We start from the raw sequence: 144,179 nt of genomic DNA, 5'->3' as shown, positions 1-144,179 counted from the left end.
ACTGACAGAGTGAAAGATTGATTTTAGGGGAAATGGAGAAATCTGTTTTTTGTTTATTTTAAGGACAGGGAACGAATTCTGATGAGAAATGTATAGCCAGCTAGGTTAGTAGAGGATGTTAGATTTGTCTGAAATTTTCCTAAAATTCATGGCTATCTGCAAATCACGCAGAGTGACTGTGGGGCTGTGGTCTGTTTGAATTAATGGCAATAGCTCATTGAGACCCTCAGAGTGTGTTGCCCCATGACAAACAGTTTGTCAGGTAACAAACATTGCTTCTTTGCAGTTAATATCTTTCCTTGCTTCTTTCCTGCTTAATATCAGGAATAACTGATTTACAAGGGGACAAACTTCTGCTGGAATAATCTAAACAAACTGCTAAGAGCTGATTAAGGGATCCTTCAAATTTTGTTTTCATAAGTCAGGATCTAGAGAGAGACAACCAGCTTTGATAAGTTGTTTGGCATTTTGCTTCCTTCCTCCTTTCCCTACACTGAAGAAAAAGCGAAAGACATTGCCAGGAGGAGGAGTAATAAGAAATATTAGTTAAAAACAGGGTGCATCAAAACTGAAGCTCTTTAGAGATATGGAGGGGGCATCAATCACTTCTGTGGGCACATTAAGCTGTTACATATTATAGCCATCTCAGTTTAAGTGGTGTAAGGCTCATCTCATTTGCATTTGTTGTGTTACAATCTTGCTTCAGGCCTGTCTCCACAGTGAATAAGGTGGCTGTGCAAGGCAGCTTGTGGCTGGCATAAAGGATATGTCAGAGTCAAGCTGCTTCACTAATCAGCTTTGCTGGGGCAGATACATGATAGTCTATGTGAAGAAATTTAGATAATAGTATACAGCATCCTCTGGAACTGTATATAGTGTATATAGGGCTTTAGACTAACTTCTAATCCTTCATGGAAAATTTGTAAATACTGCAGTGATGTTCTAGTGACCTCTAAAGGCAGCTGGTTCTCGCTGTGTAGCACTTTTTGTTAAACCTCCCGCTTTGTAAGACACATAATGCTAATGTTCCTAAAGGGTCTACGTGGAGAATTTCCCCAAAAAATACGATTTCGCCATTAAACATTCCACGTTTCATTGCCACCTTCCCACTCCTCCCCACTGTCCGCAGGAGCTGCAGGTGAACCCCGCACCCCAGCCCTCCTGCCTGCGGCACCCCGTCCTCCCTCACCCCTCGCCCTCCCGCCCGTCTCTCCCCGTTTCGGTCCCGCCGCCGCCCGCGCGGGCCAGCCGGGGCTGCGCGCCCCCGCCACAGCAGCCACGGCCAGCGTGACCCTCCCCTGGGGCTCGGCAGTGGCAGCCGGCATCTCTGCTGTGCTCTCGCCTTCCGCTCCTCCTCTAAACAACTTGGCATCATCATCAACTTTCCCGCATCCAGCAGGCCAGGCCAGGGGCTTTATTAACATAGAATAGCAGTACCTCGCCACAGGCCAGCCAGCATGGGTGCTGCTCCGAGTCGAGTGTGACTGCAGTGTTAAGCTGGCTAAAAAAATGTAAGTTTCTATAGACATTACTCTTCTGTTTCACATTTTGTTTTCCTTTCTTTTTCCCTTTGGTGATTTTAAAACTACACTTCTGGGAGAAAATTTAAAAAAAAAATAAATAAATAAAAGGAACAAGAAGAGAAGGCTGGAGTTGAGATTCAACTGCCCTCCCTCAACCCTTTCCGGCGCAGCGTTTCCAACTCTCTGTAGCACAGCATTCTTCCCACTGCCATTCCCCTTCAAGCTCAGCTAGCAGGTCTAATGTGCCATTTTCTTGAGCACCAGTTTTCAAAGATGGCCAGATCACTCAAATCAACCTTCCCCTGTCTGGGCAGGTTGCTCCTGCCATGCACTTCTCCTGCATGTTCAACTTCTCCAGTCAGCAGCTCTGATGGTGAGCATAAGACGCCGTGCTTTGTTTGCTTTAGGCATGATTAAACAATTAAGCTGGACATTTGGGTCCATTTGTGCAATGGTGTGCACAGACACACACACACATTTAACAGCAGATTATAAATAAAAGCTATAAAGTTTTTTAAATGCAGGTGAATTCTACAGAATAATAGGTCAGTAATGTCTTTTCCTGCTCCCCTATTGAAGATAAGGGGAGTGTTTTTTAAAATAACCTTCTCCTCTTCCTCACAGCCACCAAGAACTGCCCCCCCCCATACACACACACACACACACACACACACACACACTCACACATGATGAAAGACCTATAAAGTTGAATAGTTGGGAGATAATAACTCTAATGGTAAAGGTCCCAGCATACGTATACCACCCTGCCTCTGGCAGTAATCCTGGCTTTGGGGATCTGAAATTTCCTAAAGATGTATTAGTGTCTTATACACATGTGCTCTTGTGCACTCATAATCCTTTTCACTAGCTTCTTAGCTGCATGCTTTGTATTTAAATTTTCCTTCTGACCAAGTAAATCCCTTTGGATGAAGTGACAGGAGCTTTTCAGCACCCATAGCTGGGTGACAGCTGGTGTAGAGGCTCTGAAAGACTGCAAAGTGTTCCTTACTAGCTTTCTTCAGGACCAGTGTCAGCCACCAGCTGAGCGATTTGTTAGCTCCCCTTTGGGCATCAGTCAGCTGAAGAGGCTCACATTAAAGGCTAAAGTAATACAATAGATATTAATATAAAAAAAAAAAAAACAACCACCAATATCTGTGCTCCTGGTTTTACTGTGCTTTTAATTAGGTGCTTATTCATTATATGTGAATACGGTACATTTTCATTAATTCAGGAAACCCTTTATTAATACTGTATGAAGTATGTATGCCTGCCTCAGAAACACACTGTTAAAACTTTGGCTTAAAAGACATAATTGTCAGAAGCTTTTCTAGGAGTAGCACAGCAGTTAAAGTAGTTTACTTACAGATCACAGAACATGATGTTTGTATTTATTTTCCCTCAAGTAAAGTTTCCCTGAAAATGTCCAATATGTAATATATTCTGTTATTTAATTCTAGATTTGAAGGTTTGCTTCTCAGGGGTTCTGGCAAGTTTTTGCTATTGGAATTAGTAATGAGGAGCGCTGGAAGTGCGGAAGTAAATCGTGCAGTGTAATCAGGTTGTTAAAGGAGAAGCAATCCAAAACTGGGACTGTTTCAGAACCAAACTAGGGCTGGATATAGCATTGCAGGATGCTGCCTGCACAGACTTTTCTAAGGGGGTGCAGGGCACCAAGGCAGGCGAGAAATTCTCTGCCATTTCTCCAACAAGGAAAGCTAAGATTAATTTAAAAGAAGTCAATTTTAAAACACAGTGGCTTGTAAGATAAAATTTTTAATTATTTATTGATCTCTAAGGAGAGTGAAGTACTGAGCTAGGTAAAACTCCCACAGCATTCAAGTTGTTTTGCTTGAGTAAGGACTGTTGGTTTAGACCAAAGACTTATGAGAATTGCTTTACAAAAATAGTAATTAATATTCAAAACTTTGTTACTGTGCCACCCACACACATATTTGTGAAAGTATCTCAACTTTTAAATAATAATCCAGACCTGTGATAATCAAAGATGTAGAAGTATTTTAATTGTATTATTTTATATAATTTATATCGTAGTAATAAAATTCTCATTTACAAATTGAGATATAGGAAATTATGAAGTTTCTTTCTCGGGGCTGATATATTTTAATAAAGTTGGGATGTGTGTAAAGAGGGCTTCTCTTTTTTTATTTCCTTGTCTAGAAATGAATAGGGGTCCTACAGGAATAAATCAAAAATCCAAAAAAGACATGAATTCACTCAAAGCTTTGAAACATTATTATTCCTAAAACAAATAGATAAATTAAAACTACAGATATCCGAGGCAGTTCCCAATTCAAATTTTGCTCCCAATGACTAAAATTGAACCAACTTTGGGCCTTTGATTCATGTTCAGTAAAAAACTTTGAAAGTAATTTCTGTAAGAATTCTCATTTTCAAAGAAATGTAACAGCTTTCAATACCATGGATTTCACTCAAAGTTTCTTTCCATTTTAATCAGGTCTGGAGGTTTATTGTCTATTATTTTTCAGTGACAGTTGCTAATTGAATAAGATCTATTTTGTAGAAATAATAAAATTCGCAAGGTGCTTCTTATCTATGAGTGATAGATCACAGAAATGAGGAAGATTATTCAAATGAATTAAAATAAAACATTGTTTTCTGGCTCTTCTTTTTACTTTGGAAACTTAACGAAACTAATTTACAAAGAAAAAGTGAGGTTTTTTATTTTTAAAGCCTTTTAGATTTCTCTGCAGAGGCAGTTACATACCTACCACAAGAACGTACAATGCAGTTTCAGTAAAGAGATAGCATTACCTTTTACAGGCCAAATCACAGATCTATTTACAGTTCTCACTCCTCCTGTACCCCTTGAATGTATTCTTGTTATTCATTCTTACATCTGGATTTTGACCCTTCTTTGCATACATTTTTCCCACTTCAAAAATATACTGCTGTTGAGCCAGAAAATAAACACTCACTAAAATCTCAAATTAAGCTTCCCCCTGAATGAATTGTTGAGGGACCTGATCCTGCACTAGCCGAAGCCGGTGGAAGTTTTAATCACAAATCACACAAGCAAATGAGACAAGGGGCCTTATAGTCATAATACCTGGTCAACCTTCTGAGCTGCAGAACTGAAAGCTTTCTTGTAAGTGTTGTAATTCTAGAAATCTGCTAATAATAAAAACGGAATTTGGGAAAGTTTTTAGTTTGAACTCAGGCATTTCACTTAGGTCATGATCCCAAGCACTTCTTCAGCATGTTTTTCCCTTATGAATTATTAATACAAGGCTTGTAATGGGCTCACAAGTGACTCCGGAGTCCTTATTAGTAAATCATGGTCACAATATCAAACTGAAAAATTCACAGGATGTATTGTAAAGAAAATATTTAATGATATTTGAGAGAGAAAAAATATACAATAGCAAAATGTAAGAGAGTCTATTTCCTCTAAATATTAATTGTTGTTTTCCCAAATTGGGTTGATCAAAGTTCCTAAATATTCCAAGCTTTTTTGGGTTGTTTTTTTATTCTTGTTTTAAGAAATTTTTTTCTGATTATTTTATACCAGCTTATTTTACAGATTACTTATTCTATATAAAGCACTGATGGTGCTGTTTTATTTTTATTTTTAAATATACAGCAACTTTTAAAAAAATATAGGGCATACCTGTATGTTTGGTGTCTGTTTACATTTTCTGTAATGTAGTCATTAAGCATACAACATAGACTTAAAGGATGTCAAAACTGACAACCACACTATGATTGATGATGCTGTGCTAGACTAATTCTTACCAGGTGTGGTGTGATGTGAATTCAAATGCAGCTCAGGGTTCTTATTTGTATTAGTAAAGTTGTGATTTGTCAAAGTTCTGTGACTTCTTAACCCACTAAATCCATCTTCTAATCCAAGTTTTTCTTCGCCTTTTTGCTGTGTACAATATTTTTCTTTCTCAGCAAAGCAACCCTTACGACTTCGTCTGCAGCCAGGGTTCCTTACGACATCCAGTCCATGTAAATTCCAGAAAATACCAAGTCTGATGAGGTTATGTTAATTAAGTGTAAAATCTACATAAAGGCTTCCTAAGTGACTTGAGCTAGGGTAGGCAAAATTATGAAGGATGAAATTCACTCCATCAGCATAAAGCATAAACAGGAAGTGTTATGTGGATAAGGAATAAAATACATGATCTTCAACCAGAAAAAGGGCTACAGCACAGACTTCTTTGGTCCCTACATAAATTGTTTTCATTGTCATCCCTTGTCACTTGCAGAATATGATGAGGGCATCATTGAGTTATTACCTCTTGTTAAATGTCAGTGGTAAATATTGGGTGCTTGCACCTTTGAACAACAAAGGTAGCAGAGAGTGTTGGATGTAAACTTTTAGGCTTTTTTTTTTTTTTTTTATCCCTCTCTCCTTTCTACCCCTCACCCTCCTACATTTTTGATTCAGTCCTTACTGGTACATTCTCAACAGCTGGATCATTCATTGTCAAGCCAAATGTCCAGCACCTTTGAAAACAGAGAACTGTGTTGGCCCGGAGTGGGCAATTGAATCGTATCTGTTTGTTTTCTGGCTGAATGATCTATCCTGCTTGATTGTGTTTATCTTGATTTTATTTCTATTTTATTAACAAAAGATATTGGTCTTGCAAGCAGAGTCTCAAGAAAGTACAAAACATATAACAAAATTCTTAAGAGTCCAATTTGCCTCAACAGGCAAATAATCTAAAAATTTAAATAATCTGATTGAACAAATCATAATAAACCCCATCAAATGTTGTGCTGCATGAAATGAAAGTACCTATTACCCCCCACCACTACCTCCCCCTTTCCTTCACCAGGCCCTATTTCACTCAGGTCTAATTTTAAATGATTGCTTTCTCATGCAAATATCCATTGATTTGAATGAGATTTTACAAGGGTAAAGGCTGAGCAAAGACTTTGGGATGCGATCTTCAGAAAAAAACCCAACCCCTTCTTTTTATGGATACAGAGAGTCACTGTACAGGAAAGTTATTGTACTATTACTGCACAAAAGTAGTGGAAGGAGGGCCGGCGTACGGGAAGGTAACATATGCAATCAGTCTGCAGAGGACTGACAGGCACTGCTTGCACAAGTGCCAGAGTGGGGGGGAAGGCAGAGGCTTTGGGCATCCCCTAGATTATTCAGATATTTCTCTTCAGGATTACTTTGAAACACACTGAAGACCTCTTTGTTGAAAACCACAGGCAAAGCATGGGGTAAGTGGAGAGGGCCAAATTTTAGGACTGCTGGTAAATCATGTAGTTGCCTCATACACCAAAACATCAGAGAAAAAGTATTACTTTAATTTGTCAAAGTCCTGAAAACAAGCTCTGAGGGTGGGATAGTAATTTTATAATAATTAAAAAAAAAAACAAAACAAAAAAAAACAAGAAAGAAAGCTGTTTTCTTATATTTAGATAATTTTATGTTGTTTTTTGGGGTTTTTTTTAAATTTCAGTCGTAGTAGAGGCCCAAGGAAGTCACAGTGACCCCTGCAGGCAATAGAGTACCCTCAAGAAAGAACTCAGGAAATCAGCATTATAATTACAGACATAAAACAATTTTTATATATAAGATTACCTTTTTTGTTGTTGTTGTTGTTGTTGTTGTTAAATCCCTTTTTTAGTTTCCTCTGCATTTCCAGTGTTTGGAAACATGCAGGTGAACTTCAGCAAGCAGGAGCAAGGATTTTCATGTAAAGGCGGACAGGATAAAGAGGGATAAAAATTCACTGGAGTTAAGCTTAGCATCTTTATTTGCTAATACAGCCTGTGCTTGCAAAATAAATCCAAGTTTTTGACAGCAGAGCAATAGATGTGAGGAGTGATCCCTAAATTTGGAGCCCTGACAACTGGTCTTCCTTCCCCATGAACAAGAGAAGTCTTGCTTTTCTGAACACTTCTTTTAAAGTCAACACAGGTAAATGTATTTCTTTCTGAATCATTACACTCATGAATTAAAATTCTGTGTCCACTTTGAAATCTCTGCGATAAACACTAGAAATATTTCTATGCCGCCCACTTTATTGCAAAGGAATTAAAAGTATGCCAAGTGCTACTTAATTGACGTTTGTGGCTAGCTTTATTTGCTATTTTTAAAGTACTCCTGTATAAAACTAACTGTCCAAAGAAGTCCTAATGTCTCTATAAAGACTGTTGTCACTTACTTGAGAGGAGTAGGCATCCTGTGCCAAACAGCATGCGGGCTGGATGACCTGGCACATGGCAGCCACAGGAAGGAATGGAGAAATACTTCTTCTTTAATGTGAGCAGCATCACATCTGGGTGGAGCTCAAGCAATTCTTGGAGGTCTTACTGGTTTTCACAGATCAGTCAGTGCTGTTTGCTTTGCTTTGCTCATACTTCATCTCAGTTTACTTACTGGCATCGAGTTTGTTTCTTCCTCCAGGAGTCCTCTATTTGCATTGCATTCTGGCTAGCTCATTTTTAGTAGGCTGGAAAAGACTTCCTCCACATTATCAATTGGTGTTAGTGGTGTCAGTGGAGGAAATCTGATAAAAGCAGATTTTCCAGAGGCCTAGCTAGGTAGGATTATGTACTAATATTGATAATTGTTTGTTGCATCTGTATTTCAGACTTAACAATATTAAACAACTCTCTGCATTACTGCCATTGTTTTGGCAGCTGTAGAGAGTGTGTCCTGACAGATTTGTGAAGGGATGAACTACTTAGTTATTGCTTCCCCTAGTTCTGTTGTTATAGCTGTTAAAAATGCAGCCTTTGCTTTAACAGATCGTCTATCTTACTCACTGCTCTTTTTTTTCTGAACCAGTAAGATATCTCAGTGATGGCTTAGCAGAACAGAAAATTAAAGCAGAAGAAAAACATTTGGGAGATCTGAACTAATATATTCTCACTTACAAGCCATACAAGGTGCTCTCAACAGTGTTCTTCACACTGTTCCCATTTATGTGTATCAGCCTTGTGGTCAGGTACTGATTTTTTACCAACTTTCAGCTGAACAATGGCAATATCATGTTTGAAATATAAGGAGAATGTGAAATAATGAAACTTAAGGTAAGGCTTTTTCACTTGGGGCTGATCTAGAACACATTTTCTCACCTATATTGAAGGCTGAGAGAGCTCATGAAGCTACTGTTCTTGAACTGCCACATTAACTCTTTTTGCCATGCAGTACCTTTGATCAAATGTCCAAGTCCTTAATTGTATTTTTTAATATATATTTCTCTTTAATTTGTAGCATGACTTAACCTTTCTTTGTAAATAAGTATTACATATTTTTGCCTATTATCATTTCCATAGGAAGAAAAAAAGGAAGAGGCAGGCAGTTCCAGACCCTTTCATCCCCACAGGAGTTACAGAGGTAGAAGAGAGGCTGCCTGCAACAGAAGGGAAGTGAGTGGGTTTAAGCAGAGAGCTCTGAAGAGGAATTATATCTGAATGTAATGTGCCGGCCAACAAAGCACAACTGATAACTTCCAAGGCCATTGTGGACCTAAAATGCTAGCAGTGGTCAAAGCAAATTAAGACTTTTATTAGGGGACCCCTATGTATCATTTTCCTGCAGCAGGATTACACTGCCAGCCCTGCAGAGGGAGATTTAGCTGGGTAATTCTCATTAAGGGGCAAACCTCTCTGACTTCTGCAGGTGCTTTGCCTGATTAAGTGCTGAAGAACTAGACCCTATGGTTGGCCCAGCTGAGCTCTAACCTGTCCGCCTTTATGCAAGCAAAATCGTCATATATCAGCTCCAGCTCATGCTGAGGAGTCTTACTAGGCACTCTAATCCTAAGGGGAAACATTTCATTGCAATGCACAGCAATTTGCATTTTTTCTCAAAACTCTGCTATTACATTATCCATTTTTCTCTTGATTAAAGAGATCACGAAGTGCATGCTCACACACTACACATGCAGTCTTGCCATATAGGAGGCCTGGAACCCACATTCAAATTCTGGCTGGAGGAGATCTGACAGCTTCCAACTCTTGATGGATTTATGCTGTTTTAATAACAGTCACAATTTACTGATCATTATCCAGGAGGGAAGTTACTGGGTTCTTTGTTGTTGGTTTTTTTAAGATATTTAAGTGGTTTTAGAAGTATCCAATGCCAAAGAGTTCTTAAACACTGCAAGAGCTCTGAGTCTGTGAAGATGATTTTAATTATATTACAGAAGGTCAAGCTATGGTATTAGTTACTGCCGTATGCAAACAGGGAACTGAAGATACATGGGCACAAGAGAAATTCCAGAAGGTAGGCATGAAGTTGTCCAAGTGTCCAGGCCTCTAGTTTATAGTTTGTGTTATACAATTCATCTCCACCACCTTCCCTCTGGGAATGCCATGGAAAAACAACTCCAAAAAGCAGGGCAGGGCAGGTATATAATCATAAAAGGCTCCTTCTCTTCTATGCAAAAGCATGGACAGTTTTGAGAACCTCCACCCTTTACCCTTTCATAGACACTAAGAAGATTAGGGCACATGGAGCAACAAGCAATCCCTGCTACACCACTGACGTTTTTCAGGAATTGGCATGTCCCTCTGTTTAGTGTCCCACAAATAAAATGTGAAAAATGACACTTTGGCTCAAAGGAAACAGGAAGTACATTGTAGAGTAAATGGTAGTGAAGTATTGCAAGGGGACTATGAAAGGTGCCCAGAACAGGGTGATGGTGTTGTATAAGATTGATCTGAGTATGTAAGATAGAAACCATTTATGCAAGAAGCTGAATGTCTCAGCTAATAGCAAGGTAAACAAATGACCTGGCATTGTCAACATTGCCTGTTTTGTAGAATAGATTACTCAAAAATTTGATTTTGGCTAAAAGTCACGTTGCCATTCTAGCTCTTGCCTGGATGTTCTGGGTGGTAATTTTTGTACATAGGCACATGGAGCAAGACATGCAAGTAAAAAAGGGTGAGGTAGAAACCTCAAATTAATTTCTCTTTTTCTGCATTTCTCAACCAGTGAGAAGAAGTAACAGTTTCGAGGCACGCACTCTAATGAGATACTCAAATCAACAATACTTATCCACATAGGAATTAGTAAACGAATATTTTTGGAGAGAATCTGGTTTCACAACAGCAGCTTGACCTGCTCAGATGAACTATTAAAGAAGGGGTTTTTGTGCTTTCATGATCTGAATTTTCTGCTTGCTATTGCCACTTCAAAAAAACTAACAAACCCTTTTGGTCCAAAACTAGCTGTGTGTCCAAATATACAGCTAGTAGTTTTAGGAGGTATTATAATAAAATATTATATATAGATAGATATGCATATATATATATATAAATTTATATTATATTTATTCTGTATTTATATTTATAAAATATAAATATATATTATATTTTATAACATCCAAGTAGGAATAAAATAAATTTTCCCATGTAGAGGAATGGGAATCCATCCCTGCCTGATCGGATATTTCAGTAAAATGGTTCCAAAGATCATTCCTACAGTCAGCCCTTTAATTTATGACTAGAAAATAAGTAATAGTGCAAGGTATATAGCACAACTAGAAAAAGGCAAAAGGATTTAGAACAGCACAAGAACAAAATTTTTCAAGGACTGAGAGACATCAAAAGAAGCCTCAGGCTTTCTAGCTCTTTGCAGCTGAGGAAAATTTGCTGTGTGTTGAATCTTGCTTCCCTTATACATATATAAAGAAAAATGTGCCACAAGTTCGGCCACCGTATTCAGTGGACTTAGAGCTATCATTTGCAGAGTCCTCACTCTACTCCCTCCTGGAGCATGTGGAATTTTCTTTGTAACATTATGCTTTCTAAAATTACAGGAGTAGACAACTAATACAGCTATAAAGCCTAGGCAATCGCTTCCCATGCCCACCATGCTGTAGAGCATTATGTGCTGTACAGCTGATGGTCACAATGGAATCAATTGATTCCAGCTTTGTATTTTAGCTGCAGGTCAACTGGCTTGAATCATGGCAAATTTGCCAGCTTAAAGTAATTTACAAAGTTTAATATAAACCACATAAACCCATAGCATAAACAAGCTTGAAATGATAAGCAGTTTGTGATATTTCAATGAACAAAAAATATTAAGAAATAAATATTTTCTTGGAATGTTAGTAGAATGCATGATCTATGTTTTCAATCCTAATTTCAGCTTCTGATGAGATGAATCAAATATTCACATCCCAGCTGCTTATGAATGTTCTAAGTGGAATTTCTTGGAGCAGTGTGAGCAGGTGGTGTTCCCACACAGCTCCAAATAAAGTTTATATGTGCTGGGGAGGCTGGCTGCCTTACATACAAACATGGATTCAGAAAACTAGTTTTCTTTTAATGCACATGCTTGGTCATTTTGGCGTAAGGCTGAGAGATCTTCCCAAGGGCAAAGCCACAGGTATAGAAATGTTGCCTGGAGCCCTTCCTTCTCTCAAGCCTTAGGCCATACTTTTCTGTACCTTAGCTATAGCCTTCTCTAAGCTGCATGCATTTTAGGAAGTGGATTGTTTCGAGCCTTTTCACAATGTTTTTTGTACTCTTGTGCCAAGAGTGTGTTATACAGAGTAGGACATGGCGTTATGGAGGATATCTGTGGCTACCAGGCCTGTTGGGGTACACCAGAAAAGTAGGTCTTGTAGGGTTGGGGTAGGGGGAGCTGGGGGCTGGGGTGATGCGGTGGGGTAAGCCAATTTAGTCACAGCTCAAACCTGGTTTCTGTATAAAGGCAAAATAATGATGTGCTACAGCCCATGTCCCAGTCCCACATGTCCCCAATGGGAAATCATTTTGTCTGCTCTGTATTGGAGCCCAAATTAAAACTGTGTCATGCAGCACACAAGGTAGGGATTCCACACCCAGGAAACACATTGAATGAAAGCGTTCACAAACACTTCACCTTTAGCAAGTAAACCCAATCTTTCACTTTCCTAAGCTCCTCCTTGAGAACCCACTCTCCTCTAAAGAGAGATTCATAGCTACTCAAATACCTGCTCTGAACTGCACCTTAGGGGACTCTTCTGGCTACAGAGAGAATTTAGGAAACTCAGCTTCACAACACTGGAGTAATTTTTGTGACTTTTCATTCCCCTGTGGTCCGTTTTGACTTGGATTTTCATCTTTTTTTAACTAGCTCAGCAGCAGAGCCTGTATTTTTCATGCTGTGTTGCAGGCACTTTTGGTTTTCTCTAGCCTGTTATTTCAAGACTGTTTAAGACTCTGCCAGCTGGCTACCATCCTATGTTCATGGAATCATGCAGGAAGTACAAAAGGGCAGTAGAAAGCTAAGACTGGTCCTTTATCTTACCAAAATCACAGTATTCCTCCAAGCAGAGGACACAGAGTGAAGCAATGGGACAAAAACTTCACTTTGGGCTAGATAGGAAGTCTCAGGCTGGAGGAATTTTACTGTGGTGAGTTGTACCACTGTCCATTCTCTCTGCTTTATGAAAGTGATGTGAAAAACTTTTTTACTGATTCAAATATGTGGCTTTTAATCCCCAGTGTGAAAATTCCATCTAACATAATTTTTAACCTTGCAAATTTCTTCAACGACCATGTGGATGCAGTGCCATTTTCAGTGTCAGCACTTGCTGCTTTGGCAACAATGATGTTGGACTTCCAGAGCCGAAAGCAGGAGTTTCTTTTTCAGAAGTCTCACTCTGTCTTTTCAGTTTAAAAGTAGCTATGCTACTGTTTGGCAGTGAGGTTAGGAGATTCATCACCTAAAGAAATAGAGCCAAATATATGCTTTGAATGATTACAGCTAAGATGTCCTTCCACAGCTGTGGTGCCTAGATTATTGTGTACCCCTTACTCATGAACATATTTCAGTGAACAGAAAATATGCTGTCCTGGTATTCTAAAAAAATAATGTACATTCACAAATTAGCTTTTACTCTGTATTTCTCTGACATAAATATTAAAACACTCTTTTCTACTTTTTTTTTACTGCCATAGCCCCTAGAATAAGGGGGCCATAGCCCCCTTTAAGATATCTCTCACTGTGCTAAACTTTCTTAGACAGCATCTGTTAAGAGATCTCTTACATTGTAAATAAGCAAGTTATGACTATCTTTCTTACCTTTTTACATTTAACTGTATTTTCTAGCACTAAGTAATTAGGATGGTATGAGAACTTTAACATTCAAAGTCCAAAAGAGAGAACCAAGTCGTCAGAGGAGACATCTGGACAACTTAATAGAAAGAAGAGAGACCACTCTACATATCTCATCCACAGGACTCTAACAAACACAAACATATCTAAATATATTACTTACTTCAAATAATTATTTTCTTAAAAGTAAAAGTTAGAGGGACATGAGCATAAACCTGTGCCATTTTTCTTCAGTGAAAAGTAGCAGTTTCAGTAAAGGATTACAACAGATGCTAGCTTGTCCTGATTTTGAACCATTTGAAGTTAGTTCTATATCTTCTGATCCACAAGCTACAGCTATGGTTTCAGTTATTTCACACCACTTGATTACTGCCATTTGGGGATGCCACCAGTGTGATAAAATGAGCTTCATGCACAGAAAATTCTAACCCCTACATTTTAATGTGAGATCTGTTCTAATACCTGATCAAATCCAATCAGAGTAACTTCTCAGAAGTCAGCAATTACTATAAAAAGAGTATCTGTTGCAGGCTTTTAGAATTTTTTTTTTATTTCCCAAGACTGGAGGCACCCGAAATTTTTTGTTTTATTCAGTGGAAATTAATAATAAAATGGGATGTTAAAATACATGTTTTCAACCACTCTGACAAAAGGAATTAAAAGATTTTGGGACTTGTCCTCATTGACTATCCACTGAATTGCAAGACCAGCTGGAGCAGATACATCAGGGCAAACACACCAACCCACATAAAAAAACCATGTGAGTATGATTGGGATATAGGACAAAACACCTATTCAAGACATCCAAGACACACAGAAGTGCTACAACTGTAATAAAATTCTTATCTGACTATCATAGAAGAGACATTAATTTTAAAAATACTGATTTTTACCAAGGATACAAGAAGACGCTAAATTCAGTATCCAACATGTTTTCCTGGTAACAGAGCAATTAAACATGACCAAAAAGGTCTACTCTCTTCTCTTTTTTTCTTTTGAAACTAGAAATATTTTCTTTCACTGGTGTCTAGAAGATCCAAAACACCTCTCTGCAGTCAGTATTCAGGAGACACACAACATATGGTTACTGAAAACTGGCAAGAGAACAGTTTCTCATTCTCCAGTCAGGCATTCATTGAAGATGCTCAGAGGACTATCAACACAGCAAATACTCCTTCTTGCTGATGCACTTTTTACTGTAGTGACCCAGATAATCTTCTGATAAAAAAGACATTTTAATCACAAAGCTCATTTTTTTCAAAGTTAAGTGTTCAATATGTTTTGTTTAAATTACTGCATATAACAGAAAAATTGAAAAAGAGTGTTGTAGGCATGAACCCTGCTTTTCTGTTTGTTTGGGATTTTTTTCAGTCATTTCTGTATATTTTTACACTTGATGTATTGTTTCATCTTTACACTCACTTCTGTCTAGTAGTTGAGGTCTTTCTAGAAGTTCGTATGATATTATGATCTGCAGAGAAAAAAACAAATATAGTGTTTCTAACTCCACAAATTGAATATATATATTATTTTTAGGAAAAGATTGCAAAACAAAAATCAGAGCATTAACCACATGTCTTACTCTCTGAATCCAGCAGTCCTTGCCTGCCTTTTTCTGAATATAAGCAAATTAAGGCTTTTTACTCCTACCTGAATTACTTTTGAGTATTTACACAATTTCAAGTTATGCTCCTGTCTTATTGTACTAGATTCTGTACAGTATATTTTTGTAGCTGAATTCCAATAAAAGGGCACTAGTACATCCTAAAAACTTTTGGGAATATCAGAAATTCGTACAGTGGTCTTATTGCCATTGTTGTAGGCTTAAGGGTGAATAGTGACCTAGACACGAGCATGCCCAGAGGAAAATTAGGTTACCCTTTCACTGAAATACAGAGTGGGAAAATTACTGAGATTCTATCATCCTGGAAGTATTTACAGCTTTTTAAGAAATGGCTTGTAACAAAGATCTTTCCTTGTACAGGACCAAGTAAAACTTAGGGGGAAAAATACTTAGTTTCCGTGGACTTCATACCTTCAAAGACAAGGCTGTCCTCAGCCCTCTAGCAGGCACACAAAGGAGTGAACCAGGACAAAGGCCATTCTATGTATATCCTCAGGGAAGAGGCATTGGTGACCCATTAACTGACGTTCAGCTGGCAGATTCATGAAGAACTCACTGGGAAAGCGTCTGCAAACATACCCAAGGAGCTTGTGGATTCTCCCAGTTTGGACATACCCAAAAGCCATCTGGACAGGGTCCTGGGCAACCAGCTCTAGATAGCCCTGCTTCGGCAGGGGGCTGCACCAGATGGTCTCCAGAAATTCCTGCCAATCTCTGCCATCCTGTTATTGTGTGATTCGGTAATTGTTAAAGCCCTGAAATATTTTACACCCACAACCAAGAGGCTGTACCGTAGAAGTGTGTGATACAGGAGGTTCGATAAGCTCCTGTCAATAGCCCGAGCTTTATGCCTAAAAAGAGAGGGTGGAGAGCTAGAATGAATGGAGCTAATTATCAGGTCTTTATTGTGAGATAGTAATTACAGTTGAGATCTTAAGGAATAGCTTTCCTAGCTCCCTCAAATTTTATAAATGGCAGTGGAAGAGCTTCCTATCTGCTCAAAGACAAAGGGAATCTGGTGGAGTTCACTTGCAGATGGGAAAGACAGGTAAGTGGCAAATTCTTCATCTCAAACAGAACTCAACACCTGACTGCAACAGTGCAGACAGATTTAGTGTTTGTAACATACCAAACCTGAACACTAATCTGATGTGTTAGCAAACAGGGCATCTACAAGCCTGGGATCATCACTTATTTTACCTAGGAATGCCAAGTGGTATAGATGTACTTTCTAGCAATCTTGCCCCCTTTAAACCAGAGGAATATTGTTCCCATTGAATATTTGGCAGATGTTTTTTTTTTTCTTTCAGTTCCTAAAATGAACCACCTTACAACATTTCAGAAATAGAAGGCTGAGTTTCTTTGCTAACTCTACAGAAAGATCAGACTTCAGAAAGACACCTTTATGTAAGACACTGTGTAATGATTTTCCTTCCCACTTCCCTGCTCTGGAAAATAACATCTTTTCTGTCAAGGATTTTGTGTAGTTCTGTGAGTAAACTTATGCCTACACTGTATAAAGGTTGCAATACCTGTGTACAATCATAAGTCCCTTGTGAACTCACAGAGCAGAAAAAAATGTCAATGAAAGAAAAATGGAGGAATAAAAAAGATAAGAAGATAAGTCTACTGCATGTTTCCAGATCTCTCACAGGTGTACATTAAGTTGCTTTGGTAACCAAGGTAAAAAGTAAATATTTCATACAAGGCCAACTATCAGAATATTCAAGTAAGAGGAAATGGGAAATTTTCAGTTCAGAGGTTTCAGGCACTCCAATATTTTCTATAAATTTCTGGAATTATTTCTTGTAAACTGAATAGAAGATACAAAAATGACATGTTACATGATAAGTGGATGCTAATGTTAGCAGTCACTTACATTAGCATGCTGGGCAGCAGGTCCATTTGAATGACATAAATGGTAACTTAACAAAGTCTGGCACAAGCCCAGTTTTTCAGAAAAAGGGTGCCTGCTCTGCACTTGGAGCGAGGACTTCCAGATGAATCATCAGTGGGAAGTGGAGATTCTGAGAACGGTTTGTGCCCAGACCTTTCACCTTCATTACAAAAAAAGGTTGTTGTTAAACTGACAAAGATTGAAAAAAGAAATTATCTGAGGCCTGGAAAACCTACCTTATAGTAAATGGGTAAATCTGTTTCCTTTACATAAAAAGGTTAAGAAATGACATGACAACAGTCTAAAATTACCTGCATTATTTCTTGTAATGGAGTCTTTAATCTAGTAGATAAAGGCATAATAAGAAGGAACTGAAGCTACATAAATACAAACTGAAAATAATCTCTGATTTTTAAGAGTAAATGAAAATTACCTATTGAAAAAGATGTGGTGGTTTCTCTGGAACCTTTTAAAATCAAAATAGATACTGTGATTTTTATCTTGAATCCAGACACATACATAAATTCATAGGGTACCTAAATAGTAGAATAATTAAATAATATATATATTTAAGTAAACATATTGTATATTATGAACAGCTGTTGAAAATGGACTATATGCAAAAATCCCTGGGAATTGCCACCTTTTTATTTGGGTGATACAAAATTCTACGTTAATATCAGTGCTAGTACTATCTGTTCAAACCAGGGTTGATTTTTATTGCAATACAGAGTTGAACAAAGAGACTGTCTTCTATGATAAAGACAGAGCTGTTTCAATCACTAGGGGCTATGTGTTAATCAAGACTCCTGTGTTTTGGCATGATGCAGCTTTATCGGTCATTTGCACGGATGTGTATGGTAGTACTTCATCAGTCCAGATTTTCCTTCTCTCTCAGCAGTTACACTAGATCAATAACCAAGTATCTGGGAGGAAATTGAAGTGCTCCATACATTTGTATCCATATGTGAAGACGTGGAGTCTGACCCTTGCAGGTGCCTGAGGTGCCACAAGACTGTTCAGTCTACAGAGTAGTTATGTTCCCTTGGTGCCCTAAAATGTTCCTTCCTTAGCTTGGACTGCAAGCACATGTGAGGCCACCCAGTCAGAGCCTGGCAGCTGAGCTTCCAGACTGCAGTCCTTGTTGATTTAACCTGTCAGTTTGTCTCCTCACAGCCACCTTCAACATAGACATTACTCAATTTTCAGTAGACCAAGCTGCAATCTGAGCTCAACCAAACACTCTGGAAATCAAAGTGATTTGATCAAACCTGGATGTTTGGCAAGTCTGAAATAAACGGACATTGGTGGTAGAGAAGAAAATATAGACTAAAAACGATGGGACAGAACAATTCTCAGGACTTGTAGTACTGGCTTTTAAGTATTTGTTACATATAAAAGAATGTGAAATGTCAGACAGCCCAAATCCCATTAAAAATACTGCTTCATCTGACCCGCTTGGAGTGCTGAGACAGTGAATAGATCTGACTGCTTATTTAGAAGTATTACAGGCGTTGTATTGGAACAACTGATATAAAAACACGCTATCCCACGCTCCCACTTTTCCTGCTATTTGCCAATTCGTAATTACAGTATGTAAATACACAGCAGAATGGGTCTTTGGTTAATCAAATTGATTTAATTGCTGAATCCCCACAGATGAATGTGAACAGAGTCTTGTCTTTTCTCATTTTTTGTTGGCAAAACATAGCCACACAAATGATAAAAATTCCACCAGAAATGGGAATGGGATTTGAATAACTCTCTTACTGGAGCACTGCTAGAACACCTGTAGTCAGATTCAAAAGACTTTAACAAGGTAATTCCTCATAATTCTACACCTGTAAATTATGACATACCCTAGAGATACTGAATTAATTAGGCCTTTGTAGATTATCAATGTGTATATGTCTACTTTTTATGGAAATGTGGCATTGTTTTCATTTGCTGAATTACATAATTAAAAAGGCAGTAACACAAAAAAATATTGTAAACGGTTCACCAGATACTCTCAGTTTATAGTCTGGGTATAAAGCTCTTGTCATAGTTACAAGTGTTATTGTTAATATCATGTGCAGCATGTGGCACATTTAGCCACAACATTGTCCTGATTGCTTTTGGCAGGTAAGTGATTCATACAGTCTGAAGAAAGAAAGACTGAAGAGGTCCTTGACAAAATAGTGGGTCATTAAAATCTGGTGGCTTCACAAGCTAGTGAAAACACATGTAGCTTTCAGAGTTTTGGACCTGCATTGGATATATTCATGCTATAGAACCCAAGAGTTGGAAATTTCCTCAGGCCAGGTTAAAACCTTTCCCAGTCCAAACTCTACAAAAAAGCCAGGCACATTCTTGTGTAAGCTTTGGTAAACCCTTCTATGTTAAGAAGTCATGAGTGCACACTCTTGTAAGGGTGGTAACGTGAAGGATTTGGGTACCAAAATCCCACAGCTGTTCCCTGCTATAAATCAGAAATCAAACCTGATATCTGTGATAAGATAAACTAACTCTATTTTTTACAGAAGTTTTGTGTTGATCCCAGTCCTTCCATACCCTGGATGAATGCTGTGACCATTCTTGTACATTATACAAAGGGAAAGAGGAGGAGGAGTAGTAGTAGTGGTAGTGGTGGTAGTAGTAGCAGCACATATTTTTCTTCAACTCTTCTTTGAACAAAGCCAGCTGTCACTGCATACTGGGTCCCATTCCACAGGCATTCTGAGTGGGACTGTGAGAGTTAGCTCATCAGACGATGCTGAAAGAATATCTCGTCTTGGTAAGGTTTTGGCACACATAGGTTTTAGACTTTTTCTGTCCTGCTAATTTACTAAGCTGTTTCTAAGAAAACATAAAGTCTGATCTTATAGATCTTCAAGGTCTGGTTCAGTTCCACATCCAGAGACCTGCGTTTAGATATCTAAAAGTATCTGTCTGCGTGTGAGGTGGAAGACTGGCTGTTATGATCCAGTTTAAACCCAGAAAAGCAAAGAAAGCTGTCTCTGTGCATAAACCAGAAGGAACTTAGAGGGTTCAAAATATTCCCAGAAATGAGATTAAAACCAAACGAGGTTAGATGTTGATGCCAAAAAATTGATGTATTTTATTTAATAGTAAAAGAGGCAAAGAGAAGGAAGAGAAAAGAAAGAAAGAAAGAAAGAAAGAAAGAAAGAAAGAAAGAAATAGAAAAAGAAGTGTGTGTGGGGGGCTGAGGGGACAGGGAGAGGTGACAGGGGTTAGGTGGAAGCAGATCACCCATCCGAGGGTCCCAACGACGTCTCGTTGCTCCCCTCCATCTGGTCTGCTCGTGGTGAGGGTCCCCTGTTGCCACCGTGGCCATGCCACCACACGCCACCACACTCCACCACATGCCACCACACGCTACCACACGCTGCGCCATGCTGCCACACGCCGCACCACCACACGCCAGAGAGTACAGAATTCCGTGGATTAATATACACTTCGGGCCAGGTGGGAATGACCACGTGTCTCCCCTGCAGGGGCCAGCTTGACACACTGTCCCTTGCAACACTGAGGGTCTGTTGCATCATCTCTGGTGGAGGGTCTGGGGACCCCTTTGAGGGGGGCCCTTGTGATGGGCCATGTCACCCCTTCTGCTGTGGATAAGCTTCCCTCTCCCCTTCCCCGGTGAGGACCCCTCAGTTGGGCTGCTCTGCACAGTGGAGGATGGGCAGTCTCTGTGCCTCTGACCAGAGGCTTTTCCCAGATACCCAAAGCCTCTCCTCCCCCCACCCTTTGGTGGAGGGTCTGTTCGAGCCTGGCAGCTGATAGCCCTGGGGCTGTCTCAGAGCCCCATTCAGTGTTTGGTCATCTTCTCTGCAGCTTTTGTAATACAGTTTTAAAAGTCCTTCAAGAAAATGTTTAAGTCATAAATGATAATATTTCAGTCTCTGACACTGGCTTCCCCCATATTAATTCAAAGCCTAGTCAACACGGTCAGGTGACTCTAGAGAGATCTTTGGTTTATCAAATGAGATGTTTCCTTTACACTGGGTTAACTGAGCCTTGCTGACTAACAGCTCAGTTTCTTTGCCTAGACAGATGCATTTGAGGTGCCTTGATAGCTTTCCTGGCCAGTTGCTATTAGTCCAGTAGACCTCAACTCCTCTGTTATATCTGTCAAGCCTGTGCAGATATCTTAGGTACTCTAGGATGCCTAGACATCTTTAGCTGAATATGGCTGAACATCTGAGCTCTACCCTGGCTTATACTGTTAAAGAGGGTTAGCCATTAGCATACTCATACTTGCATTTAGATAAATAAACCTAGATTTCTGAGTCTGAAGGTGAACCCAACCAGAAAACTCAGGGCTCAGTTACCAGCTGAGGCAGTATTGTCAGAGCCATTTTTCTAGTTAGGAACTGATAAGTCTTATTCCAAGGCACCTATTGCCCTTATTCAGCCCTGTCCATAAATGCTTGGAGTAAGTTCAATCAATTCTAGACTACCTGAACCTTGAAACAGATTCACAAAGGTCACTCATATTTCACAAATAATGCCACTGTTAACTTTTGGTCTCAGCAGTTCGTGAGTACACTTATTTAAATGCTTACTATATGTTTCTTTAAGACTCAGGATAAAACTGCTCTCAGATTTCAATTCTAAACAAAATAAAATTCTTTACATTGCTTTTTATTTGCTTTGTGTGATAACTACCTTTTCAGCCTATTACTAAACTCAATTAGAAATTCTTACTTGTGCTGCAGCGCTTTGCTGAGACTAATGAACAAACTTTCATAAAATCAGCTTGTGACCATGTGATGACTATTAAAACTTATAAAACCCTTAACAATTATCATAAGGAAATCAGCATACTATGGCATTGTTATAGGGTGCATTGTGAACCAAACTACTTCTAGCTCATCAGAGCTTTGCCTGTTCATGCTGGAGCACAGACCTGGTTTTAAGCAAACAGATGGAAATACAAACCTCTGATATCCATATTCCACTTTGTGCAACAAACATGTTTAGAAAGAAGAATTACATTGACCTTGAAAGACTACTGCACTGTATTCTGCACTCAAATTTCTTCCTTTCATAACTCCCTTTTCTATCACTTTATATCAGTGCTATCTATGAAACCAAGTTGTTCACATTTTAGTTTTTTAAACTAATAAAATAACTGCCACACACTGTTAAGACAGTTTAATTCCAGATAAATTAGCAGGTTTTAGAAGCCTTTCATAATTTTCTTCCCTTCCACCCTACCAGTAACACTATACTATTACTTGCTGCCAGCCTGGACACTAATCATTTTGTTGGTGTTTTCTGCCCTAGTGACTCTTCTGGCAACAACCACAGTTGTCCCCTCATAATTGTCCTTCTCCTTCAGATTCTGGCTGGAAAACTGGGAGTGTTGTAGCCAGGCTGTTAATTGTTTCACAGTGGGACCTTCTAATACTGTTCAGAGATGCTGAGAAACATTTGCTTTGGAGAGCACCAGACATGCCTGGAGACTTACACATGCTATAATTTTTCAGCAGCCAGAAGCTTTCCTAACATTCAAGTCTTTCTGCAATTCTGTTTTTCCTACTAATGTCCAATATTCGGTTTATGTCTTATTTGCTTTGTATCTACGTTCACAGCATGCCTGCTTTGTCTATTGCAGCAGACAGTGGGACCAGGATCCTTCTTCATTTAGGTATCTATATGTGAGCTGTTCAGACTAGGCTTTTCTTAGAGAAAACAGACGTCCATTTTAGCTTGTGCGCCACAAAGTCCTCAAAGAAGGTCAGATGAATTGCAACTTAAGACTATGAATTCATCTCCATTGGCCAGAAAAGGGTTTATTTTAACTAACAGAAACATACATATATATATATATATATATATATATATATATTTCAGATGTCTGTATCTATACAGGAATTTGATCATAAAATGAACATAAACTGTCTAGCATAAATCATATGATTTTTAGTAACAAATTTTGCATATCAGTGGATACCATAACAAAACATATAACTAAAAGCAGCAAATTTATTGTCTGGTCCTTTATTTTTCTTTGCTTTCTCCACACTGCCACAAAACACCTATAACTTCCCCGTTATTTACTTTTTTTCTCGTGTTGAGCTTTCATTGTCCACTGAATACTTCAACACTGAAAGTATTGTACTTAACCTAACAGCCGCTCAATGAAGTAATCCAACAGCATATTATAGGTGCCTACAGAAACAGAAACATCCTGGCCATAAAAAATAATGCCTTTGAAAAGCTATTTGGAGAAACATTTCGTTCTCTTTAGTCTTTCAGAATGAAGATGTGTTGTATGAGGTATTTTATACATGCAAATGCTTCATTTTCTTTCTTTAAGTCTTTATAGTACTATTTGTTTTCAAATGAGTTTTGTGGTTGTTTCATACAGGGAATGTAAAACCCAGGGTACATGTCCCCATTCTGTGGCTTGCCATATACTTTTCTTTAATAAATCATCATTGAAGATGTGAACAAGTTTAATATCACAATGTAAATATTTCCCTTTCCAATTTGTGTGTTTGTATGTGTGTGCCAAAACCAGATTTTTCTAAAAAGCAATAATCTAAAAACCCACAAATTTGGCACAGCACGAAGCTATGCCAAATAATACTCCCATGGAAAAACTGCAAATGATACAGACCATTTATATTTATGAATCCTGAGCTTGAAGAAATACCTATGTTTTTATTTAACTTTGTTTGGAAGCCATATTCAGTGATTTCTGGATTCTTGGGAACATAATGATGTATATGGATCATAAATGACCCTCCTGCTGCTCGTCTGACCAGAACAGATCTTTGGGTAAATAAACAATCTCAAACATAACTAAAGTATTGGTATATTCCAAACTTCAGGAAAACTTTGAAAACATGAATACTGGAAAGAGTATCAGTTACATAGAGTTATAGAAAAATTTAGGTTGGAAAGGACCTTTAAAATAAGAGTCCAATCATTGACCAAATACTGCCAAGCCTGCCATTACTCTATATTCTTAGACATTATATCTACATGTCTTTTAAATACCTGCAGAGTGGTATTTAAAACAGATGGAGAAAAATAATTACACAGTTTAAAACTGTTTTTCTCTATTTAGCCTACTTTCTCACTCATGACCATGACACAGTGATTGGAAAGTGGAAATGCTAGTGGAGCCCACTGCCATCCACTTTTTGAATACAGCTCTACCGTGTTTTACAGGTTACAGCCATGTTAGCCAGCAATAAAAATGGAGAAGGGCAATTTCAGACACGCTCCAGAGGAGTGGTTGGAAGAGACAGGCCCCAGCAACCTAGATATCTGCTATGCCTTCATAGCTCAGGTAAATTAGAGGTGTCTCTACATTGTGCTTGTCTGCGACAGTGTGTCGCGGGTTCGGTTTGTAACCGGGCGGAAACACCAATTTAGTGTAGTGGTTTGGTCCAAAATACTCATTACTGTTTATCTGCTGTGAGATAAGAATTAGGAGAAATGCAAAGCAGGCACCAAACTTGAAAGAATATAAAGAAGTTTATTAACAGACCTAAAAGAAGAAAAAAAAATTATACCACCTTCAGAACTCTCCTCCTCCCCCCACCTTCCTCCCTTCTCCCACTGACAATGTGAAAAGACAACCCTTCAGATGTTCAGTCTGTTTACCACTTCCATAATAACCTTGTTCAGTCCATTTAGAAAGAGAAGTCTCTTCTTGCTCATGCTATGAAAACATTATCACAACGAGACAGCCGCCCACTTCCAAATATTGTTCAGTCCATTTAGGAAGAGGAGTCTCTCTGCCTGCGTGTGAGTCCTTTCCCCCGACTTGCAGCTTTTCCCGCAACTGCTTTCGAGGGTCCACTCTTGAAGTTTTTTGGGGTACAATTTTAAGGTTGAGCCGTTCAGAAACAAAAACAGAGGCCCTTCTCCTTCCCTAGGAGCAAAGGGTCTTCATCATCTTCATCTTTAGGACTATCTCTGGGAGCATCTCTACGGACTGAGGTTTTCTCCTTTCCCATTTGGAGCAAAAGTCCTCATCTGGTTCATCTCTACGGACTGAGGTTTTCTCCTTTCCCGTTTGGAGCAAAAGTCCTCATCTGGTTTATCTCTCCCTGTCCAAACTTCTCATGAAATTACAGCTGCGTCAGCATCTGCCTATCTCAGCGCAGGTGCTTTTGCTTATGAGTTGAACACTCCACCCCCCATATCTTCATGAAATTACAACAGGATACTCTGATATATCATAGCTTCACAACAGACTTTCAGCTTTAAGCATCTCCTCTCTCTCTTCCCTCAGGTTTTCAGCTCTTCACAGCAATAAAAGGGTTAATCTCACCTCGGCCTTGCAGCTTTGCAGCTGGAATGTTGAATTTTTCTTATCGCAGTGGAGAGGGGGGAGAGCCGAGCCGCTCCGGCTGCCCACGGCAAGGCAGTGGGGGGGGGTTCCACGGCTGGAACAGGTCCATGGCTTCAGGATGGCCGTGGCCCGGCCCGGCCTGGCCCAAGCAGGGCCTGGCCGGGCCCGCTGGCCCCCACACGGGGCCTGCAGCCACCTGTGCCAGCGCCGGAAACGAGAGAGAGCTTGGAGGGGGAGTTTGCCTATTCTTAAATGTGGATCACAGAGGTGATCACAACTTTAAGTGGCTTAGAGAATTGTCCATATCCAAACTGGCCAGCTGATAGGTTCTATCAGTTCCCAGAGGAAACTGTAAGCACCCCTTAGCAAGGACGTCCCTTCCGGGACTATGCTTGCTAACCTATGACACAGTGGCAGGAAGCCATGCGATTTTTGGAACTGCTTTTCACTGCTTATTTGGTTAATTGGACCTCAAATAGACCACTAAATGGAAGGATTCTGTTAGTGCCCACTAATCCAGCAGGGAATCAGAGATTTCTGATTCAAGAAGATAGAGAATTCATCACTTGGGTGATGAATTTTATTGTTAAGAGGTTATGATTACACGTAAAAAAGACTTAGCTTATTTTTATTGAGTTTCTTTCTGTTGTGTCTGAACCAGTTTCATCTGATATTAACTGGATTTATGTCTCAGTTACTTGCTAGAACAAAAATTCTGTGGCATAAATGGCCTTCCAACACACTAGAAAAAATGGATTAGAAAATACAAATCTACTTTTTGGAAGGGTCATTGCAACAAAATATAAAATTATTTAATCCTGCTTGCTTGTTTTATGTGCTGGAAACCAGTCAGGCTCAGACTACTAAGATATACACCTCAGTCACAAGAGCAACTACACAGACTAACACAGCCTTTGTGGGATCTGTACAGGCGCAGCTCCCATTCATCTACTGTCTGAAGTCACCTCCTTTATCACTAACTTAGTGTCTATGAGCTACACTGACATTGTATCTCTACTACTTCTGTGACAGCAATAAAGGCATATTCCAGAGGAATACGGCTGACATGCTGTAAGCGTGTTCCAGTTACTGTGTCCTTTCAGACAGTGCAATGGAACAGCTAAATAAAGGCAGAGGTTCAACCTTTTGCCAGTGTTGTGCATCCCAGTTTCCTCAGAAGCAGAACTTGCAGTTCAGTCTGTGCTGTTGACTCTCAGTTCAGCTAGATCTGGGCAGGCCAGACCCTTTAATCTTCAGGGCTCACTGTCATAAGTGAGACTTTAGTCGCAGAGCTTTTTGGAAAAAGACCTCACACCCTTTTCCCCCAAATTCCAGGCAACACTGGTGTCCAAATAAAACCTAAGAAAAAGAAATTACTTTGCCAGTTAGCCAATAAAAACTTGAAGTTTTAGGGGAATATATATCAGGGAGATTTCACATTTACATTCTCTCAGTCATACTTCTTTATCCTCGCTCCTCTCAATTTGTTATGTTTGGCCACATTGCTGGATCTGCTCTACTTCAGTTCTTTTGGACTCCAGGAAATTTATAATTATTATTTAAGAACCAGAATTTTGTCAAAGCAGTACAGCCCAATTAATCTTGTTTCTTGTAATAAATCTAATAAAAATTGAGGTTTGGAAAATATATTCATGTTGTGAGCAGTAGAAACAAACCACTGAGGCAGACTTAAATGTCCTCTGACTGGTTAAAGCTTTTTAATGATCTAATTTGCCCTAGAGCAAACAATTACCACCATTTTGGACACTGATTTCCAGATGTAGTAGCCACAGAAAAATTAAGTTCCAAGAACAACATGATTTCTGGGGACACTGATATTTAGATGATTGGTTCTCATTATCAGACTTGGTGATTATTTTCAGGACTTATACCACAGTTACTAACATTGTTTTTATTAAACAGAAGACTGCCAGAAACAAGTCAATACTAGGTTTTGGGTTATTTTCTGTTCTTAAAAGTATTTTCATTATCAGATAATCAGCTAGCAAGCCGCTGGCATTAGCTCTACACATATATCCAGATCTTCCTGTGACTGGTTCATGCAAAGTCCTCCCCAGAGTCCTCCCCATAGTACCTCCCCAGGGTTACTCCTTGCAAGAACAACATTTACTAATCGGAGTAAGGCACCACAGGCCAAGACTCAGGCATATAACTCTGAATTTCCACCCTGTGAAACAGTGTCAGCCATATTGTGTATGTATTTTACTGAACAGAATTCCACTAAAATGTGTACATCAGGGTGTGGCTCCTCTTGATAGAAATACAGAGAACCAATTCACTTCACTTGTGTTTTGTCCAAATAAAAAGTGCAAGACTAGGGAGACTGTTCAACAGAAACAAATAGCCCTACCTCTCCTTTGTCAGCCAGAAATCTGCCTATCAGAAATGCATTTCTATTAGAGGTAAGGAGAGAGCCTTGGCAAGTGCAAGTACGCTGCAACAGGAAGTCCTTTAGCCTCTTCGAAAAGAAATTTCAGTACTGACAAAACCAAGAGCACAAGAGCATCCACACAGATTCTTGAAATTAATCCTTCCTGATTTAAAGTGGAAGACAGCAAAATTTTTATTGAATTGTCCTACTGCTCTCAAATTATAATGTGCTCTACTAGATTGCAGGTCAGTCACACCAATCTGGAGGATATTATTTTTTTTCCTTTTCTCCCCCACTTATTCTTTTCACTCCAGCAGCACTATTGATGAAGACCTCAGGAAAAAAATACCAGCGCCCAAGACACTTTGATGGCCTTTCCACTGTGTAATTATACTTACTCTTGATAACACTAAAGACATGCCTTATTGGTAGTGGCACAGGCTGCTTTCCTTTTCACAGAGAGATGGATTGTTTCTGCAGGCCTTGATGGCCTTCAAATTATCTGAGCACAGAAAAGAGAGCAGAGTGAATTTTATTTTAACTCATTTTATTTCTAAATTTATTTCCCAGTAGCTAGAAGGTGATGACTGCCCCAGCAGTCAAGTCAATTGTTATCTGTGGGACTTGATTATGTTTAGACCCAGTCTCTCATTTTGAGCAAGACACAGTTAATGAGGAGAGAAATGAAAAGTGCATTGAGTCACAGTGTGTTTGTGGTAATTTGTGACACATTCACTCTACTCAGTTCTTTGTTTATTCCTTCCCCCCTCCACGCAGGTCCTGTAGAAAAAGGAACAGATAAGCGAATTCAGTGGTAGACAGTTAAGGGTGTTGAAAGTAATGAATCTATATCTCTCTATCTCTTTCCCCATTGTTGGCAGTAATTGGAGCAGTGTTCATCTATACAGTAAAATGCCAGTGAAGCCCATCTTAATGAAACATCTTTTTTTCCATTATTTTGCAACACATTTTTCATTGACACTGCTAGTTTTTATTTTCACTATATGCCTTTTTTTTTTGCAAGCTCTTTACCACTCTTCTAAATAATAGTCCATTAAACAGTTCACAGTGTGTGTTCTGTAGAAATGTAAAAAAGTGATTGGATGATACTAATTAAGGAGAGATTTTGTTTCCACTTACTGCAGATCAATGGTGGGTTACATTAAAGCTGCATTTTTGTGATGAGTTTAAACATAAAAGAACAGCTGTGCTAAATACATATTTCAAGGCTTACAGGTAGGTCAAATAAATCTTCCTTTCTTTGCTTGTCTATTTTAAAACTATAGCAAACTGTATGTGAAGAATAGTAGTAAAATAAAAAAGGCAAATTTCTTACTGCAGATATTTTTCTGGTAGGAGAAACTGCTAATTCAGGAATGACAATTGCAATGCATTGAGATCCTGTTGGCTTTTAATTTAATCTATATCCTACTATGCATAAATTTTAATGAGACTTTTTTCCTTCTGTTTTCTACAGTTGCCACTCTAAGGTATCCCCTCTCTGATTTATGGCAGTGCTAGATACAGGAATAAAATATATATTAGTGAGAAAACTCTTCCAGTATTTGAATCCACAATTCTTCCTTTAATCCTAAATTATTCTGAGCACAAAATGTAACCAAAATCTCCATACAGAAATATGTTCATATGCAAAGAAGAGTGGCAGCTCATTCCAGTCAGATCAATTAAAATTAAAATTCACTATTCTTTGGCATTCCTTGATCAGCACAAACAACATTCAGAGGAAATTCACCTGGTTGCCTCCAAGTAACATAATGAATCCTGAACATGTATGACAAGGAACTAAAAGAGAAAATGCTTTTCAGGCACTTGCTCTAAATATTAAATGCACAAAACTGGTTTAAAATCAGTTCACTCTACTTTAGAAATGTATTTTCTTTAATACAGGATTCTATATAAGGAAACTATAAGCACCCTGGTTTTATCCAGATCATTTCAATATCAAAAGCACACAAGAATTGTTGTTCACACTTTCCTTGCATTTCAACAGTCTAGATCCCAGTTCTAAACCACTATTAGACTAGAATAACATGAGTAGGCTTTGTATAGCATGGACTAACGAGGGTGCCTGATACCTTTGATTTTGTAGAAACCAAGGTCACGTATAGATTTACTAGTATATTATAATTTACTATAATTCAGTACTGCATGCCTTTCATCAAATCAGCTTGAATCAAAGTTAATTCAGAATTCATAATACCTTTGTTTCATGTTGAAATCTGGGTGGTCTCAAACTCTTGGAAGGAATCATGCATGCTGGAAATCCACCAGACTCTGGATTGTGTTCACTTTTCAAAGAGGTGCATTTGTGATAATTTGAAGAAAGTTTATTTGTGTGTATGGCTCTTGACACATTCTGCACAAAGATAAGAATAGCCACAGCTAGTGTGAAAGGCCTGCTGTAAGTCTGAAGACTACTTGTCTATAAACACATGGACAGTAGCACCTGAGCTTCATGCCTTACTCCACAGTGGGTCAGTTACCTGTCTTTTCCTTGGGTCAGGGAGAACTGGTGTTTTCCTAACATCATTAGTGAAATATTTTTTTCCTCTACACACCTTGAAATACAATGACATTTTACAGCACACTTTTCGTCCAGAAGGATGCCCTGTTTAGTCTGTGCATCAGCTGACTGGTCCCATGAAAGAAAACGCTATTCAGTCACAAAATGTGTAAGCTTGTAGGGTGTGTTACAGAAGTTAAAAGCTGTGCTGAGGCCAGGCAATGTTCAGCAAAGGCCTGTTTTGAAGAGTGACATCCACTCTTGAAGTGAAAACAAAGACAGTGGGAAAGCATTCTGCTAGTTACGGGGCACACTTCCAGTGAATAAAATAGTCTTTTAAACCTGCACTACTGTGCACCCCACTCTGCTTTTACTGTTGGTAGGAACTGGATAGATTAGGGTGAGTAGCACAATTTTTAGTTCAGTTTTGCTCAGTGTCTCTGTAGCTGTAGAATTCACACATACAGAAACTCTTTATTCAAACACGGGTTATCACTGATATTCTCACAGCAATTTATACAAGGAAGCTTCTCCTGGCATAATTCATTAAAAATTAATCAACCCATTTCTGTGCAAATCTCTGTGACATGTGTTCTTTGATGCAATGAGTGCTGAATAGTCTTTTCTTTATTATGAAATGACACAAGTGGAACTTTCTAATTGGCTGTCAGTGATGTCATATCCAAGTAAATGCACAAGTTGGCTTATTTCTCTTATTATGAACATTCTCCATGACAGACTCTGAGTTTCTGGAGAGCTCCTGTCCCTCTTTGGTAGTTAACATCACTTTGCTGGAAGGATTACAGTTATGCCTCTGTAATAGGATAGAAACTTGCCAATGTGTTTTCCCGTCTTTGTTTGCATGTGGGGGATACTTTTCTTTCTTTTACTATGTTCCCCTACTTCCCACAGGGGCAATGTGGAACTCACCAGTTGAAACAAGTCACAACCTTCTTAGGCATCCTTTCAGGGCTGTCGTTTTGGGTGGTTTCATGGATTGTGTCAAAATCAATAAGAAATGTGGTCACGCTCATATCTAACTCATAGTTAACAGACATCATATAGTGTGCAGAAGTTTCAGCAGCAGAACCAAAAACATACATAGCCAAAAGACATACAGAAGCAGTGAGATTTTGTTCTTGTGGTTTCCAACTTATTTATGTATTTGGTTAACAGCACCTTGTAAATGCAGAAGGATTGCATCTCCAGGCTTGCCAGGAGGATCAGCTTTCACTGCAGGAGGATGTGCTCTCCAAAGAACGTGCTTTGGCAGGAACGGTCCAGTTTACATTTGTTTTTCTCTGTTACCCATGTTATGTACCTGCAGAGTTAACATAAAGGGCAAATGTTTTGCTTCTAGGAGTCACCTTTTAAAATCATGGGGCAAGGTGCCACATCTTCTGGTTATCCTCCATACACCTCTCCAAACCAAGATTATGAATCCATAACTTCTTTACTACCTCAGCTCCTAACTATGTTCATCCTACTTCATAAGCAGCTCTGCTTTCACGTGCAACCTTCAGCTTATACCCAGCTTCAAGATCCCTAGTCTCCAGGCGCCTGCAATCTGACAGAACAGCCAGGACCACCCTTATGAAGACCATAGCCTCTCTTGCTCTCTCTGATCTCACAAGAACTCTCATCGACTCCTTCTGATCAGTCCCAACCAGGTTTGTCAGGAGAGTGAGGCATTGCAGACCTATGCTGTTGCTGGGGATAGTCCAGAGGTGGGCATTCTCACGGATGGTCCACTGAAGGTAAGGCCACAATCTGATCTTCAGCTCTACACCTGGACTCCCTCCTCATGTTACCTAGTGCTGTGTTTAAGGTATATGAAGTAACAAAAGAGAAATTCACCTGGAGACTCCAGCTCTTAGGCGATTTGCTTACTGGATGCTCTCCCAGATGCCCATGATTATTACTAATCACATGCACAATGACAGTGCAGTTTTGGTAATTCTTATTCTCCAGGGCCTGGGAAAAAAAGTTATAGAATGTAATATGCGATAATCCCAGCTGGTAGAGCTAGCACAGTGCTACTCTAAGTGAGGCTGGAGTTTAGCAATCAGAGTTTGTGACTACTTAATTAAAATATCAAAAAGAGTGAACGCAAAATATAGCTTGAGAGAGAGAAGTAAGTGGCTTTTGCCAGTATCAGGTTGTCCCATCTTCCAGTCTCTGAATATTCCTTGGATTGTTTTGTCTTGTTTTAGGAAAAGTAGAAGACAGATTTCTTTCCCTTTTTACTCTCCTTTTAATTCCTGTTCTTTTTTCCCCCCTTATTTCTTGTAGACAATGGCTTAATCTAAAGAATAAAGACACCATATGATTATATCATTTTCTAATCCAATTACAGATCTTTGATATGGCCCCTTATCTTTTTTTCTTCATGCAGTGATATACACATCACATGGTTCTTTAAACTTGAAAATATCTTTACTTTTCAGATCATGCCTTTACCTTTCCTTTGCATTTCACTAAAACACAAATGTGTAATATTTAATTATTTGATTCCTATCTTATGAAAGGAAGATTAATAGAGACATTAATGAATACAGTAATGTAATCAACAGTTAACTTTCCTAGAATAATTTGATTGGGATTTCATTTTAGAGTATAGGGTGAAAACCTGGCTCCAGTAAAATTACAGCATTCCCATAAGATTTAATAGGACCAGAATCTCATTATCTACTTTCTGATGACCTGAAAATTTTCAGTATTTTGCTCTATGGTCATCTGACACCAGTGGAACTGCTTTGTTGCTTCAATGTGTGTTAAACGTCAGAGGAATACTCTCCCAGGTGATCTGGCTTGGAAAGAGGAAAAGCTTTTTCCACAGTCTAGAACTGCATCAAGGATCAACAGCCCAGCTAGGCAGCAGCTGTTGCAATGGTGTATATAGAAGCCGTCATAGTCACCACTAGGGCTGTTAAATGAACTCCCATTACTTCCTAAAATCTGCACATACCCATTGGTGACAAAAAGAATATTAAGCACACGTACTTTTTTGTTAAAAAGCATCCGCTTATTCATCTGCTCTGCCTCCCTATAGAAGTTTGAGATTGTCCTGTAGGCTAAATTTAAACGTTGAACTCTTAAATTTCATGCAGTACTTAGAGAAGTAGCAGAATTCTTTATGGGATATAGAGGAGGCATAAAAAAAGTTTTGTGATCCTTGGTTTGATCCTTTATATTTACCACAGCTCATTATTTGTTTCAGGAAATCCTGCCTTGTTCACTTATCTCTGATGTTAGCAGTGCCTGAAAGTCTAATATAGATGTTCATTTTTCTGTCTTAAATTTTTCTCCCCAGGTGTCATTTACATGTTCTCCCCAAACTGCATTGGCACAAGGCAACAGCCTTTTCATTGTTTAAAGAGCTAAAACAGTTACATGCACGACCAGCTGGGATGGGTTATCAGATGGATGAGTGAGATCCTCCCATACACCTCAGTAAGAAATGCCAGCCACAGGTAAGCAGTGGAGCTACAGTACTGGCCCTCCCAAAGCTGGTTGCTTTGTTGGTTGTTGGTTTAATAGAGAAAATAAGAGTCCAACCTAGTTCCTTTTGCTCTTGTCATAAAGACAGAAAGAATTAAGGATCATGATAGCAATCACAAAAGCAATTTTTTCCTCGCCCTTTTGCATGGAAACTAGACTCCTGCAAGAGATACAGAAATCCTGCAGCTGGACTTTCAGATGTACTGTGAGGGATTAAAATTTTTGTCTTGTCATAAGGACTCATAAAATGGACTGAATGGCCACCACGGCTGTGAACAAGAGCAGCCTGGAGAGGACAACAGGTCAGTAGTCATCAGTGACAAGATGATTCTGAACAGTTTGCTGTGCTATGGCTGCCTTTCTTGCCTTTCATGGTGTACTAATGTCTTGGGGTGATTTTATGATGTGTATCCCCTATCGCTGCCCTATGCCCAGAAATTAATTTTTATGCCTTTCTATGCCTCTTTTATGCCTCTTTCTATGCCTCTAGAGCCTGAGAGGGGGAAGGAAAAACTGAGCAAAACTTTTTCAAAGCAGTTTGCAGCTTGTTCAAGGTCACACAGAGATAGCAATTTTTTTTCCAGCTGTGGCAGGGGAGGGAGGAGGCACCCGGCTTGCTGATCTCCGGTCAGTTTTTGGCCAGTTGTTCAGCTTCTTTTTCTCTGGAGAGAGACTGAGAGTTGAATTTTTCCCTTCCCTGGAATTTCGGATTTTCTCCCTTTTTCACTGCTTCAATATCAGAGCACATCGAGAGGACTTTCCACTGGGCACAAAGGGCCTGGCCCTGGGCCAAGCCCCAGCTCCAAGGAGACCAAAGGGAGGACTCGAACACTTTCCCAGGTTCTTCCTCCACAGCGAGAGATTTTATTATTTAGCATTATTTTCCTTTTCCCGTGTGTTTGTTAAATAAATCGTTTTTACCTCTTTCACTTCCCTTTGAGGAAAATTTATTTTCCCCGAACCTGGTGGGGGAGGGGTGGTGACCTGCCTTCTCTCAGAGGATATATTTCTAAATTTGGCCAAACCAGCACAACCTCCTTCCTCAGTCTATCAGTGCTCAGTTAACTAGTATACACAGTGGCAGCTGTCATGTGTTTTATCTGGGATAGTATCAGATAAAAATTTAGAGTAGAGCTGTGTGTACATGTGTACACAAGTGTAAAATAATGGAAGTTTAGAACAATATGGAATAAAACCAAAACCAGTAAAGTACTGAAGACAGTACAAAGATGAGAATGCTATGTCGTTAGAGAAATGCAATAACTATGGTCATTGTCTGGAAGGTTTTGAGTTTCTTCTGTGCTCCCATTTACATTCTCAGGTCAAGTTCATGTATGTTATCTCTGCAAGCTTGGGGAGAGCCAGTCAAAGCCCCACTGATGCTACTACACAGGCAATTTAATGAATAGGAACTGCGTAAGAGTTGATTATTAGTAAACTAGAAAAAATTTCTTTAAGTATTAAAATACTTAAGAATCTGTTTAGGTATTTTGATTTGTTGTTCCAGGATGAGACTCGTTATGTATTGGGAATTTCACTGAATATCTTCCTGCTGTTCTTGGTTTGTGTATTTTTCTTTTAAACCTCTGCTTTTTATCCCTGCTTCATAGCACTGTTAAAACTGATCTACAAAAAAAAGGATTTAGTGAAGTTTATAAACTGTAATGCAGATGGGCTCCCTTCACTCAAAGGTGCTCCTGAGTATAAAATAATTTATAACATCAGAGTTGCTTCCATTTTGCTTAGGATGAGCTCTTACCTGTAGGTCCCATGAGACAACAGGGTCATGAGTTTTTGTAGTGTTCTCATCTCTGAGGTAACTCCTTCTCCCAAGAAGAAGGATCTTGATGAAAGGCCCACTGCCTAGGGCATAATTGCCAGTGTTTGGGTAGCAGGGACCTGCAGGGTGCTGTGTGTGGGAAGCAGCTACAAGCTGTCCTGTGATAGTCACAGACAGGTTCAGTCAGCTCTGAAATGGATGCGAGCAGCCCATCAGTTGTTCAAAACTGCAGCCCTTCAGGGGAGCACCCCACATCCCAGCTCTGACATGTTGGTGAAAAAGCTGCAGTCATGAGGAGCATGAAAGACATGGGAAGGTGTCCTTGGGGACATGTGATTGGAGACATGCAGAGAGAGAGGCTGCTGAGGACATGGCTGGAGATACATTCTTGGAAGGAGGCACTCCATGATGGAGGGGTACCTTTCAGGGACTGCAGTCATGGACAGCCTACAGCAGGGAAGGGGCATTCCTAAGGTACTGCAGCTGTGGGCAGGGACATCCTTGAGAGCCTTTTCTACTGGGTGACTCATGTCAGAGTGAGGACACCCTTCAGAGTGAGGATATCTTTAGGGCTTGCAGCCATGACTGACCCATGCTGAGGCAGAGGAAAACCATTAACAAGTGAAGAGAAGCAGACAGAATCCATTAAGCACACAACCCAAAGCCTTCTGGGCCACACATTTCCTCATCTAAGGAACTAGGATTGTCTGAGTGTAACCCACAGCAAAAATACCAGAAAAAGTGATCAGGAAGGCAGGAAGGAAAGATTTGGCTTAACGTAAGCCCAGAGAAGGGAGGAATCCCTTTGCTTTTTGTAGGTGTTTACTCAGGAGTGTCTCACTTGTTGATGGAGTTTTCTCTCAATAAACAAATCATTGATTAGAAGCCTGCATGACGTGGCAATAAATTAAAGTTAAAAAAAAAGTAAAAAATTACTGCGTCTAGATTGAGATGCTGCTTGTCATGAAAGACATGCATCAGTTTTAAGATTTTTTGCCTGTTTTCTTGGCTAATGTTCATTCTATATCTCAGATGATGTTTACGCAAAACACGGATATTTTCTTATGGAATAAACCGTGTTTGAGCTTCCCTACTTCAAGTTCAGTTTAGCAACATTTTATCTTTCTCTGCAAGTGGATTTACACATATATGTAAATGGAACAAAATAATAAGTTCTGCTGACGGCAATTTTTTCTCAACGAAAAAATATAGTAATTCTGTAAGAGGGTAGAAGAATCACAGTAACCTGGATTACCTTGCAGAAAACTCATATTCTGTTAATGAAGGGATTTTGGAGTGTCTTGAAGTATTTGTCAGCTTCCATGGACATAAAATGCCTGAAGACTTAATATCATCATAGAAAAAATAGGTTGAAATACATAAATCATGATCAGCTTGCCTCATCTGGCAAAATTAGGACCTAGCTTTAAAATTCCTCTATGGTCCACATTCAGGAAATCATCTCTACTTATGGTAGTAAGAGTCAAGCATCAGTTTATAGTTAAGCACCTGCTTAAGTGCTTTTTTGGGTTATGTTCAAAAATGAAATGTGTTCATGTCCCTCATGTGCAGATAAGGGTCAGATATAAAATTAGAAGATAAATTTAGATTCCAGTCACCTTCTCTTTAATTAGTGAGTGCTCAGATCAGAACTTCTATATGGGACCATCTGGGCAGTGACATTTTTAATGCAGTCATTTATTTTTCTATTTCATCACTGGATCTCTTGCATTACAGGTCTGTGTTTTTAAACAGTATCAAAACAAAGATGACAAGGTTATTCATTTACTGGCTCAAGTTAGCAAAATTATCACTGAGGAGGTGTTGAATGAAGTGCATTTACTCTTTTGAGTATTTCTTGCTCACAACATTTTAATTCTCATAATTTAATTAAAAAAATATTATGAAAAATTTGTTCTGCTAAAAAAATCTAACAAATTATTTACATAGAACAACTTTTTAAAAAATTATTAGGGTATGTTCCTTCAGTGTAATACAAATTAACAAGAATATCTTATTCTCTACATTAAATGATTTTCTAGTGGCATGAGGGTCCTTTTAAATATCAGTACTTCAGTTGTCAGAGAGATGGACAGAACATGTGAACTTTAACAGAACATCTGCTTCAAAGTGCATATGCTGTAATTTATGGCCATTTCCATATCACAGAAGTGTTGCCAAATTTAACAGGATTCAGTACTTCCATAAAGATTTTAGCTTAAAAAAAAAAAGATGTTGATAAAGAATAAAAATACAGGTGTGGTATTATTTATGTTAAGAGACTGAACAAAGATTCAGGTAAAGTGCCCTTGAGATAGAAAACATCACAAACACAAATGGGTTGAGTGTTTTGTGGAGAGGGGATGGTTATAAATAGGTCATTCTTCAACAGAAAATATTTCCTAATCATGGGAAAAATAAAAAGGTCAACTTTTAAACATATTTCTGCAAAATTATCAAACACAGCGTCTTCTCTCTTGGCAGTTACTGGATGGTGAAATCTCTCACAAAGTTTTAGAATTGAACTGAACTGATTTAGAATTTAGAACTGAACAACAGTATGGATTGACATCTGCCTCTGTCAGGTTTTTGCAGCTTGCACAAAGGAGGATGAAGGCACACTATCACATAGGGAAACCTACCATTTGACAGAAAAGAGCATTTTCTGACCTGACCAACATTGATGGGACTTAAGTGAAGGCTCCCCAGAGTGGATGGTCAGAAACATTGATTCATTAGTCTGTTTAATCTTTATGTCTGCTAAGGGAGAGATCCTCCTTGATTTGCAATCTGACAGACTGTCATCTCAAGAGGTCCCTGATCACTGTCCCTCCACCAAATTGATAAAACAAAAATATAAACCCTACTACCCATGATGCATGGAATTAGCATAAGGTTCAAGTGGAAAATGGAAATAAAAAATCACAAAGGACTGAACTCAGTATCAGGAGAAGTGGCTGTCAGGCAACTACTCCTAACTCCCCACTTTGAGAATATATGTGCTGTTTTCCAGGCTCCGTATGTAGTACAGCCTCAAGGGACTGAGGGAGTGTCGAAGCAGCACAGAAGAGCTCAGACCGTCTACATGTTGCACACTCATCCTCATACCAGCTACACAATACTACATTTTGTGTCCCAGTGTAAACTGATGATATAGGCCAGATAAATGAAGTATTGTCACCTATTGCCACTGAAGATGACGGCAATCTAGAATGACATGGCAGGGTTGGAACTAGACAATCTTTAAGTTCCCTTCCAACCCAGGCCACACCATGATTCTATGCTTGTATGACTAACCAAGATGGAGACAGCTACTTTGTAGATGCAGAAAGTTAAAGAGGATGAATTTCATTCTGTAGGTATCCCAGTATGGGGCCATAAATGACTCCTGATAGTGCTGTGGTGATGCAATATGTACAAATGGGAAGATGTGACTAAAACAGAAGCAAAGGAAGGTGATTATATTCACTGGGGCTGAGAATGACCTCTTTCTGGGGGTAGCAAGAGCCAGCTGGAAAACCAGGCGCTGCGGTAGATCCAAGGGTGAGGCCAAAACATTAGCTCACAGCTGGTGATCCAGGGGTCAGCATCAGACTTACTGAGGGAACCTTGGGTCAGACACAGCCCAGGATGGGCAGGACGGGCTTCGGGCAGGGGCCAGGACTTGGGACTGTGACAGGACCTGGCTCATCAGGGACCAGGGCCAGGGCTGTGGGGAGCTGAAGACCAGCCCTACTGCAGTGACACTGAGTGCCCTGGGGTATAACATGGGCCCCACATCCCTGGGCAGGGTACAAAGAGCTCAGGGGTGGTAGGAAGGGCTGGCGGTGCCCTCAGAGCCCTGACAAGCTACACCAGTACCATTATACCCTTTTGGTAAGCTCACTGGGTGGGTAAGATAAGACAGGAGTCAAAATTAAAAGGTCATAATGCATGGAGAGACATCCACATGGACAGAACAGGGTGAGGCCCCCCAAGAAGCTAAAAGACCACTCTCTGCCAGGCTGACAGTGTCACCAGGCACAGAAACCTTAGGGTGGCTTCTGACACAGCCCAGGACCAATCCTCGCTGAGATTGCCCCAGAAGAAAGTTATGTGAAGACAACAGTATAAAGCCTCCCTTGCCCAAGGACAACTCTTCATAAGTAGCTTTTCTACATGATGGAAAATTACCCAGAAAAAGAACAACATAAATGCTCAGAAAACATCAAATCACTCACATTTTTGTATAACATTTCCTGTCGCTCTTAGTAAGTGTCTTCTCTATTGCCAGAAAATGAGGGACCCTGGCACTGGCATTTTTGACCACAAAAAAAAATTAAATCGTACAAAGACAATCTGAACATCTAGAGCAAATTAATATTCTTCATTTCCTGTTAAACCTTGGTGCTTTATTTGCATTTATCTCTCTGACTGTATTTCTGATTCTCAGGTACCGTAGCCTATATTAACAGTCACATTGGGTTTAACATCATTAAATGTTCACTGTCAAGTCCCCACAAATCCCACATTCCCCTTGTCTCTCAGGCTTAAAAAACTCATTTAACACTAAGGGCTAATTAATTAACTGGATTTTCCTATATTTGATGGAGACTATCCTAAACCATGGAACCAAACCCCACTGAAATTTAGTTCACCAGGGCAACCTATAATTATACCCTACCAGATTTAACCACTGTTCTAATTCATATTTATTATTACAGTAGAAGTATGTATTGTTATTATTATGAATATGCTCACATGGAAAATTGCACAATTTACAGTGTGCAAGAATATTGTATCATTAATGTACTCTGTCCGGAAGAACTCTAGAAGTGGGTGCCACAAGCATTAGGACTGGTTTTCTCTCTGAATGAATAAATATAAAAAATTCAGGGTGAAAAAGAAAGACAAATGCATTATTTAACAAACCAGTAAACTCAAGGAAAAAGATCTTGCTCAATTTTTATACCACATTCACAAAAGTTTTCGCACGCATCCAGATGTCAATTAACTTTCTTTCAGTGTCGGCAAACTGGTTTTCATTGTCCATATTGGCTTCTGTAAAATTCATTTTTGTTCATTATCCTTTATTTATAGATGATTGCTAGATAAGCGTACAAGTTCAGAAAGGAAATCAAAGAGGTGTGTGGTTGTTACTTGCTGTAGGACGTGTTAGAAGAGAAAGACAACTGTGGTGAATTAGCAATGAGACATAAACAGGGCATATAGCACTGTATGGTTATGACCATCTGCTTCAGGTGTGTTGGTAGGACACAGAGGACTGGCAGCTGTCATACGACCCTCTATCTCAATGGGAGCTCTTCTACTGACATAAATGAAACTAGTTGCAAGCTTCACAAAGCTATAGAAGAAAACATCCAGAGAAAACTCACTCTTTTAGAGACTGATGCTTTTTTGGTTTTAAAAAATTAGTGAAAAAATAATTTCAAGTTTTTAATTTTTTCCAAGGACAAAACACAAATTCTCACCCGTCTTTACTCTGCAAAACTTTCTTTTAGAAGAGTGAAACATTTCAGTATGTTTTATAGTGCCCAGCATCTCTAGCTATTCCTATATCCTGAGATGCTATGCCATGTAGAAATATGAACAATCTGGTCCCATGGCCTTCTGCATCCTCATGAGTCTGGAGAGGACAATGCAGAGACACTGATGTGGATATTTGCAGAAACCTAGCTGTAGAGTTCATTATACATATCTGTGCATGATAGTGTTTCAGGTGCGGAACCCACCTTCATATTTCTCCACTGTCCAGCCTTGTACCTTTGAAAAGTCACTCTCAACGGAGTAGCAAGCAAGTGCATCAGAGATACAAATGTACATTCAATTCCTAACACCAATTGAGAAGTCCACCTGAACAAGGTGGACACAAACACATCCATGGCAACTGTCTGCTCATCATGAGCATATCATTGGACACAACACTCTACAACAACTAGCTTTCCAACTGGTCTTATCATTGTGAGACAGTGATAATTATATTCATGGGAATAATAATGCCAATCATTTTCCACTTCGGCTCTACAGTGAAGAATTTGGTAAATACTGCATGTATTTCTGCATGTAACTTTGTGTGTGCATTTAGCCTTGCTCAAGGCAAGGAAAAACCTTTTGGAGCATAAGTAAATATTTGAGTCCATTAGGAAACACTGAGGTTGGGGCATTCAGATCCCATTGCTTGTAGGCAGGTGCATGGAGTTAGAACTCTGTGTCTGACAGAAACAAAGGAGCAGCAGTGTTTAGAATAGGCAATAAGCAATAATAAGTAAGCAAATACAGACTTAAATTCCAATATGGGGTAACCAAAGCTATGGAAATGTTAATGAATTGTATTCAGCAGAGGTAAAGTCAGCAGGGAGGAAAACACCAGTACCTGGCTGTGACTTAATTGTTACTTTACAAGTGTTTATGTGCTCTGTGTTTAATGAGCGCAGACTGGGAGTCCAGGACTCAATTAAAAATACTATAAACAAAATAGAACAGTACAAAGGCAAGGAGACAGCATGATAAGCCCACATTCTAAGGTACTGTGATTGGGAAGACATCATACCGTATATAAGATGTCTCCATATCTAAAGGAGCAGCAATGAATGTTAAAAGGGATCATCTAAATGATTCAGGAGTAGAGTTAAGAGAGTCTGTGACACAAGGAGCAACTGCAGCTGAGGAGAAGATAAGACCCTTTATCTCAAAGGCTGAATAGGTCTCAAAGGTCCCATACACTGGACAGAAATTTGACTTGGCTAGCAATATATATCTAGTGTTGAAAAGTATTTACTTCAAAAGTGTAGTGTGCTCCAGAGAATAAGGATTCCTTCAGAGCTGTCATTTCTCTTTTTTTAGAATTATAGGAGCATCAGTACTCAACTGAAGACATGGTTCAAAGGACATCATCTTCCAACAGGCCTAAACTCTCTCTATGCTTCAAATAACTCACATATACACACAAATAAAATCAAATAATCAGAAACATGAAGTGAGCAATAATGATCAATGACAGAAACAGGAATCAATTAATTAAATTCCACTTTTTGAATTACCCAATTAGGATCTAGATACTAAGAAATCAGGGGTTGTAAATTCTGATTTTGTTGTCTCTTTTAGAGCCCCACAACCATTACAACAGCAATGTTTCAGGCAATGTATTAGTCAAGTAGGATGGAACTACCAACCACTTTGCAAGTCACTACACTTGGCAAACAAGTTATTGTCACTTTTGATTCTGACTGCTGGCAGTATCACTGGTTTCATATCACAAGACAGTTGGTGTCTGTTAATAAAGCCGTTATAATTAAGATAATCAGCTGTTACTTCTGTTTTGATTTAGTTGGAAGAAAACAATAGTTAGAGATGTCAACTTCCTTAAAATGGTCAAAATTGAAACGCATATTCAGAAGCAGAACCTGAGACACCTGAGAAGACTGAAGTCCTTGCAGGATTCAAGGTCCTTCAGCTAAACAGGGAACTCCTAAATGTAGCTTTAAGGATAAGGACTGTATCCATTTTTAGGCATTTACATTTTCACATTTATCTTTGTCTGCTTTTATGGATGATGATTCTGTCTCCAAGATATATTTTTGCCTAAAGGACTACCTTGTGACCACATTATTGGTGTTTCCAAAGGAAGAAAGTTTTCACTTCTCAAAACACTTGTGCATGGACTCAGGAGAACAATTCTCTCACACCCAAACCTGTCTCAGCAATCTCTGTTGTGGGATCTCCTCTTGTGATGACCTCACATACCATTAACACCGAGGAGGCAAGATGACCCTCGTTAAGAAAGGCCATGCTGTCATCAGCCTCAGGGCAGATGAGAGCTGTAGGCAAACTGGGTTCAGAGAATTTTCAGGCTGTCAACAAGGACAGTGTGGATGCTGGGTACTCATGATGAGAGATATCCAGTAAGATAATAATAACTGTTTCATTGTTATGTTGTGTTTAAAACTATTCTCTCATTTTTCTTAATTAATGTTTGGGTTGCACATGTGGAAAACTCTATAAAAATAAGCTGTCCATTATTATTTATTTCAGCCTGGTTTTGTTAAAATGCCTGGAGAAACTGTTCAGAGATGCTACATAGTGTTGCTAATACATTTTCCACAGACCACCCCCCAGCTCCCCACCCCCATATTCTTGTACTTGAAAACCTGCAATTGCATAGAATCACTTATTGCCAAGTGGTCATTTTCTCACATTTGTTATGACAACAGGATAAATGCCAACGTTTGTCAACATCTTGTAAATGATGAGTCTTAATGAGGCAATCTAGTGTTTTACCCCTCTGAGGAATCTCATAATAGGATGAGCAAAATATCAGGTTAAAGGAAGTGGGAGGTAATCCCAGGGGACAGACCTTTTCTTGTACAATATATTCCTCAAGGTTTTGCTTGGAGTGGGTTCTAGGATGCAGGCCAATTTGGCGTACCCCCTTGAACAAAATTTTAATTGTATTTTTATCAAATCCAGCAGAAATGCAGTCTGCATGTTGAATCTCTCAGTAAGCAGTGCCCTGGGAGAAAATAACAATATGAGCTTTGAGAACTTTCACCTAATAGATGAACTTAAAGTTATTCTTCCTAAGCCAAAAAATATACCTAATGTGCATGCTCTTGATCTGTCCTGCTTTTTTGATTTGCTCATTTGGGTTTTTTTTTACTTTGATTTTGTAAAATATATTTCTGCCTTTTGTTCTTGCTAATTTATTTCAGGAGGTTTCTCTGAGAAAAATGCAAAGCACATTTCAGCCCAGCATTTTCTTTTCAGTTATAAGCCAAAGGGGAAGAGAATTCTTGCATTGCCACATTTTTAATGTGTTGCTTTTCTTAATATATATGTACACTATTCTGCATGTCAGAATGCTATGCCTTAAAAACTTGAGTAAATAAAGTGTGTAAGAGGGCCCTACAAAGGTAATACTTAATTAGAACAAGCCAGGTTTTTCAAAAACAAGTACTATCACTTCATTACTCTATAAATGATACTATAGATAATCAAGAGATATTTTGTTTTGATAACAAGAAACATATTATTTAGGATCCAGCCAATTGTCTAGCAGAATTAGAGTTCACTAGCATTTTTTTCCTTTGTGTCTTGCCGGTTTTTTATTTATTTGGGTCAAACTGAAAACTCAAAGAACCTCAGAGATTTCATTTTGGAGAATTCAAAAATAAGGAAGCATTAAGTAATAGGACCATTTTGGCTTTAAAAAAATCCACTGGAAAATTACTCAATTAAGTCAACATATTGTAATAGAATATATTGAATTTCATTAAAATCATTCATGTAAAGTGATGGAAATTTTAGAATTTCATTAAGGTCATGTAACTTCATTTCAATATTTTATATATCATGTAGAAAAATAGTAAGGCTGATAATGAAGTGCTTCTGTAAACTTATATTCATGTGTTTTAAAACAGAAGCGTGTGTGGGTGGGTGCTGAAAAATTAATTTCTTAAAGGTCTCAGAAATTTCAATTCTTTGTTTTTATTCTGGCTGAAAATAATTCTGAAATTTCAAAATTTCTTCTGGGACAGACATTTCAGATGTTACTACACAAATGATGAGGGACCCATGTTAATTCTCTAACATATCTTATCTTCACAGCACTCATCTCAATCTATGGATTTTTTTCCTCACCACATCTCCTTTCTTCCTCATAGTGCCCTCTGAATCTCCTGGGATCTCCTCTGCATCTCAGTGTCTTAAAGAAGACAATGTATTTGATATATTCTGATTTTCACTTTTGCTGTTCATCTGAATACTGGAGACATGGTTTAATTGGATTGGATTGGCCACGACTGTGCCTTCTCCTGCCAACAGAACTGATGTTGTAGTCTTTTCCTACTAATTGTTTGTATAACAACTGTTAATGTTAATCAGAACAACTGCAACTGGCTCTGGTTTGTATCCGTTTTGTTTTAATCATCATTTAAGTGTTAACTTGGAGTCCAAGAAAGGAAGGGAGACCTGTGTCACACCTGTGCATTGCTAACAAGCCCCTAGGGCAGCATACTATTTTGAACTTTATTAGCCACTGAATTTTAAGTAGACCAAATTGTCAGTGTTTGCATGTGTAGGTTTCTTCACTGAGACTGTTTATATAAAATGTAAGTGAGAGGGAAAGACAGGGAATGCATGCTGGGACAGGTCAGTCCAGCCATGAGCCTAAGTGGAACAGGGTTTTCTGATTTCTACAGATCCTGTGAGAAGACACAGACTTTGGTACTCTCCTTGTCACATAACAGATTTTGTGACTTGCAAAATTATCCACTGAAGTCACACTAAAAAAGGGCAAGTGAGTCAGATATGTGGGGCTTTTGCAGATGAATGGTGAGGAGTGTAAACAGTGCTAACACTGATGCTGCAGAAAACATCCATGCAGTAGTCAAGAACCTAAAATAGCCTTCACAGTGAATAAAATAAATTATTGGTTCCTTTCTTAACTCTGTTGGGTTCAGAGGTAATTACATTGGAAAATTTTCATTTCTTGAGGCAAAAATCAAAATTTCAGATGACAGTAAATAGTTTTGATACAAATGAAAGCATGACCCTGCAGGATGTACTATGTAAAGGCAGACCATACACATCCCACAGTAGCTCTTTCTCCATTAAATAGAAGTGACAAGATTTCAGGAATAATTTAGAAAGGAAGGTATAGTAGGATTTGGCCTCCTGACAGTCCTCCAATCTCTTCATAAGCAGAAAAGACAAAACATTTTTGGAAGGGGACCAGAGATGAACTACCAGGTATAGGCCACCCAGCCTTCCTATCACTCACACTTTCTTTTGCTGAGATATCTCTAAATCTTCTCTAATTTCAGAAATGCAAAGTACCTTCACACATAAAATATAGATTTGGGAGAAGGGAATAAAAACAATTTGGATTTTAATTAAACCGATCATAAGTGTTACTTTCACTTTAGTAAAAGAAAATAATAAATAAATATTCACCTGTTCTTACACGATATCATATTGTGTTTTCTTTATTTAAACTAAGGCAGGACAGAGAATGAAAAGACAGTCTCCAGATTATAGCAGACTAAAACCATTTATATTTATTCCTGTAGAAGAAATTGTTTCCTAATATTCCTGAGACCTTTTCTCCCCGCCTTTTCCCTCCTGACCCTTCATTTCTTCATTAGTAAGGATTGTAAATTAAACAATTCGTAAGCATATTTTTAAGGAAACTCTTTATTTTATATAACAAACATTCTCCTGAATTGTCAATATGTAAATTATTGACTGACTAGGGAGCAATTACTTGCAAATAACACTAAATTGTGCTGAATTTCAGTTAGGTGTACAGCCACAGGATATCTCATTTCTGACCAATGCATGGCAATTTGAATGTCCCTATTCAGAGGCAGATAGTTTAGAGAGAGAACATGTGGGAAGAATCACCTGACACAATATCTGATGTGAGCATATTCTTACTCTCCAAATGGAGCTTCATCATCTTGCATCAGTTGTAGCTCACTTGCAGCTTTCCTGCCTTCATTAGGACACTTGGACACTTCTGGAGGACAATCTTGTTTTAAAGGTGTAAATAAAAAATATTAAATAAATAATAAATGAAAAAGAAGCTCTGACAATGCATTTTTATTGCTGTGTAATGGATATCAAACCTTTATCATGATACAAAACAGCTGAACAAAATAAAATGCTAAATGTGTCTATTCCTTAGAAGTGATTGGATATACAATACATATAGTTACCTATGACAACACAGCTGTATATAAGTGAAGACTTTCTTGCTAAGTGACTGAATGTAAGCCAACACTAATACAACTATACCATAGAAACCTTTTCCACAGTTCCTGCTTCATGTCCATGTTTCTGTTTCTCACCTCTACCCAGCATCGGCTCCTATATACCTGCTGTGGTTTAATCCCAGACATCCACAAAGCCTCACACAGCGACTCAGCCACTGCCCCCCACCAGTGGGATTGGAGAGAGAATCAAAAGGATAAAAGCTGGAAATCTCATGGGTTGAGATAACGACAGCTTAATAGGGAAAGGAAAAGCCTCATACACAAGCAGAGAAAAACAAGGAATTAATTCACTGCTTCCCATGAGCAGGCAGGTGTTCAGCCATCTCCAGGAGAGCAGGGCCCCATCATGTGCAACAATTACTTGGGAAGACAAACGGCATTGCTCCAAACATGCCCCTTTCTCTGTATACATCCCCCTGTACACTGAGAATGATGTCACAGGTTTCGGAATATTCCTCTGGTCAGCTGGGGTCAGCTGGGGTCAGTTCCCATGGGCCCCCAGTCTCCTCACCAGCACCGCAGTGTGAAAAGCAGAAAAGGGCTTGGCCCTGGGTGAGCATAACAAAAACATCTCTATATTATCAGCCCTGGGTTCAAAACAGAGCCCCATGCTAACCACTGAGAAGAAAATTAATTCTACTGCAGACAAATCCAGCACAACAAGAAAACCTTCAGTGCAGCAATGTCATTGAACCATTGTTCAATAATCCTTACATGACACCACCATCAATCCTTAAAGAATATGGCCTCCAATGGCCTCCTTTTCTCAATGGTGAGTGCACTCAGGTTCTCCCTGTGAGATGAGATGCTGCTCATCACTTCTCGTTTGCAAGTCTGGTCTGTCTATGTTACAAAGTCAGACATTTCCAAGTAGTAAGGGAACACTGTTGGGAATATCAGCTAGAGAAGTTCTGTCTTTGTATTTTTAAATTTACAAAAGAAAGGCAGAGAAGGACTTTGACCCAGACCCTCACAGATTCACTTTCCACTCAGGCAAAACTGGTTGGCATGACTTGCTCCTAACAAATAATTCGATCAAGCTCTATCACCTCCTGGAGAGTCTCAAGTGACAACAAAAGGTGACAGTGTTGAATGATTCCACTTTCATCTATACCACATGATTAAGGGGTTTAGTCTAATAAATTCCACTACACAAAAATAAGTATAAATGATGACAGGAAAGATGCAGCTTAGTCCCTGCATAAAGAGATTTGTTTGGGTTTTTTCCCCTCTCCCATAAATAGAGGTCTTTCTAGGAAGGTGAGTTTGTGTATACTTATCTTCAATTAAGCTCATGAAGCTTGCAGGGAGGCTGTAAAGCTCTGTAAGCTCTTAAGACTGGACGGCACTACCCCATGAGCACAGCATTTAAAATCAGTGGAGACAGAGAACCCCTAAACATAACTCCCTTTAAATAGTCAGACCTTGTTAATCCAAGCTTAGTTTGACCAAATGCCCAAGTATCTGAAATACTTAAGTGGCAACCTGTCTCCAAGTCTGAATGTACCTTTGATTTGTTAATCTGATTGTAAGGGTGGGGGTATCCTATATGAAATGAAGTTTGCAAACAGCTTTGGATTAATCAGTCTTACATGCTACAAAACAAAGTAGATTTCTGCTACTGTATTTATCATCAGGAAGGGCTGGCACCCTCTCTCACTGGCTGATTTATAGAATTGCACATTTGGCATAGCAGTATAATATTCAGATGGCAGAGTTTCTAATAAGGATGTGCAATGAATGGAAATAAATGGAATGTACCTGAAATTATGCACCTAACTTTTGAGTACATTATGTCCTGGTAGCTTAAAAAAATAAATAAATCTTTAGTGGAATGCATTAAGTTTCTGGACAATCTGACTAATACATAGCAAATTTGTCACTTTTAAAATATTCATTTGTGCTTATTTGGCCTCTTAGTCATGTGTTTATTCTGTTATGGTTCCAAGGAAATGTTACACATTAAATCTACTAGATTCTGATATAAGGCTGCTTGTCATTTTGGTTCTATTCAAAGAATTTCTTATGTTTGATATCTCCAGGACATTAATGCTGGGGCATCTGTCCATTTCCAAAAATGAGCTATCACACATCTGGCTGCTGGTAATAATTGTTTTATCAATGACTCCTTCTCTGAGTCAATAACCTCATTTGGACTGTAGCAGGACAGGTTTGGTGTGCAGCCTAACTTACATTATCTAATTTTGTAGCTGTGTGTTTCTGTAGTATACATGAGACTGTCAGACAGATCCAGTGCTATGTCATTTGACTTCTTATCAGAATAAAATACATTTCTGAAGATGCCTTCTCATGTTTTTTTTCCAGAACAGGAAAATAATTCAATTGGTATGCTTAATATTTTAACAAAACTCAAGGACTGGAATTAACAAATGAAGGTTTGTTGGATTTCGTTCTTGCCTTGAATATACTCTGCATGTATATTTTCATACACGTACAAATATTGTGCCTCCTTTTGGTGGCATAGTTGCTGTCACCTGAGTTAAATGCAGTGATATTGCAAAAAGGCCTTGTGACATTGTCAGATAGATGATTTATTAAAGAATTTTTCACCCAAATCATTTTTTTCATGTATTTTTACTCTATCACATTTATGAGGTTCAAGTATTTCTCATTATGGAGACTTATTGCACTGAAACCATTGTCTTGACTACCATGGAGTCATTAGCTTCAGTTAAATGTCACTACATAATTTAGATAGATGAAGCACTAGCCAGAAGTTTTATCAGATTAATGGTATTGGGGTATCCTGATGAACTTACTTGGGTTTTCAGAAGAGTGCAAATAACATAGGTTATAGGTTGCACCTACCATTATTACTGGCAAATGCACCACAACCACATGTGAAACTGCTTATGATGAAGCAAAAGTGTTGACGTAACCATGGGAGGAGATCAAGACTCATCGAGTGAAAATTTGGTCTTCCTGCTCCACTTTACAATCTGGATATAAAATATAAATATTTCAATCATAGCACTGTTTCTCTGAGGTCTTTTTTTTGGTTTTTTCTGTTTTGTTTTGTTATTATTCGTTTTGATACTGCATAGCTCAAAATGCTTAGCAAGTTCACTTGGAAGCCTGGAAGAGACACACTGGAACAGCCTTGAAGAGTTTTGTGCACTGAAACAGATTGCCCAGAGATGTTTTGAAGTTTCCCTCACTGGAGATACTCAAGAACTATCTGGATGCTATCCTGTGCCCTGTGCTCTGGGACGACACTGCTTGAGCAGTTCAGACCAGATGACCCACAGTGGTCCCTTCCAACCTGACCCACGCTGTGATTCTTTGAAGCCTAAGGGTATTCCGTAGTACAAAGATCCTCAGGGCGTCACTGACTCAGGCTGATAAACTGAGCCACTTTAGAATATCAATATACGGGTCAAACTTGCTCCTAACAAATAATTCGATCAAGCTCTATCACCTCCTGGAGAGTCTCAAGTGACAACAAAAGGTGACAGTGTTGAATGATTCCACTTTCATCTATACCACATGATTAAGGGGTTTAGTCTAATAAATTCCACTACACAAAAATAAGTATAAATGATGACAGGAAAGATGCAGCTTAGTCCCTGCATAAAGAGATTTGTTTGGGTTTTTTCCCCTCTCCCATAAATAGAGGTCTTTCTAGGAAGGTGTCAGAAGTCACATCCAGAATCAACTGTGCCCAGTCTAAAAACCTTGCCTATCTTTTTGGGTTGGGCACATCACTTACAAAACCAGTCATGTGGCTCTGAATTGAGCTGACATTTAGTGTTTAATAGTTGGTGTGTTTAAGGCCAGTGGTGATACCTAAGAATCATTGTTAACCAGCATTTATCTACTGCTTCCTGCTCTGGTTGCTCTGCAATTTAGGAAATTACTCTAACTTATTTGAGTCTTTGTCCCTCATAATGTTCATTTTTGAGCCTGAAAGAGAATATTAGAGAAATTAACATTTGTCTGTTCTGATAGTATTGCTGTGAAAAATGTGGTAAATATGTGAAACAAATGGCTATTGAGATGACTGATCTTGTCTTCTTTGAAACCTTAATCTGCACTCATCCATTTTACTCCTCTTCTTTCCACTACCCACACTGCAGTCACTCATGTCTTTGAGAGCCACATGGTGAGGCTGACACCTAAAGTGTAAGGTAGCCCACAGTGTAGATGTTTACACAAGCTGTTTTCTTCAAGGCAGCTACAGTGAACACCCACAGTTGTGGTAAATTAAGGCAATGGAAAGTAACTGGTGCTATGCTCCTCCCTGAATGTGATTTGCATGAGCATCTAGTGTCTTCATCCAATTTTGCCCTCTCCTTTGCCCAGAAGTGAGCTACTGGTATGATCCTGCTCACTCCTGTTTGATGCACTACTCATCGCATTGTGCCTGCCATTTCTCTGTCATTACCCATCTGTGACATGGGTGCATGGGAACTAGTTCCATTAACAAGCTTGCAGGCTGATGAATGTCTTACTCTGAAAATACATCTGCATTCTCCTTCCTCTTTCTCCGTTCCATAAAACTCAAAGAGTTGATCTTCAGGACCTACCCTGAAACCTCATTGATATTAGCAGCTTGATGTCACACCCTATGTGTCTGTTAGCACTGTTCTGTATCAGTGTCAAGCAAAACAGATAACTGATCATATCTGACACAACTAGGCAGGAATTCATATCTTCACAAAAGACAGTACGCGGCTTTATCATCCAACTGGTAGAGTGGCTCGGGAAAACTTGTCTTGGGATGTAAAAGGAAATATGCTTGAATCATGGAATTCTTTGCCTAAAACTTACTATGCAATAGGGTGAAACTATTTGTGTGGGTATCAAGCTTCTGTGTGGCTACTGCTGAAATATAGAAATACAGCTGTTTTTGAGAACGTGTTTTTTTCTATGTTATGCTGCTTCACAGATGCCTCAGAAACTAGTGGAAAAATCAGTTCTGAGGTCACAGAAAACAAAAACCCAACATCATTCTAGCAGTGCCAGCACTATAGAATGAACTACTAGACAAGAGTAAAGTAGCTGCAGCCTGAATTTAAGCTGACAAATCACCCCATTGCATATCACCTTCTGGAGCCAAGAATGCAAGTTCGCTTTAGAAGGAGCCAATTGCACTGGAAATATAGCAGTAAGTACAGAATCATCTCATTAAACAAATGCACATCCATTAAGACATTAAAGGACTCTGTCCCAGCCATGGAGTTGCAACTTACCCATCTGAGAAATTCCATATGCTCCTTTTTGCTGTTTGTTATCCAAAAGAATGCTGCTATATGGGCAGTCAGTTACCTAACAAGCAGAGAGGGGAAAACCAATTTTTATGAAGTGGTCATTGAGGTTTGTGAAGAAATTAATTTTATTATATCCCTCAGGGCTATCAACATTGAAAGAACTGCTGGAGTGACAATGAGGTTTGAAGAAAAGTGCTTCCTGAACTGTGCAAGTCCAACTGATCAGACACAGCCTGTGAATGTATTACCAAAATAGGATAATATTCCATTGTTATTTATTGTATAGACAGGGCAGAATACTAACGGACACGTGGATATAGTGTGCAATGCCAATATTTCTTTTAAATGTGCCTTCTTTCAATAAGGGCAAACCAAATAATCAAATCATTTGGATTAAAGCATCCACACCACTGTACAGCTGAAGTTATTCTGGATTTTTCTGTTTGGTACACAGAGCTAGAGAAGGACTCTTGTTTATTTGGACTGATTCCCTTTTTTTCACCTTTACTGGAGTTCAGCAGGGTTGAAAAAGCAGACACGTGGTATGCGTAAATGTCACTGAAAATCATGCAAGCACTACTTGGAAAATATTTTCTCTCATCCGCCTTATGAAATTGTTAATGAATTTCTCATGTCTCTAGCACTGCAGATCAGGTGGCTGCTGATAATTTGGGTTTCTTTGGTTTCTCTCCAAGAAATGGAACAGTATATTGTACAGCTCAGAGTAACTGAGAACAAGTTCTTGGCAGATGAAACATGACCTTTCAGGTCTAAAATAGTCTCTTAGAACTCAGTCATGTTTTGCTGTCTCATCTCTCAGTGCTATGAAATTCCTCTGAAAGTAACTCGGTCACCATTCTCTGATTGTCTTCAGTCTCATTTTCTTCTCTGTTTAACCTTACATTGACTACACTGTTCTCTTGCTTCAATTTCTCTTCATTTTTGCATTCCTTTCTTGTTTCTTTCAAGTTCCTGCTCTTCTCATCACTATCAAAGTACCCTATCAAATTCAGAAGTCTGTTACTTTATTGGATGATTTTCTACTTAACATATTTCTCTTTAGTTTTTCAGACACAGTTGTAGTTTTTCCTCAGGAAAGGAAAACAAGAAATTATGGAGCACTTGCCTTCTGTATATTCCTTTCATATGGTGCTGTACATGAAGAAGTTTTATCTCGAAAAACTATTCTTTCTGTGGGTTTTGCATTTTTACCTACATTCAGATCTCAACATGTCAGACCTTCATTAAGGATTTATTACAAGAAAAGAGGTGATGAGACAATTTTACCTTTAAAATTTACAAAAAAAAAACTCTATACCATGCAGAAAAGAGGAGGAGAAAGAATGAAAAGAAACAGCATAGCCAGTTTCAGCTTCCTCATGATGAGAAGCAGAAAGACAGTCATCTATCTCTCCTGTACAGTGACCTGCAATAGAACTCAAGGGAACAGCATAAAGCTGTTAGGGTTAGGTTGGATATTAGAAAAAGGTTCCTCACCCAGAGGGTGGTTAGGCACTGGAACAGGCTCCCCAGGGAAGTGGTCACAGCACAAAACCTGACAGAGTTCAAGAAACATTTCGACAATGCTCTAAGGCACATGGAGTCATTTTTGGGATTGTCCTGTCCATGGCCAGGAATTAGAATTGATAATACTTGTGAGTCCTTTCCAACTCAGAATATTCTATGATTCTATGCCTCTATGTCAAGATGGAAAGGAAAGCAAGTAAGCAAGACTGCTATCATTCCAACTATACCATCTATGAAGAAGAAAATCTGTACATGATAAATCAGCTTCTAGAAGGACAAGTTAAAAATACTAGGAAACTAAAATTATCCAGATTTGTCCTGAATGTGTTAGACTAAGAATTCTCTTCATTAGAACCAGAAAAAATTTGAAGTTTGTGAATCAGCATGAGGACATCTTAACTGTCAGGAAATTTGGGGAAGTCGAAAGTTTCTTTATAAGAATTCATGACATCTACTATTTTGAGTGTTATATTTACAACCCTCTTACAAACAACTTTTTTTCTAATATCATACTGAAGAGTTGGAGAGTGTTGCTTGAAGTTGGGGCTTTATTAATTTATGTGTTTATTAACTTAAAACCCTCTATAGTTTTGAAGTTACTGTTAGTAATGGAGAGAAAGGAAAAATTGTGTTTGATGATAACAACATCAGATGCGACTGCAGCCAAATCAAGTAGAGAAAGCAGATGTGTAAAAACACAAATATTTTGCAATAGCCATTGTAATAAGACTGAAGATGACATACCTCCATGTCGGGGTCCCCCCCGCCATGTGGTCCTGGGAGAGAGGCCCTGAGGGGAGACACGGGGTTTCCCTGGCCCTGGTCAGCCTCATTCCCCATTGGTTGTTTTGTCTTCCCCTGCGCAGGCAAGGACCCTCGGGTCCTGTGATTGAGCAGTTCCTCGGCAGAGGCCCGGCCATGCGGCTGGAGAAATAAACATCTCTGAAACATCTGTCAAGAATCAGTCCATATATATTTCTTTTCCACGGGCCTCCTTGTTTGATACATCGTGTTGCAGTACCTGCACTGTAATACCTCCATCCTAGGCTTCTGTCTTTTCTGTGCAAGAAACCTTTTTTACCCTCCCTGAATGTGTGAATAGCTCCTAAGACCATACACAGCTCCTAAGAGCTGTAGATAAATGTCTCCTTGGAGATGTATTATATTTGTGAAGAGATTGTCTTACATTCACAGGCATTGTCTTCTGCTCATATTGCAGACTTATACTCTCAGCTCTTCCTGACACATTTTAGGTAGACTTTCATTTAAAAAAATTAAGTTCTTTCTTGACCTTTCAAGGTCATATGTCAGACATGGATCCAAAGCAGCTCCTGCACTGTGACATTCACATACACCTACACCATGACTTCATTCTAACCTGCATAATAATTCAGTTAGCATAAGTTTGCCAATCATGTAACCCAGCACATTGCTTCCACATTACAGTGGGCTTACATGGCAAGGCTAGTGGGTGATCTGCAGGTGTTGCCTCTGAGAGGCCAAATGGCTCCAAAATGGATTCCCTGTTGTCCAAAGTTTAGACCATCAGTGATGCTGGTAAATCCTTACATTTAAGAAAGGGTAAAAAATGCTGCACAACAGCTGTGAGGGAGAGGAGTGAGAAAAAAAATGTGAGAGAAACAATCCCGCATACACCAAGATTGCTGAAAAAGGAGGGGGAGGAGGTGCTCCCAGTGCTGGAGCAAAGGTTTGTCTGCCGCCCATGACAAAGGCCATGACGAAGAAGATTGTGCCCCTATGGAAAATGAAGAACCATGTCAGAACAGATATCCACCCAGCAGCCCACAGAGGACCCTACACTGGAGAAGGAGCAGTTTTCTTTATATCAAGCAAGCAATTAAGCTAGGTAAGATCCAAGTGTCAGTCTTAGCATGTTCTCCCAGGCAGCAGAAAGTCTAGACCCAGACCCATGGCATAGCTGTAAGGCTGAATTGCGTTTTTCACAGCTATGTGGAAAAAATGACTGGGAATCTAAGAACAAAACTTACAGAAATGGTAAACAAAAATAGCAGAGGAATGTGACTCACAACTGTAGATAAAACCAGTAAGAGCTCTGAAGCAACTAGACCTTTAAAAAAGTTTTGAAACAAGTGAGATTCAAAACATAAATTGGATATAAATTAAATATTTTGTTTTTAAAGCAGTCAGAATAATCAGAATAACTTGAGGAATGTGATCTCTCTTCACTGGGGAGTGGGCAGAAGGAACCATATTAAAAAAACAAGCCATTTTAAACCGACATTAGTTGTGGTCTTCCCTATTTAGATAGCCTTATATGACATTTATAAGTAGACTCAGTTGCAAAGAAGGCTGAAGAGTGACCACATTGCTCTCTACAGCTTTCTGAGGAGGTGGAGACAGGTGCTGATCTCCCTGCTATCCAGTGTTAGGACACGTGGGAACGGTTCTAAGCTGTGCCAGAGGAGGTTTAGACTTTGGAACTGTATCCTTACCAAGAGGGTGTTAACAAATGGCATAGGCTTCATAGAGATGTGGTCAATGCCCAAAGCGCATCAGTGTTAATGAAGCAATAGGACAATGATCTTAATAACCAGCTTTGGCTTTTGATCAGCCCTGAAGTAGTCAGGCAGTAAAACTAGATGACCACTTTAGGTTCCTTCCAACTGAAATATTCTATTCTATTCTATTATTTTCTGTAAACACTGTACTTGGTATGAATCCATTTTCCTTACAGTAAAGTAGTCCTGCTTTCAAGCTCTTTAGAAATTGTAACTAAAATAATTCTTTTCTCCAGTATCTGACCAATATTCTCTGGTTTCCACAACTCTGATCCACCCTCAAGGTATGAGTGTGCTGTAGTCCCTTGTCCTATACCCTAGCAGGCTATGTTTCTGTGTGCCTTTGTGTATGGTTTCTCTAGACATATAAGGCTCTTCTTACTGCTTTTGTATTCATTATAGGGTTTTTATTTCTTTAATTCTACGATATCCATGCTCTACTATCGCTAATTGCTTTCCATAGCTTCTTCAGGTTCTTCCTTTTTATGGTCCGATTAAAATCAGTGCAGTCTAGTGATGGATAGAAAAAAGTTAAAGATATGGTAAGTCAGTTCAGACTGTGTACATTCCCATTTATGCTGCAAGTCAGGATTCAACTTCAGATCAGAAAAAACATCAAAACTGCTTCCTAAAGATACATTTCTTATGGTGGCATGTGTTTTCAGATAGTCCTCTGAATGTGGCAGAGGTGTGGATGGGGAACACCAGTTCTGCCCCATTCCTAATCCACATTTAAGAGCATTTGCAAACAGATATTATTTCACAAGAAAAACAGATTAACAGATTGATTTATTTTCCCTCTTTCCAAGTGCTACTTTTAAACACAAAGAAGAAATATGCATTTGGAAGCAGGAAAGGAGGAAAAGAATGATCAGATGCTTCTAGGCAGATTTGCCACTTGAATCTTCCATGTTGCATCCATTTCACAGCCACTCTTTGAAAACATTCACACTGTTTTGTGGGGCTGTGAACGGCTCAAAATTAAACAGAACTGAATGCTTTAGTACAAAACAGGAGCTGGTCATTTCCTGCAATATCTGGTCTATCTGCCTCATGCCTGGACTGAGGGAATGAAGGAAGAAGGGAGGAGTGCCATGGTGGAAGTGTCATGGTGCTGAAGTTCAGAACAAATCTGTCTCCTGGCAACTCTGCACATTTGCTTTCCTTTCCCTCTATCCAGTGTTGTGGTACAGCAGAATACAAAGTCAGCAACAACTTTATAGCTTCCTGTTAAAAAAAATATGACTGAATGTGAGACAGAGTAAACACAAAAGTGAATCAGAAAATGGAGTCTCTCCTACCCAGACATGTCCATCCTTCCATGAAAAAAGATGATGAAAATACTACTCCTGCATAATCATCTGGGTTTTGAATCTAGAGACTTGAGGAAGAGTAAAGGCTCCAGTGTTGATGCCTGCACAACACTCCTGCTGTATTGCCCAGTGTTTTAGTAACAATACCAACTGCTGAGGGCTAGAACTAGTCCTCTGCCTAGACCTTGCTCTCTCTGGCTCTTCCTAACTCTGTTTTTATGCTTGCCACTCCTAAATTTAAGTCAGATATCTTAAACTAGGACATGAATGTTTTAAGATTAACATTCAAAAGTCAATTTTACATGAGCTTACTACTCTCTCAGCCAGTCTGGTTCTGGCTGCAGATGGAATATGTTTCCCTTTATCATCTCTTCACTTCTTTCGTCTCAGAAAGAAGTGAAGCAACCAGGAAAGTGGTTTTAACTAACACGTGATTGTTACCATAGCTGGGATTAAGGAGGTAATATCCAGCTCAGTGGTGGTAGCCTCTGAAGATGAACTAACTCCCTCTCTTGCAATTGTGGTATTGAGTTCAAATCTGCATATATGATGGACAGGCAAACCCTGCTTTTCATAGGCACTGGCCTCAACTTACAGATGGACAAGGCCTCAAATGACACAAGAAAGCTCCCTGCCACACTCCATTTGTCTAAATCACATTCTGTCCCTGACGATAAAAGAAGAAAATCCATTTTAAGAATGAACCTGCTCATAATATCCACATTTTCCTAGTAAGGAGTTTTCAGGCAGGAAGTAGTCCAAAGGAAAAGATTTAAAATATTCTTAATTTTCTTTTATGAGCCAGTCTATCAGCTCCTAATTTCATAGACCTTTTGACACAATCAAAGGCAGCTTTCCCTCTTGTCTTACAGGTACTCTGTTCCAAGCTGGAGCCAGAAATAAGCCTGTAATGTGACTCAGGTGACTGATCACATTAAAAAGAGTGAAAACCAGTGACAGAAAATTTGCAAAGAATGAGTGGCCTGCTATGTTTTGCATGATTCATTGTTGGCCAGTGAATAAATTTATAAAATGACATATAAGAAACTGGGAAAAACGAGTGGGTGGCAAAGAATACAATGTATTTCAATCACATCTCCCTCCCCATCTCTATTAACAGAATGGCAAGGAGAGGGGGGATATCTGCTGCTTTAAAACTTAAGACAAATGCAGAATTTCCTTTGCTAAAGGTTACTTCAGCAACTTGCAGTGTGTGCTTGTTATTCCCCAAACTTTCTTTCTGCTCTGAAATCCTGTGCTACCCTCCTGTGACATTTTCTTGCATGCGCTCCACTGAAGTTTGGGTCTATTGTTTCTCAACAAGGGAGCTGATCCTTCAGCAGTTACTTATTTATTGAGGTCACTCGAGGTCAGTGATGTGGGTTTTATGGGGTGCGTTTTTTTCAGAGTATGTCCAGTCTGGTGTGTTGGAATTCCTTTAATTTTGTGAAAAGGGAGGTATGTGGTGGAGGAGTTTAATTTTAAAGTTAAGTACATATCAGTAATCACGTAGGTCTATACCTGCATTGTAGGCATAACTGGCAATTTTGAACGTGTGTCACCCTCTCCTGATTTTAGTTTGATATTAATGGGCTCAAATAGCTTTTCATGAGTAGGATCTTAGTTCTTTATTTTTCACTGAGGGGTTTTTGTGTGTGTGTTATGCAGCAAGGAAGGGCTACTCTGCCTTACCTCTCACATTTCCTCCTTGCCTGGGTGACAGGGGATTTGTTGACATTTGCTGCATGTCCTGTCGCTATTATAAATCGGAAGCTACATTTCAAGCTTCAGCACACTCAGAGTTAAGCTGCACTGGAAAGTGACAATGAAAAATATAAATGGAAGAAATCTGAAGACGTGAAAAGGGAATTATTTGGGATACTCTTTTATTTTAAAGCATTTTAAAATGGAGTGAGAAAAAAAAATCCTTGTAAGGATTTTTTAATTTAAACTTTTTAAAGTTGGGTTGGGGCTTTTTTTTGTTTGTTTGTTTTCAAAGCTGGAAGCTTAAAGTTGTGGTTCTAACTCTTTGTTTAGTCACCAGAGTTTGCCATGCTAGAATCTTCCCCCGAAACAATCCTCAGTACAGAAAAATATAGATTTTGTGATAAACACTTTCCAGAATTCTGGAAGTGCCCTTATAAATAGTGTTTATTGTCAGGATTTTAAGGAATTGAGAAATTTGATTAAAACCCCTCGCATTTCTGCTTACATAATATAAAATAAATGAATACCAATTATTGCAAAAATTAACAAAGAAATTCAAAGAAAAGTAAATTTTACAAATCATACCAAATAAAATATTTCATCTGACCAGAAATCAATATTTCTTTTATAATTTCACTTTATGGGAAATTTCTAGAAAAATATTTGTTCTTTTTTATTCTGTTCCTGAAGGGAAGGGGTGTTTTCATCAGGACATTCTCCTAAAACTCCAATGGATTTTCTTGTCATTTGTGAGTTTCATGTGACCCTAAAAGGAATGTAAGTACAAATCAGTTTATTTATCTGGGCTACTTAAAATGATGTCGGTTTAGTGAAGTGTAATTCAGAGGGTCAATTTTATAAAGGTGGCCACAATTCTATACCACGATCCTTAAAAAACCAAAACAAATAGAAAGCATAAAATAATAGAAAGCATATAATTAAAAAATATTTTTCATAACCTATTTTAACTTGTTTCATGGTGTTTTTTCTTTTTCTCTGGGATAATTTACTGCATAATTCAAACCTGCAGATAATTTTGACCTCTTTTCCTTTATTATTAGCTATTAAATTTTATTTAAGCTTGATCGTTTTTAAAGGGATGGGTGGGATAAAGTGAAGCTTCTAATTTTGCATCCTGCTCTAATCTCCGATTTGAGAGTGCTATAGTCTGGGGTTTTACATAGTAATATACAGGCAGCAGATAGAGAGATGTGATACATACCCACGCCTTTGCATATCAACCTCGAGAGGGGCCTGTATGTTTTGCAGTGGTGGCTGACCAAAACGGTCCATTTTGGACTTCAAATCTGCTAATCGCCCTGTGAGGAAACCTCCTACATTTTTTAGTTGGGACGGGCTTGGGGTTTTATTTTTTGGGTAGGGCGACGGGTTGTTATTCCTAAACGGCAGTCCTCCTGCCTTTAAGTTTAAGGCTATTTTCAGACTTGGCCAAACATTTGATTTTTGTAATTATTATGGGGATTTCCTCCCCCTTCCCCCCCTAGACGAAAACTAAAATTGTGATTTAGATATTTGGTCCCAGCGGCCCTGCCTGTGCTCAGCAAATGGTTCCATGTCACTCGCTGCATCACAATATCGGAGCGGCGGCGCTCGGTGGCAGCTAATCCTCTGAGCCCGTTAATAAGCTTAGGAGCACGTTCATTGAAGACTGACGCGTTAGTCACAAACAGGGAGAAAATATCTACTGGGGGAAGCTGAATTGGTTTTAATCATCTGCTAATCACCAGTAATGAGACCTACTCTGGGGAAGAAAAGAAAAACAGATAGTCAGAGGGAGGTTTTGTTCTTCACAGCGGAGTAACAGGGAATGAGAGGGCAGCTGTTATTAGGAGAGAAAAGATGGAAAGAAAGGAGGGATTTGGCCAGACCAGATGAAACTTCTTCTGTGGCGCACTGTTTTGTTAGCTGAGTGTTTCTTTCATTCAGCCTCCAAAACTTCAGATCTGTCAGCCCCTCTGAAAGCCCCGGCCCACCTCTCCGAGCCGCCGAGGAGAAAAGGCGCCGCTACCCCGCCCCGCAGCCCCCGGCCCGGCCCGGCCCGGCTCCCCCTCCCCCGGCCCGCACCCCCGGCCCGCCGGCCCCTTCCCGACCCCGCGGCTCCTCCAGCGGCCCCTCCAGCGGCCGGGAAGCGCCGGGAGCCGCAGGGCAGCCGCTGCCGGGCCCCGAGGGCTGGGGCGGCCGGAGGTGGGTCTGGGAGGGATGGGGACTAGGGGGGATGCTCGTCCTTGACGGTGCCTTCCTGCCTACTCCTCACCCGTACGTCTCGGAAGGCTGGGTGTCAAGGTGGCTACTGGGAATAATCCAAAGAGAGGGATACATCTGCCGCTGCTCGCAGCAGAGCCTGGCTGGAAGTCGGCTCTCCTTCCCACCGGTGACACCTGAGCAGAGCCTTTGCTTCGAGAAGCAGGAGTCACGTTCTGCTGGTGAAAGTGGAGCAATAAGCAAAGCTATGGTGCTTAAGCAGAAAAGCAGTGACGTAACTACGCTCCGTGCACTGCGCAGATCACCATGCTTAATACCAAGGTGTGAGGACCTTTGCATGACACTGGATGTGGCAGGTCACCCAGCTCCTTAACAGTAGGCCCTGGGTAGCTCCTTCAGCCAGATCATATTCAGTTCTTTTTAAAATTTAATTTGGTTTAATTTTTGGCTTATAATTGTGCATCTGGCTCAGAGAGAGGAAGAAAGCCCTTAGCTACATTTTTAAAAATCCAGTCTTGGATGAGCTCTTTAAGTGATTATAAAGTTGACTAAGTGTAAAAGCTTTGCAAAGGCAGTAATTTCAGACACACTTCTGGCTGCTAAGACATGTCTGCGTTTCATTTTCTGTATATTTTTAGGGAGCTTAAGTGGGGTGGGTAACTCACTTATTGGAAAAAAAAGGGGGGGGTTTAAATGTCATGTTTCATTTGGCTGTATGGAAAAGCTGAGTATCAGATGTCCTGTCAGGAAATAAGATACACTGATATACAATGCGCAAACATTTTATTTTGAAGAACTCCTTCACAGTCTCACTTCATGGAAGTGAGTTGCCCAACTTAGTCACACAGCAAAGAGAAGTCTACATCCTGATTTAGGTTTAATTTCTTGGTTTTGAGCTCATGGCAACAGGATATCTGAAAGGGAAAGTATGCCTAAGTTTTATTTCTGTGCTTCCAATAATTCTTATCTTCACCACCAGGAAACAGGTCCAGGATGTGGAGAGAACATTAGCACAGAGAAATTTTTTAACCTCTTCTTTATAACTTATTAGAAGTGGAAGTGAGAATGACTATCTTACTGAGGACCATTACAACTTCATGTTTTTGATTTTGGACAAAGGTTCTCTGATCGTCTGGGGATAGGTGGTATCAATGAGAAACAAAGCACCATCAGGCAGTTTTCCCAGTTTTTTGAACAGAAAGGCTTGAGAAGATTTACATGTAGGGAAAGGCAACACTCCTCTAAATGCCTGTTATGATATGACCTTATTGTAGTACCACCAAAAGTCCTTGTATTTATAGTGAGAAGACAGAATCAGTTATTTTGTAAATGAAAAATAAAATCAGGAAAATTTAAACTCCTTTTCCTGTGTCCTAAAAGAACTGACTCATGTGTTGCCATTTACTCCTGTTGAGTTACTCCTTATTGTGCAGCTCACCTTGAATGAAGAATAGATTGGTTCTTGAAAGTGGCTATTTATTTTGGGGACCATCATCCTCATTGGCTTCACACAGATAGCCTGAGCGGTCTCACACACACACAAAAAAATAAACTGCCATTGGAAACCAACCCTCTTCACAGGTGTTCAAGCAAAAAGAAACCTCTTGCCTGCCTGTTCAACAGCTCTAGGATTCTCAAGCCATAAAATTATGGATTGTCACGTATGCAGTGATCCCCAGCAGAAGGGCAATGTGCAGAAAGTGGTGTTTCAATACATTAGATTAAAATTTGAGACTGAAAATGAACTTAGGAAAAAGTCTCTCTATTCAAAATAAAACAATCTGAGATGCCAGCCACAGTCTTAGTGACCTCATGTATACACTCCTTCCAATTTGAAAGCAACTTTGCCATGATAGTGAGCACATCATCAAAGCCTTGAGGTAATGTTTAATTGCACTCTTTTTCTTTTCTTTTTCCACAAGTATATTCAGTATTGTACTGATGTTTTCTCAGTTAGTTCATCTGTCTCTGTATTTTATCTTTCTGTCTGTCAGGCTTATTAGCATATTTTGACAGATTAAAAGGCTAAGGTCAAACAAGCAAATCCCCAAAGAAATACTGCTAATTATTGTCATATGTTTTTTAAATACTTTTGCTTCTTCAAAGAATTTCATAAGGAACTAAATTCAACTTTGCAGTCTGTTTCTTTCATGAGCCCCTCCTCTCTTTAACATCACTTTTCCTAGCCACCCTCCAGTGTCCCTACCATCACTCTCATTTCTTTAGGCAAGCAATTAGCGTCTTACAAAAATGCAAGACTGTACTTCAGGTAAGTTACATTTTGTGGAAGTTTACCTGGAGTACATACTAATGCACACCCAGTAAGTAGTGTTCACTGAACCAGCCAGCATGGGTTTGGATGTTTTGTGATGTCTGAAGAAGTAAAAGACCCTTTTTATTGCTGACAAAGCAACATAGTTACCCTTCTTCCAGAATCCTGCTCCGGGACTAGTGGGTGTTGTATACAGCTGTGGTCAACAAAGGAGTCCTTCACACTTTGGCAAAAACAACATTTTCCGTCTCTTTGTATGGTGAGTAGGATTGGTTAAGATCTGGAGGTAGAGTCAGAAGGCCAATGAGCTGCACACTAGTATGAGATGCAGGACAAGCTTTTCTGGGTCTATAGCTTCTTAGAAGACAAATCAGAGCAGGCAGATGGTCTGAGAGTGAGAGAAAAAAAATTAAAGAAACAAATACAGAAGTTCAGCATATATTCAGTAGGGAAGAATGATTGCAATCACAGTCAGCTGAATACTTTCTGTAGTAGTTGTTGGCCAAGGTAAATAATAAGGTAGGACCTGGTCAGATAAAGGATGATATTGGCTTCTTGTGAGGATGAGACAACAGGTGGCTAAAATAAATAGAGGAGGAGTGCTTTTGGAACAAGATAAGCAACAAAACAATCCTAATTAACTTAATGAGTAGACATGTATTTATCTTATGCCTCCACTTTTCTATTAATTTCCAGACACTTACGTGTTTCAAGACAATATATCCGGTTTTTAAAGGATTAATTTTTTGATGGTTATGCAAAGGTAGCATTGCCAAACCTTGTTCTGGCAGGTAAATCATTACATGGCCTGAGACAGTGTTCATTAGCAGCATTGTCAATCAAGTGGGAGTCCTGCCAGAGAATTGCTGATGACACGACAGGGTCAGAGACAAAGATATTCAGTCTCTATTCATCCATCAGATTTTTTTTAAAATCAATTTACAGCATGATAATTGAGTCAAGTTTATTGTGCTGCCCCTCAAACAATGTAGGATTTGGTGATTATAAATCTCTTGGTACTGAGACCACACAAAAAAGAGAAAGAAAGGGAAAGTGATGAAAAGGTAGGAAGGAAGAAGAGTTGGGGTAGGGTGGGGAGATGAAAGCAAAATGCTAAGATAAATATTTTAAAAAGGGGAAGTTTCAAATGGAGAAGACCTCTCCTTAAGGTCAAAAAAGTAGCTGAGAGATGAAGTCCTCAGTTAAAGAAATTCTTCACTTAAGGTGAAGAGCTAAATTGCCATTCATGAACCTGTATCATCTGAAATTATTCCACTGATAAAGCCAATGTGTAGCCATCCCAGGAGAACAATACTGCCTTAAAAAGTATTGTTTCTTTCTGCTGTGTTGGATACCCCTTTTGCAATATATTTTCCCCTTCATACATGCAACTGTGCATGCCTGCATGCACATGTGTGCATGTAAGGTCTGTATGCTGAATAGGTCTCTGTGTCACAAGATTTAAAAAAGAGGAAAAATTAATATGGAACAGGAAAGTGAAAAGTCTCTTTCTAAAGCAGAAACAGGAGTGCTTTCTACAGGGAGGAAAGCTGGCCATGGCTCTGATTTCCAGCACAAATGTTCCGTGCTGCATTTCCAGCCCAGGAAAAAGGTTTTGTAAGCCTCTCTCCCATGACCTGCACCCTCCTCACACTTACGCCAAAGATTAAAAATGAGTGCCATTGCCATCATGCGCAGGCTTTCTGTAAACTGATGTTACTGGTAAACATGTGCTTGCACATCTACTTTCCTCAGTTTGCTGTTTGGCTGATTTCAGACACATGATAAGTAGATCATTCCTAAATTTTCGTATAATTACGTTTAAATATAATTTTGAGCAATTAAAATGAATGGGAGAGGAATTTATATGAAATCTGTCTCAAAATAAACCTATAAAAGTGTCGCATTCCAGGGTGATTTCTTAAACTCCTTTTCATACAGCAACCATGCTCGTGAGCTCTCCTCTCAGACCCCCGACTCTTTTCTGGGACTCATCAGGCTGATGCTGAACATATTTAAATCCTCCCCATAAAAGGTTTAGTCTAAGTTGCTTCTCCAGTACTTGTTTGAACATTAAATATGCAAATAATCATCATTACACTTCCAACAATTACACATGTTTGCGAGCACCATGTCAAGTACTGGCAGCAGTGCAATCATTTGTAAAGACAAATATTCCATTCCAAGAGATGTCATGCTGCTTAGAAGATTTCTTTTTGTATTAGTAGCCACACTGCTGCTTCATAAAGTGTGCAAATGAACGTGACAGTGCTGCCAATAGCTGCCAGTTCCTTCCTCTCGGCAGAGCAGATGTCAATCAACCATCCCAAACAGACAAGGCCTCGGTACTGCCGCAGACATTAAACATGTAGGATGGAGAAGGGAGGGCACAAACAACACAGGCAGTGCAGGGGCTCGGCATACTCCTCGCTCTTCCTCTCCCTCCTCCTTCTCTCCCTCTCAGCCTCTCTCCCTCTCTCTTTCTCTCTGAGGAGGCCCGAGGCCGTTGGAATATTTTAATTTCTGATTTCTGACTATATTATCATGTGTTTGTAACAGACGAATTGTAATTTGTAGCTCTGAGGTGATATGAAAAGCTGCCTGCGACCGTAGGACAGATGCAGGCGTGTGTGGCAGACTTCTCGCTGCTCTTGCCTCCTTCTCTCTCTCTCCTGCTCTTTATGTAGTAATGGATAATTGTCAGCATTCACTTTTATCACATCCAAAGTAGCAGCTTAGAGAAGATGCAACTTTAGTCAGGACTAATCTTGTCTCCTCCTGAAGTGGGAAAATCCCAAGTATTTCAGGGTCCTATTGATAACCCTTGTGCTTTTTTTTCCATAAAAGACGGATGACTCTGGCAAGCTTGGGAGACTGCAGATAATGGGATTGACTTGGTACTTAAATCTCAGTGAACCAAGACAGCATAAGTAATTAGTGAATTGGATCCATACTGGGGTGCTAATGATGGCTAATACTGCCCCACACCATTCTAAAACCCACAAGATACACATCCATCTCATTCAGATAAAACCGAGGGGACACTGTTTTGCGGGCATCATTTATTTCTTCCTTAGCACAGAATTTATACCCCTTTAAAAAAATAAATCTAATTTTCTTGGAGTGACATCCAGAAGAACAAGTGACCATTCTGTCAGAAGAGTTCATTATGATCACAAATACCTCTGGTGTTTTTAATTAAGAAAGGCTAATTAAGAGAAACTATGCATTTATCTTCTTATCTAGTTGTCAAGGGAAAAGTCACAAACACTAACTATATGCTGTTTGAATAGGACAGGGAGTTCATATTTTTAATCTTTTTTTTTTGCTTTTTTTGCTTTTTGTTTTCAAACAGACTGAATCCTCACAAAGGAGAAAGTTAATTTAAAAAAAGTATTTCTCTTTTGAAACCGATGCTCCAACTTTTGGTAAGTGTAGTTCAACTTCACATCCTGATTTTCCTCCAGGTTAGTATAATTGGGTAGAAACTAGCATTCTGCCTCATTTTTCTTTTCCCACAGAGTGATAGCATTTTATCAGGATAATTTAGATAAATGCCTTTCCATAGGGTTTGCTTATCCTTCCAGGAGCTATGATCGACAAACAGCCACATAAGATGAATGGCATTGTGTTTTGATCAAATGTATTCTCATCTAAAAGTAGAGAGGATTTCAAGGTGAGGGGAATGTCTGTTTTCCTCAGATGTGATCGTCAGCGAGTGGTCCTCCCCCCTGTTTTCCCCCCCTCCCTGTGCCCTCCAGTTTGTTACAGTGGCTGCGAGTTAGGATGTTTCTGCGTTTGAGCGTGCGCATTGCATGTATCAGACACTAAAACCAGGGACAGCTCAGTAGAAGATATTCTAACTTCACCCAACAGTCTTTGCATATAGTTTTAAAGAGAGAGCTGAAGATGGGAGTGTTGTTTGTGAGAGGAGATTGACAAAGAATCTGGGAACTCAGGCACCCAGCTTTTGTGCTGCCACTTAAATCCTAAAGCTGGAAAATTCTTGCCTGTTTCAGCTTCTATTTCCAATTTGGCCTGTTGTTAAGGGACGTTAAAAAAAAGTATGACTCTAGGCAAACTTGGACTGTAGCTTATAAAGGGTTAAGATGCAACATTACAGGCTGAAAGCAAAAGAGTCACCTGCCAGACACTAATTTTTCCTCTTCTTTCCTTTCCTTTTCTTGTCTTTCTTTTTTTTTTTTTTCATGATTAAGATGAAATCTTTCTTTTCCCTGACTGTCAGAAGAGCCTTAATTCTGTGCTGGGTTATTTCAGCAAATACCTCAGTAGGGGTGTGGGTGTGTGTGTGTGTGTGTGTGTGACCACACTAGGAAATGCTTTGTAAGAAGAACTTCATATTCAACATTTGAGGAGAAAAAGCTGTTTAATACAGGGGCTCTTCGTAGTCCTTATAAATCTGTAACTGATTAGGAGGCATTCAGAGCTAATGTAGGATGAAAAGATGGGCAGATTGTCGGCTGAGAAGATGGAAGCGGGGGTTGGTTGGGGTAAGGATCTGAACTGGATTATAACAAACCCAAGTTTTAGTTGGGATGGAGCTAAAGTGTTAGCCTGGAGGCAGGAAGGCTGCTCTTCATCAGTTGAAATACTCTCACCTCAGTGACTCTGCTTCTCAAAAAAACAAAGATTCCCCCTGAAAGCTGTGCTTTGCAAATAGGAGCTTTAACCTTATCCTCTCTGTCTGGCCCTGGGATCTTTGTTTTTGTTTGTTTGTTTCTTTCTTTCTTTCTTTCTTTTTCTTTCTTTCCTTCCTTCCTTCCTTCCTTCCTTCCTTCCTTCCTTCCTTCCTTCCTTCCTTCTTCCCACAAGAACTTTTAGCTTGTGTAGATGCAGGTATTTATAAAATGACAGGTATTTTTATAATACTAATCAATCACACAGTCCTTTAAGTTGAAAACTGAACTCTGACACCTCCCCAACCAGGTTTCCTTTTGCATTTCTGCTTAGCACTGATTTACCTGTCTTCTTCTATTTTTTAGGTCTTGTTGTAATACTCAAAAATAAAACAATTAATAATCCTATTTTCACCATGCAAGACCTGAAGTACTTTATCCTGAAGAGACCTGACATTTTTTAGTCCACATAAATAATGAGGATTCCAATTTTATTACTAACAATTGGGAAGGACTGCAGTGTGGAAGGGTAGGGTAAGAGTATGAGAAATATTGTTAAGATGTGAGGATACACCTTCTGCAAAATTAGAATATAATTTGTTAAAGAAGCTCCCTTTTCTTATATTTCTCACTATAATTGTTCCCCTTCTGTGATTTTAGCTTTTGGAAGAGCTTCATTGTTTATCTTCCTAACAGCCTGCATTTTCCCTTGAATATGATGAATACAGCTGCAGGACCCTGCATCACCAGCTCTGGGAGTTTGTCAGATGGTGGGAGTCTAAAGAGTTTTCTAGCAGAAGAAGAAGCGCCTCCCTTCTTTTGACCTAATTTGATCAAATATTTAGTAGTTATTCCCATTTCTGCTGTTGTCCCTAGAAATAGCCCTAGGAATTGCAGGCACTGATAGAAATAATTATCACTGGACAATGTAATCTAAAATACTGCAATTTTCAGTTTTTACTTCTGAAGTATCATTCCCAATTTTTTTTCTCGCTAATCAAGAAGACTTTGGCAGAAATCAGAGGAAAAAAAGCTAGAACTGATATATGATTTACCCACTTACACCTAAGACTTCCACACACTATTAGTGGAATTACGGGGCCTGTAGTAAACGGTATTAAATCTCAGACACTTGGCTAAAAGCGGGTCCATATCCAAGGTTATAGAAAAGGAGGGGTCATTTTTATGAAGATACTGACCTTTTCCAAACTAATATCTGCCACACGTTTCTTTTTCTAATGTTTCAAAAGGAGGTGAGTTCATTTTCACATCCTCTCTAACAGGATTTTGAAAGTTACAGTAAAAAAAAACCAAAAAGAAAAAATTTACAGAGCCCTTATATGAATCTGAAGGCAGGGTAGACTACATCAGTGAACTTCTTTTTGATGCTGAGGGGTGGAAGTCAAGATTACACTTGTTTTTCCTACCCATCAGAAAAACTAGCATGAGCTGCTTGAGCATTTTCAAATAACAGGAGAAATATGGAAAAATGAATTCTGAGTCATTCTTCCCGCTGTAAAATGCCCAGTTTCTTTTTGTCTGATGTGGGAGAGTTTGCAGTACACGTAGATAAGTAGTAGAAGCAGAAAAGGTTTATGTAGAAGGAAAGTGGAAGCAGTACACGTAACAGCTCTTTCATTCGACTTCTTATTTTTGTTTTCTATGATTAACCATATATGGCAGAAAGGCAGAAAGAAGCAAGTCTTATTTTAAAGGAAGCAGCTCAGAATATCATACTTTGCTTTTTATATCTTATACTGGATATCAGGATGCTGCTGAAAAAGTGCCAGAATTAAAAGTAATTCCCTCAACTTGAGCAAACAGTCCTGAAATCTGCCAGATGCTGGCATATATCCACTAGTTTGAAAGTTTGAAAGCAGGCTAAAAAAATTTAGGGGTAGTTTTTGTTTGTTTGTTCCTGACCACTGATAGCATGAGCTAGCAGCTGGTAGAAGAATAAAGGAAAATGTGTGTGTATTGGCAGCAGACAATTTATGACATGAAGCGATTATTCTCTCAGTCTTAAACATCAGAACTTGTGTCTTAAAAAATAATAATTTGCTTGGACAATTTTACAACTGAGCATTTAGTTTTTTCCCATTTTTCCTCCTTCAAAGATGTGTTGGAATTTGTAACCAACAAGATACATAATTTATCAATCTGGTACCTTTTTTTTAAGAGGCATTTTTCAATCTTGTTCCTTTTAAAGCTTATAGCAATCCTAGCTTGGTAAACCTACATCTCCACCTAGTGGTTTCACAGAAACGGGAAGCAATCATTTTTCAAAGTGTGAACATCCAGATAGCTTGCAGTTCAGTGTGAAGAAACTGCATTCTTTCTGAAGGAAATGTTTTAAAACTTGTGATTAAATGTACAGAGATAGATAGATAGGTAGATAGATAGATAGATAGATAGATAGATAGATATAATGGAATGTTGAAATTCTTTGCCATTTGCAATTGTATAATGGCTTTTTCATTTCTTAGTGTTAATAATAATTTCAACGACCAACAGAAAAACAAAATTTTAGTGCAGCATTGGTACATCCTGTATTTTCTCTAACATCCTAAACCATGCTTGGGCAGTGCTGGAAGATTCCCATCTTTCCTGCAGCCACGTCTCTAATGCAGAGTGTGACCAAAGGTACAAACTAAGCACAAAACAACTAGCAAGACTTTGAAAATGCCCTGGGACCTCCCCTTGTACCATGATGTTTTTTATAACTCTCTGGCTCAGAATACTTTATATCTGCCTTGAGGAACTTTTAAGAAATCCATGCAGGGAAGAGGCATGCACAAGACATGTGACTTAGGTAGCCGACCAAGACAGATTTTTAAGGCTGTTCTGCCCTTTCCTCCAAAGATTAATATTTTGTTTTCTTTGTTCTCCAAAAGATTCTTTCTCCAATTTTTCTAAAAAAAAAAAAAAAAAAAAAAAAAAAAAGAGATATTAAGGATATCTTTGAAAGATTCTTCTATTCTTCTTTGTAATAGAGGAGGTAAAAGCTCCAGTCCCAATGCAGTTGCTTACTGTCCTATACAATCACCTGAAACCTACCCTGCAAGAGATACTTCAGCATATCAAGAAGGCCCCTTCAGGTACACAAAGAAACTAATATCTTTCAGTACCAGCATCAGTTAGTTTTAAGACATAAAATATGGGCAGAAATGAAATTAGTCTCCTGATCCTGACCAAAATATAATGTTTTTCTCAGCCACAGTTCTCATTCTTCTTTCATGTCTCTGCTGTGCCAGCTACTTCATGCAGCAGTGAGTCCTAAATGCTTTTTTGGGGGTTAGAATCCTGTTCTTTTAACAACACCATCAGTTCCATAGGACTATTCAGAGTGAACAAAATTGAGAATGTCCCTAAATCTGTGCAATACTGGATCTTTCACATGGACAGTGGATGTACCGTTAATTAAATGTTACTTTTAATAAAATATATTAAAGTGATTGAACCTGCTGTAGCTGCAGTGGGCCTAGAAAGTACAATAATCCTTGACTGTAATGTAGGATCCTCATGTCAGAAACATGTACAGTGCTCAGAAAGAGTATAATTAATGCACATTAACATATATACTCAGAGACGGAATATATGAAGAGGGTGCTTTGGGACATGATTAAATTTTTGTGACTTCAAATTAGGGAAATTTTGAAAACTTCCAGTTCAGCAATTTACAATGATTAAATGGTATCATAACATTTCTCTAAAGCCAAACAAATGGGAAGTAATGAGAAAATATGGTTTTATTTCATTAATCAGCTATTCCAGCCTTAAATATTGTTTTCCGCAAATACAATGAATATTGATTTTCTCAGCTAATTAAGAATGGATGGCCACCCACAAATAATTAAACTAAATATTTAGTCTTGTATAGTTAAATGAAAAATTAGATGCTTATTTCTGTGCTGGGTAGCATGTGAAGATCCTTAGATAGTCCAAGGTCACTATTGGATTAAAACTGAGATCTTCTTCAGAATAGCAAGGAGAAATTATTTTGGAAAAGGAGGGAGATTTGAGGTGGCTCAGGCTGAGAACTGTTGCTATCTGAGATGGTCACCGAAATCCAGAGGTGAAAATTGGAGGTGAAAAGGAAAGCTCATTTTCCTGCAGAGAAAGTTCACCCTTCCCTTGAACAGTGAGACCTGCAGGGCACTGTCAGTCAGCACAGTGAATTTACCAGCAAGAAACCTGGGCTGGGCTTGCCCTGAGCTCTGGTGGCTTGCTGGGCTCCTTCTGAGCAGTTAGAAACAGTGTCCTTTTATGCATGCTGTATCTGACACATACATGTCACAGATGGAGACCAAATACTCTTGACAGCGCCCAGTTAGAAGCCGTTTGGGCAGACAACACAAGTGCAGCAAAACTCTCTATTAGCTTTTAGGCAGAAAATTTGAGCTGGTTGAATAACAAGAATGAGGGACGGCAAAACCGCCACAAGTCATTTCCTTGTTACTTTAGCTGACTTCTGACTTCTTTACATTTCAGATTTAGATAAAAAAGCAGGCTGTGTAACTTATCAGAAGGCAAAAAACCCTGACAATATTTTTGTTTCTTTCTTCTGGCATATATGAAGCCTAAAAAGTGGAAATTCAGTCTCTTTAGGAAGAATATAAGGTCAGAGTCCATCTGGGCTTGCCTGGTCTTGCTTGTTAATTGTTGGTTGTGCTCTGTCCAATTGTTTAAATCCATGCCAAAAATCTGAGTTTTTTAAGTAATCTAAATAGTCAATTAAAAACTCAGTACAATTGAGCACTCTTCATTGGCTGTCACAGCAATAAATGGGCCACAAGTATTTAATGATATATATAACAGGAAGAAGGATCTAGTGCTGTTACTCAAAAGATATTTTTGCTTTTTCTCACTGTAAAATTCATAGTCTTTCAATATGGGTAGCTCTAACAGAAATCTAGGAAGTCACTTTCTCAGGAAAAAAAGCAAAACAATTTGTGGCATTTGGCAAAAATCATGTGATTCTTTAGGAAAATTGGAGACCTCACAAATATTCCAGGAAAATAAATATTTAAAATAGCAAATTTGTCTAAGTCCAGACAGTTGCAAATATTTGAAACACTGTAGATTTCTCATCAGTTAATGAGACTTCTCATCAACTGCATCTTCAACAGAATTATGTGACACTCAGTGTTTCTGATGGGTCCCTTCCAACACATTATATCTTATGAAACAAAAACAGTTTACAGATGTAACCACCAAATGGCATTATTCATATTACATTGTCTTGAACCTAAGAGTAACTGTGAGCTTGTTTCAACAAAGTTTTTTGTTTTCCAGGCCAGTGAACAAAACTCTACATGATTTTCTATACCTTTATAGATCAAGGAACCATGCAATACCCCACAGCTGTTGCATAACACAGCTGGAAAACTTCTGGTGATCTCATTGTGTGGTCTCTCTTGTGTGCTATGACTGGATTTCTCCATATTCAGAGTTTAATTTTCAAGGTTTGAAATAAACACACACTCTAGATGAGTCATTATTTCTAAAATTTTTTGTCTCTTTTTGAAGTAGAAAGACCATCACACAAAGTAAGTTCTTCATTTACAGGCATGTATTTTATCAGAGTTTTACTAGAACCAGCTGATATATAAACTCATCATAACTAATATATAAACTCTAATATAAATTTATAAGCTCTAAACACATTTTGCACCTTTCTTTTTTTCATAATCCCACTGACTAAATTTTTATCTTGTTATTCCTCTTTTATTTTGGAGGATGGCAGGGGAGATGATACAGAATGAAGTATTTTCGAATATAAGCCAAGATTTCTCACATTCACGTCAATCTTAATGTAGTTTTACCTGTGTACTACTACCAATGTAGTTCTTGGAAGTTCATACATACTATGAAGCATTTTCTTCAAAAATAAAAATCTAGACTTCCTTCAGTCACAAGAGAAATGACATGCAGAGTATCCAAGCACTTACGTGAGCAGGACAACACTAAAATGCCTTGTCCAAACCACTGGCAGGAAAAGGCAGCTTTTCTTAAGCCTGTTCCTTCTATTTCTGGGATTTTTTTCAATCATCCCCAAGCCCTGACAAAAGATCAAGATATACTTCTATTTTTTTCTTTAAACAAAAACAGCAACAAAAAAACCCTCACCAGACAACACAAACTCCACAAGTATCACTATCATCTGTTTGTGAATATTTCATTGTATTCTGGGTATTCTGGGTATTTCTACTGTATTCACTGTATACACAGTAATTCACTGTATTCTGGGTACATCTAATATTACTGCACTAAGACTTCTGTACATAGTGAGCAGTGCAAACTGAAAAAAAAGTGCTTGGGGGAGAAAGGGGTGTTTGTATCTTAGCTGAAGTCCAGGATGACATTTATCTGGTGATTTCAGCAGAGCAGATATTTCATTGTAACTGGTAACAAAACCTTTTCACTAATTTAATTGGTAGACAGATTTGGAACCATGTTAAATATTTTCCTTATTTCTAGTAAAGTTATATGTATGCATATATACATTTACCTATATAGCTGAGTAACTCAGAAAAAGAATATAAATAAAATCACCAGTAAACAATAGAGAACAATTAAATGATATTAACAAATACAAGTCATTATGTGTCTCCCTTGTGTAGAATCAAAGTTGTAGAGGAGAAAAAGGAGAAGAGGATGCTAAGAACATGCAAGGTACTCTCCACAGAGAACGCAGAGTAAATGTACAAAGATAAGACTCAAAAAAAAATGTTTGTAACATTTTTTAGCTAAGCATATACCCGGAAAAAAATAGTGCATGTATTCATTTATCCAAATGATGTAAAGGTTTAGCTTCAAACCTGCTAATAGTTACTCTAGGTTTAGTACAAATAAATCAGATTCAGAGCTAAAGTCATGCAATATAATCCAGCCCACATCTTTGCAGGGGCTGCCAGATTTTGCTTCAGACTTGAAGGTATTGCCCAGATTTCAGTCCACCATTTGGCAAGGAGCAGATGAAACAAACTTGGAGATTCTCTTCCCTTTTGGCCTTAGTGATTTTCTGTGCCATTAATAGAAAAACTTGCAATGGTTTTGTGTTATGAAACAGCTTCTGTGTTGTTGTATTATCTGAGATAGTTCAGTGTTTGTAAGGCTCTAGGGCAGTATCTACTGCAGTTGATTTTATATGACTTCTCCTGAGATTTTTGAACTTCAGCTGCACGTAAAGTTCACAGGCTGAGTTGTTTTCCTCAGCTGTTGCAAGATCTCACAAAACCATGTGGACAACAAGGCTGTTTCCCTCCAGATCTGACAGCTGGTGGTCCTCAGAAGGATCAGTCCTGAAACCTTGGGAAAGCCAAGCTGGAAAGCTTTGCTGGAAAGACTTAAGTATCTTCAGTAATACACTGGTAGAGTTTTTGAAAGCCTAGAGCTCCACATGATTTTGTGAAAAGGATTTTCTCTGAGTTTACAACAGTTTGAAGTGCATAGTTTCCAGCAGTCACAACCTCCCCAGACTGTGTCAGCCAGGCTTCTGGGAGGCTTCTCATGTGGCTCTACAGCATATGTGGCTGTGGGATGCCTGTCCCCAGACGTGGTACAGAAAGGCTGAGCTCCCCACCACTATGCAACTGGAGAAGGCTCTCTTCTGTTCACTACCCAGCCTTGCTGACCATGAGACCTGATATCTTTGCTTAAGCAAAATTTGTTCAGGTTTTCCCTTTAGAAAAGGCAAAATATGTATTTTCCCTTCTTCAGTTTCAGTGTTTTGAAGTAAAGATACTATGGACGCAATGCTGTGGGTTTATCATATCATTATTATATAAGAAAACAGTAAGACTGTTGGAAGCACCTGTTAATGTTCTCATACCAGTGACCCATATATTTTATGCAAATATTCAATTGCTCTACAGCTACAAAAATGTAAAAATAGGTTGCAATTTATAGCAGCAAAAACATTCAAGACCCCCAGTAATGTTCTCAGTTGCTAACTGATCATTTGCTACAACTTCTTTCCTTACAGACATAAGGTCATAGCAGCATTAAAAGTTAGAGATCTAAAAGAGATCCCACTCAGACAGAGCCCAGGTGGCTGAGGGGTACACAATATCTACCAATACTACCATTTATCTGTGGAGGCCATCCTTGAAATACAGGTCAAATCGTGAATGTAACATGTTGAAAGATCTTTAGCTGTCAAGCTAAGCTGTAGTAGGTTGTTACATGGAACATAAAATTAATTTCAAAAATAATGAAATATTTTAGAAAAGGCTGTGCCTGCAGAAGGAGGTAAAGAGCTGAAGTAAAGCAGGAGTTTATTCATACAAGCTCTTCTTGGAAAGTTTAACCTATAAATACCTCTGGCCTGAAGGTATCTGACTAACTAGCTCAGTGGACTTAGGTTATACTTGTTCTTTCCATGGCAATGGACTAAATAAAGACAAGGTTGGGATGGTCGTTACCGCCTTACTGCCAGTGCTTCTTCAACAGCTCTTCACTGTCTGGTGGACACTAGCAGAGCAGGTAAATCTGACTTGAGGTCCTCTTGCCCTCTCTAACCATAATAATTCGCCAAATAACTTCCTCTCTAGGCATCAAGCTCTTGATAAAGATTTGCCCTACATGTACACAGCTGTTTATTTTTTTTTATTTTTCATTTATATACAGTATACCAAATTTGGCTATGACTGATTTGCTTCTTCTCTACAAAGTGACAGAGGAAATTTTTTGCATGTTGACTTTCACCATGCTTGAAATGCCAGGGGAGCAATGCACAATCTGATAAAGTCCTCTTCAAGAAAGTTGGGGATTTTCCATTTTTTTAAAAATTCAGCTCATCTCAAGTCAGGATTTCTTTTCAGAAGATATGCTCCAGCCTTAATTGGGGTGCTCAGTCTAGGGTAAATGGATGAAATTTAAGGTCCAGCAATACATAAGCAGTTTTTCTCAGTAATCTCACAATCTCTTCAAGTCTATGCATTTAAAATGAAGAATCTTGCAGTGTGCAGCCTGCAGTATGTTAAGTATTCTTGGAACATGGGCAAAGCATTTACACCCAGTAAGTAATTCTACATCAATTGCACAGTGAATTCTTTCCTGCTCTGCATAAAATACAATATAGCTGAGTACCAGTGCAGATTGACAGTGTACAAGAGTATGGATGGTCTCTCCAGTGTTGCTTCAAAGCCATTGTGCAATGGCGATGAAGCCCTTTCAGATCTCAGCCCATGTCTCTGAGACCTGTGCTCGGTGAGTCTTAACACCTCACTTTCTGCAGTCCAAAAATCTAGCCCTGTGATGTCAGGGTGACTCTTCAGTTCCTCTTATGAATGAGTCTTTGAAGTGAGGAAAGACAAGACAGATCCTTAGAATCATGATTTGAGGAAAAGCTTTGACATTAGAACTATTACCAGTGACACAAACACAAAGTTAAAAAGGCTAAAAAATATGAAAGGAAGTGTGAGGTAGCAAAAGCATGTGTTTAAGAGAAGGTACGATGATAAGTGTTTTGAAAACAGTTAATACCTCATTTGGCTTTCTACAAAGGTGTACATTACACAAGGCAAAATTGCCAGACATTTTATTCTTTACCTTTACATCTCCATGTTGCCCAGAAGTATGATGAACATCCCTCATTTTGGTGGAAAACACATGGGAGCTACATTGTGTCTGTCACAATATGTCAAATCAAACACACGAACTGAAGAAGTGCCTTGATTTTGCTCAATTAGTGCTGTTTGCTTTGTGGACCTCCATTAGCAAGTATAAATTTGTACAGTGGTCACCATTTAAAAATCAATATTTACCAAGGGTTATCACATCATCAAGCCTAGGACACTAAGTAGTTCCGTAAACTTTGAGCAGAAAATAATACTGCGATTTGGTAAATATTTAACACACGTATCATTTTATGGTAACCACTACTTTTGATACAGGTGTTCATTACCTCCTCCTAGCTAAACCTTCCATTAAATTACATTACACTGAACTTAGGCTTCACTTTGGCCAGATTTCAGTTAAAGAAAGTGGGGGGAAAAAATATAGTGAAACTGACTTTATAATGAATTAATGAAAATAACTGTAATGAATAATCACTTTAATTCTTGTTGCCCTCTTATCCCAAAGCATATTATTCAGCACGGATTCTCTGTGGAAATCCTGAATATAGGGCTAAAATACATCTAGGTAAAAATAACTCAGGTTCCTTTTCCCTCTGGATATAATAGGGTATTTTTTTTTGACAAGGAAGGCTCCCCAGTAGCTAGCTACACTGTCCAGTTTCTTTCAGTATAACCACCCTTCCTTTGATGTGTAAGTAACAGATGTTTAAGACATAAGAAATTAGATAGACTGTGATTACTGAGAAACAAGTTAATTTCAATTCATTACTTGATGTTCTCATTCACTTGTTCTGAAAATGACAGTAGTTAGTAGGGTTGTTGGTTTTTTTAATTGACATATTTTATGTTTAACAATCAACTTAAACTTAACCTATGCACACCTCTAATTTTGAAACACATCATTTGCGAGCTAATATGTCACTTTTTCATTGTAAATTGGAATTATTTCCAAAATGGCTTCACTTTAATTATATGTATGTGTACAACTTAGCCAGCTTGTTTTCTTGTAGGCAATGGGAAGAGGTAAGGAAAAAGCAGCAAGCAACAGCTTGGTTTTTCCCCGTTTCACAAAGCAAAATTAATTCCCTCCCAGTTTTCTAAAAAAGAGGTATTGCAAATGAGCTAGAGGAAGGGTTTGGCAGGGGAGACATTAAGTTTTGGGTTTTCTACTGGAGAAGAATAGGCGTGCTTAAGAAACCGTCTTAGATAGCTCATTAGCTTTCAAATATTGCATGCATTTGGTTGATAAAGGTAAGAACGTTCACGCAAGTACTGTAACGCATTTCACTTGGTACCTCACAAAATTTTCATTAAGAAAGTAAAACAACAATAAACTCAACATGGTGTATCTTTTTCTTGAACTTGCAAACATGGAATTCTCACAGAAATTATGTTTTCCTAGTCAGGTCCTCAGGGATCAGTTTTTAATGCCATGCTGTGAAATGTTTGTATTGGTTCAGAGGAAAAGACTTAGAATAGGTGTTTGAAAGAACTTTCTGAAATATAGTACAGTTAAGAGTCACAAAGAGGATACCTAGAAAAGCTGAGGGTTTCTCAATGAAGATTTTTAAGAACTGGTCAGTATGCTGGGTCTATGTAAGTTCACTTTCATGTGCTCTCTAGTAAGGATATGGTCTAGACAACCCCGTGAGACCCCGCCAGAACTGCATGATTTGAAGCCAAAGTCATCACTTACAAATTTTGAGGGGAGTTAGGATACTGCAGCAGTGATAAATAAAAAGAGCATAGACTGATGAGACAATGCCAGCTGAATCAGTCTCCTGATAACTCACGCATAAGCGACAGTGTTAGAGCACAGCCCAGCAAGAGGACAGTGGGGAATGAAGGGAACAAGAGGGAGCATAAAACTCACCCTCCTTTAGCTGTACATTAACACTGTACACCACAGAACTTCTGTCACCAGTTCTGGTCTTTCCAGGCCAGAGAAAAGCCATCAGAAGGCAGTAGTGCTTTGCAATGTGCCTTTGCAATAACTGACCCCAGAAAATTATGCCTGTATAATCATAAGTCAGGCAACATTTTCAGGGAGAAGTATTATTTTTTAATGTCTAACTCATATCATTGATAAAAAACAGATGAGCTCTTAGGTACAAAAGTGCTAAATCTCTTTTTTCCTCAACTCTATCAGTCTGTCTTATAAAAAATACTACTGGGCCTTATGAAATCTGGTTTTTTTACACCCTCTGGCCATCATAACTATAACAACCCTACAGTAGTCATAAATTGAAGTAACAAGTTACACTTTCTATCAGTGACAGTAATTAAGTCCCAAACAAGGTGTTAACACATTTAATAGATTCTACATCAGAAAAAAAATGTTGAAACAAGTCTAGAAATTTTTAATAAATTATGTAGCTCCAAGAGAAGCTGAGATTTGGAGGTAAACCAAGGAGTTTAAAAGGCTTTTGGTCCTTGTTAAAGGGGAGGCTAAAAAATGGTTGAATACAGTTGTTCTCTTTGGTTTTGTAATCTATTAATCTAGAGTTCTGTAATTTAATACCAAGAGATGAATTCAAATTTTAAAAAAAGTGAGCTCTAAACACACTCTTATTTCTAGTATATTATTCTAAATTTGAGTTTGCTATATCTCTCAACTGTTATTGTGTGTTCACCTTGTAAAAAGAAACAGACTAAGGCTCCACAGGATGAGAGTCAAGCCAGTACATTGTAGACAGGCTTTTGTAATCTCCTCAAGCACCACAAATCTGTGCCCAAACCTCACAGTTTATCATCTGTTAAGCCTATCCAGATGATAGGTAATATTCTGGTACTAGCAATCCACATCCATGTCCACTTCCTTCTCTACAGAAAATTGCCAGGAAGTCTCCCTGGTGGTCTTTTAAAAGTAAAGGGACTCACGTGTATGTGGACGTACAACACATATATTACAGTATCTTGCTCTGATCTTACTTTTTTGTAAAATAAAAAGCTCTTAGTAATTTATAATTTGAAATACATAGAAGAACACAGCTTCACATGGTATGAAACTGTGCTATTTTCAAGTACTTTCCCTAACTGCTTGTGACAATCCCAGGCTCCTGAGGACAGGACTTTGAAAAAGACAAGAAGAATCCAAAATGCAAGTGCTTTATCTGCTTTCCTGTGAGAGCTGGAGTAATGGGGCTTTGAGTGCTTTGTGAAATGCAGGACTCTTCTCTCCGTGTAGCATCACAGGCACTGTGACAGCTCCCATCCACATTGCTATCAGCTGCATGCCCAGAGCAAACTTATCAAATGTATGGACTGGGAAACCTGGAGATTTTTAATATGTACCAGGCATTTTACTATACATACATACATACATACATACATTTTACATACATTTTAGTAGTCATACCAGGCAGCAGAAATAAGCATGGAGTTACAGAACAGACTAAATTGTCAAGGAGGTGTAGTCACAGTTAATTGTCCAGTAGTTATAACAAAATGTGTAGCTAGAGCCTTGCAGGAACTAGGAAAACTGTGGATTTACACCTTTAAAAATTACTGGCAGATCATTAGGGCTGCCTTTCAATTTTTCCAGGGTTTGTCCAACTGTCAATAGGTCCCAGCAGAATGCACCTCAGCTCTCTGCTTCCCTGTTGCATTGTTCCCCTACAAACACCTTCCTCTTCCCTGTCCTTCCCCTAAGAACACCTGCCTGCCTCCGCAGGTAAGGCCTGTGACCACAGCCTCTGTCCCAGGAGAGGAAGACCAAGATGTGAGGCAACAGACGTTCAGGATGCACTGCACAGCTCTGCAGTTTAGATGGGGTGGAAATGAGAGGGTCTCAGAGCAGGAGCAAGTAGAGCTGTGTGAAACTGAACTTTCAGTAACACAGAAGTCTCCAGTCCTTTACTTCATCCTTCTTTGGCACTTTGTGGATGTCCATCACTTAACAGCAAGAAAAAACCTAAATCCAGCCTCCTATTTTAACCTTGGACACATTACCAAAATCCTTCCAAACGATTTCCTTGTGAAAACAGGCTTTTTTTTTTTTTTTCTTTTCTGTGTTAATCACCTAATTTCAGCCAGCCGTTTTCTCCTCTGCTTTGTTACACTGAGTAAACCACTCAGGACTTTAAAATCCTCCAGATGTTCTACTCCACCACATGTCATGTGGAACCTCAAAAACCTCTGGCTTGTTTCAAGCTACCTCTTCCTCAGATATATCTTCTCCTCTACAGCACTAACAGGCAACCCTCACAGGTATCAGCCTGAGCATTCAGCAGGAGGGGACATCCAAGATGGTCTGAGCAGTAGCTTCAGGCAGCTCACTTAGATATCTAACTTGAGAAGGGTAGGATAATTAAGTATCTGAGTTAGGAGCATTCCCATCCATTTTATTCAGCCAGAGGTAGCAGTAGATCCCCTAAGCTCAGTTCCTTGCAGAACCTATTTCACTTCACTGAAATATGGAAACTGAAGGAAATTTGCAGTTCTGAATGTGTGTATTAAGTCTCTGCAGCTAAACAATATGAATGTCTCGCCTGCCTCCTTCCACAGTTTGTACATCCCAAGCAAGCTCAGGTACCCATAAACACTGATGGATATAACAAGAGATTTTCTTGCATAGCTACTGCCTTCACTGCTGCCTTTTTCTCTCTGAAGAGCTGAAAGCATGCCTCGGCATTCAGAGATCATTACCGGGTGCAGTGTGTTGTTATCCCAAGCTTGCAAAAGAGAGGTGCATATTTTTGCAACACATCTCTTTTTTCACACACGCTCATCCTCTGGGGAAGATTTTCATTGCATCTGCTACCAGCAGTGTCTTGGTGTCTCTGTTACCCCTGCAAGGTGCAGAAACTACAGAAAGGGTGTGAGTGGTCAGCAGCTTAAGTGGCACAGACAGTTTTTCAGCTGCCTGTTACTGATACTCAGCAGCCCTCACAGGGTTAACCCATAAGTGGGCTTCTGCCATGTCTTGACACAACTTGGAAGTTTGCCAAAGAGCATTCATTAAATTTCATGCTTTCTATCAGACTTACTAAATGTACTCATCTCTACCAGCTCTCATACTGACATGGGCTATTGTTATTCTTATTATTATTACTTTACAATTAGTGTGTTGTTCCCTAACCACCATTAAATATGGCTGGAGAGTGTTTCTGAGTTAATACTTTTAAGACCAGACTATACTATAAAAAGCACGGAGAATTATAGAAGACACTTTGATTTTAGGGGTCAAAATACTTTTGCTATGTTAAATTTTTAAGGAAATTCATCTTCCCAGCTGTGTCTTAACTTTTTCTAGACTTGAGTCATGCCTTAATCTGAGATATGTCTGCATTTTGGAAAGGTGAGGTTTATTTTGGGGGGGAAGAAAAGGGAATGATTACTACAAGAAAATGTGTGGTAAAGTATTCAGAAATGTTTAGAGGAAAACAAACTGTTGAAAATATGCAAATTTACTCAATTCTTGCCTTATATTTATATGATTTTTTCTGTTATTATTTTAAAATTATGTCTTTAATTCAGAGCAGCTGTGTTAACTAGTTAGGATTCTGCTGCCATGGATTGTTTAGCCTGATGATGGAACTCAGATAGTGAGACTGTAAATAGGAGTGTTCACTTGTTCAGCCCTTTGCACTGCAACCTGTGAAAGGATCCTCATGGTGGATAAAAGTTGCTGAGAGAGAGATCACAGCACTATGTTGAGATCAAGTAAACATCATTCAAATCCTTACACTTCATCGCATGAAAGTGTATTGGAACAAATATTCCAAAATGTCTGGTATTTATAGACTTTACTAATATGGAGTCTTCATTAAAGACTGCCTGCTTTAGGACTTTCACCTTGTGCTACTTTCAAGCTCAGTGCGGAGAACTGTCCTACTTTTCTTTTGTTGGGTTGTGCAAAAATCAGCTTGCATTTTGCCTTGGGAAAGAGGCTCAATTTGTATTTGCTTTGCCCTGAGACTTGTGCAGAGAAAGCAAGTTTGTCATGTATCTGTCATGACATTATCTAGATAATTCCTTTTGATAAGCAGTATCATTTTTCTGGAGCAGTATTGAAGAGGACTTTACCCTGAAGTGAATTGAGAGCAGCTGATATTGTTGGATAAATACTGAAGTTCTGCCTGGTAGCAGGTAAATGCCTTCCATATGAGAGACAGTCTATGTTCTTTGATTGTAAAAAATATCTCAGGTTACTCAAGAAATGATTCTCCAGATGCTATATTTTAAAGTATCTCTTTTTCAAATTTGGCCATTAATACAACCAGAAAATAAAAGGTAGTCCTGTTAAAACACAGCACTGTACAGAGGGAGCTTGGAAACAAACTTATTTCTTTCATGGCAGTTACACCACTGCTTCTGAGCTGCATGGTTGGATTGATGTTTGAACCCCAGCACGGCAAACACAAGAGCTTGGTGGACGGCAAAAGCCGAACAGAGAAACTGTGCTCCAGCAGGAAAAAAATTCAAGCTGTGGTTGCACCCCACAGCTCCTTTCCTAATGAAATATTCTGCTATTGTCAAAAAAAAATCCTACGAAATACAGGGCATCTAACGGCAGGATTTCTCTGTACCAGTATTAAAATTGCTGCAACCTGCTTTTGCACTGGTAGGAGATTAACTTCCAAAAATCACAGTAGGAACAAAACAGTAGAAAGCACTTTTTGTTAAACTTGTTCACACACCTCAAAGTGCCTCAAGAAAGGTAAGTGAGTCTTTCTACTCTCCATTCTGCTCTTGAATGATTGCTCCCTACCAGACCTTTTGCTGTGTCCTGCATTCCCACTCACAGCCCCACACATGTGCAGAGCAGGTGGTACATTAGGGTGAAGGAGGGCACCATCAATACCCTCAGTGAGTCAGGGTCTGGTGTCGAACCAAGGTGAGGGAGCAACAGTGGCTTACGTGTCCTCATCCATCATGTCTGACCCATACACAAAGGCCACAGCTATAGGAGCATTTGTCAAAGGAGAGTGAGCAACTGAGGCAGCAGTCTTCCCATCTCCCACACTTTTATTCTTCATCTTGTATTTTTCTTAAACTGCAACCCCTGGAGGCAAACTACACAACCTGAAGATTTCGTATGTAATAAAAATTACATGCATACAGACTCACGCATACACACATTCTCAGGTGTTATGTTAGTTGGGGCAAAGCTTGAGAATATGGCAAAAAGAAAAAAAAGCCCAACTCTGTGGACAAAGGAAAAGAAAACAGTACTTTTTAATTATTTAAACATTGCGGGCCGGCCTCATAATTTTTCAGCATTTGAAGTTGGCAATAATTTATATTACTAGGCACATGCCTTAGCACAGGTGGGACTTGTCTGCTTGAGAATCTGAGGGCAATATCTTTTATGGGCACAAAGCAGCCAGCCAAGTTTATTTTATTCCTGCTCCCATTTCCTTACAGCTCTCCGATTCTTTTTTCCCTTGTCCTTTAGGGTAGATGAGTGCTCCCCCCACTCATCTATGCTCCATCTCACAAAGAAGAAAGAGGCCTGTGAATTTGTTATATTTGGTGTTAGAGCACGGGCAAAATCTAGAGGGATCAGGCAAGCTTGTTTTCATCTTTTAGAAGCAGCATCTCCCGCCCTCTATGCGCTGCAGCCTGTGGTGACACTGACCTCTGGTGATCACATAAGTAACACACCGAAGTGGCGCAGCTGCAATTTTGAGCTACAGTGGGATTTTTTGCCAGAACAGTGTCTCCTCGTTAATGAGACTATATTTTTCAGTCTGTTTTCCACCATGAAGGACAGACACATGTACATCTCCTATGAGCTTGCTCCTACTCTGGTTTCGCACATGGGAAGTATCACAGTCCTTCTGTTACTCAAATAAGTTTTATACATTTCCCAAAATACATATTGCGCACGATAGAGAAGTTTATCGTCTGTCACACTAGTTCTTGAAAACTGACTTACATATTATGTTTCACAGGATCCTTAATTACTAAAACATTCTGAATAAGCCTGTGGCCCATGCAAAAGTGACACTGCAGCTTCTTGCGACGTGCTTCCATCTCTGTGATTTCTCCTTGCACTCGCCAAACATGGTATTAACTCCACTAAAGTGAACGGAAACCAGATCTCCACCCAGGCTACATTTTGTCCATTTAGCCAAGGAAAGCAAATAAATCCAGGGCTAAGGCTGTAAGTTTTCAATTGCTCATTTTAAATGTGCTCTATTATGATATTGGAATGATCTCAGCACACTGATGTTACAGAATCAAATATGTGCTGCAGACCTTGGCAGAAGTGAGCACTGAGTTTTCATTAAAAGAGTTTCAGCTTGACATTCACTTTATTTTGTAACCTTAATTCCTCTCTAATTTATTCTTTGGAAATTTTAGACCTCAATCCCATGCAGATGAAGTGAGAGAAAATATAGTGTTGCTTATTAATCATTAGGGTAATGACACAGGTATTGGAAAGCACACTTAGAATGAACTTTAATTAAAAACGTAAAAACTGATGATACTCTCATTATATAAGCAAAGTTTTTCGAACATCATCCAGTACTGTTGTAGCCCAGTAGGCATGAACAGTCCTTGATCTTAAGGATAGCTTAAAATGCAAGGAAAAGAGGGAAGGATTAATTAAAATCAGGCCGTTTCAGTAAGCAAAAAATTGTTTTCCAGAAAAAAACACATGCAAGGTGTCAGATTAGAAGAAAGATATAGACAGCTAGATAATAATCCCCTTGACTGTGTGTTTAACTTTTCTTCTATTGATAGGTTTGCTTGGGTAGTATTAAAACATTTCATGAATCTGTTTAAATCACTACTTTACTGTAGCAGAATGAAAATGAACGCTTAGTAGTCTGCTGTATTCTTTTAACAAACATATTTCATTTACTCCTTTGAGCCAAGCAAAATTAGAAGGACCTAGGGGTCTCTGATCATTAGTTCAAAATTAATGATCAGTTATTGAATAATTAACTGTCATTGATATCTCATTTCCAAACAAATCAATGGACCCATTTAAGTATTTGTGTAATGATAGTAATATAATCCTTCCTCATATGAACTGCAAGTGAATAGACCAAAGAGAAAAAGCACATTCTCCACCCGAAGTAATTATGAGACCTACTTAAAAACCATTTGCTTCAGCAAAAATGTAAAGTATTTTTCTGCGTAATTTACCTCCAAAATGTGTGCATTTGGCTTCCACATTAAAAACTGAAACCTGTGTGAGTGGAGGTAGTGCTCCAATACCCTTGAAATGTGAGCACAGGGGTGTAGGAGATATTTCTAAGAGTGTGGTGAGGCCAGCCATGGTGTCCGAAGGACCCTGGGGGAGGGAATCCATCGGTCGTCCCCCGGCCAGGGACTTGTGAGGGGCAGCAAGCGACTCGTGCAAACCAACTTGCGGAAGATGGGGCTGGGAAGGGAATAGGAGAGTCAGATCCCCGTGGTTCATTAATCTCTTCCTCCTGACTGTGCATTGCTTTTCTTCCACCACCCAGCACTGCTCTTCAAGGCAGTCAAACACTGTCTGGTAATCTAGGGTTTAAATCAAGATGACTACGTCTTTTCAATATACTGTAACGTGTGTGTAGTGCATGAACAAAATTGCTGTCACTAATGAAAATGACTTTATAGACTACTCCATCCCTGTATTTTTGAAAATACTCTCCAGTGTCAAATACAACACTTAATGTTGATTGTCTTAATAAAAGCAGTGGCATGTAGGCACTTCAGGAGGGTTTGGAGGGGATGGGAGTGCTGTTTATTTCAAGTCACAAGTACAGAAAACTCTAAAACTATTCAAACCAGAAATTATTTTGAAATGTGTTTCAGTTTGATCAGAACATTGGGGACTTACCCACTGCTAACCCTTCAGCTGGTAGGACAATGAATGCTTGAAGCAGAATTACTTATTAGTGTTATGAAGAGATTTGAGCATGCAGTAAGAGGTCTGTGCACATAACAAATACCACAATTGGAAGCAGAAATGTTTGCCTTATTATTTCAATGAATGTTTAAACAATAGCAGCAACAATTACTCAAAGCAGCAAAAATCCAAACTATGGGACAGAAAATCTTAATGTTCAGCTATTTTTAATAAAATACTAGTTATATGGGTATACTAATCCCAACATCTAGTTATTTTTGCTGTCACTCATTTGCTCCCATCCTTTGGCAACAAGCACTTTTTCAGATTTGCCTTCAAGTTTCTATTAGCTATTTCTTAAAGTGTTCCACCCCTGCTCTTCTGGTACAGCAATATCTGAATTTCCCAAGAATGCTGAGGTACATTCTTTGCCTTAGCTGTCCAGTTTTAATAAGCCACCAAGTTTTGCCTCAGTTTGGTATTTGTAGGTTTTCTAAGAGAACAGGCAGAGTCAGTAAGGGACTAGAGGGAGCAAAGATTTCCCTCCAATCCAAGCACAGACAGTGTTCTCTCTTGGTTTTGAAGGTGGTTTGTGTTCTGGAGCATGGCTGTCCCCTCCTATTCTGCTGAGTTTACCAGCTGCCATGTGACAAGAGTGTATTTTAAAATGTTTGTGAGCTTCTTTTTCAGTGAAAAATCTGTAGGTCTTTCCCAGCCTTCCCAAATGTGAATATCTCTGAGACATATGCCAACATATTGGAAATTTTTTTATGTTGCAGAAATTAGACTAAAGGCAATATGCATTTATGTCTGATTCCACTTCTGAGTGTGGAGTAAGCTGTGGGAGTGAGGGTGCTCCTTGTTAAAAACTGGGGAAGGGGAAGGCTGGTGGGATTTAATTTTTACAGGTGACCTGCTGCTACAGAGCTCCATTTGTGATCATTCCATGCTGGGAAAATTCAGAACCAAAAGTATTCATATCTGAGTAATATAGTAATTTTAAAAATCAGTATCTCACAGTACTTCATAGCACTTCATAGTAATTTCTAAACACATACAACACAGAATTCAGTGTATTTATTTGTAGGAGTTTGCATGATAAACATAGGATAAACATATACTGCCCCAGAGAGGGAGAGGACTGAAGAACTCGGCTTTAGCCAATCCCATTCTCCATGGATGTGCAGGCATCACAGCATGTTGCAGCAAGCTCCCATCCCAACCACACAAATGCTCTCATGCATCAAGCCACTGTGTTTGTTCCTATTGTACCTGGAACGTTAGCAATTGAAAATGAGATGTCTGTTCCGTTGACATATTCACGATGTACAGAGCATTGAAAGAAATTAAAGATGCATAAGCAATGTTGAAACAACCAATTTTTTTTTCCCTTTCAGCTGTTTGAATAGCAAGCTGCTTCTTTCTTTCCTATGAATCTACGCTGATAATAAAAAGGAATTTTTAAAGAGAAGTGGTGAAGTTTCTTAGCTGAAAATGTTTATAAAATACCTACTTATCTTGAAATTATAATGATGAGAACAGCTAAGAAGCAATTACTATTTCCTTCAATATGCTGCCAGTGATCTTGTTCCATGATTTTGTTTATTGTTTTAGTTTCATAGTATTTGACAGAAATTGTATCATTTTTATTTTTATTTTCTCTGCATCAAGATTTTTGTGGTTGGCAGTGACAGTCGTCTTCAAGTTCTGCTTGGAGCTATACCAGGCAACCTCTTCAATATGTTTTGAAATAAAAAATATTATTTAGATTTAGATTGTTATTTAATTGCAAAAGTGCTGTGTTTATAGCCATATTTATCAATCACCTGATAAAGGTTTTTATTTGTCAGGCTGGTGTCTAAAATAAATAAGGGTGACATGCTCTTCTTTCACTTTAATAAATGGTTTATGTGTGTGAGAAGTATCAGCCTAAATAAAGCCTATGATGAAGAATTTGTTTTCAAAGCCATGATCTAGTTCTTTAATTTGAATACAAACAAGTGTGATTTAGAATTAAATGAATACTTTGCACTGAGATTTGCCTCCTTGCTTTGTTTTGCATTTAATTTTTTTCCTTATTCTTCTGTTCTTATTGTGTGTTCTAAATTTTATAGCAATGAAGGCCAGCAAAAATGTTTCTCTGCCTCAGAGCCTGTACATATATTTTATATAGAAGTTTTATATTTTTTTAAGTGAAAAAGCTGTTTTCAAAGCAATTCCTCTCAGAATATTAACAGTTCAATAGTAATATCAGAGATACCATAAAGCAAAGCTGAGAAGAAACAAAAGGAAGCCAGGCATAATTTCATAATTTAGGGAATTAGGAAGCTATAAACAAGCAGCAAGATTAATGAAAAATAAACTAAGTCTCCTTAGTTTTAATTCTAGATGATCCTATTAGTAATGCGTACAAAGGAAAGCCATAATTTCCGGTATAATTTTTTTTCTTTCTTTTTTAGGATAATGATGTTATTCTACTGCTCTCTCTTCACAGTCCAGGTTTTCTTAAGCAAACCTGAAATAGATATGTTTCAGTGTGCTTGAGTTCTGGCTTTGAAACAAAAAGGTAACTTGGTTTTGATTGTCATCTGATACTATCGTCTTTGGTAGGGTGGGTAAGAGATGCTGAATTAAAGCAAATTTATTGCAGAATTTCTTGAATTTAAACTCTGAGCATATGCTTACCTGAAATAAGAACTCAAAAAAATTTGTGGAGGGCAAGGAGCTATTTTTTCTCCACTCAAGAATGATGAATGCTCTTATCCAACTGACCAAGTTAAGAAGCAATTTCAAGTTTATCAACTAAAGAAAGAATAAAGGCTTTTTTTTCTTTCCACTCTTCTCTTGCTACTTCAATACATTTATACAAAATGCAACAGAGAATTAAATCAAAACACTGATTTAAAAATGCATAACATTAATGTCAGAACAGTGTTTTTATCAGCTAATGATAAACTCAGAACACCTCCTTTGGTTTACAAAGCTGATTGCAGCTAAAGGCAGTGCTAGACTTCTGCACATTTAGGAAACACATTATTATAGTTTTCAAAATCATTACTTTTTGCAAGCAAAATTTATTTTGTTTACTCAAATCGGATAAGTGTTATGGGTATTTTATTAATCATTTTCCTTCTTATGTATATTGACATTTTTCACCAGATTCTTCCAGTGCTCCAAGTTGGGATGTCAAAAACTGTGCTTGCAGAAATGAAAGTATCCTCATTATGCAAATTTAGGTTCCACTGATAGGCATGTTCTGTTTTATAAATTACATCCTCTTGTCAGAAGTCAAATTGTATTTGAATAACTTCATGGAAATTGTCACCAAGATTTTAAATTGTGTGCCTTGTATGCCATTGTTGATTTAGTCAGTGAGTAAAAAATGGACATATGTTGATTTTTAAATATGTGCATGATTGTTTTGTCATAAATGTTATTTAAATGAAACCTAGATGCATATGTAATTTTTCATGTATATTTTTGTAAAGTTTTGCATTATATAAATAATCTCAATGTTTATATTTAATAAAATATGTTAAACAGTATCAGTTGCTGTATATTTTAGTCCTAACAAGTTTGTTTCCTATAAACATTCTTGCAAAAATTTCCTGTAGGGTAAAATAAATATACATACCCCGATAAAAATATTAAAGCATAAAAGTTAAAATGAAAAGTGAACTTGAATTATGAAAATCGTTTTTATCTGCTATAAAAAGACTGACTTTCTTATTTACATTTTTATGAAATTTACAAAAAACAAACACAAGTATGTTTCACTCATTGTTGAGAGTATTTAGTAATATTAAAATATGTTCATTTCTTATTGTAAGCTACACAATTTAATTAAAAATACATTTAAACTATTTACAAAGAATAACTGAGTTAAGAAAAGAATATATTTAAATAATTTATAGAGCAGAGATTGCAATTTAAAAAATAAAGTATTACACCCTTCTGAAAAATAATTCAATGAGATGTATGTTACGAGCAAAACCACGTCCTTTACAGAAGCTCATAGTTCAGTTGATCTTAGTTTTCAGAATGACCATTATTGCAGCTGGAGTAATCTTTGATGTTAAGAAAAGTGGAAAAATCAAAGTGAAGTGGTAAATCTGTTCATTTTTCAAACATATTAATCTTGTCAAGATAATACATAAAATCAATCTTTGCTTTTTTTTTCCAGAGCCTTTTATTCCCTTTTATCGAAAATATGAAAGCACTTAGGAGGATAAAGAAATGTGGATGACTTTGGAAAAATGATCTGAAAATATATTTTGTCTGTTGGTATTAAACAGTCACACAAGTAATGTGAACTGTGCATGGTCAAAACATGAATTACTTGTTCAACTATTGGAATTCATCGTATTTGTTCTGCTTATAATATGAATATACAGCAAATTTCTGGTACAGCTTTCTTAACAATTCAACTGAATTTCAAACCCTGACAGTAACAAATACAAATTGCACCAGCCCAAAAAAATTGTTGGGGCTAATTTTAATATTAATGAATTCTTTACAACCTCAGTTCAGCAGTTTCGATTAAGCTTTAATTAGTAGCCAGAGGGGAATCCAAAACAAAAATAAGGAGTTGAATTGCTAATTAAGTTAGTTTGATGAGGTAGAGTTTTAGTAAAAGACTGGTTGTTGTTGGCTGTGCGAGTTCTGACAGGCTAAAAATACTAAAGATTATCATTATTGTAACTAACATCCTACATTACCACCAGATTTCTGCAAGGAGCAGACAGTTCATTAGAGTACAACACTTTTGTGTGTCAGTATGAGAATTAAAGTCTTGTTAATAAGATAGCACTGCATGGGAACCATAGACCAAGACAAGAAAACGTGGTTTTAAATTTGACTGGTGATAAATTATCTAGTTATTTGATACTCCAGTATGCATCTGAATCTAATGTGCATTTATTTGTTAGGAACTGCTTGTCAGTCAATTCATTTCCCAAACGGAATTTTGTTTATTAGGCTACGGGGCTTAGTGATTTTTCTTTTGACGTGTCCATCACAGTCACATTTTTCTCAATTTACATGCTTTAGATGATAAGATGTTCACCAAAAATTGTATTCAGTACTGAATGTGTAGATGTGAGTAGGTGCAGTGTTAGATGCTCTGCCTCCAGAATCTACATCTCAAAGTAGGCAATTTAAGAGAAATCTATAAACAGACTTAGCTGAAGAAGTAGCATGTAATAAAATTATATAGCTTTGTTTTTTTCCTAATGATCCCTTTGTTAACAGGTTAAAATCTTGGCCAGATTAACTCATTATCAAATGAATTTTTACACTGCCAAGTTAGCTATTGCATTCAATTAAATATTTTTGACATTATAAGTGTGCTACCATAGCTCCCAAAAGATTACTAATTATAACCACTAAAGCTCTGCAGTGATAGCAGTTCGACCAAACTGCACATAAGAAATGTGTTAGATATCTTTGTAAGGATCGTAAGGAATGTCATTTGATTTCACGATACTTTGATGTTTTCTATAATTTATATTTTGTCCTTTTGCTTAAGGTTTCAAAGCCTACAAACCCAATAACGAAGGGATAAGGGAAGACAGAAAAATAAATTATATTGTTTCTATGGCATTAAATATAAGCCTGCTATCAAAGCTGCATAGCACTAGTGAATTGTAATCAGGTACTTTGACTTAACACTGTTTTGTTTTGTAATAAGAGTGGTTGCCATATGTTGGAAGTCCTATCTGTCTGTGTCTTAGGGGTTTCATACCTCTGTAACAAATCCAAAAACTCATTTTATAATACCTTAAATCTACCCATTGTAATGTAGCTCCACTAGTGCAAATCCACATCAAACTTTCCTCATGAATGTTGCTAGAAGATTACTTATATTATCACTGAAAGCAAGGGGAAGCATTGAATTAGGATGCAGAAGATAGAGGAAAAATAACTTTCACCAAACCTTCTTTTAATGCATAGTTTACAATTTTCTTTCACTCAGCATGAAACTGATTAAAAGCACATGGATGTTCCTCATAAAGAACGCTTTGCACAAATAGATGCATTGTTTAATATATTTACATCCTTGAATGCTTGGAATTTGAACTTTAATGCAGCAATGTAGCGGTTGTTGGAAAGGAACATATGGTATCTACTATACATCTATTTGAATACACAGTACTTTCCTTTGCTGTCTCACTCTCTCCCAGTAGTATCCAGGGATTCCCACTGGAAGACCAGAGCTGGCTCCTGTAAACACTGCTGGTAAAAGCTGTCAGGGGCACTGTTCCTGCCGGGTGTCACACCAGCAGGCAAACAGGGTCACACACCCAGAGCTAAGAGCAGAGGTACAGGTGTGCACAAGCTCTACACTCACTACCTTATTTAGATGAAAAATGAAACACAAGATCTTTTAAAGGAGACATGAAAAATATGATTTATGTTGTTTGGATTATTTTCTTCAGTGCACATTTATCACAGATCAAGGCTATTTTTTAGTTCCCTCTTTCTCAAATATCAGACTGACATTTTTCCATATGGCTCACTTTCTCTGTCAAAATTAAAAGAAAGTTAAAATTAATAGGAGAAACAAAACTACCTGAGTGAAATTGGCATTCATTTAAAAGAACAAGGAGAGATTTCTGGATTATTGAAATAAAATGCAAGATCATTAAAAATCTTCAAAATTCCCCAAAAGCAGCTAGAAAGTTTAACCAAATGCTATATTCAGAAGTTTTATGTTCCCAATGTTTGTCTTCTTACTCCAGTTTCAATACTGGTCTGTCTGCTGATCTCAGTGCAATTACTACTGACTGACAAATGCGAAAATGACACAAGAATCAGACTTTTTACATGATGTAAAAAATCTACGAAAATTACATCATTGAAGGGAACTCAATTACTGCCTGTTAATAAATATTTTTCCCTTTCTGATTTTATTTTGATTTATTTTACAATCAAATGCAGACTATTCTAGTACACAATACTTGCAGAATGAGCATCTTTTCATACACTTAAAATCAAAATCTTTACAGTCACATTGTGTTAACCAGATGTTCAGTTTTATAAATTGAGTTAGTATGGAGCTACTAATCATTTCAGCCTTTAAATACTCAGGATAATAAAAAGAGCAGTGCTATTAACAGAATAGGTTATTTGTTTTGAAATGGAATATTAAAATAAAATTCATAGAATAGTCAAAATGAAATGAGTTTGTGCTTTGGAGTCTTCATATACGTATATATGTGTATGTGCATGCATGTGAATATGAATTTTTGTGCATAGACATATAAAAGTATAAATATATATGTATTTATAATCCCACTGAAACAATCTCCTGTTTCTCCACTCTGCAAAACTGCAATTTTTTCAGCAGTCTCCCAGTCCTAGCTAGACATGAGTGTAAGTGTCTCTAAGTATGTGTCAATTCTCTGTGAGGGCACAGAGATGGGGGAGGGGGCTGCCTTTATATTATTTTGTTCAGAAATTTATTCTTTCATCAGTTTGTACATACAAGCTGGTTTTATATTGATGACCTTAATTTAGTAATAATTGAATAGCACCAAGCAGAAAGAAGATTTAGGCTAAATATAAAGGAAAATAATCATAGAACTTGTATAATATTCCATTTGACTGTGTCATGTTCTACAACAATTAAGAGAAAATGAAAGACTAGGCTATTTGTGACTTTCCAGGTACACAAGAGAATCTTAAAGTGGACAGTAGTAAGGTTTTTCTTGGATAGAACAGGTGTTGATCTCTCATTTTTATGTAAATTGTCCACAAATATTTCACCCTCTGAACTATATGAAATACATATGAAGCAGTATTTTGGACAGAGGAGATACTTAAAAGCTTGAGAGGGAGATATCTTCCAAAAACACACTGATGATTCTCATAGACAATAAGTACAGTTCAGGAGGGAGAGAAGTGTTTATGAGCAATCCAAATGGCCATTACAATGAATTAATAAGACAATCCTGGAAGAGAGTACATTTTTTTACATGAAAACAACTCCATTTCAATAAAATAGGCTATTTACATTTTGAATAATCCATTGATCTTAACTTCATTCACATATATCCTGAGGTATGTTACTATACAAACTACAGCACAAGTGCTCAGCCCTATGTTCAGTAGAGACTGAAAAACTAGAGCAAAAACCCTAAATTCAAAGGCAATAAATTTTAAGAGCTCCATTGTTTAGTGGAATATGCCTTGTGATGACCAAATTTTGAAAACAGTACAAAAACTTCTACCAGCTCTCAGCTGAGCAGAACCCTACAGTCCTTTCACAAATTAGCTGCAAACACTATTTTTATTTTAGTGTTAGTTTCTTTTAACTCACAGTTTGGGTGAATAGCACTATTTCTAGCTAGTGTGAATCTATTTCCACAGGGCACCTCAAACACAAATCAGCTTTCATCTAACCTGGCTTAATCAGGGTTTTCAAATCTCCTCTCTACAGCACCCGAATTGCTGCTAAACTTGCCATGAGGTCTTGCCAAACATGTACAAAAGAATCAAATTTCTGCTCAGATTCATGTTCCCGATGATTCGGCAGGAGCTTGGAATGTGTTTTAACAGTGTCCACTACAAAATCGATGTCTCTTCCCATATCCTTAGACAGATGGACAGGCTGGCAGGCAGGACCAGCCTGGTTTGGGGGCAGGGACAAAAATAACACGATCATATTTCAACTCATTGTTCAAGTTTAATGAGTTCTGCCATAGCTCCAGCACTGGAAGGTTATTGTGAGGGAAAAACAAAGGGACCCTTCTTTTGTCTTTCTTCTCAAACTATCAGGCCCCATTACTGAAAATTAAGGTTCAATAAAATTCGTATTCAGAGATAATTAGCGGACAGCTTTGTGGTGCAGTGGATAATATGACCAAAGTGCTGGTTCACAGCAGTGTGTGCTGAAGTGTGAAAGAGCAAGTTCTCCATTGCTGCTTCTGAGGTCATACCCCCTCATCCCGCATACAATGTGGCAGTCAAAATGCAGCATTCTTACCTGCTGTGATAAAAAATACACCAAAGCAAATAAATTATTTCAACCCCCCTCCCCCTCACAGTTTTTTTTTTTTTTTTAAACAAAGCTAGATCATTAGTAATAAACTATGACTTCATTAGAATGTTCCACATAACAGGATTACAGAGGAATGTGTCAATAACTGGCAAAGGTTTGTCTTTCATTAATTAACACTTTTGTATGAATACAAACTTGTTATCCACACTTTTTATAGGTGAAATATTATCATTAAAATTAGACCTTCAGTTTAAAAAAAATCTTGATGGTGTTAATTTGTACAACTGAACATTTTCCAAATATTGTTTAGATTGGAAAAGAAACAAAATTTGAAATCAGGCAGAGTTACAGGAAGACTGCTTTTCTCTGCATTAAGGGAAAAAAAGAGTTTCAGAGTTCTACTCTTATATACGTACATATTGAAGTGTGCATGTACACATTTTCTCCATATAGTAGAATATTTAAGGAAGTAACTAATTAAATATTTGTTCTGGTTTTGTTGTTTAACAGAAATGCACATTAACTACTTCAGCTTTGCTTTTCCCATCTGTCACTAAGGAAAGAGCTCATAAGCTTAGGGATAGTCTGTAATATTGCTCTGTTTATCCTGACACACAAAATTTCTGTGTGGACAAAGAGCAAAAAAGAAATTCTATTTAAAAAAAGATGAATCAAAAAAATTTTTTTAAAAAGTAGAGTATTTTCCTGAAGTAGGAACACAGTAATTTATATTTTCACCAGTTTCACCTGGTAGCTTATAAATGCGACTTTTAGCATTACAGAGATAGTAACTGAAATACTCACATGTGTATTGGAAACCTGGCTAGAACTAAGTTCTTAGATACTGATGTTGTTTCACCACTGACAGGTTTATTTGGATCACCAAATGATTTACAAGATAGATCTCATTAACTGAAGAATGTGCAAGTGCTTAATCTCACCCTACCTGAAAAACTGATGAGGTGATCTAAAATAATCTTCTCTTTTTTCAGTTCATAAAATCTTTTGTTTTGGACAGTTTGGATCAAAGTTCTGTGTGCTCTGATACGTGAGCCCTTCCTATGTAATCAGTCCCAGAAGGTATGAAACACTTAGGTGAAACAAGACATCAATAAACTGACATTGTCTCACCCCTTTCCTGGGCATTGCTGGAAAGTTGGGTAGGGTGTTATTTAATATGAGTTGTTCTCCAAGAGTATGGATAGGATTGTTGTTTTCCTAAATACCTCTTCATTTCACAATTCACTGAACAATAAGCATATTTCCAAAAAACAGTAGGAAATATGAAATTCTGTCTTGTTCAGGAAAAGGCAGTATGTGATGTTACTTTAAAAACCTGTATGGAAATATCCAAAAGCAATGTTGGATTTGCCAACCATATTACAGAGATTTTCCATGATCTCAAATTTAAAAAAAGGCTTTAGATAATAATGAACTCAATAAAGGAGGTCAATTTTTTTTCAACAAAAAAAAAAAAATCAATATTATGATTGGTGACGAAAAGTCGGTCTCCAGCTTTATTTTTCAGGAGGTGTCTTCTTGAAATTGCATGGACTTCTAGATTTTTCAGATTTTGGGGAATTTTTTTTTTAAATAGCCTCTTGCTGAGGGAAAATCTCAGCACCCTGCAATACAAGGTTGAAACCTTACTGATTACAGTGGAACCAGGTTTATTAACATTACATAAGGAAGCAGTTTCATCTGCATTTCAGTGCCTGGTGAACTTAGAATGTGATTAGAAAAGGAGGATTAAGGCTGTGTCTACATTAGCAGATAATTCAGTGTAATAAGAGTAAATCAGTAGATCAAAACAGTCAATGCTGAAGCCGTACATCCAGTGGTTGAAAGTTTTCACTGTAGGTTTAGTATGATCTCCTGGTCTGAATGTCTTCATTGCACACATGGCTCAAAGTCACCTGCTTAATGTCCAAATGCTTATGGCTGCATTAGGGAATGTAGTGCACCAGGGGCACCTCTGAAGTGGGGAACCTCACTTACTTTTCTCTGAAATCCACCTTGCGAGCATCTTGTTTGCAGGAACCAAACTGTGGAACAAAACAGAGCACAGTAACATGAGGAAACTGCGGGACTAAAATGGGAGTATGATGCAGTCTAGAAGGGCCTTCCAGCTAGATAAGCACAGGGTATAGTAATTCTTGGAATTTAAGTGACTTTCTGACCCCTGTGCAACCTTCTCTACAGTGAAGTATGCAGCCACAAACTTTCTTTAAAGAAAGTCCTGCAGCTCCCCCTACTCCACAGTAAGGAGTCAGACTGAAAATCCTCCTGCAGCATGCTGCAGACACTTCAGTAAGCCCAGCACTTCAAGTTCATCTCCTTCAGAAACACATTAAAGAAAGTATATCATAATATACATTGAAGTCTGCAGGCGTGCTAAACTTACCAGGGATTATGCCTTATAAAAGTAAACTACAGAGGTCAGCAATATTCTGCCGCTTTACAGTGGCATCTCAAGAGAGATTTCCAAGTGAGGAGCAGTGAGGACCTTTGCTCAGTCCATGCAGCACAAAACCATAATCCCTCTCTACAGTGCTGTTCTGGAGACAGTTTCAGTGAGTTATCATAGTCCTGTGACAAGCTGATAAGCCCTGTCAAGGAGTTCATAAATCATCAGTGATTATTAGCTCAGGACTGGCGCTCCTCAGACTTAGATATACTGCTTGTAGACCTGAGCAACTTCACCGGCAGTTATCTTGTCTGTCTTTAGCCCCATGGTGAAGATGTACCCATAACCTCCTGTCAGTGCTTGAACTGCACCTTCTCCAAATCCTTATGCAAATTATATTATTCTGTTCTTTGCTCTTTTTTTAGAGATTTCTTTCAAGCAATTCAAGCCAGGAAATGCAATTGTTCCTCGTAACAGCGAGAAGCAGTTTTCTAACTACATGAGGACTGGTATTAACTGTGTTTGAACTGTAGTTCAGCACCTACAGGATTTTGGTGTTTTGATTAGTTTTTTTTTTTTTTATTTTGATTTGATTTTTTTTGTTCTGTGGGGTATTTTTGTTTGATTGTTCGTTTTTTTGTTGATTTCTTTCCAACACAACCCTCTAAAGTACTTACTAATGTCAATGTGATGGTTTTAAATTTTTCCAATAACTGGGAGGGTCTGACTTATTTTGATGTTTCCATAATCCTGAGGTCTCACATCTATAACTCAGTATGGGCAACTAGTTTGTGTGATGAAAACAATTACAATAAAGTGTGGGTAAATCAGAGCTGTACTCCTCCACGCAATCACCTTCTGTTTACTTAACATTAATTATTTAGGAGTAAAATTTAGAAGTCTCACTGTGATAGAAATATTACCTAAATAAAACCATATCATTCTGCATATCTTTTAAATATGAAGTGGGACTGGCAGGTATTTTATCGAACTGCTCTGCCTAGTGTAACATGCTATTCCACAGTTTCTCAGTTCATTTGAGGCCAGACAATTTTCATGCTGAAAACAGAACAAATGGAAGAAAATCAGGGTTTGAACCAAAGTCTGAGCAAAATAAACGGTGTTTTCAGAAAACTGGATCAAGCTTCAGTTTTAAAATTAAACAAATTGCATTTAAAATGAATGCTGAAAAATACCTGGGCTTATAAATTTATTTTCTTTAAAAGGAGAAGATGATTTTATATACATATTTATAATATATATATATACACATATATATATATCAATATATATATATTAATCTCAAGGTCTGTCATTGGAAAAGGACTGAGAAATTCCACACAGGAACCCAAAGTCTCTTGTAGCTGTGTGAGTGAAAACTTCTTCTATCACTTCTTTCACAGATGCATTTTAGTTGTGCAACCAGGGTCTGCTTACCACAGTCCTGTCCCAAAGTTATGCTCTGCCAGACAAAGTGCATTCTGGATCTCTTCCCACCCACCCCCTACCTGTGTCTAGCAGAGGAATTTTCCTGTGAAACTTTCCTTTCTCATAAGAAAGCAGTTAGAGAAGTCCAGCTTCTCACAGCTTCTCTGTGAAAGCTTTCATTCTCGTGAGAACTGGACGGACAACAGTTTCTAAGAATGTAAACCATTTCTGCACCTGCAGGTTGTTGTGAGAACACTAGAATTGTTTTCAGTTTTGTGAGAATAATATTTGGAAATGGGTGTCTTACTGCTCAACCTATCACCTTGGGAGGTGGTGGGCCAATGGGCCAATCGTGATTTCTCCTTTAAGAACCATGCTATAAAGGTTTTGGGTGATTAAACGAGGTCACTTCGGCCATACCTTGCAACCCGGACTTGTGTCGTGATTCGCTGTTCCCTGGGGAATAACAGCGACACCTACCCACCCTCCTTCCATGGCTCTTTCTTGCTTGCTGCAGAAAGCTAACAACACATACAGGCTGGGCTGGAGCCAAAGAAAAGTTAAGTCTCTTACTGATAATCACAACAGGGTATCAACCTAATCTAGAGCTCAGCCTATTATTTCAGTCAAGATTTCCCCCAAATTTTTACAGGTGTATTGTATCTGGCTGAGATGTAGTTAATTTTCCCCACAGCAGTTCTGACAGTGCTGAGTCTTGTATCGGTAGCTAGGAAGGTGTGGGTAACACACTTATGTTTTGTCTACTCTTGAGCAATGCTCCACAACATCAGGGCGGTCTCTCCAACATTCCCCCCTCACCAGTAGATCAGCATGGACAAAGTCTTGGGGAGGGACACAGCCTGGACAGCAGACCCAAAGTGACCACAGGGATAGTTCATAGCATAGGATGTCTGCTCAGCAGTATAAGCTGAGAGGGGGTGGGAAGAGTAGGGGGAGTTGGGAGCAGCATTTGTTATTACATTTGTCTTCCAGAGCAAATGCTATGCATACAGAAGCCCCACTTTGTGGCAAGTGGATGGACATCGCCTGCTGATTGGAAGCAAAGAATAAAACTTATTCCTTTGGTTCTGTGTTCAGCTTTTGTTTTTGCTTTATTAAACTGCCTTTATCTGACCCACGGGGTTTTTTCATTTTATTTTCCCACTGCCCCATCTTGCTGAGGAGAGTACTGATAGAGTGGCTGGTGGCCATCTATCCAAGGCCAACTCACCCCACAACTGATCCCAGAGCAGACAAGACTGAAACTTCCTATATGCTTAATGAACTCTGATGTAATGAGGGTACACTTCTTCAGACACTGAAAACAGCTCTGAGGCAACTGTTCTGCTAGATACCTTCAGCTGAGAAAGGCCCATATTTTATTGTCTGTCTTACAGCAAGAATTTGGAGACAATACTGCAAATACATCAGTGCCTTGTTTGGCATTGAAAACTCACCTGTGCTACGAAGCACAGCTCTCTGCATTTTGGGCTGCAGGGAGACAGCACTACACATTCAGTGCTCTCTTCCTCGTTAGCCGAGATGCTATGTTGTCCCTGTGTGCTATGGACCACGTCTCCACCAGAGGAGCACCTGACATAAGAAAGGTACACCCAACCTCCAGATACTTCATGAATGTCAGTATGCCCCCAAACTACTTCTGCTGAGTGCACACCTGGATCCCAAACATGCGGAAGGTTTTGCCATTGTCACTAATCAGGTTTTCCCTACAGATGTGGGAAGATATAGTCCTAAAACTTAAGTTTTCAAGTGGGAAATTTCTCTTGACCTCCACTCATGAGTCTGCAGGATGAACTGACAAGGCTCCCTGCAGCATCAGAGACCTCCCAGTGCAGAAGGATATATGGAGTTTCCTTCATTTAGGAGAAGAACCTGATACAACAGGAATGAAACTTCATTCACTTCAAGTTTTGACATTGCAACTCCAAGGGGTACAGATAAACTCTGATGTTAACAGCACTTTAAGTAGTGCATAAAATCAATTCCTATTGATTAATATTAATTTAGTAATCCAGCAATCAGTTGCTATTTAAGCAAGAAGAAAGCTAATGCCTTATTTCTGAGTAAATTATACACAGTAAACAGACCCTGAGAGATACAAATATTGTCTGGCTTCACTTTTCTTTAGCAGGAAGTTTGAATGATAAATGTGTCAGCCTCATGGTATTAAAATTTTTAGACATAAAGGCAGGTGATGAAAGAATAATGTCTTTCCCCTGTGACTGCAGCCCACCCACCACCACAGTGTGTAGATGGCAGGTATCCCTTGCTAGCCCTGAACTTGCTTTCAGGCACCCGACTGCAGGGAGGCTCCGAGTAACTGCAGTCCTTGCAGAGCAGAGCTCTTCTGTAGCAGCTTTGGGAATTTGATTATGTGAAACTGTAACAAAATTACCCTGTGAAGTCCTGAAAAAGAGGTAAGGAAAAAAATAGCTAGGGAAATGCCTTGAGTTACTAAAAAATTTAATTTACTGTGCATTAATTATTGGTTAATTAAGTTCAGTCTCTCTCTGAAAGTTTTACTGGTATTCAAATCTTTGGTGGTTTTGATTACTTTTGCTCATTGACAGGATAAGGGTGTTTTGGAAGATAGAGGACAACATCATCTTTGTACCCCAGATTCTTTGTAGATATAATATAAAAAAAATATTCCCATTGGAATTTTGATTCATTTAGTAGAAAACCAAAATTTGTAAAGAGATTTATTTTCTGATTAGTAATTAATTCTTTAAATTCCTGTTGAAACACCTGCAAAGAGTTTATTTCTAATTCTACTTTTTTGTTTGTTTTACATTTATATTTGGTGGGCAAAAACAGCACACCAAGGCCACAATCATGCTGACTTAGTGCTGGAAAATCTACTGACTTCCTAATTGCCTGATTGGATCCTATGGAATAACCATTTTTCGTCAGAACCAGAGATGATGGGAATGAAGATAAAAGGTAATATTTACAGTTATCAAATAAAACTAGCTTGAGAAAAGAAATAGCAGATCACAGAACTATGATTGTGTCTCGCCTTGTCTGAGATGGCAGACATCATGAATCTCCTAAGGTGGTATCAGGTCTCATGCTGTGGGATAATTGATTTTATGAAGGCTGGCATTAATTTAAAACAAAAGAGTAGCAAGTACTCTGCAGTGTTCTGACTCCTTTCCTGTAGATACAAAGGTATAAATAACAATACTCAATCTTGCAGGTTTTGACCTAACGTCATCATATTTCAAAGTCACAAATAGAACTGCTGGCAATCCTCATCATGAGGACAATTCTGCTATGTATTTGCACAACTGCTCTGACAATATAGGTGGTCAATGAGTACTTCACTTTAGGCACCATGTAAAAACAAGTAAGAAAAAATGTTGCTTAGGTGGGTTCAGTACCCTTGGTAATCTTCCTTCAACAATAGTAAAAAAACCTCAAAAAACAGAGTAGTTGAAAAGTCAATGGTATAAAGTTAACTTATTATACCCACTTAGGGACAAAGGTATCTACTTTAAAAAAAGGGGAATCAGAATCTTAGATTAGTATGTGATGCAGTGTAGAGTATTATTCTACTTCAGAATGTTCTATTTCTTGTGCAGCAGTTACTTGAAGTAAGTGTCACAGTGCCAAGTTTCATAATATGGAGCCCTATACTAGGTGTTTTCTGTTCCATAACATCAGGGAAGTGTTCAAAAATCAGTACAAAATCTACTTTGAATTCTTCAACTTGCTTGACTGCATTTAAAGTTTCTCAGGAATCAATTGGTGGTCCAAGTAACATTTTCTCTATCAGACTGCTCAGAAAAGATTTGGAAAGCTATAGTTCCTTGGTGTGTGCTGCTGCATGGGTCTGCAGCATTTAAGGCCTATTTTTGTATTTTTAATAGGTCTATGGGAATTCATTAAGAGTAGTAGTGATACCTGAAACTCTGAGCAATGTGGCTGTGGCATCCCACAATATTAAAAAGATGGTAGCTCAAGAGATTCCAAAATTGTGAAAAACTGCACAAAAACAGAGACAGTTGGTAAATAAGAAAGATAGAACTACAAAAAGTTCTTTCAACAGGCACCCTCTGAAACCTGAGCTCATGGGCTTCCTTCAAGGTACGAATGAAAAGTCCTACTGTCAGCTACAAAAACTCACTTCTAAATTATTTTTTACTGAAAACAAGCAAACTTATCTTAAAATTTTAAAATATGTAAAAAGCTTCTCTCTGAGGTATCTGCATGATATGGGCTTAGCAGTTATTTTTTATCTTTTTTCAGCTTCTCTTCACTGGCCAAAACAGAATTTGCTGTTTCCACTTAAAGGTCATGAGTAGCCTGAAGGTCTATGCAAATCCTTCACACCAAACACTAATAACATTAGAATGGAGTGAGTGATAAAAGAACTAAAGAACTAAATGAAGATTGGAAACTACTCGAAGTAAAAAAGGGGTGGGGGCTAGCAACTTGTCAATACAATGTTTTGACTGTGGATGGTCATAACTTGTGCGCTTTTATAGCCAAGTTCAGAGTTATCTTGAAGACATGCAAAATCCTTTCAGGTGAGCATCAGAGAAGTTCAGTTTGGTTTTTATGTTCCTTTCCTGCTACGTTCTTGTGTCATTCTTTTTTGAAGACATTGACCATATGATGATATTCAAATGGCCAAGCGTTTACAATTTCCAGATCTGCCAAATAGCGAATCAACCTTTATAATTAAAGGTGACAAGCTGACAAGGAAAATGAATGTAAAATTGTATACGTATATGAATTTTTATGTCAGATTGCCGTCTGTGCACTTGTTTTTTCTTTGTCAATAGCCGAAGGCTCATTTCCCTGTACTAGAAGTGCATTTTATATCGAGGCCTTCAGACAGCTCCCCTTCGCCCTAGTGAATTTGCTGATTAATTTTGGATGCTCTTCTTAATTAACACCCCAAAGGAAGTCTAGATTTTCTAGCCTATATTCCATGTAAAACAAGTGAATCTGAAGAACAATGACCTAAGGAGACAGGCGCACTGTGTCCGAATGACATTACAAGAACATTGAATATCTCACAAGTCAGGACCTGGTCAGGCAACGCCTAGGGAAAATGTAGGCCTTTAATCAGGGCAGAAATGAGATTCATATTAGTCCAATTTCATTTTCTTTATTGCTGACAAAGAGAGGCTGGGATGGATGCCACCTGACAGTTGAAACATGGTGCTCCTATGCAGGAACGGGTGCCTCTGGCCTTGATTAATAATTGGTACCATTTTGACTTGCGGGCAGATAAGTTGATGATGGATGAGAGAAAAAGAGTGAAGTGATTTATTATAAAATTAGGATAAAATAACGAACTGGCTAATTGCACACAAGCCTCATAAAATGTAGCTGTGGAGTCAGAAGTGCAATGCCAGGCAACAATAATTTCCACCTCACTTTTCACAATGAGATCTTAAAGCAAAAAAAGATACAGACAACTTTTACTTATGCAGCTGCTATATGCAGAAAAAGTCTTGCCCATTCTTCTACTTCAAGCAAATAAAATACTGAGACTTACATTTCAGTTTTTATTATTACTGTTGTACTAGAAAAGGGAACAGTAGAACTAAACAGGCCACATTAAACCAACTGTTGCTTCTTTGTTAAAGCCAATAAAACTTCTTAATTCCGGAATTTCTTTGCATACTTCAGCAGGGTAAAATCTGAAGTTATGAAACTGAGACTCATATATGTTAAAATCAAAATTGAATCCAAAAAATCAGCTTGTAAGGTCTATCGGCACCTGTAGAAATGTTCAGCCCTCTTGGTAGGTATCTCTTTTCTAGCTCACTTTTTGATGGTTTGAGCTTACAGACCTATGCTCTGTCAGCTATTTTAGAAGCTGAATCATCTATTGCTCGCAATTTTGTGCTGCATATGTCTGGCAGAGTGCAATTGTAGATTAAAAAAGTGTATGTTATAATAACCACTGGCTGTCTGGTAAAAATATTTTGCTGTTATGAATCAAAGTCATTATATTCTTTTTCTTTACAAGAAAAACATTTGGTCACTTTCTCTTGGAAATTTTTAAAGTCCAACCTAGTATAATTCCTTGAAAAGTTTTGCTACTAGCAGTGCCAATCAACATCCAATAGATTTTTTCTGCAAGCTCAACTATTAAACAAGCTGAAATTACTAAATTAAATACAACAGCCAGTGATATCTTCCCTATAAGATGGGTTCAGTCATAAAACTGAAAATTAATGTAGCATGGGGAGTTAAAATTAAATTTTCATGTAATCGATTTCTATTCTGCTGTTAAGAGAAAAATGTGGCAATTTCTCCTTATACTCTACAAAGTCTCCCATACTGAATTTGCCATGCAGATTAGGAGACAGAATTTTCAAATAATAATTTGCAAACACTTTATTTTGGTTCAAAAGCCACAGTCATCGGTTAAGAGCATTAAACTTTTTCCATATTCCTAAATAAAAATAAAAATGACGTATCATATCCCTTAAACAAATATTGCAAGGTTTCATATCTGATCCGGTTTTAACTGTATAGCATGAGTGCCAATTTATTCCTTGGGAAGATTTGAGAAAAGTTAACCTGAATTATTTTCTAAAGTGAACTCTTAAACTTTGTCAATCCCACAGGAAATTGTGTTTCAAAATTTTAAGGTGTCTTTAATATGACATAGTTTCATGAATTAGAGTAAAATTAATAAAGACTGTTTCCAAATAAAAGTATACACCATTTACTTAAATTCTTTTTAACTCATGTCCCCATTTTATCTGGACTAACTTCTTCAAGCGTACCCTATTCAAAATCTTTTCACACTGATTCAATTGGAGTTTATTTGGAAAAAAACCGTATCAGGTGAAAGGTGATTTAACAGAAAAATTTCAGAAGCACCATCCTTTTTTTTCTGATTCCAAAATGATGAAATTTATAATCATCTCTGTCAAAACCTGAAGGCTACACCCCATCATGACCATCAGGACACAGACTTGAGAAAAATGCATATTACTGTGAGAAAGGAGATTAGAGTAATGCTGCCTGCGTTGTCCTTGCAAATTGCATTAATGTCTTCTCACCATCAATACCTATGTTCTTTCAGTATCTCAGAGGTTTGGCAGTTTAAGGTAAAAGAAATTTATTTATTTATTTATTTATTTATTCCCATGCTTTTAAGATCATGAGGTAAATAACGCTACAAGGACTGACTTGTGCTCTGAGCTTCTGCTCTATACTTGAGAAGCAGTGTGGCTGGCTATGACGTGGACTCTCTTCTGTAAGCCATATTGTAAGAGGAGTTCAGGCCATCATGTCCCTTATCTGTATGAGGTTGGTGCCAGGCATGAACTAACTCTTCATCTTTGTTACTTTGCCTCTGATATCTTTGCTGCCACTGGGACTGACACGCCTAGCAGAGCCAAAGCTTGCCATTTCTCCATACTGCAAACGTGACAGCATTGGGTAACATCACTAATGTCTGGGAGGCTTGTGGCTGAAACAATAACATTATATCAAAGGTTAGGACAGCTGAACAATTACTCTCAGATTATTGAAAGACGTCTGAGAGCAGCTTCAAGATCAGAAGGGAAATTGAAGTCTATGCTCTCTGTAGAAAGAAAATTAGAAAGACAAAAGCCCAACTAGAACTCAATCTGTAACTACCTTTGCAAAAGATAGAAAAAATATTTCTATAAATACATTAATAACAAAAAAAAAAAGGGCCAAGAAGAGTCACCATCCATTTTTGGATTCAGATGGGAACACTGTCACCTAGGATGAGGAAAAAACTGGGGTACTTAATGTCTTCTGTGTCTCAGTCTTTACCAAAGCTCAGTTATATTCAGGGTACTCAGCCCCCAAGCTAGTGGACAGGGATGGGGAGCAGAAGAGAGTCCCTGCAATCCAAGAGAAAGTAGTTAGTGACCTGCTGTGCCACCTAGACAATCACAAGCTTAAGGGGCCAGATGGGATCTAACTGAGGCTATTGAGGGAGCTGGTGGAAGGACTCACCAAGCCACTTTCTTTCATTTATCCTGAGTCCTGGTTAACCAGGGAGGTCCCAGACTACTGGAAGCTAGCCAGCGTAACCGGCATCTACAAGAACAGTTGGAAGGAGAATCCGGGGAACTACAGGCTCGTCAGTCTTACCTCAATGCCAGGGAAAGTTATGGATCGGATTATCTTGGATACTATCACATGACACATGCAGGACAGCCTGGGGATCAGGCTCAGCAAGCATGGGCTCATGAAAGGGAGGTCCTGCTTAACCAACCTGAGCTCTTTTTAGGACCAGGTGGCCTGCCTAGCGGATGAGGGAAAGGCTGTGTATGTAGTCCACCTAGACTGTAGTAAAGTCTTTGACACTGTTGCCCACAGCATTCTCCAGAAGAAACTGGCTGTTCACTGCTTGGACAGGTATACTGGGTGTACTGGGTAAAAGAATGGATGAATCACTGGGCCCAAACAGTGGGGGTGAATGGTGCTACAGCTGTGGCCAGTCAAAAGTGGCGTTCCCAAGGACTCAGTTTTGGGGCCAGTCCTGTTTAATATCTTTATCAATGATCTGGACAAGAAAATCAAATGCACTCTCAGTCAGTTTGCAGGTAACACCAAGTTGGGGAGGAGTGTTGATCTGCTGGAGGGCAGGAAGATTCTGCATAGGTATCTGCCCAGGCTGGATTGATGGCTGGAGGCCAATTGTATGAGATTCAACAGGGTGAAGTACTGCGTCCTGCACTTGGGTCACAGCAACCCCGTGCTGGGCAGAGTGGCTGGGAAGCTGCTCAGCAGAGAAGGACCTGGGGGTGCTGGTCAGCAGTGGCTAAACATGAGCCAAGAAAGCCAGTGGCATCCTGGCCTGTATCAGCAGTAGTGTGGCCAGTAGGAATTGTCCCCCTGTACTTGGTACTTGTGAGGCTACACCTCGAGTCCTGTGTTCAGTTTTGGGCCCCTCAATTCACCTCACACTGAGGTGCTGGAGCATGTCCAGAGAAGGACAGCAGAGCTGGGAAAGGCTCTGGAACATTAGCCCTGTGAGGAGTAGCTGAGGGAGCTGGGGTTGTTTAGCCTGGAGAGAAGGTGGCTCAGAGGAGACCTAATTGCTCTCTACAATCACGTGAAAGGAGGTTGTGGTGAGGTGCAGGTTCATCCCTTCTTCCAGGCAACCAGCAATAGGACTAGAGGACATAGTAAGCTGAACCAAGGAAAGTTGAGGTTGGATATTGGGAAAAATTTCTTCAATGAAAAAGTGTTTTTAGGATGGGAACAGGCTGTCCAAGGAAGTGATGGAATCACCACCCCTGAAAATATTCAAAAAACAAGTAGACATGGCACTTTGTGATATGTTTTAGTTGGCATGATGGTATTTGGTCAAAGGTTGGACTTGACAATCTTGGAGATCTCTTCAAACCTTAATGATTCTGTGATTCCATGAGTCTATTTACCATTTTCTTAAGACTTGCTTTCAGGATTCAGAAACTGAGGAATGTCTGTCATGGAACTTGTGTCTGCCCACTAGCTTTCTCATAGGCAGATAGAAAAACAAAAGGAGATAAATCTCTCTGGTCTTGGAATGAGGTGGAAAAAATTAAAGAAAGGTGGTTTCTCCACACTATTACATCCAAGATCTGTTTATAATAAGTCTAAGTGGTGGCCTTCAAGTGTGATCTGGACTCTGGGAAACCTGCTTGAAAAATTAGAAATTAAGTTATGAGTTATATAGGTTTTGTTGAAGCAGCTCTTTTACGATATATAGGACTTTATATAGAACTGAGTAATTCCAGGGAAAGAAAATTAAATCCTATGAATGTTACCATTCCTAAATAACTGAATTTATCCTGCTGAGACGGCTGCCAGCTCTTCATCTTCATGATACTCCTGTTCCTGTCATGATGTTGCAGCAGCTTTGGGATGTGAGTATCATGCCATCAGCATAGACCTTTAGATTGTCGCTGTTGTCTGCAGGGACGGCGCAAAGAACGACACAGAAGTCCAGGATAAATGGGGTTATTTAATTAATTATCGCCTTGTTTATATAACTTGGTTCGCAGGAGAGAAATGATATTATTGGGTGCTTGACCATCCCAGAGTGATTGGCTGAATGCTACAATGCCTATTTCAAAATATTTTCTTCAGTGTGGAAAACAAGACTATGCATAACAAGTTTGCACCTGTGAGATAGTCTTGGTTTACAAAAACCCTCTACATTTGGTTTACAAAAACCCTCTACATTTGGTTTACAAAACCCTCTACACTGTTTACAGCTAGCTTGCATGAGAAAGGAGACTCTCACAAGCAGCTGTAAAATATAGGAAATTTTCTCTGCCAGCTTTTCAACATCTACATTAGATCAGTATAAGATTAATCTTACTGCACAAATCTTTGACTGGGTCAGGCCTGGATCTGTGTCTGGCTCTGTCTATCTCAGAAGACTATAACTTACTCTTTTAGCAGTTGCATTTGAACTGTGTTTTGTGTCAATGTGGGATAAAGAAACAAGAGGCCTGCATGTAATTTGGATTTTTCTAAGTATCTCATTTCAATCTAATGTACTGTTGTGTAATTAAGCCAGTAAGTCTATATGACCAGCCCATTTCAGGATTTGGTCTGCTATCTTTAGTCAGTGACAAATTCTGGTTTCCATTGCTTGTTCAGAGATGATAACAGTGTGATTTACAGGTATAAGTAACAAATTAGATCAATTAAAAAGACTAAGAGTGACACCTGTCTAAGTGTAGGGTTGCACTAAATGATTTCCTCATCTTTGTTTCCTGTAGGACCCTGCATTTGCAGCCTCTCCTCAGGAAGGTTAACAATGGGAGAGTTGTTTCTTAATGCTCATGTACCAAGAAAGCAGCCTTATCGTGCAGCCCAGGGATATGATTATAATCTCTGAGTGAAAACAACAGCCGTATTTTTCAGCTCCATGTGTACAAATGATCCCTGCGTTTCATACAGTTCTTGACTGTGGCATCTTGGATTGCCCAATTTGTTACAAGCCTGTATTGTGAGCTACCTTTGTATAGTAGAGCTGAACTCACAGTCCGATACATGCCCCACTTTCTTTGTGTACAATTCTCAGCATTTTGTATTCTTGTAGACCTTTATAAAATATTTCAAAGTTTTTGCAGTCTTAAGAAATTTTCAAGTAGTCTGATTTACTTTTTCTCATAGTGGAAGGGAAAGTATGCAATTTTAAAGTTAACAGAATTAACAGATTGGTGATATTTCTATCCCTTCTATCTCTCTTATTGTCTAATGAAACTTAATCATTTTATGATAGACCATATTAATACAAAAACTCCTTAAAGGCTGTGCTTAAAATGAATTATGAAATCTCTATTTTTGTTATTACAGTTAAAAGTTTAGACGTACATGTGCAGTTTCCTAGAGCATGTGCTTCTTTGGACACTGGAGACTTAATCCAGTTGACTAGTAAATATTTGACATGTAACACTCCTCCATGGCAAAATCACGGTTAGAGATTAAGAAAACAGGCTTTTTATAGCAACTTCAAGAGGAGATATCAGGCTATCCAAGAAGCCAAAGAGGTGAAAGGGATGTGGACATACTCAGATTCCTTGCTCCCTATTGCTGTCATAGTAACAGATTCTCTGGTGTTGCATAGTGGAACAATACCCTTCATTCGTTGGCCCTGGAGTTCCAGGAAAAGAATGATAATGTTCCTCCTCTCGATATATGTATTCAAGGTCTTGGGAAAAAGTGCATTTTTAAAATCTTCCTCTCAAGTCAGAGGTATTTAGTTCCAGCTCTTTCTCCTCTACTTTTCAGATTCATCTTGCTTCTCTGAGACATGGTCAGAAGTTTATACTTCTGCAAGCACAGCCTTTCACACATTAATACATTGTCATCTCATTAGAGTGGAAATTCTAAGTGGGAAGGAACCCAATACTTGATCTAACAAACCAGTCCCTACAATGTTTGAAGGAAAAATTTCAGGTTTTGTGCTGTTGGGTTACTATTTAGTTTCAAAGTGGTAAATATCATTTGTGCCCCTAGAGCTCTTCAGTCTAGATCACAAGTTATATTTAGGCAGAATTGAGTACTGAGAAATATTTAAGCTAAAAATATTTAGATTAGTATCTTAAAGGAAATGCACTCTGAGTTAATGCAGAAGGATTAATATTCCTGTCATATTCCTCCTGAGAACCATCATCCAAAAAAAGAACTTGTCACCCTCTTAGAACAGGTTGAATTAAATCCAAGAACTAAATGATGTGAATTACCTTCATATTCGTAGAGCTATTCCCTGTAAGTAATGGTAATCACACACATTGGCAAAGCAGCCCAGGACAAATGGTTGTATTGATGTCCACAGTGTGCCCCTACAAGGAATAGGGAAGATTTTTTAAGTAAAGGTCTGTTAATCTATTAAGCTGATGAGTTTTCATAACAATTTACTATAGAATGTACCAATTTATATATGGTATTTTCACTGCAGTGGTAATCCCGTGCTTATTTGCATGCTGCAGACTCATGTGTAAACCTGTGTGGAACAGTGGAACAGACCTGATTCATGAAAAATATTGCAAATGTGTGAAGACAAGCAAAATGGGAAAAAGCAATTTGGTGCAATATAGTCAAATAAGTCTTCTGTTCTACTTCAGAGTGTTTGTTATATAGTCACTCTGAGTGCTGGAAATATCCTGTGTCAGAGGATCAAATTCTGCAGAGGAGTGCAAAAAATTATCCATTGCCACCCAGTTTTCCAAATTTCCAGAAATGTTCCTAATATATCCCTGATTTTTTAATGATACAGACACTTCCTGGGAACTAGATCTGAAGGTTAATAGCTCACTTGCCAGCCTATGCAGAGGAAATATTTTGAATCATTTAGTTGGAACTTATTTTTAACCTGAATTGTAACCAGAAACTTGTATGTGAAAGTCCCCAAACCTCTTTAGTAATACTTTGTGGTGTCCTAGCTATTAGGCTTCAAACTTTTTATAAGTATAACAAAATTAAAATACTTTTTATGTTCCATTCTATGAAATTCCTACATTTATATACTTTCCTTTTATTTAATGATGTGACAGAAGATATTCCTTGGCCTAGAGTTAGAGATGCATTAATTAAAGTATTCAGCTAAAAGTCTCCAAAATAAATGAAATTGCTGCATATGGCCATGTTTGATGATTACACATAGGTAGCCCCTCAAAAAATTGATGTGTGTTACTCTATAACATATTCTTTATCTATCATTTAATGAATGTTATTATTATCTTTTGCTGAATTATTTAAAACTATCTTCAGGCAAACTTCAATTACTGTATTTATCTTTTAAATAGAAGCTATTTATTACACTTTGCTCTTTCTGTAACTTACCTGCTTTCCCTTGTCACGTCAACATCCTTCCAAGAGATGCTTATTCTCTTCACCCTATTACAGAAGATTTCTTAAAGAAAATCTCCAATTATAGAGAAGATTTCTTGGCAGTACATGCTATAAATGCACAAACCTTTGAAAAAGGTTGAGAGGTGTAATAAACAGAGTTATGACAATTTTCAAAAGGAGACCAGTAATATAAAAAAATACCCAAGAAATGTCTGCTGCTAATGCATTTGGGCTGTCTGAGTGTGTGTTTATTTGGAAAGGGGGATTTGTTATGGGAGAAGGGCTGCATCAGGGAGATGGTTGCCCACTCCCTGGATTAGCGCTTCATGGTGGTTCAGGAGTGGGGCTGCAGCGCTGGCCAGAACCTGCCCCGCCAACCCATCTTGTGCTTCATCCAGCCCTGACAGGCTGAGCAAACACATAAACCTGTCCCAGGGAGTCCACTGCCTAAGAAAAGAAAAATTTCTCCACCTTGAGGCATAAAAGAGCACCCCTTTCCAAGAGGGGTCATATTCTTGATTTCCACAGGGCTATCAATTAAAATTTCCTACACGTTAATGCTGATTACAAAGGAATGGAAAACACCTCTGTGGCAAGTGAGCACTGAACTTCAGCCACTTACTCTGTGAGCTAAAGCAACAGGGGCTGCCCCACCACTTCCCTTTGTGGCTCTATTTGAATTCACTTGATTAATGTTGTATGTGCAAGTCTATTGAGGCACTACATTTAAAAGGATTGTTTACTATAGCCTTGTAATCAACCCGCCTTAGCAGCACCCTATTACCTGTGATAGCAGGGCTGCTGCAATTTGGATCTGAAACAGAACCACCTCAGATGGGCTCTCAGATGCTTTAGTGCTAGTATGCTGCCCTGTTATCTTCATTTGTAATTTGTTTTCAAGAACAGTGATTTGCATTTCAGTTGGATTACACCTTTTAATGTATCACAAACGTAAAGTGGCTGCAGTGAAAACTCACATCTCCACTAGGTTTCAAACGATGCATTTGAGGCTTCAGTCGAGAGGATTACAATTACAATTAAAATCAAAAGCTTGTTCATTCTTTTAATGACACATACTAACCCTTTCTATACTAAGCCTATCGTGGTGCTATAGAATCATGATTTTTTTTTTAATATGAAATAGCTGCATGTGCTCTGCCTTATCAACCACTACACACAAATGTTGTTTTTCTGAAAAGGAGCACATCGACTTAAGAGGGCAATTTAACTTGACAAAAAATATAGAAGAACACAAAAAAAAAAAGGAATGGGGAGGGAAAAAGTCCCACTGGTGGTGTCTGGGTTAGTTTTTTTGGGGGGAGGGCGGAGTTTTTTAAGTGGGGCATATTTTAGTAAGAGACTTCATTTTCCTAGTATCTGCCAAGATGTGTAGTTACAAAGGCATCTATTGAAAGCATAAGTTTATTGGATGAAGAGTAAAATATGGGTTATTTTTCTTTTAATGAGGATTACATGAATAAAGGAAGGGTTTTATGTTTTGTTCTTATTTCTTTTTATTTTCGTTTTTAATCCTGTAGTTTTCCCACAGCCATAAATTTTCACTATTCTAAATTTTCTGGTTTTGTGGTAATTCACAATAATTTCCATCTAAGGCTTCTTCTGTCACTTTAGAAGGATGTGCAAATGGCAGACATTTATGTTCTTACTTGGGTTACTGTGTTATTCTTCATCTGGAAAATGACTAAAAATTCTTTACTTAAAAATTCAGATTTTTGGTGAGACCAAAACTTTCTCACATCATGAACGGCAGAAATATCTGTTTGAGAGCCTTTGCTGTGGTGTTCAAAATCCTCAGCTCCAAGCCAAAACCTTGCCTGGGTTCAGGCAGCCTAATAGTTTATATGTACTCTAATTCTCTCTGTTCCTAATTGCCAGGCTGGGACCACCTGGCACCCCAAGCACATCTTCCGGTCTCCTTGAGAAGTTAACCTATGTCCCAGGACAGAAGAGATTCAGACTCCACAACAATGGGCTGAGGACTGTCTGTAGCAGGTGCTGCTTACCCTCCACAGAAGGCTACCAAACAGGTCATTATTTTCCTGTTTTACAAAGACAACTGAAAGTCCTGGAAGGCACCAGTCTCTGATACATGAATTTCCTGTCTCCTAAAACTCAGCAGAAGTCATGGCAATGTCTGCTGTTTTGTGGCTAGAGATTTGAATGCCTTATAGACAAGATGGCAAAGATCTCTCAAATACTTCCAAACAGCCTGAAAGAAATGGGAAAAATTCAGCCTATTCTCTCAAAATTTCCTGAGTAAATGAAAAATTACCATTTACTAAAGCTAGGTAGCTATATCCATAAATAATACTTAAAACTGAATCAAACGCCTGACTCGAGCCAAAGTGGTTTTCATTTCAACCTTTTACAAGAAGATAGATTAAAGCACCTTTCCAAAATGAAATATTGAAAATCAAGGCTTCTAGTTTAACATTAACTGAGGAGTAGGTGGCATTCCCTTCACTGAACTGAAATGCTTTGAAGGCAACTGTCTACTGAAAGCAAGTCTTTGAGGTTTTCTTTATATTTAGCAAGAAGAAGGGGAAAGTCATGCTGACCTGATGATTTCTCATACCTAACCCTATCAACACTTGGTGAAAAAAAGGTTCCTGCCTTAATGTTAGACCAAAATGGAATTTGCAAACAGGTTACACAAAGCAGTCACACACATTTTAGCAAAATGTTATCTTGATGTTTCTCACCACCTACTCATGTCATTTAATATTCTGACTAAATTCAGTATTATTTTCCTTCAGGCAAGCCTTTCTTCTCAGGTATTCAACAGCATGGGAAGGGCAGGCTTAAAACAGATTTAAAACATCTTACAGATTACCTAAGGATCATAACACATTAATGGTGAAATTAGATTTATTTTTGTTCATGTAGTTATTTTTAATACTCATCACAAACAGCATAAAGAAGCCTTAAATCTGATGACCAAAAGTGATGACATAGTGACTTGCAAATGTCATTGAAGTATTCCAGGGGAACTGCATTTCAAATACCTCATATATTTCATTCATCTCTGTGAGATGATTTTCTGGTTTTTCTGCAAAAATGCATCATTGAACAGTGGCTCAACCTGACCCCTTGGCATCAGTTCAGTGTTCAACAACAAAACTGTGATTTCAAAAGTAATCAGAGGTGGTTTCAAAATTAGTATGAGATTTAAATTATTATTCTTTCTTTTGTTTGTTTTAACTGAGCTTTCCTCTTTTTTTAGCTGTCATACATTTGTACTGTGATTAGGTTTTATAGTGGTCACTTTCATTATTCTCTTTAATCTTTATTTTATGAAAAAACATGTACTATTTCATGAAGGGTCTTAACAAAATGAATTTGATGATCTGTGATAATCTGTACTATATTACCTAATTTTCTCAAAATATCTTGGTGAGAGAAGTTATGTGGAAGCAATCCCAGACAATTCAGTGGGAAATGTGACCTTTTTTTCCCTGAAAGTTATCTTCACGTGCCCAACTCATTTGTCTTGTGTCATCTTCTCCAAGTTAAAACCTAAGAAGTTCTGAAGAAGTAGCCCATTTAGATACCACTGCAGGGCTCTGCTCCCCATTACTCACTGTTCTTCAGGCAAGGAATCTCTCGTGCTGTACTCCTGCAAACTTGGAAGGATCTTTCATAGTTTTACCTGTGAGGGACGATCACCTGCATACAGGCACTGTGCTTGTGCTTCTGCTTCTTAGTCACCACCCATGCCTTAATAACCTGACTTGACTTGGGCCACAACAATTTTCCCTATGAACATTCTGTCCATTAGAGAAAGGAAGCTCTGAGGTGAGAGGAACTGGTCAGAGCACGGGGTTATTAATGCCACAGGTTCAATCCCCATACGGGCCATTCACTTAGGAGTTGGACTCTATGATCCTTGTGGGTCCCTTCCAACTCAGAATATTCTGTGATTCTGTGACAAAAGAAAATGCAGTTATAGCCTTCATGTATTCATTTCTAAGTCTGATGCCACTCTTGAAATTGACGCCCAAGGAAGTAGGAGGGTCTCAGCACAATTATGTGAAGGAAAACAAAATTGTGCGTGTTTTTGTTTATTGGTATTCCTAAAAAGCATCATAAAGGGAGAAAATTTTCATGGCTTGTCTAAAAAGAGGGGATTTTTTGGACATCAAATAAAACTTGCACTGGATATCACATTGTGAGTTAAAATAACAATATTTGTCTTCATTTTTCATCATCAATTGGAGATGTTTCAGAAGACAATCACTTTCAATTAAATAAATACATTTTATAAATATAATAAAAATTGCTTTATTTGGAGGATTTATCATTATGATTTTAACAACAATGAAGATGAAACAAAGACATTTGGTGCATTTCAACCTTTCTGCCTCCATATTTCTTTAGTAGGCAAAAGTTTCACACAAGATTTTTCACACAAAATTTTAGTCCATTTCAAATAACCAGCAATTCCCTGACAGAGCATTTCTAAAATTGCCATCAGTCTTTGTCCCTTACAATTCCAAAGCTACTCTCTTTTGATTGCCCCATTTCAGGCAAAAAAAAAATAGTACCCATGTTGCTCCAAATGAGAAAAGGTCATATTCCTAATGGAACTGAATAAAAATCCAATATGATTTTCATGTTACACATTGCATCATTAGCTACAGATTTATAGGGAGAGAGCTGATATATTAAAGACTGTAACACAGCTCTCCTCAAACACACCTAATTTTTGAAGTTAGGCAGCACTAAATTTCTTCCTATAAGAATATCCAAAGTATTTTTCTTTCATTGGCTCTTTCCTTTAAGTGAAGACTTCAGAGCTGATGAATATTTCATGGGTAGAGAAACACCTACAATATGAAGTTTTACCTACAAAATCTTTGGGGAAAGGGAGAAATGGCAGGAAGGCGCTGTAAGGACAGTTCTTTTAAGAAGTTTTTGGAAAAGGGTCTCCATTTCATTTTCCACATCAATAACACCTCCTTCATCCTTAATACTTACTTCCTTTCATTCCATTCCATAATACTGTTCAGTCATTTTTTGCAGTTTTATTTGAATTAAAGAGTGTCTCCTGAGCTGGCTAAACCATTTTAAAGCTAAAAATTTAAACAGAAAATTCAAACAATGGAAAAAAAATTAAAAGGACATCCAAATCTAGTAGCTGTAAATTTGTACAAATCTGTGATATTGAAATAAGAATCAGCAAAATATTCAAATGTACACTTTAAATTGATTTCTTCCATATTGTACTGTTCAATCCTAATAGACTTGTCTCCTGGATTTCAAGAACACATTTGAACTCAAAAGTATCAAGAGTGACAAAAATTTTGTATTTCACTAAAGACTGTCTCATTCCAGACATTGGATTAGCTCTCATGAACAAAACATGTAGAACTCTCTTCTGACTGCTGATTGCTAATTGAAAACAACAGAAAAACCAAAACCAAACCAAACAAAAACAAAAATCCCAAAACAAACATACAAACCTAAACAAACCCAAATTAAAAAAAATCCAGCAAAACCACAAAACAAAACAAAAAGCCCCACCACAACCAAACCCAAGGACAATACAACCAATAAAACCTGTTCAGCCTGTTCCAAAGTAAGGATATCAATCACTCAGTAAAGTCCACTACAGTCCTTGTTCTTATACAAAGGTTTCTTCAGTAGTATAATGACTAGTGAAAGCATAAAACCAGAGAAATTGAGAAAGAAAAAGGAAAAAACTCAAAACAAATCTAATCCTCCTCCCTGTCTACAAGGGGCTTTATCCTTTGAAGCCATTATTTGTCATTCTGTTCTCAGGCTTCAACGGCACATGGTAGAAAGTACTGACTTGTCAGACAAGAACAGAACTCCAGTATTCAAATTACAAATTTATATTTACAACAAAAAGAAATCTGTGAAGCGCAAGAGGTTCCTTACCCATCTAAGCCTCTACATTATATGTTTAAATACCCGAAAATTGAATATCTAGGCCAAGCCCCCTTTCTACTACACTTCTTAAGGCAGCCTTCGTATACTAGATTTTCTAAACTGTCAGTCATTATTGCTGTTTCCTTTTCACCTATTTCTGAAGTGGAAACTATGTACTGAAGTCAGTATTTTCGATATTAAATCTACAAGCAGGAAAAAATGCACTAGATTCCTCTACTTTCACTTCTTAAAACTGTGTCAGCCTTGTAAGGCTTCATAATTAGCAGGTTCTCCACCTTGCTAACTATGTCCTCCTTCAATGCACTGATTTATGGTGGGGTTTGGTTTGGGGGTTGGGGTTTTTTTCCCTTTTACAGAAAAGACTCCCTCATCCTTAAAATGTGAACCACCTTTCCGTTTTCCCAAATGTGTCACTTTTCATTTAACTGAGAAGCATTAATGCTAAGTGAGCCCAAATGTATAATATATATCTCTTGCAAGAATTTCTCTTTGTTATTCAACATGCCACAGAAACTCAGACTATCTGAAGACTTCATCAGCTAGAGCTTTTTATTTATTTCCAGATAACCTGTTGCAGCTCTTTTCAGGATTTGAATTACCAGATTATTTATTCTCCATCTATAATAACTTACTCTGATCTCTCACTTGTTAAGGGTTTAATGAATTTACTTTGTATAGTGAATATAGGAAAGTATTTTAGAGGTCTACTTCAAAAATTCAATGATGTTGGTCAAACAAGATTGAAACCTCATCAGACAATTGTACTAGATTTGTGTGACATGAGGTTTTTTTATACGAAGCCACCCTGGCTCTCGTTAGGCTACTAGCTTTTACCTCCTTCCTAATTATATCTCTGCCTATTCTATTCATGACTTAGGTTGTGGTCTGTCAACCTAATGAAATTTGTAGTGAGTTAGATTCTTCTGCTTTTTTAAGGTACTCACAGAATACTTGTGTTGTATCACATCTCTGAATTTCCTCCACCATTGCAATTCATTTTCAGTATCAATACAATGGCAAGGGTTTTAGTATTTAACAATACAATTCATATGGTTGTATAAAATTGGGCATGTCTTTTTCACCTGGTAGGGATTTTGTTTCTCAAAACTTTTATTTTCTGAAAATTACTTTTTTAACAGAATGACAAAAGCTGTATAGTTACAGGAAGGCAGTTGCTGTCTATATCTTCAGCAGAAATGTTAGAAACTTGGGAAATTACTTTGTCTTTTACTTTCTTTTTCTTTTTTTTTTTAATGGCTATTAAGGACAGAAACTTAAATAAGTCACACATTAAGATTAGCCTTTTAAGCTTTTAAAAACTGGGATATGGAAAAGGTTACCCTCTTAGTGCAGTCTTTTATATTCCTGCTTTTCTTTGTAAGTATATGTCTTACCTTTAAGTGTGGTAAAATGTAAGATATGTCATAAAATATACAACCTGGCTGAGATAATGTTACTATAGGAAATGGTATTTCCTGACTTTCAAGTACTTGAAATTGTCACCTTCCCAACATATTTTCTTTATGTATGCAGTTGCACTCTCATTTGTTCATTTTTCTATCTGTGAGCACTCAGTAATATGCTTGAACATGAACAGATATTAGAAAAAATGGGACAGATATTAGATCTTTTTTCACTGAAAGATTGGTTGGGCATTGGAATAAGTTGCCAGGGAGGTGGTGGAGTCACCATTTCTGGAACTGTTCCAGAGGCGTCTGAACGGGGCAGTAAGGGATGTGATTTTCAGGGCAATTATGGTGGCGATGGGTTGATGGTTGGACTAGATGGTCTTGAAGGTCTCTTCCAACCTTGATGATTCTGTGATTCTATGAACAAATGGGGGCACATACTTAAGAGAAAAGTCAGGAATTTACTTCTGCTTTTGGACGTACCAGTTCCATACCAGGTTTTACTTGTACATTTCACCATTCTCTCTCAGAGGCTCCAGGTTTCATGCGAAATAAAGGTCACCCAGTCTTTTTCTTTTCCTTTTGTGCTGCTATCTGTCTGCTGAATGCCACACATAATTTTGATGCGAGAACATTACTACATTTTTGCTTTCACAGATGATCTTTTGTGAGGCTTTATTCTTACATAGCCTTTTGCTGCAAGGAAAGCAAAAGCAAGGAGTTAGGTAGATACAAATGACTGTACTGAAATGAATTTATGAAGAGCTAAAAAAATACTTGGATATAACAGTGTGACTCCAACAGTGGGGTTGGAGCAGTTATGTCACAGGGAATCATAAAACAGACCAGATTGGAAGGAACTTCCCAAGATCATCCTGTCCAAAGTTTTGTGAGAAAAAGAGAGGCTGCAGAAGCTGGGCTTGGTAGATCTGGAGGAGAGACAGGTTTGGAGGCACTTCCTTACCATCTCCAAGTATCAAAATTGAGAAAAGGGATCCAAATGTTCCTTGTGGTTACACAGCTAAAGGAATAGTGGCAAAGGACACACGTTTCAGGAAGGGAGTTTCCCACAGAGTATATGGAAAAATCTATTTGTAGGAGAGTAATGAGAAAGACACACCATTACATATACAAGCCATAGACATAGACAAGACATAGACAAGTCAGCTGGACAAGTCTCTATCCATCTGCTCTACCTTCGAAATCATCACTGTTTTGAGTAGGGTGCTGGAGCAGATGACTCATAAAAGTCCCTTTTCATCTGCGTTATTCTGTGTTTCCAGAGTTGATAACCCAATGCAGACCTGAATGATTTGAAAGATCAGTCTGTTCAGCTGACAGGAACTCACCCTTAGGGTAGACCACACACAGGCCATGTTACATGTCATTTCAAGATTTGAGTGTATGGTAGGTAAGGACAAGGCCGACTCCTTCTGAAAAAAAGCCTCTTAGGCCTCTTAGGCCTCTACCCTCAGTTTCTTACTCTTGTTTATGATCCTCAATTTGTCTTTTGCTCTGTATTATACTTCATTTCTACATATACTTTTCTCTTAATTCCTTCTGTTGATGAATCACATCTTTAGTGTCTCCAACACTACTCACATGAGTAAAATTTTTAGGAATTGAGTGGGGTTTTTCCCCTGGATTCCTGTTGGCTTAAATCCAAAATGTCTTTACATCAGTAATTAGATTTTCATTTGTATTTGTACCTCACCAAATAAATGGGACCCTCATCTTGAGACTGATATTTCACTACATATGCCAAATAAATGACAGGCATTAATACTAATGATCCCTTTGTCTCAAACACTTACACTTTACATCTACTATACATCCACCTCACTTAGTTTTCAAGATGACAACAATGTTGGCCCTTGATTTACTTCTAGCAGAATTTGATAATGCTCAATTAGCCTTTTGCTCTAATCAATTTTTGGTGCTCATCAGTATTGCCCTCTAATTTTCCATTAGTAACTTGTGAGAAAGTAGTAAGGACTGGGCATATTCTAAGAGCTTTTTTCATTCTGCAGCCCCTGGTTCATCTGAATCTAAAGGAAAAGAAATCCATCTGTAATTAAATCTGGCCAAGGATGTCAAGGAAAACTTGTCAAGGAGGGCTTCTTGAAATGCGTCAATAACAAAAGGAAAACAAAGGTTAATGTGGGCCTGTTACTAAATGAAGGGCAGCCCCTGGTAACAGAGGACACAGAGAAGCCAGAGGTACTGAACACCTTCGTTGCATTGGTCTTCACTGACCAGTCCAGCTCTCAGGAATCTCTGACCTGAGAGGCCAGGGTAAAGGAATGTTGGAGGGAAGACTTTCCCTTAGTCAAGGAGGACTGGTTTGGAGAATGTCTAGGCAAGCTTGACAGACAGAGATCCATGGCCACTGATGGGGTGTATCCACGAGTGCTGAGAGAACTGGAGGATGCCATAGCAAGGTCACTCAGGATCATCTTTGAAAGATTGGGGTGATCCAGAGAGGTGCCTGAGGACTGGAAGAAAACAAATAATCACCCAAATCTTCAACAGGAACAAGAAGGAGCACCCAGGGAACTACTGGCCCATCAGCCCTACCTCAACCCCTGGAAAGGTGATGGAATGCCTCATTCTGGAGGCCACTTCTATCCACATGGATGGCAAGAAGGTGATCAGGAGTAGTCAGCATGGCTTCACTTAAGGTAAATCATGCCTGACCAACCTGATTGCCTTCTGTGATAAAACAACTACCTGGATGGATGAGAGGAGAGCAGTGGATATTGTCTACCTTGACTTCAGCAAGACACTGTCTCTCACAACATCCTCACAGGCAAACTCAGGAAGCGTGGACTGGATGAGTGAGGTGGATTGAGAACTGGATGAATGACTGATCCCAGAGGGTTGCAATCAGTGGCACATGGTCTAGCTGGATGCTTGACATTAGTGCTGTCCGCCAAGGTTCAACACTGGGCCCAGTATTGTTTATTCTAATCATCACTGATTTGAATAAAGGTGCAGATGCCTCCTCATCAAATTCACTGGTGACACAAAGCTGGGAGGAGTGGCGGATACCCCAGAGTCCTGTGCAGCCCTTCAGAAGACAAGTTGGAGATGTGGGTAGAGAAGAACCATCCAAAATTCAACAGAGACATGAGCATTAGGAAGAGCATTGCCAGCAAGTCAAGGGAGATGATCCTGCCCTTCTGCTCAGCCCTGTGAGTCACATATGGAGTGCTGTGTTTAGTTCTGGCCTCCTCTGTGCAAGAGGGATGTGGAGCTTCTGGATCAGGTCCAGTTGAGAGCAACAAAAATGATTAAGGGACAGAAGCATCTCTTATATGAGGAAAGGTTGAGGGAACTGGACCTGTTCAGCCTCAAGAAGAGATGACTGAGAGGGGTCCTCATCGAGCATAAGGTATATAAGTACCTGAAGAGGGGACGTCGCCACATACCTCTCTTTCCCTCCATGCACATTTTGGAGGTTTTACAAAATCTCCAGACAACCTAATTAAACGCTCACATATTAACAACTGCTTTGGAAAACAGCATGGAACACGGTATCAATCAGCCTGATGAAACCTGCCTGGTTTGTGCTTAAAATTAGTCATTTGGTAAAATCAGTCCTTCTAATTTGAGCACACTGTGTTACTCTCACAGACAACCGAAAGAGGTAAGTAAACAAAGGCTTCTGAAGAAGTTTTTGAGCAGCTCATTTATGTGCCTGGACTAGATAGGCAGGGTTAGCATTTAGAGGCCACCTCCTTCCATACAGAGGACAGAGGTAATCACAAGCAAAAGCAAAAACTGCAACAAATACTGAGCCACTCTGTGTCTGGTCATCACCAGAACTACTAATTTCCCAGCCACTGCAAATGCCATCTTTCTCAATAAAGTAGTTATTTAGGAAACCAGAACAACACTCTCTTGTTTTATTGCTGTTTCCCTGCATATTTTACGCTGTCATACAAACTACCTTTTTTATTTCAGGTTCGCTCAAAAATACGTGATAAAGTACATCTACTCAGTTCTAAACCAAGCTCTAGGTGTGAGGGGGTTTTTCTGCTTTAGTTTTTTTTGCAAATTGCCAGCGATGTAAGAAACATTATGGCTTAAACAACAGACTTAAGACAGCCTTATAGAAGTTAGAAATAATCTTTCTTGATTGGTAAACTCAATAACATAGATTTAGTATATCTCAGAGATTATTAATTTAAAGTAATTTGTAGTGTCACTTCTCTAACAATTAAAAAAATAATGTTTAAATCCTATTAAAAATTGAATATTAATTTCAATGCACATTTTAATCTATTTTCATAGCTCTAATTAAATATAATGCATCAAGATACTGCTTTTATTTACCCATTTTAGTAGTTTTAGTCAGTTCTCTTTATACCATTAGTACACTTCTGAAATTTGTACATAATAGAAACAAACATTTTTATTTTGAACACTATCTTTTGAAATACTCATTATAGACCTGCTGGCTAATTCAAACTCTTTTTATATTGATATAATCTGAAAAGTTTTGTTCCTTATAATTAAAGTATCTATTTATGATTAATAATTAAGACCCAATTTACTTTTCTTTTTAATTAATATTAACTATTTTCATTTATTATACTGTTTAAAATATATATTTTGCCTAATATCTCTTGCATTTAGTAAATGATTTTCAAGTATTTTGGAAAGCAGCTCAGTGACTACCTCTGCCAGTTCCTTCAGGACCCTGGGCTGCCTCTCATTGGGTCCCACAGTCAGATGTCTCAGATCATCACAAATCTGATTTTTTCCTATTATGGGTGGGACTTCATTCCCCTAGTCCCTGCCTCAAGATTCAGGGCCTCGAAAGATATGGGAAGGCCAATCGCCAGTGAAAGCTGGGGAAAAAGGTTGTCAGCTTTCTCCATATCAATTGTCATCAGTTTTCCTGTCTCATTTACCAGTGGAGTAGAATTTTTTTTTCTCCTTTTGTGACTAACATACTTAAGAAGCCCACGTTATTATTCATCAAAAAGCTCAACAAATTTATCTCCAGCCGTGCTTTAGCCTTTCTAATCCCATCCCTATACTCCTGAGCAATATCCCTATATTCTTCCCAAGACCTGGATCTCCTTCCATTGTGTGTGCATTTCCTTTGTATTTCAGTTTGACCAGGAGGACCTTACTCAGGCATGCTGATATCCTGCCTTCCTTGCATGATTTCTTGCAAATGGGAAGTGACAATTCTTGTTGTCTAAGAAAAATACCTTTAAATAGCTGATCTTCTGCTTCTTTATTCCTGAGGGCAGTTTCCTAAAGGCTCCCAGCTACTAGTCCCTTAAAGAACCAAAAGTTTGCTCTTGGAAGTTTTAAGATCTTGACTTTACCTTCTATCTTCCCTGTATCCCTTCAGGTCATGATTTTCACCAGGGCATGACCACTGCACCTCAGGCTACCGTGAGTATGGACTTCTCCTTTAAGTTCCTCTGAGTTGGTGAGCAACAGATCCAGCAAAACATTTCCTCTCAATGGGCTTTTCTGGATTAGGTTATCCTCAATGCACTCTAAGAGACTACTGCTGCTTGCAGTTTCCTGTGACACTTTTCCAGCAGGTGTCGGGTACTGGACCTAGTATGAAATCATGTTAAATTCTGTAGCAAGTCATATTAGAGTTAAAGAAAACTTCCACATTTTCCCCATCTAAACCCAAAGGGGTGAGCACCTCAACCATATATTGTCAGCTATTTCAGTTTAGTATCTGATATTCAAACTGCAGTAACACTAATATTTGGCACAGATCAGGAGAAGAGAGATACATTCAAGAGTTGTTCAATTGCCCCTGTAAAAACAGTCAAAAATAATTACTAATATAGTCAACAACCTTTCCAGAACTGAGGAAATATATTGTCTTTCTGTGACCTTGGCAATATTCACCATGAGTCCAGAAAGCCTTAATATGTCTGTGACAACATCAGCTCCAGTGTGAATTAGGTTATTAGTCTCCTTAATTTGTATCATTAGCAACTGTTTACAAAGCCTGTGTCTTTTAAGATGGTTGATTAAGAAATATTTTTAACATTTTGCAGTTGAATCACAGCAAACCCAACTGCTGTTGTCTTATCTCGCATTTTTAATGAAAAGTGATGCAATTCATCACCTCAGTGATTTACACCTGAATCAGAGTACTGAATTACTCTACCTGAATGATATGCTTCATCTTCAGCATTCTTTTCTACAAATCCATTAACATCATTGTGTCTGAAAGCACCCATTAAACACATTTACATCCCTGTGCATCTGTGCACAGTTCATAACTCCAGAAACATGCACATCAGGTCTTTCCAACTGTCCCATTAACGTGTAAGCCCTTTCCTTTGGATTTAGAATCACGTCAGCCAGAGATGCCAAATGCTGAGACGTTTGACTCACTGAAATATAAACATCTCTTCTGGAAAAAAGCTAACAGTAAAAAATCATAATCATTAGCTTACTAAGGTTAAGATGTTGCCAGGGAATGTTCTTGTTCCTAAAGGAAATGCTGTGTATATCCCTTGTCAAAGATGTCATACTCTCCAGAGAGAGAAGCTGGTCTCTGAATGAGTAATAATGACTCAAACATAAACTTCTTCTGGGCCTTTAAGCATTTTTAAGTTAATAAATATAAGGATTTCAATGTAAAAATTACTACTTAGATGTCAGTTTAAAAAGAAGCTTCTGATGAGGCCATGTAAATTTGTAGTGTTGGGTTTGAGTTTTTTTTCTTTTTAAATTCTTCTTCTTCTAGCTTCTGAAGGAAAAGTATTGCCTTCTAGTAAGTCCTGCAGAGGTTAATATATTCATCTTGAATAAAGCAAAAAAGCATAGTAACATTTGACACATAAAAGGATAGAGGAGCACATTAAGGTAATGCAAAGAACTGGCAGCTGAAAGGCAACAGTTGCATAATATTACCAAAGTAATGAGAAGTGTGCTACATATTAATAGATATGTGACCTTTTTATCTTGATTATTTAAAAATCATGTTATTTTAAAAATGAATAAACAAATGTCTTGTTTATCCTTACATAAAGCCATGGTTTTACTTGATGGACTATGTACAATCATTTCTGTATTGGTAAAGTGGAATGCAGCTGTACAGGTCTTTGTAGCATTTATCACACCAATCTGTTCCTCTCATTTTTTAGAAAATTGTACATCAGGACAATCATCTTTTAAGCTAAAACCTTAGCTGAAACAAGGGTATGCAAGTGTATTCATTTATACATAATGAAATTTTAAATTCCTAAAAGACAAATATGATTAAAATTAAAGAAGAAATAAAAGAGAAAAGAAAAGCCCTATAAGTAAGATTGTATTTAAGTTTGTTATATACTTTAATGAGACACAACTTCTTGTTTAAAGTTGTAAAGATTCGATTAATTTTTTATTATCCCTATATTAATAACCATAACTACAGCGTCAGAGGATTTGTATTAAAGAAACAGAGGCAGCAGTTGAAATTGTGAAATAAAGAAAAGTGGTCTCTCCATTTAATTCCTGTACTATTATTAATTATTTATCAAGTGCTAAAACCTCTGGGTCAATTCAATATGAGTAATTTATGTTATAAAATAAGTGCTGATGGTCAGTTAACCTAATATAACCTAAATGACTCAGCTTATTATGAGATAATTTATCACCTTTCCAGTGAGAGCTGAATTGTCACACGGAGCCACAGCTCAAACCCTGGAGTCCCTCTGTGTGTCACCGAGATGAAAGCCCAAGCTGCTTGGGAGCGCCATGGGACTGCAAAGAGCAGTTTCTGTGCTCCGGCTGTGTCAGGCACAGAGCAGAGGACACTGTCCAGGTTCTCTGTCCATGCCAGGGACTTGGCGTCCAGAGGTGCAGGAAGAGCGAGGCTGCTCAGGCAGAGAGAGCTAACTGCTAAGGGCATTCAGCACTTTAGACTGATGTGGTACATGGAGAGCTTTTCCAGCAAATCTGGCAAATTCTGCTCATTGAAGAAACTGTAGTTACACTACTCAAATCCATTAAGAACCTGCCATCAGCTTCCTTGTCTCCAGTTTCTCATTTGCCAAATTAAGAGACAAAACTACCTCCCCCTAGTTGCAATAACCGTCCTGTAAAGCATCAAAGTTATTGGTTTTTATAAAGCATATAATTTATACTGCCACAATGGCAAATACAACAGTTAAAAGTGTGGTATATCACTAAACTTTCCAGAGCCTTAAATAGCTATTATAGTAACCTAAACAAATGGAGCTCTCTTCTCCCACAGACCTATAAGCTTGGTTATTTGAATGGGAGAAGAGGAAAATGGCCTCATACCAATCATTTGGCAAGATGAGGTTTTTTTCTGGAAGACTAGCAATCAGTTACCTCAACTCAAAGTAACACCATGATTGAAGGATGTAGATCTCAGGAAATATCATGCTGTGATAAAGCACAAGGCATATGGGAAGTGTAGCAGCTAAGGATAAACAGTCCACGTGCAAGTCATGCCAATAATTCCTTTTCTTACCCCCTATTTATTATAATTTCTATAGCTGCAGCTACTGTTTGCATTCCAGTTGCTTCTACTGGCTCAGCTAAAGTTGAGCCTCCATTGTAATAGACGCTCTGCAGATCCAGCAACTCTCATCTTATCAGGCAACACTTTCAACTGTATAGAGAAGATAAGCAAAGAGTGTGATAAAGGACTTATAAGTGTTCCTGGTCCATAAATGAGCAGCCAAGGCAGCTCTGAAAAATCAAATGACTTGCTGAACTGCACAAAGGAAGCACGTGGTAGAGATAGCAAGTCACCACAGCTGTCTCATATCGCACTTCTGCGGTCTGAAATCCAGCATCATTTTGCCTGGATTGGGCACTTTTACCATCTATTCTTGAGGACAAAAGGTCACTCACAGAAGAACTAAGTATCACGCAGAGAACTGATATGGTGTAAAGTCTGAGAAGGATAAAAAAAAAATTATTTTAAGAACTACAATGAAAAAGCCATCAGGCTTTAGAATTGAGCTTTGTTCCTGGTAGTTTCCTCCATAGGTTCTTGAATATAGTGGAGGACTAGAAAAAAAGTATGAAAAATCTGCAATGATCTGAGGCAGGAATTTAAAAAAATTCAGACTAGTTTGTAGGACAGTACTTTGTTGATTTCCTCTATATTAATAATGTCTTAAGCATCAAACCTCTTAATTTCACTGCTAACAAAACTAACAGAACTTACGCACAAGATGCACAAGGAGAAACTTGACTGAGCTCTTATCAGAAAGGATACCTTTCCTGACTGAAATAATCACCTAGCTAATCTACCATATAAATCATAGCACATTCCTATTTCTTGGTCTTGGTTAGAGGTCATCTTCAAGTAACTTGGCACTACATCATATGGTAGGTTCTTTAGTTTCTTTTGAACAAGTAGGCATATGTTAACATTTCTATTTTGTTTAGATCTTGAGTTTGGTTTCTTTATTTGAGTCCATTCTCTTCAGTATGTATTCAAATGATAGACAATACATCATTCTTACACTGATCCATTCACAACTATTTTATTAAGAAAGCGTTGTGTACTCTGAAGGTTAATTGGCTGGTAGCTTAATCTAAGTGGGAAACTGTTAAAAGCAATAAGCATTTTTTTAACATGACATTATACATGAAACTATTTCATTCATTTATGTGCTTCTCTTTCTCTTTTTCATTTAGGAATGCTATTGTATTTTGCTTTTATTTGCATGAGCTTCTGCAAGAATGTTGCTATTAACTTATTAGACTGGAAATAGGTTGGACTGCTTGCTAAATGCTGCCTGTTTTCTTCCCACTGAATTCTCTGTATGCAATTTAGAATTCTGTTTCTAATAAGATTAGAAATTAAATAATGAAAACTGGTAGGATTGTTCTGCTAGCAAGTCTCTTTGTTGATTAATGAGCTAAATAATAATGTTTCTCTCTATGGTCAAATTCTGTCTCCAGTTTCACCAGTGAGAAGCCAGAAGTAGCTCCCTTGATGCCAATCATAGATTCATAGAATAGTTTGGAGCTATTCTAGATTCACTATGGTAGATTTAGTTACTGTGGTATAAATGATCAGAGAATTTGATTTCACATGTGTCAATAGTTTAAGGCTTGTTTGTGGTTTGTGGGTCCTTCTTCAGAAAATTATATACTTGTATAGCCTTTAAAATCACACAGCCAAGAACCTTCCTAGCAGGAGCAAGGAAGTCTCACTTTAACCATACAGCACACAAAGAGAAGAGCAAGCCAAGAGAGACTGACTGTGAAGCAGGCTTACACATGTGAGAAATGATGAGTGATAATGGTTTCAATCTACCATCCTCACTCTGGCTGCAGGGTTCCTTTCTGACTGATATATGTGCACAATCTGCAATGTTTTCCAACATAAAACTTTACAGTTTATACAGGGTCTGGAATGAGCACCTACTGAGCAAGGTGGAAAAAAATGGAAATTGTAAACCATTCCTCTGTTAGATCAGTAAAACAGAATATATTTTGTTACTGGATGCAAAAAACAGACCTAGAACAAGTTATGGATGGCATGTGTTTCAACATAGCAGCTCTTTCCTACACAAATCAAGCAATTAAGTGTAGGTAATCAGGTGCCATCTGCCTGAAGATCCATTTTACAATTGTCTGTCAGGAAAGCTTGCCTAAGGTTCACCTTTTTCTGCCAGAAAAGCTGAAGGAGGAATGCACATCCATTCCATCTGCCCGTTCTGTAAGGCCTTGCAATGTAGAAAGTGGGTTGGTGCTAAGATAGGTTAAGTAGTTTCTAGTGCCCGAGAAAGAAGAGTGAAATCAAGTAGACTTTAGTGCTATAGACCTCAAAGACCCCAGAAAAGCACCCTGTGCAATTCATCCGCTTTTTCTATAGCAAATATAGACATTCAATTATATTTCAACATCTTTTTCTTTTAGAGACAGATAGAAGCAAAAACAGGTCAAACTCAACAGTCTCTTTAACCTTCTTCAGTCTTTCCATTGCAATTTTGCTTCAGAAACAGACCTTTTTTTTTCTTTCTTTCTTAGACACAGAAAGAGCAAAGGCTACCTCTCCTCTCTAAATCTGGCATAGTTTTGGACAATCAACCACATAAAATCAAATTGTAAAAGTCTCTCTACTGGGTGATGGATTTTGTTTTTCTACACCTATCTTTTGTTGCAATGTGTGGAAACAGAGGATTGACAGCATGCTTTTCTTCTCTTAAGCATACACTCTCAGTCAAGGACTTGATTAGCACATTTTTACCAATAAAATAGGCTGTAATTAGCTTTTAATAATCGGAGTGGTTTTGCTATATCAGCATGCGATTTAGACACTTGAGGTATTTTTAAAAGCTCTATTCAGGAGCCCAGTACCACCTATTACATTTGGGGCAAATAAAGCTTTTAGAATAATGTTTGGAAAGCAGCACCCTGTAAATATAAGGTGGTGTTGCACCATATGGAGACTGGCTTTATGACATATGGTTTGAATTAACAAGTTTAAAACTGTTAGGATCAGTTTTTCTTTCACTGAAGGGGAAAAAAAGAAAAAACAAAACCACAAGATACATACAGTTAAATAAGCTTCAGTAGCGGATACAGACCCAGCTTGTGCCAACGTGTGCTAATTCAGTTAAAATACTACTTATGCTATACAAGTTGGGTTTGTTTTTTTGTTCGTTTTGGTTTTTTTCTGGCTTTTTTTTTTAAGCAAACAGTACTGCCAGCTGTAAATGTGTTTTATTACTGTTAGTACAAGGACCATCATCACCACCACCATCATTATGATTGTGGTCCTCATTAAAATAAATGATTGGCCCTGGTTTTATATTAAAGCTGTTTGAAAAGATAGGGCTGAACAACAGATGAAAACAGAGGATGGAAGCGGGTCTTCTGATCTCACCTAATTGAATCTTTGTTGGCTGAATTGATCTGAAAAAAGTTCAAAGATCTGGGATCCATATTATAAAAACATTGTTTCATTTAATCAAAACACTCTTTGAAGTGCCATGCTTGCGGACCACCTGTAGCTTTGAAATCTGAAGTAGTGGGAAAGCTTCCCTGATGGTCCACAGATATGATATATCTGAGAAAAATAAAAACGGAAAAGGGAGAGGTCCTTGTAAATCTATTTTATATCCAGGTTTCTTTTAAGCACTTCTTTACCCTTGTCTGTGCTAGGTCACTAAAGCAGCAAGCAAAGCACTCAGCATAAGAAAGTGCATATCCTTTTCAGTCTTTTTTCACAATTTTAATTATTGCTGCATTTACAGAAAATTCCAAAGATAAAATAGCCCTAAGGTTGTCCTTGGTCTCAAATAAGTGTAGCAATACTGTAAGAACTTCCTTTCTCAAGACTCATCCTGCATCTGAGAGACTTCAACTCTGTACTGAAACAAGAAAAAAACACAGCATATATTAAAATATTGGCAACAGAATAAGGAAAAAAAGTCAAAATGAAACATTCGGAGCCAGAACCTCCTCCATGCATGCAGGTTATTGGCACAATGGAGCTGAAACATAGCACTCATGGATGTTATCTCCTTAGCTTCAAAAAGGTAACATTTCAGAACTTCCTGTCTGTAGGTCAAACTAGATAAGCATTCTTCAGTGCTATTTTCCTAGGAGTTCCTGTCTGAAAAACAAATATAGTAGGGACATGTCTGGCATGCTCTATTTTTTAGCAGTCATCAAGCATTATGTCTTCCCTTTGGAATCACAGCCATACATCTCCATTTAGAGAAACTCAGAAGTTACTGAGGACTGGCAAAAACCATCACAGGATCACAGAATTACTCATGTTCACAGAGAATCTGGGTCACCTTTTCTTGTCAATGATTCAAATCTCAGGAAAAAAGCAAACACACTGAAAGTTATGTGACAAAAGATTAAGTTTTCTCAGCTGTAGATTACACCTAATTTTGCTGGTATTGGAACTGTGGGAATACAAGCCTGTAAAACTACTTGGAAATTGATAATCCACTTCTATATTTCTTCAGATAAGTCCTAATAATATCCAGATTCCTCTCCCCACCCCTTATAATCAATTTCTTAATTTCACACTTCTGTTCCCAAAATCTCATGATCCAGTAAGGAAAAAAAAAGATTTTCTCAGATACACAGTGCCATTTAAATGAATCCACATCTAGTTTAGAAAATCCTATCCTAGTGCATCCTAATACTGTACTACAGCTCCCAGCTCCTCAGAAGAAAAGGGACAAAAGCCCAGTATGTCAGTCTACCTGAGGTACCCAGAGCACATGAATTTCTTGGCTGTTCAGAGCAAACAAAGATCTGTGCTCCTCCTTACTATGTAGATTATATATTTATTGCACTGTAAATGGTCAAGTCTCATTGTATAAAACAGAAATATCTCTCTCTCTGGAACTTCTAAAAACAGGGTGCCAATGGCAGAACTCTTATTTTAGAGTAAAATGATCAAATAATAATTCTTTACTTAATAAAAGAGAAGAAACCATACTACTCTTTGGGTGCTGCTTTAGTGAAAATGCACGGCAGAATTCTGTGTGAATGCAAAATGTTGAGAAACATCAGGGAACAATCCATACGTATGCCAACTGTAATGGGAACAGCATGTGGTCCACTGATTGTCTATCACAACACGGTTAGCAATTTTCAAATAAGCCATTGACACCTTATCCCATTCTACAAAATCCAGCACTATATCAAAGAAGAGACTAAGGTGTATAAAGTAGAACATGTGCATGTACTGCCATGTAATTACACAAGCATTGTATATAGGCAACATAAAAATATTACTTTTTATTTCGCAAGATTATTGGGATCTTTGTCTTTCATATTCTCTTCTAATTGTCCAATAAAGCCCAGTAGTTAAACTAAAGGAAACCTAATAGTTCTACATGGGAACACGTATTCGATACCTGCAACATGGTGACCCAAGCAAACAAGGACTCGTATTCTGCATCTTTGTAATCGCATGTGAAAAAATTGAGGTTATATATATGTGAATATGTATATGTATATGTGTGTATGTGTGTGTGTGTGTGTGTGTGTGTGTGTGTGTGTCCAGCATGTCCACAGTCAACGTGCATTTCAGAGCTGTTGAGCAATGCTAAAAAGTTCACATGCAACATACTTATTAAATACGTAGAAATAATATGTGAGTCTTTCTGTATGAATGTGTGGATAGACACATAAATGGATAATTTTGGCATATTAAGTCCTCTTCCCTTGCTGATAACATATCTGCCAGCAAGTGTGCAGTGTGACAGACATTTGCCCTTCTCTACATCAATATCTGATAGTTAGGCAGAAAAGAGGCAACATCATATTAGCATATCTGTTTCTCTCTCTTTCCTCTACAGGTGCCAAATAATTAGTAGTGGCTGAATTATTCATTGCAAATAATATTCATTGTGAATTTAGCCAGTTTATTTTTTTATTTTGCTTACAAATCATTCAAGAGACAATACTGAGTTCTGCAAATATATTCATTACTCATAAGTATTCAACTAATAGTTGGACAAAGCTCTTTTGACCTAGAAAAACACTGGTTCATAAATCAATTTCTTCAGAAAATTGTAGTGTATGACCTGCCACTGTAAGCAGATGCTGCAGTTTCTCTGCCCTTGTTGGTGGACTTCATTTTCTTAAAAAAAATGCTAGTAAAAAGTGCTAAGTAGCAAATAGCCCACACCTGGAGTAAGTTTTCTGGCTCATGACCATTTATGAGACTTTTGAGATTAGCAAATAGAAATTACAGAGAAGGAAGAAACTCGTGAATATGCTAGGGAGTCTATTCTTTTTCCACAGCCAGTATGCATTAGTTTAAGTTTAACCAAGCGTATTTGGAGAATACGAATCACGTTGTGACTGTCTCTGTATTTGTAACAAATGAGTCCCAATCTAGAAACCAGCTGTATCACAAGCAGCAAATATAATGATAATCTAATAGAATAGCATAGACAAAGCTTCATAGTAGGCCTGATTACAACTAACTGGGGTAAGGATGGCTACTTACAAATGTTTGTTCTCTTCAGCATTCTGGATAGGAGTTCTATATTCAGTGTCAAGGTTGAGAATTAAGAGTTTCTTCAAAAGCAGCATGTTTCCCACAAGGGTATGTGTATACAGATATACACATCACCTATTGGTTTAACCTAGACAGAAATCTCAGAAGCTTTAAGCTGAGAGAAACTTTAGCAAAATAAAAGAATTGAAAGTGTGCTTATTAGACAACTTTACAACAGAGATTACTGTTAGGCCTCTTACAAGTGAGGTACCCTTAAAGTCTTCATTAAAAAGAAATTTGTCTCTGATCCAGAGTTCCTAAGCAGATAGAAATCAAGGGCTGTATACCAAGGAAGGCCATTTACAATGTCTTCTAATCAAAAAAAAAAAAAAGGAAGGATTTGATCTTAAAATATCTGCCAGTCACTCATCTGTATATTCATCCAGCACAGGAGGACAAATTATAACAAAACCTATTGCACTCCGGCTCCCTGTCCTTATGCATTTTTTGCAGACTTCACACTCTCTCTTACATATGAAAAGAAGAAAATTCTGCTGATTTTTTTATCACTACAGCTGAGGAGAAATTCTGCTCAGTTATGGACATCCTGCAGGTTAACCCCTGCTGAGTCTATTTGCTGAGTCTTGAGAAGGTTACTGGAGCAGAAATATCACCTACCCTTCCATACAGAGTGACTACACGGCTTGAAAAAGTTAACATTTCAAGATTACATAATACTGAGTTCAGTGTGCAACCTTCCAACTATGTAAATTCCCTGAATTTTATGAAATTAATATAATCAGGTGATCTAATATCAGCCAGCTTCCAAAGATAATTGCTTTTCTGGAAGAAAAAAAGATAATAATTTTGCGATACTCAGCACTATGCTGTTTATCATTTTCAGCTAGCCCAGTTTTATTTTGAGGCCCTCTCTACTTTAATCTCCTCTAGAAACATTGTTAAATTACTTTTTTTCAAAGTAACATTAAGCTTTGGTCTTTCTGCTTATGACTAGCAACAGGGCAACAGAAACACTGCAGATCCTTTGGGCCCACAGACATTATTATTTACCATATTGACATATATATTATTACCCGAAAAACCAACATGGAATTAGCCTCACACCTATTTCCAGCTGCAATGGATATTGATACAAAAATCCCCATGAATGATTGAATGGATTCCAGTAAACAAAAGGGTCTGAACATCAAAGTACAAATGTAACATTTCAGCTAACAGCCTTATGGCAAAGTCAGGTTCAACATGACAAGCCCTGATGATCCACATAATTTCACTGACTAAGACACCACCAAGAATTAAAGTGGTAAGAAGACAACACGTCAGCATTCTCCCTATGAAATTCTTTTAGACATCAGAGGAACTTCCGTCACTATACATGGGAAAAAAATAAAATGAGACCAGTGTTTGCTTGTGGCCCTTGTTTGTCTTGGACAGCACCAATCTTGCACTGTCACTTAAGCTAGTAGCTATTTCTTGCTATGAGGCTGAAGATGGCTTCATCCTGGATGTGTGTACATAAGAGATTGCATAATTGCTCGGTTTTTAAAGGAAGCAGGTGAATAGTCAGGCTGCAGGATTGCACTCTATTTAACTTGACCTCACTTAAGCCAAGATGGTCTTTTCTGCTCCTCTAACCATCTTCTCTTCGGGTCAGGCATTTCCTCTCTTTTCTCCATGGTGATAATGAAAATGTCTGGATCAGCCAGTCTTATTTTGGACTTAGTCTTCTACAGTTTCAGGGAATGAGAATCTAAATGAAGGGAGGCTGTGAAGATTGGGGCTGCCATTTTCAGCAGCAACTGCACTAGCTAAAACAGAATGTGAGACTACACCCTTGGTTTTTGGGTACTTATAGATGTCAGAATAGACTGAAAGACATATCAAAAATTTATTCAGTCCAGAAACTAGTTTCCAAGGGCTCAGGTTTTATAACTTCTAGCTCACTCTTAATGAATGGATGTAATTGTATAGAGGGTGACAGTTTTGGATAGAAATTAAGAAAGCAGACGTAGGCAGCTGCAGATTGAGGATTTTAGACAAGGGTTGACAGAAGCAGGTTGAGGCCAGAAGCTCATGCCAGCAGCAGCATGACACTGGTTAATTAATTTCTCACTTTGGGACACTTCCATGGGCTTCATCCTGACACACTGCATGGTCTCAGGCCTACAGGGTTGAACCTCAAGAGCCTGTGTCTCTGATTCAAAACATCTTGGTGGTGTTTCTCCTAAAGTAAGGAACAGCAATGCCATCTCCAGCTGTGCTTAAGCTGTGTTAAGTTTAAGGACTGGCCAGCTGTAATTGGAGCTCATTCCTACATATTCAATGCAGTTTTTTCTTTCCAGTTCTTTGATCTCACCAGGTCCCATCAAATGTTCAACCTCAGATGGCATATTATGCCACTAGTCTCAGCACCCTGGAATAATTTTTCTTTTAAAACCTCTAAAAATTTCTGCCATAAAAATTGTTTTACTTTTGACTAGTTAATTACTGCAAAACTGGAGACAAGACTTATGTTTATTGCACTGAGACAGGTTTTTGAATCAATTTCTGTTGAGTTGAGGCCAGAAGTTATTTTTTTTATCTATCCCTTGTGATTGCTTTACACAGTGAAGCTGCATGTAGCTTTGTTTATATTTGCGTGAGCTCAGAAATATTCTATTTTTCTGACTGCACAGTATACTGTTCCATTCAGTCCTGTCCTGTATAGGGGGACTTTCCTGTGTTCCAGTCCTGAGCCAATAGCCTATTCTCTATAGAGAAGAGCTTTTAGTTGTTTGAAGTGTGAAACAGAGTGTCACTGTAATTTGCTTTCTGCTTTAATACATGTTTGTATCATTTAGCTAGTTAATAACTTCATGGTTGAATTATTGCTCAATTCCCATCTATGCTTTTCTTTAATTTTTATTTGGCCACCCCTTACATACTTTCTACCTACATGTGAACGTGAAATTGCATCTAGTTATTCTACGAATGGCCCAACCCAGGCCAATAACTTTTTATCAAGACCAAAAGCCTTCTGAAAATAGATCTACCTATTTATTTTAGACATCTTAAAAGGCCAATTATCCTATTTGGACTCAATTCATTGAGTTCATTAAATTCCTATATAAATGTGGAGAGTGACACATCTCTAAAGTTTCCCAAATGTCTAAAGTACCCAATCATTTGTATATTTGAGAAACAATGAAAAAAAGATAAGAGGAGTGGTAACTATTTGATATTTTATTCGGAGAAACACAGATATTATGGGTCTTCTATGACAGGAAACAAGCATTTTAAAATGTCTACAAAATATATACAAAAAAAGTCTCAGCTTGAATTTCTTTCCTACTCACCTGAATCATTTGAAACAACTCCAAGATCTTGGCTGCTGATGCTGAGAACACAAACATAGTAGATTTTTAAATATACATTGTGGTCTACTTACTGATTTTTATTTGTGATTTCAAGTCCTGTAAAATAAACATGAAAATTGTTCTTTAGTAGAAAGCAATGACCGAGTATTTTGTATTTCACACAGAACTACTGGAGACTCCACACATAGAGTGCAGCATAGTGCAGTGCTACGAGCTTACCAGAATCTTACATACAGGATATGTGTGCTTCATTACACATTGAAAATAGAGATGTCAAAGCCATGGCAGAAATTCATTGTATATTAGTCTGCCTTATCATATGTACAGGTAAACTTTGTAAATGTTTTGCTAGCGCAAGTGCTAGCAAAACCAGCTGCCAATACCCAGATCCTGAAAATGTCACTAACACACTTATTGCAATTTTTATTAAAAAAGGTTAAAAAAATTGATTATATGAAAAAGAAAAAGGGAATATGAAAGAAAAATAGCAAATTAAAAAAAAGGCTTATTCCTTCAGACAGATAGGAGCTGGAAAATATCTCTTACAATGAGAAGTCAAGCAGCTCAATCTACTAAATTTGTTAAAAAGGCAGATAAGAAAGCATTGAACACTGTTTATGGAAAGGCATAAACAATATAGGATCTGGTGAGGGGCTTTTCAGTCTAACCAATAGAGATATTAAAAGACATATTAGCAAGATGATATTAGCTTCAGCCTTGAAATAAGACTCCGTATCCTGTTGGAGAAGGTAAATACTGGAATGGCTAAGTAGGTGTAAGTAGAGTGGCCGTTGCCTGGCATCTTTCAAATTAAATCTTTCAAAATGCTGGTGTTGAATAGAGTTTCCACAAGAAAAACTGCCAGAACTTTCTGATGACAAGACTGTGTTTTTAACTTTCTGACCTTTGGCACCTGTCAACAGACACCCGTGATACCCTTTCTTCATTCCCCTTTTTTACAGAAGACTGGGAAGCTTTGCATTGTCATCAGGACATATTTGACTTCACCTTATGACACAAGCTACAATGAATTCTCTTGCTGGTAGGCACAAATAGTTATCCCCAAATGCTTGGAAGGACTTGTCAACTGACCAGCTGTATTCCTATCCTTACATTTGCTAGGATTGCTATATTTAGTGTGAGGAAAGTATTTCTCTACAAATGTGTGTTAGTTGAGTTTATTTTTCTCTGCAGCACAGGATATGGAATTTCCAGGGAAATTCTGCCTTCAGATTGTTATGGGGTTTGGGATTTTAAATATACATCTACATGTAAGCTAGTGGTTTCCTCTATACTTACAACAATCCAGACAGTTCAGGAAGGCCAGGGTGTAGCTGAGCCAACAAATGCTGGTAGAAGCCTCCTTTAGAGAGAATTAAATAGCTCTCTGGACACCTTCAACTGTATGGAATAAATACACTTTGCTATAGAAAATTTTACTTAGCTCACATGGAGATAACAGCATTTAATTGTGAAGAGACTGGTTTATCCCCACTTTTGGGTAGGAATGCACAGGCGTAATACATTTTGTCATCTGACATCACAGGGCTCTGGACACTGTGAGTATCCTGTTATCACCTGTTCTCTTCTAGAGACACAATTTCAGTGAAACTCAAGCTGTGGTCCTCACTGAAGGAACAGCTCCAATTCTGTGAAACTTAATGTTGTGTAATACATAAGAGAGAAGACTAAACGATCTCTTCCAGCTTTAGGTGCTAATATGGTTGTTCAACCCTGAAATGCAGGCTGGTGATATGCTCTTTTTGTCAAAAGATATTGCTGCCTTGTAAAGAAAATGGAATTAAAATTAACAAAGTGTTTCTTTTTACTTTTGTTTTTGTTTTTGTTTAGAGATGCTGGTATTATAGTCCTGTCCAGAACATAGCTAGACACACCTTTTTCCTCTTCTAGAAACAAAAATCTCCTTTTCAGTATAGGTTTCCCTAGAGCATTTATCAGCTCTGAGGCTTAGATTCACTTTTTCTCTGAGCAAGCTGTCCTAAAAGGCGCTTGTTGAAAATGTGCCCCAAGAAATTAATTGTCAGAGACAACCCCAGGGAGAACAAATGTTTCCAAAAGTACTTAATGATACTTACCATCTATATAAATTTTTATGTTTTCTAGCACAGCCCAAACACTCACAATTAACATTAATTATATTACCACTTGTAAAGTGACACCATTTCAGGGTGCAAAAGCTCATACAACGTATTTTCCATTATATTCTGAAGAATGAGATTTGCAAAACAATAATGGAAGTGGGTTTTTTGATTCCCCAGATAACACAGCCATGATCTCAAAATCAGTATATGAGTCAGCTCTCAACTTGAGTGCTTCTGTAGAGGCTGTTAGCTTGGTTGGCACCACATTTTCTCACTCATAAGAACAGTCTGACCAAAAGCTCCTGAGCTTTTGCGCATTCGTCATGCCAGAATTGCACTCTTGAGTGTTTCCCACTAAATACTGTGCCCTTTTCACCTGACCTACCTGATGACTAGGTAAGAAATTTGTTCAAAAATACCTATTTCATCAGTGCTGAATAACATGAAAAACATGAAATAATGACAGAATATTTTTAAAAGGAAGAAAAATAGTATAGCCCTAAAAAAGAGAGAAGTAGTAGTGAGATGGGAGAAAGGAATGAAAGAAAAGGAAAGGGAGACCATGGTGCTGTAGCTTTGGATGACTATTCAAGTGAAATTTTATTTGATATAAAACAAGGTGAGGTCATCTTTAGGTACAAGAAATACAACATAATGCCAGGAAAGGACAGCTGACACTCTCAGCCAGTAATTTCAAATAAATGTAAAATTTGACCAAAGCACAGTTAAATCTTCTTTTTTTTTTCCTCTAAGGTATTTGCTTTGCTAAATATCCTCAGTTACAGAAGAAAGAAAGCAAATAAATCAGTGATGTCAAACGACTTTTTAGAGCTAAAAGTGGAATGAAGTCTGAAGCACGAATAAGAGGTTTGCTGTGACTTCAATCCCAAATTTTCAGATGTTAGTCAGGCCTCTTGATCTCAAGGAAATGAGGAGGGAATTTAAACATTAAAGTTTTATTACAGAGTTCTTGCAATACTATCTTTGTTCTGGCTGAAACAAAGCTTATAAAAAAGATTCAATTGAACATTGTTTAAAAAATTTAATCTGACAGATCTTTTGAGGTTTGGATTTGGTTTGAGGTAAAAGTTAGTTTGAATAATAACAGAAAATCATTTCAGGTAGGTCTATGTCTTCCCTGCTGTCTCTCTGTCAATGTACTTCTGCACTATTTTTTAAAATAAATCTGTTCTTGGTGGTCGCTGAGCAAAAGCGATATACTATCATGGAAAAGGGTGACACTATCTATATAGAGAGACCTACCAAATACACATATTGAACAACCAAGAAGATTATCTGTGTCATTTGTGGTTGTCATAGGACTACTTGTCACAAAAGCAGGTAGACCAGTTTCAAAGAGAAGTGCAGTTTCAGAGTTACACTGTCCCTTTTATTTCTGTAGGGGGTTCATTCAAAAAGACATACTCTGCGGGACCAAGTAGAAAGAGCTTCGATTAGGGCTGTACAGTATGTGACTAAAGGATTTGTTAACCTTAGCGCTTCAAAGCACACTTGAAAATAAGATTCAAATGGGCTCTTTCTTTTGTGGTTCTGTAGTGATAAACGAGTTCTCCATGCACCAATGCTCATGATTACTACTTCTCCAACATTGTGACTCTGGATGAACGTTAGATCAGTCTAAGTAATGTCCAGAACATTTCATCCATACTAAATAATGTATGTCATGGCAGGCCTCTCCATTTTGCTTAGGAGAGAGCTGCAGTGGTAGTCATAGCTTTTCTGGGGTTATATCATCAATCTTCAGGTGCCCCACAGAACTTGTAGACTTTTTCCAGTAAAGAAAGGAATGGAAGGGGAAATCCAATGGGTAATTGAGTTTCTTTTCTGCTTTGTTTTTTTTTTTTTTCCCTCTGTGTTTTTCTTTGGTTTTTTTCCTTTTTTTTAAATCTAAAGTTAGAAAATCGTTTCCTTTAAGGTTCACCCATGAACTACATTTTAAAACATGTTTGAATTTGTGCAAGAAACTTACTTCCTAATGGT

Source organism: Corvus cornix, chromosome 1, assembly GCF_000738735.6.
Source record: "Corvus cornix cornix isolate S_Up_H32 chromosome 1, ASM73873v5, whole genome shotgun sequence".
Classification (NCBI taxonomy): Eukaryota; Metazoa; Chordata; class Aves; order Passeriformes; family Corvidae; genus Corvus; species Corvus cornix.
This window is presented reverse-complemented; position numbering follows the sequence as displayed.